Below are 111780 nucleotides of genomic sequence, written 5' to 3'. Positions count from 1 at the left end.
CTGCCTAGCATGAGCTCAGGGCTGGAATCAGCAGTGCCAAGCTTGGATGGTGCTATGCCTGAGTTAATAAGCCCTGCCAGCTTTAATTTGACTGTTTGGAAGCAAGGCAGCTGTTGTGCATCCTTAGCCTAATTTATTTCCAAATTTGATAATCCACCCAGTATTAATGGAGAGCTGACTGTAATTATTTTTTTTCTGGTTAGACTAGTTACAGAGTAAGTCATACTGCATTGTACTCTTTTTCTCATATATTCCATTATAACTTTAAAGAACTTATTGCATTATGCTTCCTCTTTGGCTTCCTACCTTACGCTTTACAAGAAATTTCCGAGCAGTGGTGTGGTAGTCACATATTTGCTAAGTCAGCCGAGTGTATTTATGCTTTTAACAGAGTGTCTCATATTCTTCTTTGCACTCAGTAACAAATCTTTGAACTACAGATGACTTTTAGACATGTAATAATTTACCATAAGCTGTGCAGCTTTGTGTAAATATATATATAAAAATATAGAGGATATGTTATATGATAGTAGCAATAAATTGTTTCAAATGAATACAAGTGAAAGATGTGAAAAGGACTCTTAGTACTTTCACTACCAGAAGCATCCCAAAACAGTTTTTTTAATAGTATCTGAATAATTACTGGTTAAATTAATACTAGGACATCTGATGTACTGGACATGTCTTGAACACATAGCAAATGAGTATCTTGTGATTTTGTGTATGACCCATAACATAATACTGGGTTGAAATAAAATTCCACTGAAATTATGAATTGCTATGTGACCAAGATGTCGTGTTCTTTGTTTAAACATAAAACACATGCCTTTGTTTATTTCCATTAAACACGTTAGTAATATGCCAAAATGGACATGCACAGATGGACTGGCTAGTGGGATGGATCTAATTAAAACCTCATTGAAGGTGAAGGGTATAACTGCCATCTTTAATTTCATGTAATTTAAGGACAATTAAGTCCCCTCCTGCAACCAAGCACAGCAGCAGTCTCCACCCAGATCCAGAATAAAAATATGGTTTCAAATGCCGGAGTCACTGATGGCAAAACCAGCTGCCACCACTTTCTCCACACCTGCCTCTGCCCTGCGCTGTGTGGGCTCGGATAGTGTTGCTATGACTTTTTGTCTGGGGGCCTGTCTGATGGAGGGCATCTCATTTAACAGTTTGCATTTGCTATGCAAGAAACAGGAGCATGAGATAGTGGGTAGTTCGTTGGAGAATTAGTGGAATATTTTAAGCTAAAAGTTTTATGTTTTTGCAGTGCAAATGTCAATGCACAGGCTCCTTCCTCCTTCTAGCTGTGCTTTTTGTGATGTGTGTTGTTCCCTAACCTGCTTAAGATGACGGTCCCAATAGAGTTCAGGGCTGTCTGAGAAGTGGTAAAAAATCTTTGGGTGAAGTACAAGAAGTGACAGAAAGAATAATACAGGTACTTCATCAAAGAAATGCATATCTGGTATGATTCTGTACATTAATATAAGAGACCTCTAATGCCTGACATATGATTATGAAGTGCCAATAAATAATGTGTTAGACATAAAGGTATCAAAAATCAGAAAACCACATTCAAGTGCAGGCTGGATCTGCAGAAAAGACCATCAATTTGGTGTCAGAGGGAACCTGCTTTTTTAGCCTTTGCAACAACAATACAATTATCAGAAGCAAATGCACTTAATGTTACTCTGTCTAAAGCCAGCTCTTGGTCTAATTTTTTTATCATGAGATCACATGAACCAATCAGGCCCTTTACTTTTGCGTTTCTTTCTGAACAACACAACTGAAAAATTCATGTGGTCTTAATTCTGATCACTCCCTTTGATTCACTTTTGTTCATCTTTCTATGGCTGGTTAGGCTAAAAAAAGCTGAACGATAATGTCTTAACATTTATATCTAGCAGAACATACCTAAAGGCCTATTAGAAGTCCACAAAAGTTTGCCAGCGTGATTATATACTTTTTGGTTTTCCTGTTTCCTGTTTGGACTCTGTGTTCTTCATACACCATGTAGCACAAAGGAGTCTGGGTACATAAACTGAGGCTGCTGCAGACCACAGAAGCCCCAAACAGCTCTCCTTCCTGCTTCCCCCTCAAGCAGAACCTGTCTGTGCTGCCCAGGGCAAAGGCAGAGCAGGATGTGATGGTTCAATAGGATGCCATTTTGTATTTTTAGAGAAACAGAAAAAAACCCCAGAGGATGATACAGAAAGCATTAAGGAAAGTCTAGGCAGCACCCAAATAGCACAGATATCACAATCTGTTTGTTTCCTGCAGGGCAGTGACTCCTCCCAGCAGGCTGCTGAGACAATGTCAGGAGCACAAGTACACAAGCAAGTGCAGTCGTACAAGGAAAATGCAGTGCTGCATTGCTGCCCAGGCAGCAGGTCTGTGCACCCCCCATCCAGCTCAGCAGGAACCCTCTCACCCCAGAGTTCTGTGTTCCTCCACAGTGCTCAGATGCTTCCACTGTCAAAAGATCAGATGTTTCCAATTTTTCTTCCTGTGGCAGCTGTTTAGAAGTTCTTCTGCTGTCTGGAGAAAGCCAAAAACAGGGAACCCTTTCCTGTCATATGACTGGACCTACTGCTTTAAATGAGGGGCTTGCCAGAGAGCTGGAATTCTGCAGCATGTGCACTGAGCACTCTATCCAGCATTGCTGCTGGAGGCAGGGTTGTTGCTGTGGCGAGCTGGTGACTTTAGTAGGGGCCAGTGAGGAGTGTGAAGGAAGCAGAGTTGAATTATAGGAGAGGTTGCAAGCCACACTTTGTAGCTCTTGGAGAGTCTTTTCAGAGGTGTGTTGCCATTAAAGCATGGATGGCAGAGCACAGCCCCCTAGAAGGCTGACAGCAGAGCCCGACTGCTGCGGTTAGCAAAATAATTCTTCCAGCTGGCAATTCTTCTCAGTATTTTCCTAGGATAAAGGTCACTGTGAGCAAGGTACAAGTAAGGTGAATCTCACCAGGCTATGGGCAGCTTTTTGGGCTACAAACTGCCCACCATATGTGACTGCTCAAGCACCTGAACTTGTGCAGAATTTGCCTTGCAGCTAAGAAGCTGCCCCATCCTTTTGCTTTCCATCATGTGATTTGCCATGCAGGCAGGTGGTTTGTCACCCTGCAACACTGTGCACATGACAGCCCAGCTCCAGTCCTGCAAACTTAGAAACTTGTGTTTAGCCTGTCAGATTCCTGGAGATTAATCAGGCATATAAATGTTGGCTGGATCCGTAAATAGTTTCCCAGTTCTTTCAAATTGATTTATGATAACACATTGCTTTTCCTTGTTTTTCTTTCACATTTTAAAACCAGAACATTTAGTTCAAGGGTCACATACAGTCATTATCTTTAAATACTCTGTAAACGAAAGTGCTTCCAAGATCCTAGGTCAGCAAGTATCTCTCAGTTGAAGCATGAAGCATGCAGATAGCATGTACTGCTGTTAGAGTCAACAGCACCTGGTAATATGCATAGCTTTTTTCTTAGAAGGGATGAGTGGTTTCTAATTAGTTTTCACCCTCTCAAATCACACTTCTATGAAATAGCAGAAAGAAAAAAGCCCCCCAAAAAAGAGCAGTATCGGATTTGTTACTGTGAGAACATGAATAATAATGCAATGGAAAATGTTCTCATCAGTGTTTAAACTAACTTAAAAGCTTTGAAAGAGATCTGTGACAGAAGAGAAGTTACCAGAGTTTTTCATCCCTCCCCTGAACAGAACTGCTTGTGCATACAGAATTTCAGAGGTTTTGTTAGATTTGATTTACATTGCATTGTAGTATTGCCAAATGGAGCAATGTTCAGTACTTTGAAAACTAAATCAAAAAAGAATGGCTTTGTTTCAAATAAGTGCTCTGGTCATTGTTAAATTTGAGTCCAGATCTCTTCTTGTTTTTGCTGTTGTACATCTGGACTGGTGCTGCTAGCACCTGTGGTTTCACCATGTCTCAGCCTTCTAGGGCAGGTTTGCTGTGAGGGCCTACCAGGCTGTCAGCTCCCCATCAGACCTTCCCCAAGTCACATGTGCTTCTTATTACGAGATGGGAGGGATTTGGGATTGGTTGGAAAGTGACTGGCCCTTCATTCTGGAGGAAAGAGAAAAGCAAGTCCTTGAATCCTAAATGCTCACTGTCAGAAATCAAAGAATTAAATCTCCGCAGCAATTATTTTAAGCTATGTTCATTGTTTTCACACAATTCCGTACATTTTAGGAGCCTCATGTCATGTATTTTGAAATGCCATGCAAGTACTAATAAACAAAATACCAGTGTTTTGGGAGTAATTCCAGGTATATATTAAGGAACAGATGGTTTGGGTGTGCTGCCTCCACTTTGCTGTTAAACCTGGAATAAATGAAACTAGATAAAGTATTTAATGCAGAAGTTCCCAAACTGTCCATTTCTTTGTCTGTCTCTACCATTTGCCTCTGATTTGTGGATCCAAAAGCTGATTCTGTGTTTAATAAGAAGATTCTGTGTTTAACAATAAAGATTCCTTAATCTTTATTAATATAAATGAGAGGATTTTGTCACCCTTATATAAGTGCTAAAAGGATATCTCCTATGAGAACATCATGTGAGGACATCACATAGCTACTATTGATTGCTTACAGTTGGTTTCATTTAATGGATACAAATATTCTGCTCTTACAAATATTTGAAATTATGCATACAAGAGCCTTCTTTAAATGCTTAAAAATTGCTAGTACTTTATCTGTCAAGAACTACATTCTGTGTGTTAAAACCCACCAAAGCACAATATATATGTGGTATTTGTGGGTGCCTTCTTCTTAATGACCTAACCCACAGTGCTTCCTTATTGCTAATGGTAAACACTTCTATTTACTGTATGCCTAGTATGACAGAAGTTTTGATTAAGCAAAATTGTTAGCATCCTCTTGTATTAAACCCATATTTATATAGAGAGGTGCTATTTTGATGTACATTTATCTTTTCTTAGTCTGGCTGGTATTTGCTGAAGCAGAATTCTATTATTTCAATAAAATGGCACATGCAAGTTATGAAAGTCACAGTCCATGGGAATTATATATAGCTACTGTAAAAAGACTGGCAAATTTTCGCTTCTCTAGGTTTTCAAAAGCTAAGGTGTTAATTAAGCAGAGGTGGATAAATGTACAGCTTTGATGAAGACATTTTTTGTCGTGAGGATGTGTCTGCTTGCTTCTATAGTCTTCAGGCACACTGCATACAAAAACAAGGCAGTGACTGTGCTGGTTGGCATCATTACCAATATAGGGCAAAAGCAATTATTATGTGTGGAAAACTGTAATGGAAATTTATATCAACAACAGAGGAAGGATTGGCATCTGAAAAAGTGCATGAAAAGAAAACAAAATAAAGTAGGGATATCATCTTCCCACAGAACTGCACAAATAAGAGCTATGTGTGCAGAGGGGCCTCTTGAAATAAAAGTGTGGGACTCCAAACAAGAGATGTGCCTTTCTCATACACAGTTCTGAGGCAGAGAGTTTCCTCTCATGGATCTAAATGCAGTTGTCTTACACTACTCGAGTACTAATTTAGGCTTTTCAAATGGAACAAGTGTGTTTGAGGCACATGTGTGTCTGAAGTGATGCACACACTTTGTTTCATGAAGATGCAGTGCTGCACTGACATCTTCAAGACAGTGCTGTATAAAGGTCTTTCCTCTGGCATTTTGTCAGTTTTTCATTTTTTCATTTTGTGATGCTGTCTTTAGAAAAGCTGATTTAGCTGCACCTTGCAAATTAATTTATGAAGTGAGATACAGGGAAAGAGATTAATCTGTCTGCATAGTATATTAAAATAAGAGAGTAAGATGCTTTTCTCCTCTGGAATAGAGCTTTGGGGGGCTTTTTGTAGAGATAGTAAAATGAAGCTTGAGGGATCTCAGAGGTAAGAAGGACCCTCACTTCTCTCCTGTATTTTTCTGAGACCTCTAATAGAAGAATCTGATACATCATATATATCAACTTTTGGGCACAGAAGGGATTCCAAACTGTTTCTCAGTATCCAATTTAAGCATATAGCCATTTTTTATTTTCAAGGGCACCTAAAAATAACTCTGTAAGAGAAATGTTTGCAGGGAGGGGGTAATAGCTGAGCTCAATTCTTCAGGTCTGTGTGCTAAAATCCAGATTTTTTAGGAACAGATATAACACTGATGTAAACAGAGTAGCATTGAATTATGACTTATTTCTTCCCCGTGAACTTACCTTTGAAAGTTTTAGTCTTGAACTCCATTTCTACCTTGTGAATCACCTAAGAATCATATGCCCCATAAGCTTTTAAAAACAAAGGGGTTTTCATGACTATGGACAATAATCACATTCAGAAAAAATTATTGCACAATTAATTGCTATTTATTCTGTCAGAGAGTGGGGAGGAAGGGGGGTGCAGACATTTCTGTAAAGCTGGCATATCCACTAACAGAATTTTCACATTTCTTTGGCACTTATTGACTGGCTGGTGGGTTCCTTGTTCATTGCTTACTAGATGTTTTAGGAGAAATCATTGATTTTGGCTCAATTCATGTCTGATTTGGCCCATTAGTGAGAATTTTATTAGTGACTTTCATGAGAGCAGGAACCAATAGGTACGGATTTATCATAATAATGTTTCAGAGAATTTTAGAATGGTGAAAAGAGGCCAGAGTTTTTTTTCTACAGAATATGAAATAGGGCGCCAGATAGGCATTAGGCTTAAGAATCCGTGATCACATCTGAGCCAATTTTGTCAGTCTGTGTTAAGTTTCAGAGGTCAGAGGAGTGTAGGGCTGGTGCTGAAAAACTCCCATGGTGAGTGTGGGGCTGCAAAGCAGCCAGAAAAAGGACAGAGAGGCATGTAGAAAGCTCTCTACCACATTTTCTTGTTGCTGACAAGGAATGCAAGGGGGGACACACTGCGTGGATTACAGTAAGTCTCTGAGTGGAAAAGAAATGTGGCTGCTCCCTCCATGCAGGGTCCCTGCACAAGTCATATAAACTTGGTATTACTAGCAGAACCTAGTCTCTAGAATGGGTTTTCTAAACCCTTTCACAGAAAATCTCTTTCAAAATGTTTAACTACCTATTGATCAACTGCCAGAAAATGACAACTTGCTATCACTGCTGCTAACGAAAGGCGAGGGTAGGGGACATGGCATATTGATCCTTCGGTGTTTATTCTGCTGTGAAGAACAAAAAATCAGAAATGTGTGAGGTGGGGAATTGATTCTTCAATGCTTATCCTGATACAAGGAACAATCCACCAACAGCTGGTGGCCTACAGAAGTGGGCAGGGACCAGGCTCAAAGCACACAGAAGAAGGTTCTTCAATTCAATTCAGTGTGGCTGGGAGGTGGAACAGAGGATGCTGTGGGTGCCAGGGTCTTACATGTGTTCAAGGGTTGGTGGAACAAGCTTATAGAAGAGAATGTGTTAAGGGTTGCTAAATACATCTGCCTCAGGCAGACTGTGACCTGTAAATGCTGGATTGTATGAGACTTTGGGTGGCACATACCATATGAGTTTCCTATTTTCTTTTCAGCTGCTGTCAGAAACAGAATCCTGAATGAGGTGGATCTTTCCTTTGACCTGATATAGCTTTTTTTTCTTCTTTCTTTTGTTCTTGTTAGGCACATCCATTATATAAATAGTAATGCTATCTCACTGCTTTCTACTTTGGCTCCTCTATTATCCCATCTGTCAGCTGTTTTTCGTCTTTTTGACTGCCAGCAAAGATGAATATTCTTGATGTGTTCCTATAGTACCTTGCACTGTTGGGGTCACTTGGTGTGACCAAGTGCTTTCACAATATAGCCATTATTAAGAAATAGTATAGAAACATGGGGAATTGTAGGCTTTTTGTTTTTGTTGCCCTCTGGGTTTTGTTATGACTGTCATTTGGCTTCTGTAACCCAAATCAAATTAGTTAACCTTTTTTGTTAAGAATGAAATGTTCCCAGAAATATAGAGATCTCCTCAACATCTCCCTTTGCCATGTAAGTAAGCAACTTCAAGGGCTGTGGAATCATGATACCTTTTACTAAGAAGTTCTTGAGTTCTTGATTTTTCCCCCCTCTTTCTAGTAATGTAAATAATTTAGTATCTTGATGTATTGATCTTTCTTTATCGATGTGTAAAACAAACAACCCCCAGTTGACACAAGGACACAGGAGTGCTTTGTTGTTGTTGTTGTTGTTGTTGTTGTTGTTGTTGTTGCTGTTGTTGTTAGACTGGGGCTTGGACTACTGAATTTTTCAAGAAGAATCATCTTTGCAGGGTTACTGGGAAATTGGCTGGTAACTTTCTTTTGTTTACTGGCTAAGTGTTCACAAGCACCATCTATGCTGTACCATAATATTTGAACAAGTCAGTGAAACCTACAAGCCCAGGTTGCCAGCTATAAAACAACAGTGCTCTAGCAAGACTGTAAAGCTGGACAGGGAGAAACATAATACAAGGTAACCCAAAAACATGGGAAGTAGAATTTGAAAACAATGGAATTGAGAATCAACCATAAACCATAAACCATCAACCAAGTGGTTGCATTGGCTAACTCTGACCACATATTTGCAGTGCAACTCGCCCCTCTTAAACAGGGCAAGTTTGGTCTAAATTGAATTCCTGTTTTAGATTTGATTAGGAAAAAAATTATCTCATGGTGCTAACTACTGATGAAGAACTGACAATTTTTTCAGGACATTTGCAATTTTGAGATCATCCATGTCTAAGAGACACTGTTCAAAAGAAAATACTCAGAAGATGCTAATTAGCACTATATTTTTTTTCTATAAAATCATAGAATATTCTGAGTTGGAAGGGACACACAAGGATCATCAAAGTCTAGCTCTTATACTTGCATAAACTGAGATCCAAACCTTTGTAAGCAAATGTTTTGTTAGAAAGAAATAATGGATGCATAATGTTCTTGTGTGGATACTTACATAAAAACAAGGATTTTGAAAGTAAATATTATTGTGCAAATAAGGGATGTTCCCTAGGAATCAGAAGTAATGGGTTTTATAGATTCTTTCCATAGACTTGCATACCAGCTTGTCAGATTGTTTGGATTTTAAGCACTCAGACCAGCAAAAATGTCCAAAAGGGGAAAATCACCGGAATTTCAGATTTAGATAATCCCATCGATTAACCTGTTTTCTCAGCTGGGTAAATTGTCTGTTAATTTAGGGAAAGAATAACAAAATCCTTTTTCACTACGTCTTCTGAAATACTTACGGAAGTTTACATCCACACTTCTCCCAGTCTTCCTCAGAGGAGATGATGTACACAGCGTGTACATCAGGAGTTTGCTGATGCAGGTAACACATCACTCCTTTCCCTTAATGTCAAGTGTTCATTTCATTAACTTGCTTAGGTGACTGTATTTTGCTACCAGTTATTTTCAGTACTAAAGTGAAATGTTATGTTAGTGTAAAACACAAGTAAAGTTGAAACTAAAGTGTGTCTTCCCATTTGTAGTAGGAGGCAAGTACAATAGAGCTGCCAAGAGAGGGGCTGACTCATTACAATCCCAGACACTGTATAGAGGAATACATCACATGTCCTGTCATAAGTCCCCTGAAAGTGATACTAACTCCAGCTTTGGATGGGTGTGCTTGAAGTTTCTTGTCTTATTGCTCTTAGTGCAGCCCTTAGTTTGTGCACACAGGGTGCTTGGCTTGTGTGTGATACACTGAACTTGTAGGAGGAGTTAGAGCATTTAGAAGTTACATCAGCTTTCTCTCATCCTTAATACCACTGCAGGTTTCTGAACCAGCCTCATGTCTTCTCCTTGTGGCCAGGGCAGTGGCTTGGTGTCAAGGCATCTCCAGGGGAATTTTGCCTCCCAGCTGTCTTTTCTAATATGTGAGGACATGACTCGGTTTCTGTGCTCATCACAACTGCTTCCTCCAAGGTAAACTGCATATTAAAAATACGCTCATAGATACTTCAAAATGTGCCAAACCTATGGTCAGTGTGGGTTGCTGGGAGGATTTTTTTGTTTATTTTTACATTAGAAAACCATATGGGGCCTTATGGAGCATGTCTTTCAGCACTGCTTTCAGAACACCCTTTCTTCCTTCTTAACTCTGCCACTAATGATTTGCTTTGGACTGATGCTTGGTGCTGAAAGCTTGGCCTGAAAGTTCATTTTTCAATGTGTGAATTTCAGAAAACTGGCCATCAAAAAGAGTTGGTTTTGAACCTTTGTGAGATTTTTTTTCTGAAGAAAAATGCACACATTTGCACTATCTGCTGTAGATCCGGTGATGGTGAAGGAATTGTGTGGTCAAACCTATGTGTCCATCAGCCCTGTCCTATTAAATTTTGAGCTGATTGTTCAGGTTCAGGCAATTTGTTGGAAAGATATAGACAAAGACCCTGAAAATACTGACTTTCTGCAACTGACATGAAAATAGGTGGCCAGTCAGAGGAGGGAGATCTTACACCCTAAGGCGTCCTAAGGTGGACATCACTGAGCCCATGTAGGTGTTCTCCTCTGGGGCAAAAATCCATAGGAGACCGGATGTTATTGCCTCTGCTGCTTATGGAGCTGCTTTGTTTTAATGTGTACTTCCTGGGAAACCTGTAAGAGAATTGTGATTTCTTTTCCCCCTCCCTTCTCAGAACACACTGCAAGATCAGGCAGTAGCACTTTATATCTGGTCCTTTTGTAGAAGACAATTATCAGTCAGATGCATATGTGATGATCAAATTGGTGTTTCTGTGACACCCCTAAAAGATCTTTCTGAGCCCTTAAACAAATTTGTTGTAGCAGTAGTATCTATCTATCTATCTAGAGTATTTGCAGTTGTATCTAGATGTATCCATTGGATTTCAGCTTCCTGCTCATGTGAGGGTGGAGGAGGAGAAACCAAGCAATCAAGATTTTAGACTATTTTACTCCTTTGTGTGGAAGACAGGTTTGGGTTAACAGAAAATCAAATTCTTTTTGGTAAATGACACAAATGTTGAATGAAAATGATTGCTTGAAGAATTTGTAAACTTATCTTTCATGTTTCTCAGTGCTGCTGATATTACTCGGGGAAGTGAATCTGAAGCTCTTCTCAACTCAATGGGTCTTCAGTTTCACCATCATATTTCTTGTAAGTAGAGAAATACCTAAACCAATCATAAAGATTTACTTAAGATAGTGAACAGGATGATATTGACCAGCAGAGTTTGCAGCCTGGTCCTGTGGTTACGCCGATGTTTCCCTTGGTGAATGAGGGGTGTCCCAAAGCTCCCGTGAAACGCGTGAGCCAAGGAGCATCTCCACTGGGGAGATCTAGGCTTGTTGTCTGCGAGTGGGGGTCGTTTGTAGTTCTGCAGGCTTGAGCCTGGACTGAGCCGTATCTCCGGCTTAGCAGCTCCAGCCTGTCCGGGCGAGGGGACAGCCCGCGATGTGGTTGTCCTTGGGGACGAACAGCGGGTGCGGTGAGGGGCCGGGGCTGGGGCCGGGCGGCGGCGCTCGGGGCCGGCAGTTTCCCGGGCGATGGGTGGGGAGAGGAGGGAGAGGAGGGAGAGGGAGAGGAAGAGGAGGAGGAGGAGGAGGAGGAGGAGGAGGAGGAGGAGGAGGAGGAGGAGGAGGAGGAGGAGGGATCCGCCGCCGGCTTTATCTCCCACCCAGCTCCGCCCGCCGCCGGCTTGTCTCCCGTGACCGCACCGCACCAGCGGGCGCAGCGCCGGCCAGGGCAGCGCCCATGGGCTGCGGTAACTCCACGGCCGGCGGCGCGGGCGAGCGAGGTAGGGCGGCGGGGCGGGTCGGGTCGAGCTGGGCGAGCGGCGGGGCGAGCATCCCCCCCGTGCTGGGCAGCCCTGCGGGACTGCGGGGGGCGGCGGCGGGCACGCACCCGCACCCGGCGGGGATACAGCCCCCGGTGCGGGGGATGCCCGTCCGAGCCGCGGGACTCGCTGTCCGCCCTCTTGCAAGAGCATCTTCCTTTCCCGAGGCTGATCCGCTTGCTCAGGGCAGAGAGGGTGATGTGGCCTGCCGCGGGCACCGGCGGCTTTCTTCTGGTGTCCGCTTGTCGCTAGAATAACTACCTCCGACAGAAGCTGCCCAAGGCACGGCGAGCCCAGGCCGGGAGCTGGACGTAATGATCCCGCCGGGAGTGTTAGCTCCATCCTCTTCGCTTCCCTATAAGGCCACGAATGCCACTTCTGAAATGAATTTGAGCCACATCTTTGCCTTTTGCTTGTCGGAGAAGTTGGAGGATATTCCATGATTGAGGTTTCATGCATGCTAATGTGTACTGCTGGCTGGTGAGTCCAGCTGGCTCCTTCATTTGTTCATTGCTATTTTCAAAAGAGATAAGATCTGGGAAGATGATGCTGTTGTGCTCTTCTTCCCCCCTGCCCCCGCAGAATAGGAAAGTACATGGAAACTGATAAGTGGATCTTCACCCTGTAATTGTAATATGAGCATTTCTCAATAATTTTTCATCCTAGCTGCACTTGGCAAACGTTGCCACCTGTTCCAACACTTTTATCAAGTCTTTCTGATGCACTTGTGAGCTTTCAGCTCTTGAAAATATGCAAAATAATGGCTGGACAACTTAGAATTACTGGGTCCCCATCTCTTACTGTTTTGATTTGATTTGATTTGATTTGATTTGATTTGATTTGATTTGATTTGATTTGATTTAACCAGAGTTTCAGTGGTTCTTTGCGTGGTGCTAGTCCTGACTTGGTCCTGCCTGTGAGTGTGAGTGATGCTGCCTTATCTAAGGTGTACATATGTGGGTATGCTTGTGGGGTGTGATGCTGTTCAACTCTGCACTCCACACTCAGAGGAGAATGTGATTCTGCCATTCTTTACTCGGTTTCTGTTAAATGATTATAACTTGGATTTTAGGTACGATGTCTATCCATCAGAGGCCTCTCTCACCCATAAAGAACACACAGTGTGAATTTGCTTGAACATTCAGTGCTCTTATTAGAGCTGTCACGTTTGCACACATGAATTTTCTCCCTACAGTTGATTCCCACATTGCTGTGACTGGAAGTTCCTCCTGTATATGACCAGTCTAGCTTCATACCACTGAGGTGATGCTTGTTCACATCCCATTTCTGTTTGCTGGATAAAAGCACCAGAGAAGTTCAGACAAGAATGCTGAGTCAATATTGGTCCATTTGTGGTAGTTTCTAAGTTGATGTTGATTTGACTGCCCTGTGGAACTTACACCCGGGTACAAATGGGTAAATGTCAAACAGACTAACTCTGACAGCAGTATTTTTTTGAACTCAAAGTTTGTTTAAATGTGTCCGTTTGCATTAGAGGCAGTTGTCTTGAACAGGTTTTGGCTTGTAGATGCATTAAGTGTTTTCACTGATGGTCTGACCCCTTTGATAGTTAAACTTACTTATTCCTTATACATAAAATATTTGAACTTGCATTTTTTGGTAAACTTTTGCATGCTCTTTAGAAATGTTCCCCAGATCGCTAAGGGCTTACTGCAGGTAAAAACCAGCAATGCCACGTAAAACCCATCATTAGTATAATGGAATTATTACTGTTGCATTGATAGACCTCTCCAAATCCAATGCAGCTCTGAAAGGTCCAGTTCACTTCTCACTTTCATCACTGTCAGTCAGGAATTACTCTGTACAGTCTATGGTCTTAAAATAACAAACAGCTGGTAATAAAAGCAAGATGTCAGATGTCTACTATTTATTTACTTCATTTAACATTAGACAAAGTGCGTCTAATAAAAATAAAATTATTTTATAAAGGGGAAGGATAAGACTTACCATTTTTGTTTGGAATCCACAACCTTTTCAGGAAAATGCAACTCATAATTTTCACCAAAAGATGTGATGACTGTGTAAATACAAATACATTTTGTGGCATGCACAGCATGACTACAATTTTAATGCTAAAGAAATTATTATTCTGTAGTCAGTAATGTCAAAGCTAGAGGTACATAACATGTAATTAACCTGTAACACTCTCTGTCATATCATATGACTAATTATAATATTGTAGCATGCTTCATGGAACACATTAAATGTGTTACACCAATCCCCATTTTCTTACTCTGGTAAAATTCCTATTGTAGTTTAATTTGATTTTTCCTAAGCAGATGTATATATGGTGATAGTTCAGCTAATGATATTATCTTCTGTTGCATGGCTAGAATGACATTAGAGCTTTCCACTCTATGGTCTGTGAGATCTAAACTAATAGACATGATCTAGAATAACATTTCAGTCTGTGGTGCAGTACTCCAGAATACCAATATAACTCACAGCATTCAAATATTCTTTCTAAAGTATCAGACGGGGCAAAAAGCTCTTCAATTGAGAAATGGCAACTTCAGTTATCCAAGTAAACTGATGTATATACAGCCTTCTTAAATTACCTAGCTATTTTATGTATTAGCTATGGATTATAGTTATTTATTTCTCAGCTTGCTGTTTTCCTTAAGTTTGTTGTCTCATTTTACATATCCTTCTTTCATGTTATTTCCTAGAGTTTTAGAAGCTCAAAAATAGCTCTTTTTTTTTTTTTGCATCTTTTAAAAATATGCTCTTATACATTAATTTCCTTTTTTTTTTCCTGAGTTAAGGCATTTCCCTTCATTCTAATGATTCTTCAATAAAAATTTTTAACTGCCTCCTCCTTTCCGTATCTATTATAGTAGCAATGACAGCGCCTTAAATTATAGTACTCTTTGGAGGCTGTCAGTCTAGCCTTAATTTAAATACATAGAGAAGCTGTTAGTCTGTGGAAAGCTTCAAGTACAGTCAAGTTATGATGAAGGAGAGCTTTCACACCAAGTTTTAACAGATTTATTAACTTCAAGTTTGGTGCAATGCCCAGGAAGTTATCGTGCCATTCTATTGATTGGGTCTAATCTGTGTACCAAACTCTCACCTGATGAGCTGAAGAAATAATCAATGTGAAACAAATTGATGATATTCTGTCCTCAGTTACAATGGGGGTATAAATAGAATAAATTCATTGATGTTAGAATGCACTTCCTTACTGCTGACTGTTGGAGCACATCAGAAAGGAGCCTGCAGTAGAAAACTTATTAACAATTGCATGTATGTGTGTGTGATTTGGAGAGGTTTTATTTACCTTTTGTAACCATTTGATGTGCAAGAAAATGTCATAGGACATTGTTAATTAAAAAATATTAGGAAAGTGTTTCATAATCTGCTCAAAAGTCAGGTCCTGGCATATTTTGTATCAATTTTATTCATGTGAGTGGCTGCCTCTCATGCTTTTTATATTTTCTGAAGCTTTTGCCTCTCACCTTCACTCATGATGCATTACTCAGCTCAGAAGAGTATCCTCAGTGGCTATAAATGTCTCTCAACCATCTTTTGCATTAGGCGTGCATTTACTGAAATCCTGCAGTGTTGCCAAGAGAGGCCGCCGTTGTTCTGAAAGAGCAAAACCCCCTCTCACCTACTGGAAGATGCTTTGGGATAAATTCGTCTTCTTTTTGACTTGCCACTAAATGCTGTGGGGTTTTTCTGAGGGATCACAGCTCCACTATTCTAGACAGAATGTTTTTCTTCTGTAATCACTGGGGCTCAGAGCAATGTGTGGCTGAATGGGCCACATTTATTTGCAGGCTGTACTCTTCTCCTTCTGCAGCTCTAAAAATACCAAAATGCAGCCGTGATCCTACTGTGTAAAAGGTGTGAGCAGCTTTGTAGCAACTTTTGGCTTTGTAGCTACTTTTCAATGTCTTGCTGAGGTTAGGTTAGAAAAACCAAGCAAACAAGAACTTATCAAGAAAAGGCTTGTAGGGGTCAAGTGCTGCCTTTTTTTAGGCCAAGCTCTTATAGTGGGAAAAAATGGACAAACTTGATAAATGTGAACCTTTTCTCAAGTCGTTTATGGAAGTCATCATATCTATGAGAGCAGTAGGCCTTGCTGCTATGGAGTGAGCTGTACAGTATTTGTGGATTGGTAGTAAACAAGATTCTTTGGCTGAACTTCCAGCAGAAGGAACTTGAGCAGCAATAAAAATGTGTTGCTCACTAAACATGCAAGAGTTAGACAAATACGTCAGTGAAGTAACAGCATGAGGGTGAATGGATTGGAGTCCACAAATAAACATGTCTGTATTAACGGAGATGTTTTTGGTCCCTTGAGAAATAATATATATGTGTAAGGAATGTTCAGGCTTCCTAATGAACAAAAACTTGGAAGTTTTTACACAGAGACTTTTTTATAGTACACCTAGCTAAAATTATGTTCATTTGCAAGCTCAGAACTCTTGAAGTAAGAAAACTCCTTTGTTAACTGGAAACACTCTCAGATCTATTGTCAGGTACCTTAGTGATACTTGAGTGAATTTGAACCAAATACTTGTTTCACTTTTGCTAGTGAAAATGAGAAATAACCCCACTGAAAGTAATGGAATCCCATCAATGAAAGTGAGGATAAACTGGTTTGCTGTGCTTATAAAAAGTAGATAACAATTTCTTTTTATCTTTTTATATGTACTTATAAAAACTTATATGTATTTCTTTTTATATGTACTTATAAATTTATTGTAAAAGTAACACTGTTCTCTTAAAAAGTGATATCATACTCAGTTCTCAGTTATCATACTCAGTTCTCAAAAATTTTTGTGCGAAATGCATTTCAAAACACTGTAGTGATTTTTCAGTGGTGTACCCCTGCTAATATTCCAAGAGAACAAGTGCTGCCATGTGTGAACGTTAGTGGCATATTTCTAAACACAGGTTTTTATAGCTCTACACAAAGCCCAGGCTGATGGGTTTGAGTGACATCTCCCATCTCCAGAGTGGTGAGGATGTATTTGTACCATAATGCATTGAAGACAGGCATGGCAGTGAACATGGACATGGCATTGAAGTGCACCCAGTGATTGACTGGAACTTGATTATCACCTCTGGGGAGTGTAGCAGTGCTGTTGGCACACAATTCTTCTCCCTTGGCTTGAGGTTTCAGTTTGTGTATTAAACACTGTACTTTTGCTGTACTTCCTGCAAGCAAGACACATTTTTCAGATGGGCATCTGAGGTGCTTAGACTCAGAAGAGTCTTGGCAAAGGCCTCTAAAAAGGCCATGAACCACTTTAGAGAAACTGATTTTGATCGCAGAGAGTTTAGACTAAAAAATAAGAAAGTTATGGCTCTCATGCAGAACAGGCACAGCAAAGGAATAGTTTCTTCTGGAAAAAATCAAAAATCCTGCTAGCTCCAGCTAGGCTTTTCAAAACACATGTTGTCTGAAGTGTTGCCGATGCCTGGACTCTGTTTAGGGGTACAGGGGGATGCCCTGAAGGCTCATTGCTGAGCTGACTTGATGAACTGGCCTTGGTAGCAGAAAATGTCTTCCTACATTGACAGAGATGGAGCTCGCGCAGCAATGCTAGCTTTCCACTTGGACACAATTAATTTGAGAGGTTTACATGTAGTGCTTCGTAGATGTGCCAGCAAAGCCGAAAAGTCTCAGAGGGCTGCCTGGTGGAGTAAAGTTTTAAAGCAAGGGCCTGAGCTTATTGTGACTAGAGATACTCCCTCCAACTTACATAAGGCTTTCTGTTGATACATGTAGCCATACTGAGATTTTGCTGACTCTGGAAGCAAGACTAACAGAAGAAATGTGTACAGTCTCATGAGTCTAGTCTGTGTTTTTGCTGGGAAAAGGAGGGATAGTCATGTCATAGGAAATGGGAATCATATTGTGTTGAGGAATTAGCTGTAAAGGGTGATGTTTTCTGCTGTTCAGGCAATCCATTCAGGTAGACAGAGCCAAAAAGCCTTGCAGGTCTATTTCTTCCTCTTGTTTAAAATAAGAATGCAAAAGGCATATTCTTACACATCAAAGAAAGATGAAAGGTATTTGCTATTTATATATATTTTTCAGCAGCAGAAGAAATAAAAGTTTTCCAAAAAATGAAGTACCATGGGAGAATAAACCACAACCTACCTCCAAACTCAAAAAATCTCTGGGATTAGCTACTTTCGTTTCTTCAGAGTGAGCTCAGATCACCTTTTCCAGCTAAGTATTAAGAGGAAAGGAGAAGAAAGGTTTTTCTAATGCCTGCCCTAACTTCTGTAATTAATAGAAGGGATAATTTACTGGTTACTCAGATGAATTATACCCTAGCAAGAGCATCATAACATTAGTAACTTGGGAGGAGCAAGAAAGAGTTTGTACTTGAGTAAATGTTTATCTCCCAGCAAGAAACATCTGAGTCACCAAAACAAAAAAGTCAGTCACTTATACTAGGCAGCCAGGTGGCAGCTATTGTCTCTGTTTTTTTGTTAAATAGCAAGATGAATTAAGGGGTGGTTGATCTCATTAGGTGTCTGGTGCTTTGGATGGGTTGTGTCCCAATGTTTATATTAGTTTTGCTAGTAATTTTATAGAACTGTTTATCTGGCAAAGATAAAGGAAGAACGAGGCAGCATTTTACACATGTGGTGCCAGTTCTACAACTGCATCAAATGGCAGAATAATCAGGCATTTGGGAGTAATTGCCTGGTTAGTTGTGCCAACTTTGTGGCAGACAAAACTACCAGAGTTCTGAGCAAATGGAAGCATATAAAATTCAGAAAGATTATTTTTTTCTTATGTTGCTCCCATCTTGAGTGACTGCACCTGGGCACTCGTCCACAGCAGCATCATTTTCACACACTGAGTCTGGTCCAGATGTGATAGATTTAAGGGATTGTGTGGATAGTTATTAAGGATAAACTGACATGAGAAATGTGTTCTATTACAGTAGCAAATTTTTGTTGCTATTTCTGTGTTGTTTAGAATAGAAAGATAGAAAAACAGTTACTGTACTGTTGGTTGGTTTAAAGGATTATGCCATTACCATTCTGGTAAACATGTTTTGGTTTTCTTTTGTCCTAGGTGCTACAGGGACTACTAAAGATGTGTAAGTACTTACTCTTCTCTACTCTTTTAAATATATATCCCTGGACATATTTTCAGTCATACTAGCCTTATACTAGATTAAGTGATACATGATTCATCTGGCTTCTAACATATAATCAACACAACCAGATGTTTACTGTCTTTAGTGACAGTTTTCATCTCCACAGAACAACTCCTTGTCTTGTTTACTTTTCTACAGATTTTTTTGCTTGTTATTTCTCTAACAGAAATTTCTTTGCTTCTGTTGAGACAGTTTTCTAGCAGAGCTGGTTATGTTACTTCAGACTGCTTTTCCCCATCATGTGCCAGTGCACCTTTTTCCAAAGGCCATGCAATTGTATGAAGCCAGCATATAAATTTCCACCAGGCCCAGTGAGAGATTTAGAAAGCCACTGAGACAAATTCCTCCTCATTGCATGAGACCCACTAACCCGTCCAACTTACTTTTCAAAGTACCCACCTTCTGTAGGTATTTTCTGCATTAAAGATAGTATCTATTCCTTAGACACAGGGTAGCAGAGGACAGCCCTACCCATCCTGTTTTTCTCTAAGTGTGCAAGGTCTTTTTTACAGCTATACTTACTTGCTAATACATGAATGCACAGGAACAGCTTTATTCAGCCATAAATGTATTTTTCTACCAAAGAAAACAATAAAGAACTCCTCCTTGGAGGTCTTGCCTTCTCCTATTTCATATAACTGGTATTTGCTGCTAGAGTTTGCAACTGAGGGACCCGGGAAAGATTGTTATGTTATGCAATAGGAACATCCTTCGATTTTATTTACTTCGCTTAGAATAACTCCTCTAATTAGATGGAGGAAACCTGGTGTAGAAATGAGGACAGTCAATCAGATAAACATGTGGAGGGAAGAGCTAAACAACAGGCTTGTCCTTGCTATTACAGAGCGAGGACAAGAGAACTAACAACAGGTGTCAGTTGGCTGATCAACACTGTTGCCACAGATACTCTTGAGATCTGTCTTACCTCTGTAGTCTGTTTTCTGGGCTTGCAGTGCCAGACAATAAATAAATTACAGAAGGCAGTCTTATAAAGAACCTCTTCTTGATACAGCCTGCAGCATCACTGCCCTCCATACTCCTGTGTTTACAAACCCACTGGTTAAATTACAGCAGGACCTTATTTATTGTTCAATTTAGATGATTTAAGGACTGACTTAGAACTGCATCTTTCTTTTTGCTCATCAGTAGTTTTGAATTTCAAAATCTCATGCACTGTTGACTTATGAATGCTGTAGGCGTGTTCCTGTGCTTAAAGGTATGGGAATGTGTAGAACTGTGTGTATATATAGAACTGTGTTTAACTGTGTGTAAGCATTTTTAGAGCCTGGCTGCAGCTGTTAAAATGGGAACATCCTACTTATTAGTGTGAGTTCATCTGTCATGTTTCAAAATACTATTGAGATAACTTAGAAAAAAATTAATTACTAGTGCAGTCTTCAACAAAGTGAAAGGGTCAATCCTGGAGCTATTACTCATTCAGATTAAGGATAGTGGAGCCAGCCAAACAACCCATAAGAGTAATAGCATGGTTGAACCTTCTCATCAGATGTTAGAAACACACACCTCCTAAAGAGGAATTGCAGTGATTATCTAAAAGCCCTAATGAGGCATTCTAATACTTAACAGAAGATTTTTATGAAGGAAGTAAACTATCAAAAAATTATTTTCATTTCATAGAAATGAAAAGAGCAGATTTATATTAACTAATATTATAGATCCACAAAACCTTTTTACACTTTTTTACTTTCATCAGCTAAATCTTCTCTTTAAATAACCCTTTTTATTTTCTTTTGCTGTCGAATTTCAGTCATATCAGTTTTGATCCAAAAAAACATTTAGGTGTGTCCATCCTTACATGCTTTTTGATACCAACTCTGGTTATTCTAATGTGAGGTTTCTCATTTCTTGGCTGTGACTAATTGCCAAAGCACCACGTCTCCTGGAGTGCGCAGTCAGATGGAAGCAGAGAGGGCTGGATCCTGTTCTGAGCCCTCCTGGGTGACTGTGGGGAAGTTGGTTTGCCCTCTGGGCCTGGAGTTTCTCCACCAGTAAGACAGGGGTGATGATATGATCTTCCTCTGAAACGTCTCTTCTTCTCTGAGGGCTGTGTGGTGGCAAGGACACCTGCTCTGAGAGTGTGTCTGTCCTCTGTGCTCCAACCCAGAATCTTCCAGCCAGCTTCAGCCCATGCTCCTGCCCCACCAATAAAGACACATTTATCACTGCTATTTGGGAAAGCCTAGCTGTAGGAGAAGTAAAGGATATGCTAGAAAGTAATGCAATGCCTGTGGTATTCAGTGTGTAGCTAAGTCTGGGGGAGGATTAGTTACAGTAGGAAGGAAAGGATACAACAGTTAAATCCTGTTTCAAAATATTGAGAGGAAATGCATCAAATACAAGTGAAAGGCCCTTGTTCCCAAGAAACACCAAGAATCTGAGGAGTAGTTGTCTGTCACTTGTTCAAAGTTCAATGAATCACTTCTGATGGAACTACTGAGCACAGCTAGAAAGAGTCTCTGTAATGCTCGGCACCAATAGAGCCATAAAAGCTGAGGTAAGAAAAATGTGGATGGAAAGAATTGGCATGAATGCCTGTCATCTGACATTTAAAATATGTGAGAAATGGCAGCTTCTTTTACCATCAAACGGACATAGGACTGATGGATGTAAAAGCTGACAGATGAACAAACTGTGATTTTCAGACTTTGGGTGACAGGAAGACTCTTGGGACAGACAAAACCTTACCAAAAGAAACACTTATTCAGCTGAAATGCCATTTTGTGGATTTGCTGTTAAATCCGCCCGTTGGCTCCAGGACTCTGCCCATGCTACCTGCTGAGAACCATGCTCTCTGTTCCTCTGCTGATGTCAACAGCATCTGAGGCAGCAACACAGCAGCCAGTCAGCACAAAGCTCCTTGAACTGTTAAGTTCCTTTTGCTGTCTATTCCTGGTGCAGAAAAGCTTATCTTAGCTTGCTGTTCCTGGAGGACTGCTGGACTCCTGTGTCCATGTGAGCCCAGGAGAGGTGGCAATGGGAACACTGCCGAAGCCAAAGGAGCTTCTCTCCAGTCTCACTTCCACATGGTTGAGCATTGTTGTTGTGGCTTTGCTCCCTGGAGCCACCTGTGTTCATCCAGCCTGGGCACAGAAGCAGCACCTGCCTCAGTGGCTCAGCAGACACTGAGGCAGTGCAAACATGCAAAATTTAACATGCAAAATTAGTGGGCACCTTGCAAAAGGGGGTCTTGAGCCATAGTGTGTGAAGGCGAGAGGTGTGTAAATGTGTGTAGTAAATAAACTGGGGCAGCATTCCTTCCTGAGCCCCCAGAAAGGTGTGTAAAATGGCTTATTCCTTAAGTGTCATCATCCAAATTTTTCTTTCCCTCTCACACTCCCATGTTATCTCTGCTCATTCCCTCTTTTCTGGCAGGGCTACAACAGTTTGCCCCCAGTCATTGCTCAGCCCAAGAGCTGTCTGTACAATCCCAGATTATTTTTGCTGTCTTGCATTTGAAGAAAAAGGTATTGCAAAATTGCTACTTTGATTTATAGCTAGTAAGAGGAAAGGAAGAAAGCAAAATATTTAAAAACCCTCTTGTCTGCTTAATCATAGACCTGGATAATTTGTTTTGGTGAGAGAATGACAGTAATGGTCTGTGATGCCATATTACAAAACATTTCTGGAACAGAAGAAAATGGCCCTGTTTCCTACCAGGAAGCATTCTTGATTTTTTTTTTTTTTTTTTTAACATTGACATTAATTTCCTGTTGGACAATATTGATAATTATTCTTACAACTCCATTTCAGAGGCTTCCAGCTGTGCCTGAAGTTGTTGGTGCTTTTAAAGGACTCTTTTCTCTGGACAATGGTTAATCTGGATTATAGAAAATGTTCCAAATGGTATGAGAAAATCAATCCTGTCGCACATTTGGTTGGTTCAACAGAAATTACTGTTTGTGATCTTTTGGGACCCAAAGTCCCTTTCCTTAAGTAGAATATTTTTTCCCCCTAAAAATACATCCTCATTTCCACCCACTGATATACACAGGCTTTCCATTTTCTTCAGGAGAAACTGGCCACACTGTGACAGAGCAGCTTCACAGTCCTCAAGAAAAAATGTCTCTGCATTCTCTGTCAGTATGTGTGAGGACTGTAAGATGACTTAAGTGGCTACACGGGGTCACAGGAAATGGGAAATGCATTCTGAAATGTCTCTGGTTCTTCCAGGAAGGGATGGCAGGAGGGCCAGGGAATGAGGAGTTTATTGATCAGTCTTTCTTGAGTGGTAAGATGTAGACAAAGACAGCAGACGAGGAATGCTATGTCCTGCATAAATATAATTTAGCAAAATTGCAGAATAATAAGATTTTCTCCAAGCCTCAACTATTAAAAGGACCTGTGTACCCTTACTCACTGTGGTGATGCAGAAAGGATAGTTGGTAATGTTCTGCCCCTTAGGAAGAAGGTAGATGTCAGAAAATTTCCAAGCTGTAGCAGTATTTTAAGGCATTTGCTCCCCTCATAAGAGATTTAAGGGCACGTTCTTGCGCTTAAGACTGCATCTTGTTATGAGCCCTCTGCTCTTCAGGCCAAATCCCATTGACTTCAGGGCCCTGTAAGGGCATCGAGCCCCAGCAATTAAACAGCAGGCACACCAACCTTTTAGAGTAAATAAATTGGTCGGACCCAGCTAAAAGTGCAGGTGCTACCCCATCCATACCCAGTCACGGAAGTAGAGCTCAGAATCCGAATATTTAATCAAAGGTGGGTGAGTGATTTGTGTGATGACTGATGTTGGGACACAGACTGAGACTGCAGCACAGGCATTGCACACTGAAGGAATAAGAATAAATTCTTTATATTTTTTGTATTACCTTTGCCTTCACGTCAGTGCTGGTTACTTTAACCCCTGCTCCCATTCAGCTACACTGAACAGTACGTAACTGGGAGGAATCAAACCTCAGTGACTCTCTTGATCTACAGACTGACCTGTGATTTTGCCCTAAAGTTAAAGGAGAAGTAATTGCCCATTTATATGGGATTAATAACAGCATTTGGTCTGCAAACAACAGGAATTGCAGTGCCTCATTTTATAGAGAGGCCCTGTAACAGCTTCTGGCTTCTGTAATAGCTGCTGTGAAAATTTCTCTCTCCTCATCCTCACTCGCATGCCAGCACAGACACCCAGTCCCTTTCTTTTCTCTGTTAGGGGAATAGCAGTCCAGGCTTGTTCCTGTTACGTGCAGAGCCTTAATGTTCCTTTTATGTGCGGAGTAATGTGGGGACTCACTCAGGAATAGTGTTAATTCACGTGTTTCTGCTCCCAAATGTACTTTCACATCTCACTGGTGGGGGTCATAAAAAGTAAGCTGCATATTTTCTCAATCCTTTATTTCTTCTGTACCTTATATTGGAAAATTGTCCCTTTTTTGTACTTGTGTGAGTACTTTGTTGAATGGTGGATGTCCTAATTTAAACTGGGGTCAGTAATAGTTCTTCCCTTGCTTCTGAATTTACCCAGATGGACATGGAGCACCTGAAAGAAACAATCTGCTAACATGCTTTGTATCTTTTGATGTTGCAGAGCAGAAGAATCCATATCAGATGATGACAAAAGGAGGTAGGTGCTCTGCTCAACCTGGGTTAGCTTTATTTGCAATAAGCTGCAGTGAGTTCTTCCACCAGTTCTGCATCCTTCCTTCCCTCCTCCTAACTCCCAGCAACACCAACAAAGCAGAGGAGAAACAAAAAGAGAGGAAAAAATCTCACACAGTCAGGTATTGATGAGTCCACCCAGCCTGTTATGGAGCTGGGGAGGTGCGAACTTTGTGGCAAAAAGAGCACATTATCTCGCAGCTGTAGGTGGTGTGCTCGATAAGGGCTGGTGGCCTCTGCCTTCACACCAGCACCGCCACAGAAAGTGACATTAGCACTTGTGGGAGATCTCTGCTGGGCTGGAAGTTGAAGGAAGTATGAGTCTGTCATCAAGCAAATTAGAAATTGGCTCAGACCCCTAGGAGGTGGAGGAGGTGTGATTAATTCAGCACTTAACAGGGCAGAGCAGTGTAAAGGGAGTCTCTGCAGGTAACTCCAGGCCTAGTAGAGGCTTTAAGGGCCCAGTTTTTTACCCCCCTTCATCTGTCCCTGCTTTTCATACAGGCTCTTTGGAGCCAGAAATTATCCTCCGCAAGTCTGTGAAGGGGAGAGGGTTGGGCCATGAAAGTACCTAAGACACTTGTGCTCCTTTATACTAACAGTTTTCTCCAAGTGTGACCCTAAGCAGGGGCAGGCAGGTTGCATTTATTAATGAGGTCAAAGGGCTATTTAACTGGTGTGCATTGTTTGAAGTGTGGTGCTTTGGTGGTCCCAGTATCAAACATCAGTGTCAGATTAGCTCTGTTCTCAGTTGCATATACTCAGAAGAAGCTGGGCAGGTGGAGTTTATTATTGTCACAAGACAGCTGGGATTTCGTGATAAACATCAGGAATTTGAGTGAAAAAGTAGCTCCTTTCACAGGGAGAAGCGTCCCAGCTGATGTGCCTGTAATTGTTTCTCCACCAGGAACTATGGCGGGGTGTATGTGGGCCTCCCGTCGGACGCAGCCACCATGGCTCCCAGTCAGACAAAAGCTGCACCCAAAGGTACTGGCAGGTTGCGGATTTATTTGCTCTTGCTTTCCAGGGATCATTTTATCTAGTAGGATGTATGTCCTTTAAAAATCAATTATTATTTCAGACAGACTGGCTAGCCTTGAAGCCTCTTAAGCCTGTGGGGCTATTTATACTTGTCAAAGGGATTGTTCCTTTTTATTTAAAATTTAACATGCTTTTCCAGAAGGATCCTAGAGCAGATGCTGACAGTGTAGGTACATGGTCTTCTGAACATCTTCTCCACTCTCTGACTGCTTTGTGAATTGAAAGAAAACAAAACCCTGTTAGGACTTAAGAGGCTGTGATAGATGCACTTGCAGAGCCCCGGCGCTATTTTTAGTTTTGAAGGTATTTACTTGCATTGTGGTGAATTCCAGTAATAACAGTAAGCGCTTGCTTTCAGGTTTATTTCTGTTCTTAAATGAAACCCAGCAGAAACTGTTTCTTTTCCATGTTATACTTTTGAGCAGTGGGAAAAAGCATTAGATTTATAGCTATTTAATTTACAAGTCATAAACATGTAATTATGAAATAATGTAATATTCTTTTGATTTAACACAAAAAAATGCTTCTGTACATATGTACAGCACAGAGTTTAGTCACTGACTGGTGCTTTCAAAATTTGCTGCAAAACAAGAAAATGAAAAACAGTAACACTTATACCAAAATAAAAGTAGATGGTTTTGGAACAGTACTAACTAAACAAAACACTTTTTTTTTTTTAAAAGATTTTAACCATCTTTGTCTTTCATTTTCTAATTAAGATTAGAAAGAAATAAAGACATCAAGATGCAAACAGCCCGAGGTACAGTATATTTTGAATAATATAATGTGCTTGGCATGCATTTGTTGGACAGAACAAGGCAGCAGTGCTCCCTGTGATGCTCAAAGTTGGTCTGGGAACCACCAAGTTACATCTCCAGCTGCATCTTAACTTCTAAAGGCTAGACCAGGGACCAGTTCTCAGTGGGTGCGGATATAAATAGGACAGTAGTATAGTCGTCTTCTTGGTAAGAATTGAGAAGCAAGGAAACTTCATTTGGGAGCAAATAAAAATCAAATACCCTTAGTGGTACTCCAGACCTCCCATGAGAGGTGAGGTATATCAAATCAGCATCTGCAGAGACAAAGATTTTTCCAGGAATGAGGATTTTGCAGTTAGAAAACATCTCCTTTTTTGGAAGGACCTTGAAGACTATAGTGTGTCACTCTCTAAGTAATGTATTGGAGCTTTCCCCTTGCTATGGGAGTATCTGTGGGGGCTTCATTTTCCACCAGCTATAATAGGACATTGAAGATTTATAGGCTCTATTCCTGAGTGAAGAGTTTTGACTAACTAAGTTTAAAAAAAAAAATTTAATAAGTTCATGTCTGCAGAAAAAATAAAAACAAACCAAGTTTCCATTCAGTACTTGAACTACATAAACATTGACAAATTTGGATAGGGAACTGTTTTGATGTCTAGCCAGTAGGGAGCTGAAAATTATTAAGCTGCCAACAATTTCCATAAGAAGCAGAGCCCTTTCCTAATTTGGGTGAAGAGCCAGAAACAGTTTTGACTGGTCCTGGTGCTGGATGCAGGTCTTGTAGAGCAGAACACATATAATAAGTGCCTTTATTATATGAGTGTTAAAGCCTCAGAACTTTTGTAGGAGCAGTCCTAAACAGGGAGAATTTCAGGTGGTCTTCACAGCTAATTTCAGTAACCTGGCTGAGATGTCTAAGCTAGAAACACCATCACCCTTGACCAGGACAAGGCTCAAGCACCATCTTGAGATTGCAGCTTTCCATCTGTGGTTTATGAACAAAGTCTGAGTTACTTAGGTCCTTGTCTAAGTGCTTTAGTTGAATGTTTGAGGCTGGATAGAATCAATCACTTGACTTTTTTTTTTGCTATTTAAAATAGCTGAAAGTGTGCTTTGCCTTCATTCGTGCAAGATCAGAGCTTAGCTGCTGACTCAAGTCTTACACAAAAGAGCAGCTTCAAATCTGCAAAGGTTCCTCTGAGCTCCACAAGTTTATGTGCTTGTGTGTCTGAAGTTCTGGACTACAAATCTCTCAGCTTCTAGTGCTGACCTAGTTGTCTGGTTTATGTATAGAACATTCCTGTATTGCTTTTCCGCTATTGCTTTACCACTCTACCTAAATCTGTTCTTATCTGTTCTTTCTTTCCTTTTTTTCTTTTTTTTGAACAGTCTATTAAGAACAGTTGCTAGTGCTTTTGGAGAAAGCTGTCTTTGTGCTGAAGATTTTGATATTTACACAGCCTTCCGGAGAGCAAGAGAGATCAGAGCACGAAAAAATCTAAACTGTTGCAAGTTCCAACTATGGGTAAAGCTTAAAGTACAGCGTTGAATCAGTTTCCAATGATAGTTGCATTATGGAAACCTCCTGCTGTTCTCCAGTGAAAGATGAAATTAGTGAACTCATGGTGGATGTTTCTGCACAAGAGCTAACTTTGATGATCTGCAACTTATTTCTCTGTGGCCATATTGCAGATTCCATCAGCTATCAGCTATGCTTTGTATATTTCCTTGAACAAGTTTGATAGATTTTATATAGAAAACCATCACTACTGTCCACTCAATAGTTTCTATGGTAGGTTCCTGTAAATTAATTGTTATTTTACTTCAGAGTAATATATTTGACAAGTTTGCATCTTTTTGGGAATATTGCAAATTTTAATATTTTTGCTGTGAAATATTAAGAATAGGATGAAACAAGCTTAAGACCTTAACGTTCTTTATAATTATTACTGTCCTTTTTATACCATGAGACAAATATTAGTGTTTAATTTTCACCTTGTAAAAAGATGTTGTTCAAGGAAATTGATTCAAATAAGAACCGTATACTTAATTTTATTATTTACATGTCTGTTTATAGTTTACTTTAGCTATATCTCTTTTATATTACTGTACATTCATGACCATTTTTAAAATTAAAAGAAGACAGCAAACCAGAAAATTTGGACATGAAGAAATAAGCCACCGTGAACCGTGAAATTCCTGCCCTTTTCACTGACACCCATTACTACCAACGAACTACCATTGACTATGATTTCCAGTAACTTGCAGCTTTCACTTTTATATAGTGGTAATTTGATGTGAGGCTTGCAAAAAGAGATATTTAGAAGTATTCCTTGTTTGTCCTCTTTTAATTATTTGTGACATTATTTATTGCTATTCTCTAGAAATCTGCTACTTGGTTTATCAATGATTTCAGGCTTCCAGCTCCTGAAGACAAACATGCATCTCATTCTTAACCATGCACCTCAAACTGAGATGAAATAAGCTTGAAGATTAAGATGTGGTGTTAAAATATCTCTCAGTATGAATGAAAGTCTGTAGATTATATCTGCAGTGTCTTGTTCTTGCAAGCCAGACTGGTGAGGACTCAAGTAGCCCTGGGTGATAAATATGCAGGCTTTTCTCCTACCTGCTTACCATAGCATGAGGGTATAGTTTCCACTTCACATGTTCCACAAATGGCCAAAATGGTTTGCACAAGTTTATTTAGTACAGAGCAATGCCTGACCTGATTACAATTGTCTTTCCCAAAGCAGAAAAAGCACCAGTCATCCTAGGATATGTCAGCGTTCAGCTTGTGCTCAAAAAGCCAACAGCAGATGCCAGTAATCAACCCAGTTGTTTATTCACTTCTATCCTTCAGTTGCTGGGAAGAATCATCATAAAGGTGCACAGGGCTAAACTCGAACATCACTTGTTCTGCTACTGACATCTGAAGCCCCATGTGTGGGCAGAGGGAAGAAAGAGGTGATTGCTGATAAACAGCTCCTTGCAGCTGGTGGTGGGACAGTTGCAAGGGGTATTTTCCTTGGTTCACATCATTGCTTGTTTTTCCTCTGCAGAGCTACAGAGAAGCTTGGAGCACTTTGCAGAATTGGTCTTTTAATGTTTCATCCTCTGAATGTGTGGGAGGTACAGTGGTTTCTTAATATTTTTGTTCCTCTGCATCCAAAAGTTTACTGACCAACTGACAAATGTGCAGTATCATAGACTGGAACCTCTAAAATAGATGTACATTCATTTGTGCTATGCAGGCCTGTGCCATCAAACTAAAGAGCTAGGGCCAAGCCCTTGTCTTCAATTTGCAGATTCTTGCCTTTTGTTTTCCCAAAGATCCATGAATCTAGAAACTGTGTTACAGGATGCTGTATTCTGTCCTGGCCAAATTCTGATTTTCTGCTCATGAAAAGTCCTCTATGGTGAGCAGCCTTTGTTAATAAAAGCACATGTCATTTCATGGAGAGAGTATCTGCTCTTTCAAAACTTACGATCTATGGATATTTCTGGTAGGAGGAGGAACAGAAAAGAAACCCTATATGCCAGCTGCCAGCTGTGCATGTGACGGCATCCTTGGAGAATATTTAGGCACTCAAAAGATGGTTCAGTGGGAGAACTGAGAACAGGACACAAGGAACCATTGAATGACAGAGTTATTATTAAGAAATATACTTTGGTTTTGTTGAAACATCTTGAATTACCATTTGTGAAAAATAAACATTTAAATGTTGGGGCTGTAATACCATTTTCCTTGCAGTGGTTACTGTTTCTCCAGCCAGAGATGAGGAGCCAGTGGAAGTAATTCAGCAAAGAGTTGATTTGGGCTTTATAATCTCAGAATCTCTGATCTGAAATTCTTTGGCAGCCCAGAAATACTATGCTTGAATTCGTGAATCTTGAAAAATTCAGGGGTAGGAAAACCTAAGATTAAAACAACAGTTTGTGACCAGCTGAAAAACACTAGAAATATCTTATATTGCAAATTTTGGTCTCGTGCAAACCATATCACCTCAAAGCTTCTCTTTTGTATCATGCTAATGAGACAGTGCATTTATTTTGCTTTCTACTTAATGCAGGAGCTTTGGTATAAGTGCCGAACCTCTCAGTTTCTGGGTAGTCCAGACAGAAATACTGCCTGTGTTTTATGTGCCATACACATCTTAGTGTAGTTCAGATGATGTGACAATTCTAAGCCTCTGTGTTGCTCAAGGGTTAAATCTTGTCACTAAGAGAGTTGCAGAAGACCTGGTAAAAGCCACTGTAAGCTCAGTTATAACTTCATTTGCTAGAAATTAAATCCTTTCCTAGCAAAGAGTCCACACAAGGCTGAAGCTGCAGAAAATCATAGAGGTGAAATTTATCTCTAATGAAAACAAAGTACTAATTTACTTGTTTTCATCCTGCATGTCCAACAGAGGAGACTGCTGTATGGCACTATGGTTGAAATGGCATCACTATTCCCTGTCACCCACACAAGTCTAGCAATTCTCAATAATCATGCTTCCCAAGCAGTCAGTGAGTCACTGCTGATCTGTTTTCTGCAAAGTAGACCTCTGTTTGGTTCCCATGGTGATCAGAAGTGACAATTATTATGGGCTGCTACTACAGTTTCTCAGCTGTGTGTGCCCTCTGAAAGAAGCTCTTACCTGTTTATAGTCCCTGGGTGTTTTGCAGTGCATCATCATTGCTTCATACTGACAGCAATTTAAATGCTTCAGGTGAATTGACTTTGTGAAAACAGGCTGAAGGAGGAAGATTTGGGCAGTATTTTTGTTTTGCAATGTATTTAGAACAAGATGAAGAAAATAACAACTCTGTAAACTTTCCATAGAGCAATGGTGTTCCAGTATTGCAGGAAATCTTTTGAGGCTGGGCTAAATGACTCAGCCCTTGTTTTAAAGACAATCAAGCACAGAACTTAGGTTTATCACAATAGGAGCTACTTCATTTTACCTCATCTGACAATTTTTGCTGAAACTCAGGAGTTTTCAAACACAGAAGAATTTCCCAGACAGCAGAAATCTGTCACCCCTGTTGTGGGATCTTCTGTGTACTGGTCACTATCTGGTCACTATTAAAATACTTATAGCTGAAGATAGGACTCAGCTCATGAACCAGATCATTCTGTGAAGTGCAGTGAAACTCTCATTAGCATAACTGTACTGAGAAAAGTACCACAGGATGAAGCCTGGGTAAAAGTGGGCTTTGTGTGCCAGAAAGGAGAAAACACATAGGAGAACAGGAGAATGGGGATTATTATGCAGTGAAGACAGATGTAGAAATAGGTTAGGAACAGAAAATTATGTAAAAAAGGAAATACCTTAATTAAGTATTCACTCCATTTCTCTGTGATTCTAATCTCTAGAAAATAGAGCAAGAAGTAGACAGCTGCCAAATTGTTTTAAGACTGAAGAGAAATGTGAGTTTGCTTATCAGGTCATTCCAACCCTCAGATCTCTGAGACTGCAAACTTTAAGGAAATAACTTGTCTCATTTTTATTTGCTTAAAGTCCAGTGTAATGAGCCCATGCACCTTAAAGGTCCTTTTGGGTGTTACCAGGATATATAAATATCCTGCTGTCTCTTTCAAAATTTCTTTTGGCATTTCCTTAGTTTATGTCTCTATGCAGACTGTGAAAATACTCAAGATGTAAAAACAATTAACAGGATTAATATAAGAATAGATTACAGAACATGCAAAAAGGAAGCCAATGTTTCATCTGAAAAACAGTGTAGAGATAGAACTTTAACTTTGGTTTAGTTATGCCATGTATTTTAGATTTATGATATAACTAACGAATCACTGTGCAAGTGATTCATTTGGGTCACAGCACCTTATTGGTACTCTAGAATTTTGTTTGGTACTCACAGAATTTTGTTTCTAGTCTTTGATTCAGACTAGATTCTAGCATTCATCCTATGTTACAGGAGATGGCACTAATGTGAAATACTAAATGCCACTCTTCACCTTTGTTGCCCACCTCTTGTGTTGTCTGAATCTCAGTGTTGTCTGCAGGATGGCTTCGTCTCCAAAAAAAGCTGAGGTTGTGATTCAGAATGACAGTTAATTAGAAGAAAGTCATATTTGATAACAGTTTTATGGGGGATACCAGACTGCTAGAAAGTGCAAGACTTCATTGCCATTAGGGAGGTAGTCAAACTTTGGAGAGTCCACACTGTGTCACTATCAAACTTGACTTGGCAGTTTGCAATATAAAACCACACACATAAATAAACAAAATCTGGGAGGTAACACACACTTTCAAGCTTATATCTAATATCATGTTTATGGTTATGTATTACTGGAGTCTGACTGTAACCTTGAGCTGTGAATATTTACCTAAACTACAGCTAGGTTTGCCTTCCCCAAAGGATATTGCTATGAGGAAGCCTTGGAAGGACTCCCACTGCCTGGTTTGTTTGTAGGAGCCTCACATGGTTATGGGAAATCAACCAATAGAGTTTCTCTAAAATTAAAATATTTAATCAGATTATAATGTATAAATAATATCAACTTGATCAAACTCCAAGTACCTGGTTATTAAAACAATGTACTTATTATTTGAAGTCTCACATGAAATCAGCTGCCTGCTTCTTTTTCCTCTTCCAAATTGTGAGTTACCTTAATAAATAAATAAATAAATTCTTTTGGCTTTACATGGAACTGCTTCAGATCATCAGATAGAACCAAACCATTTTTGGCAGGGAATTAATTTCTAATAAGGAAACTGTGCCAGCCAGGAAAGACAGAGGGCTTTTAAATTCAAAATTATTTTAATAGGATGAATAGTAGTTGGAGAATTTACACAGGACTGTTAAAGAGCCTTTGTTTAAGAAATTATTGCTTGTGTAAGCATTGCTTCTTGAGAAACCCAAGATTTCCAGTGAAAAGAACCCTGAAAATCACCACTTGAAAAATAAGTTTTGATTTATGATAATATTTTCTCAAGAGCAGAATTGTGTTTTTCTCCTTGAATTTCAAGAGGAAGCCAAATTCTCATTGGAGCCAGTGAGTAAACAGTCTACCTTTCCTTGCCTGCAAACAATCACAGATAATTCTCATTCAGAGGTACAAGAAAAAACATAACTGGTTTTAGGAACATATATGTTCATACACTTGAAATAAATCCAAATCTTTAACAAACTGGTGTAGATTAGACTAGATTTCATGCTCTTCCTTTCAAGTATTATCATTAAAACATGATACTTCTTTTTTTTTTTTTTTTTCTTTTTGGTTGAAATAATCCCAGCAAAAATATTTCTTCCTTGTGAGTTGCAAGAACATGTAATTCTTTATAATTTGCAGCACTTCTTGCACTATTTCTTTTTTTTTACCTAGAGTTCAACTTCTGGCATAAAAAACCTCTGCCACAGACTATGTTTTCCCGATGGGCTATGCTCACACCTGTGCTCAGCTGAGCATTCCAAGTTGGTGCTGCTGGAGATTTTATCCTGAACGCTTCACTACTCAGCTGTCTGTCTCAACTTCAGTTGAAACAGGGACAGTGTTGTTTGATCATTCTGCAGGAGGAACATTTACTGCATGTATGACTGTGTCATCTGGAGATTTGTACTGGCACAGTTTGAGGAGTCTTCATTATCCATGAGGATATTGAAACCTCATCTTGGCTCCTGCATGACACCTACTTGAAATGGTTTAGCCCCAACCAGCAACTAAGGCCCACAAAGCCACTCTCTCACTCCTCCCAGGTGGGATGGGAGAGAAAACTGGAAAAGTGAGATAACTCATGGACTGAGATAAAGCAAAAGCTTCACACACAACCAAAACAAATAAGGAATTAATTCACCACTTCCCATGGGCAGGCAGGTGTTCAACAATCTCGAGGAAAGCAGGGCTGTGGCACACCTAACACTGACTTGGGAAGACGAACACCATCACTCTGAAAGTCCTCCCCCTTCATTCTTCTTCCCCCAGCTTTATATGCAGGTATGGAATGTCCCTTGCATCACTGGGGGTGAGCTATCCTGCCTGAGTCCCCACCCAGCCTCTTGTGAGCCATCAGTCCACTTGCTGGTGGGATGGTAAGAGGCAGAGATGGCCTTGATTCTATGCGAGCCCTGCTCAGCAATAATGAAAACATCCCTGAATTACTAACTCTGTTCCCAGCAAAAATCCACAAAAACACAGCCTCACAGAGTAGCCTGAGCTACTCTGAAGGAAATAAACTCTTAACCCAGCCAACAGCAGCAAGCTCCTTCAAATTTTGTGTTACAAAGTTGGAAGGCACAAAATGGTGGGAAAGTGTCTCCATCACATTTCAGTTTGTGCAGTGATGTGCAGAACAAGAGTAAGCACTACTGGTAAATTAGTTGGATGGATGACTTGGCCACACTTCAGTCTCTTCGGAGTGGCTTGAAATGGTGACAAAAGGAGCAACATAAGTAATCAGTATCACAAATACCTGTATTAAACATTGCAAATGCTAGTGGTATCTGGTGTTCTGTCCTGTGAAAATTTCACTTGCATGCCCCTGTAGGTGGTAAAGGAAATTACTCCTGGTAGAGTTTTTACCCTAAAAATTAATTCTTCAGAGTGGCTGATCAGTTTTCTTGCCTAGGTCATGGGGTCTGGCTGATGTACACAGGGTGTAGCTCTTCATAATCCGGAACCTCCGCTCTGCAGCCTGCCAGTTTTGTCACATAGTCACATTTGTCACTGTAGTGCACCTCCATGCTGTCTGCCCATGTGAATAGTCACAGTGGCCTGGAGAAAGAGCTGGTTGACTGCTGAGGTAGAAGGACACATCCATGGCATACTCCCTCTGTTGATCCCACTGTCTCTTTGTTGCTCTCAGTGAGGTATGGCAGCTACACATCAACCAAGGGAGCAACCACATGCTGGTGATCATCCCTAGGCCAGCTGCGTCCCCACCCAGGACAGCAGGCCAGCACAAACACTGCTGTGCTGGAGAGGCTGGGCTGGTCTTTGGCTGGCCAAAGTCTTAAGCAATGCTGGTGTTTGTTTTTCTGCCACCCTTGCTCTCTTAGCAGCAGAACCCAAGAAACTGCACTGACTTTCCTTTTATGTGCCTCCTGGACAAGCCTCATGTTCAGAGCTGTGCTGGTGACAATCAAATTAATCATCATCCCATCATCCATTGTACATTGCTAGGCTCTCCCAGCAGTCTCCGAGTCTTATCCCAGGCTGTAGGCTGAATAAATCCTTGACCAAAGTAGGTCAGCAAACCATGCCTGGCCTCGAGAAACAGTTTGATCAAGGACAGCAAATTTCTCACTATTGTTCTTAAGAATTTTCTTCAAAAGTAATAATTTTCTTTCAAATGGGAAAGAGCTTTACAGACGTGGATGGCAATGAAAGCTCCCTGAAGCTTGGATCCTCTGCCAGTACTTTACAGAAAAAGTGTTCTGATCTGATAAGAGAGAATCCCAAAGCAGGGGATTTACAAAAGAAAAAAATTAAAAATGCGTAAGGAATCCTTTGTAATGAACCTTCATACACCTCTGGCATTCTCATTTCTGTAACATTCAATTGCTCGTTCCTTAAAAGCAGACAATATCTGAAGCTTTGTTTCCATAATATCTATACATGTAATTTTAGCGGCTAAAAATGTACCTTTTTTCAAAATAGTTATTTCAAATTTTGAAAAAAGTTGCTCTATGTCTACTATCCCGATTCCCAAATGTATCCAAATTCCCAAATTTCCCAAATTAATTAACCAATCACTTCAAAGCATCTGGTCCTTCATTTTTCACTTTATGGTTTCATTTTAATAGATAGACTCAAGTGCTGGTTTTAAAATGAGGGGTTATGAAATTTTACAAAATATTTAGCAATGAGAACGCTAACAGTACTACTTTTCACTTTGGCACTGCCTGCGACAAAGTTATAGTTTGTGGATATAACTTAAAAATCAAATTATTTTAAATAACTTTGCCTCTAAAGGAGCTTTTAGATTAAGCCCCAAAGATTAGAGTATATAAAAATGAGGCATCTGGGCTACTTCAGATTGTCCTCTAAGCCATAAAAATATATCTCTGAGGTTTTTTCTATAGAGAAATTCTTGCTGTTGTCCAGTGATTCATTAGAGCTCTGGTCTAGCCTCTCTACAGATGTTACTATTATTCTGCAATGAAAAAAGGCAAGCAGCCATTTCTGGTCACTCTGTAAAGTCTTGAAAGCAATATAGCTTAAAATAAATGTTTGTATCCTGCGGTGTTCTTTTGACCCCCAATGCACTTTAGGCACTACTAAACTATAAATAAGATCAAAAGATTCACTCTCTCATGCCCAGAAAATTTGAAGAATACCAAAATTAGGCTTCCTGATATATTTCTATTAGGACACATTTTTTGACAACGTGATCAATATTATTTTTATGCTACAATAGATTAACCTAATTGGATATTTATGGAAAAGTATATTTTCTCTTGGAATTTTGCCAATGCTTGTTTATTCATTTTATAATTATTTTATCCTTGCTTTGGGCCAATTTGTTGCCCGGGATTATGCTTTCCTTGCCTGTGTGCAAGTTTGATAATAAAAATTCAATTGTTTATGTCCTTTCTTATTTTTGGACTACTGAAAGCTGGTTCTTTATTAACAAAATATGGATAATTAATGAGGGCAACATCTCATATTGTCAGTTGCTATCTAAAATGCAAATCTTGAAAATGTCAAATCTTCAGATTGCTATAACTCAAATTATTTTGTTTTGCCGTTACTGAAATTTACTGGGAACTCAAAAGCTTCCATCATCCTGCTGAATGGGTTAAAATAAACTTCAAGAGAAAAAGAAGGGTGGTACCCTTTCTGCTTCCTGAAAACTCATGTAGGTAGAGCAAGGTAAGAGAGAGATTTGAAAAGAGAGCCCAGCACCTGCCTTTGGGTTGACAGTCATTCTTTGGGAGTGTGATGTGAAAGTGTAAAGTTTTCCTAACCACCCAGATAACAAGCCTGTAAAAACAGTTAATCAGTCATTTATTCTCTCCATGTCTTTAATTTTATTTTTCCTGTTGTTGCTATTATTACTTAAAAGTAGCTACCTGTGGAAGAAAGCCCAAAGTGCACAACTCCTATTTTCCAGCAGGTTCTGTGTTGGTTGCCTGGTTGGTTTTGGGTTTTATTGTTTATCTGATTTTAGAGCTAAAAATAGATATGAGGGGCTGGGAATCAGAAACTCTAGCCTTCCTTATGCCACAGGCTTGTTAGTCTCGGCTGAATCACATAAGTGAAATCCTTCGAAAACAGTTTTTAAACTTGAATCCTCAAGCAAAGGACGTTTGTTTGAATAATGTCTCAATACTCCTTCCCCAGGGAAAGCTGAGCAGAGTTTGTACCCATGATGTTGTCTGTGAGGCTCTTGGGACCACCATCAAGGCTAGGAGTCCACACAGGGCCAGAAGGCAGCCTTGGGAGAGGTAAGCTAATGTCCTTACAAACAATTTGATGGGTGAAGGGATGGGTGTTCACATCTTTGAAATGGAGCTTAATGTCCCTACTGACTTAGGGCAGGTTTGCTTGGCTCCTGGAACAGACAAGGGTCTGCACAAGCCTGAGTTTCTGAACTTTGGGGTAAAATGGTAGATCCAAGGGGGGATAAGTGGTAGGTGGTTCTGGAAGTGTGTACCTTCCCTGTACCTCAGCCAGTGGGGAGAGGAAGAGGGCAACACGCGGCCGGGAGTTTAGGATAAAAGGAGGCTGCGCCTTCCGAAACCTCGAGAGAGCAAAGAAACCCTGTGGTTGGGTGCCCTGGTGGACTCTCTCCCTTTATAAAAATAAAGTTGCTGGACTCCCCTGCAATGTCCCCAGGACACAAACCTCTGGAATTTGTGGATTTTCCCAGCGCTTGCAAGGGGCGGGGTCTCCCTCTCTGTCCTCTCCCTCCTTTCTGCTGCCCCAAAGAAGTTTCCTTGCCAGAAAAACACAGTTCCAATGTGTTTTACATCAGCTGGAGAATAAGAGTTCAGTATCTCTTATGTGTGTGCTACAGAAAGGTGAAGGAGGGGGAGTTTGGAGGTGAGCAGAAAAGCAAGAGAGTGTTAATGATGTAGGTGAGTTGCTTATTGTTGAAAGGCTAATCCCTGCATTTCTTCAGTGGAAATTACTCTTTTCCAGAAGGAAAAGCAACCAGTAGCTTGACTTCATTACAAATGCCAAATTACTCATGTTAGCAAAACAATTTTTTGTTCAGTCATTTTTTTCTCTTTAAAAAATCTCAGAACCTGTTACTGTTTCCAGGAACAGCTTGGAAATGAGAATTAAAAAAAAATAGGTAGGAAAAGCAAATAATCCCTGATTTTATTCCCTGTTAAAATGAAGCAGTATGGGTCCTTTTGTGAGCTCTCAATCATGTTTGCAGCTCCATTGGAGACGGAGCAGCAGGCACCGCAAACCATGTGACGCAAGCTCTGCACATGCAGAGGTGCTGAGGTGGTGGGATCAATGCTTTTTTGGCTTAGGGGGATGCCTGTGTCTGTGCTTCTTTTCATTTGACATCATTCATTCTAACAGTGATGACTCTCAGGGCTGAACAGCTGCCAGTGCACCTGTACAGAAAGCCCTGGAAGCAGCTTACATGTTTTTTGTATGGAATTTAGCAAAAATCCAAACATTACAAGGACTCCAAGTGAGCTTTTCATCCACTAAAGATCTGACTGAGTAAATAACTGGGTTTTGTCTCACTTGAAACTGTTATTTCTCCCCATATTAGATGCTCTTCCCAGTGATTCATGTGCCTTAGCAGAAGTCTCTTCTATCTCCAGGCATGAGTGTTAAATTCGTCACTTCCTTTGATATCGACCATTACCAGAAAAATCTTGGACTCTTTCTCTTCAGGGGACACATTTCAGGTGCATTGAGCAGGGGATTTAAGGAATGACATCTTGACTGAGAATAGAGTGGCAAATTGAGTTTTTGGCCAGGGAAAGGGAACACAGGGAAGTGAGGGCCGGGTGCCTGCAAAGCCCCTCAGCACACTGGGACTGGCTGCAGGCAGGTTCCCTGTGCAGCAACAGTAGAGGTGAGGGTAAGAGCAAGGCTCGCAAGACTCTTTCCATGACAACATGGAAATCTTATCTTCTCCTGGACTTTGCTGTGGTATCTCATCCAGGGAATGGTTGGGAACAATGAGAAACACTGAAATCCCAGGGGTATCTGCTTAACTCTGCAATTAGGGGGGGAACGAAAGAGTTTTTCCATGATGTATAGAAATCATGAAAGGCCTGAGGTGCCTGAAAGGGCAACAAGATGTAATTCAGTGATCAGACCCAGCTGTACCTGTGAGGTTGATCCCCCTGAAAGCACTTCTGAGGCTTAGGGTGCATGATCAGCACAGTGAGAAAGGTCTGGGGGCTCCTGTCGTGCCTTAGGACATTTCTGAAGTACTAAAACATTGAAACCCAAATAGGTAGTGGGGGCTGTTGGAGGAGGTGGGCTCAATGGAGCAGAAATCCAGAAATCAGAAGTCAGAGACTTGGTCCTGCTCGTGCTGGGAGCCGAGAGGAGACAAAGACTCTGAGGACAAGTGGACAAAGCCCACAAGGCAGGCAAGGAGGGTTGTGGATGTGACAGACTGGTCAGAGAGCGAGAAAACAAGATTAGTTTTCTCAGAGTGGACTTGAGAGACCTTTTAGGGAATTATAGAGAAATGGTGATAACTTGTTATTATAAACTACCTGCAGGTGGTGTTTTCCTACTCTGTTTTTCTGTTCTTCTCAAGGACTGTTTTGAGAAAAGTGTTTTTGTTAAGTAGCCAATCAAGTGGAATGTTTCGCAGCTATCTATAAAAAGAGAGGAGTTTTTCCGCATTAAGGCACTGTTGTGCAAATCAACCTTCTCGGAGTCTGTGCCGCTTTCTTACTCAATAGCGACAGAGGGTTGCGGCATTTTTCTCCTGTGTGTGTAGATGTAAGAGAGGCAAACCAGCAGCACGCCGGAGCTGTGAAAGGGTGACTATTTCTACATGGTGAAATCTGATTTTGCTCTCTTCCTGCAGTACCTGGAAGGGGATTGTCCTTGGATTGCTGTGCCCGGTGCCGCTCAGACACAAGCGTCCCTTTCCATGGTAAGGACACCCAGGGCTCATCGCAGCCCAGGCACGCCGTTCTTCCCCCGAAAGCGCAGCAGGCGCAGCGCCGCTGCCCAGCAGAGAGCAGCGTTGCTCCACAGCGAGCGCTGCCGGCGCCATCCCGGCCGCTGGAAGCGGCTCCCGCAACGCCGCGCAGGCCTTGGACCCAGGGCCGGCTGCGGGGTAATGGCCACACGGAGGGAACAGCGATTTTCCCCGTGCGGCCCGGGAGGACAAGGAGCTACAAAATCACCGCATTGAGAGTATTTAATGGGGAAAAAAACCAAACTTGAATGAAAAGCTTTTGGTCTGTGGAGGTCAGAGGTTCTTTATTCTAGGGTGCTCCTAAGCATGAGAAAAATTTGAGTTCTTTAGATCAGATGCTTTCCATGAGAAGTTTTAAAATTTCTGGTCCTGCAAGCTGTGAGAGGTGCCAGGGTCAGTGCCATCAGAGGTGAAAGTTGCCTACAAATGGAACTGAGCCCAGCTGGGGTCTGGCCCACACACACTGGCATCATCTTCACCTTGGTCTTTGCCAGCCTTTGGAAGCTTCTGAGACCATGTGGTTTGTCAGGAATGAGTCTGAGCTGGACCTGCTTGAAGCCAGCTGCTGATCCCACAGGCTGTGAGCTGGCAAAATTCCTTTTCCCAAGGGCCCCGTGAGGTATGTTCAGTGTACACTGAATGTTTCCTCAGAGCCCATGATTCCGTCTCCTCCAAGGACTGAACTGTCTGGCAGAGTTTTGGTTTTGCTGTGGAGGGCAAAGCAAGAGCTGGGTGCTGGGGCAGGGCTGGTCCTTTGGAGCAGCCTCCCAGCATCAGAAGGGGTCAGCCCCAAGGCTGTGCGTGTGCTTGGTGCTGGAGGTGCCTCTCCACCCTTAGCTACCTTGCAGTGGCAGTTCATTTCTCATGGACAATCACTTCAAGCTTATTCTTCATTTGGGCTGGGTTTGAAATGGCATCTGGAAGGAAAGAAACCCAATGTCCTTGTCCCTCTGCCCCACAGAGCTTTCCTTGGTGGGCCCAGGAATGTTCCTCCTTCTGACACTTCCCATTACCTCTGACCTTTAGTTTCTTTAAGAAGCTGTGCTATTTCAGTCAGTTTTCCATACATATTTAGTTATGTTAGGAAAAATACTTTTGCCAGCAGGAGGATTCCACAGTCCAACACAGAAAAGGCATTAATGTAATTACTTGGGGTGATATTTTCATAGTAATAAAAAAAGAATTCCAGAGAAGGATTATTTCTACATCAGCACAGACTAAGTGCAGAGTATGTAATTTGTCTCGGTGTATTTTACAGCTGTGGAGGGTAGTGGATGACCAGGTTTACAGAGATTCTCTGGGCCTGTTTCAGTGCAGGGAGAGATGTGTCACAGCTAAGCCTTCCCCAGCACTTCAGAGACATTTCTGGATCATGTGCTGCCAGTCCCAGGCTCTATTCCAGTTTCTCTTTGAGTGATTTGTGCGTAATGAGTACAAGACATCCCAGGGCACTTTCGGCACTTGTCATTACTCACTCACATTATTCCATCTGTCCTCATGTTGTGCAGGGCTTGACTTCAAGGGCTTTTTCAATGCACCAAGAAACCCAGAGGTACAACACAAACAGCCCTGCTAGAGGAAAATGCCATGGCCTTGATTCTCCCGCAGGGCTGAGACAGGGAGAGAAGAACAGGATTTAGCTGTGCTGCCCAGTGGTACATTAGAGGATGTGTAGATACCTTTGATTTTTTGTACCTGTGTAGGATGAATAAAATCAGGCAGATGAATGAACATGCCCTTGTTCTGAAGAAAAGTGGACGAAATGTGGTAACTCATGTCCAAGGCCAAGCCTGAGAGAAAAATAAATTTTCCCATGTGTTGAAATGTGGACCCTGCAGAACTTGTCCCACACCCATGCAGAGCTACTGGGCTGGCTGCGAACACAGTGAGAGCAGAATTGGTCCTGCATTTGCTGTGCACACAAGTGGCTGATTTCTCTGGGGACAGAGCACTGCAGGGAATGCCCAGTGTCCTCTGAGCTTGTGTTTCTGCCATTGTTTGCTGTCTAACCAGATGTAAAAACTGCTTGGATGTTTTCCCAGTCATTGGTAATAGTTGTATCCCATGGAGAACTCTACCGTCTAATGGAGGAAGGGCTTCTGCCATATCTTCAGAGGGAGAACAGGGAAGGAGGATTAAAAAAATCTTTCACTGACATAGGAATGATATGATCCCAAATGACTCTTAGCCTTAAAAGGCACTTCAAGAGTTTTTTTCCTCAGTAGTCATGTGTAAATGTAATTTTTTTTTTCTACAGCAGCCTTGGGGGAAAAAACAAAGACTGTCTGCGCAGTAACTGAGCCTGTACCATGTAAGCTACTGCACTCTTTAAAATCTCATTAGATTTTAGAGATAATAACTCTGGTGCCATGACAGTGATAATTTCTCTGCTGACAGGCTGAACACTCCAGCAGTAGCTCAGCTGTAACTCCTGGAATTAGGAATTCCTGCTGAGATCCAGTGGCCATACCCCAGGCTGTGTCCCTACATCTTCCTGCCATTTGGCTGATGTGGTGTCCTCCTCCTGCCAACGCTCTGACTGTAAGAATGGAGCACTATTACTCCTGAAATAGCTGAGACCTGTTGTACAGCCCAGTAAAGTTGCTGAAGCATTTATTTTGGATTTCAAAAGGTTTGGCTCTAGGCATCGGCAGCATTGCTCTTGCTCAACAGGAAACTGGAAGAAAACTTTGGTAAATCAGCCAAACTAATATTCTGCAGGGTAATCATAGCTGCTCAAAACCAAGATTAGGTGTGAAACAGGAAGTGTGTAAAAGATTACCTACCATTATTTTTAAAAGCTTTATCTGAAATTATCCAAGCTACCTCAGCCATGCTTTAACTTGGTGAAATAGATGTGTCTGTCTTTCTATGTGTATATGGGCTTTACACTAAAATTCAGGAAGCATCAAATTTCAGCTTTCATCTTGTGGCATCTCAGCTTGATGCACAGGCAAGGTAGCTGCCAAGAGCAGAAGTTGCCTTAGGCCTTCCTTTGCTAATTTCAAACTCCTGGAGAGCTGAGCCTGGTGCTCAGGAGGAGATGGAAGTGACCATAAGCTAGCACTGCTTGCCTAAGACACAAAGATCTTTCATAGCAGCAGATCTTGCCCTTGCTCCTGCCAGTCCCTCTGACTTTCCATGCTGCTGTTCCTTTGCTCCTTGCTGTGTTCCTTGCTGCTGTGTGTCACCTGCCTGGCCGCATCCTTGAGCTGATGGATTCTCTTGCTGCCTACTCTTCTGAAAGGTCCAGAGCTGCTGCACCTGCGCCCAGGCTCCGCTTTGATGGCTTCACCAGTTCTGCCTGGCTGTGCTGTTCTCAGAGGTCACTGACACATAGACATCTAAATTAGCTTGAAACTTGTGCTGAATGTCCTTAAAATAAAGCAAAGCCACTAGAAACTGTATGCCATTTCCTGAAAGCAGCTGGTTCTTGTTTCCTTCAGAGAAAGGATGCTGAAGCAGAACTGAGACTTTGCATGGCTATTCATGCATTGGTGTTGTTCCGAAAAATAATGTGAGCACATTAGAGTGGAGCTAACCTGCCAAAATCTTGGTAAAGGGGGATCACCCTGCATTTCAGTCATAACTTGGAATAAAGGTTCTAAAGGTTTCTTGACTGCTGTCTAATGTTGTGCTGTTCTTTCAGTAAAAAAACTGCTCCTACTGTCTTTCATTCATCACATTTATGTGATATTTTGTACAAAGAGTTCTTTAAAAACCTTCAATATGCTAAATGGGAGAGATTGACAGTCAGGAAAGGGTGTGTAACGTAAAACCTGGGGAAATGAATTAATTAGTATGCAAGTGAATGATGTAATTTTGTTGATATTAAATTAATTGATTAAAAGGCCCAGAAGTTTTCTGAATCATTGCAATGTGATTTAGTTTAGGAATTGTTTTTGGAGGGTGGTGACGGAATAATTCTTGTGTTTGTGGAGGTCAGTCATGCTTGTAGCACTTACTGCCTGTTTTCCAAATTGGATTGGCTGTCTCCATGACTTTTGTAAATTAAACTACTGCAGTACTATACAGCCTCAGATCCAGCCCTCATCAAATAAACTAATCCTTTGCAGAAGGCAGCAAAGTTGTGCTGAGTCTGATGTTGCTTCTCTGTCCATAGAGCAAATTGTTTTGGAGGCTGCTGTGCTGCTGGGCCAGAGAAATGTAGGAGAAACATTCCTTCTCCTCTGCACATGTACTAGATCTGGAGTAGTGGATCAGTAGGAGATCTGCCACAGGAGACAGAGCTCTTGGCATTTAACCTTTGAAGGGTAAAGCATTCTGAAATTAATAAAGAAAAATCTGATCATGCTCCCTCTCCTTGTGCTTGCAAGAAATTGAACTCAGGGAAGCAGCTTTAAGAGAGGGGGGAGACGGAGGGAGAGATGGATGAGATATGAAAGACTGGCACCAATGTGGTCTAACTGGATGTAGCTTAAGGGGGAAGTGTCTTTATTAGAAATTACTTCCTTTCTCCAGGACTTGATTAGACATTGGTATGTATTCTGTGTGTAAAAGAGCACTTGCTTGTCAGAACCATTCCAGTTCTTGGGACCAAGATGCTCCATGCAAGCAAGGGCTGGAGAATCTCTCTCTCTGTCCATTAAAATAAGAGTGCACATGAAATAGATGAGCAAACTCTAAAAGGCTGAACAGGACCCTTTTCTGTAGCCCACGGAAGACAATCGAAGTGGTGTCACTGTCTTCTCTGACCTTTGGCTCTTACTACAAGTTCTAAAAGTGCTAAAAGTGTAAACTCCAACTTCTGTGCTAAAGCTGGTGTATTTTTTCATTTATTTACTTGTGGTTCTGTTGTACTGTTTCTGTTGAAAGCAACAGTTAGATTTCTGAAAAAGACCACCTGAGCCATTAGAACGGGTGAACCTTTGCTGGGAATAAATTGCCAGTAGAAACAGTGCTTAAGGCACCCAGGAAATGTGGATTAGAAGGCAGTAATTAATGGGCCTAATTTGGTGTCACAAAGGGAACACCGCAGCTCTTCGTGCTCTGACACAAGCTGAATGTAATTAGTCCCCAGAGGTGTTTGCATTTGGGTTCCAATTACTGTATGGAACCCAGTATGGAAGCCACATGCATGGCTCAGCCATGTGCATTTACCCAAGCAATGCCCAGGGTCTGTGAATCCTCCTGCCTTTCCCTGTCTTTGCAATGCCTGTTGGCACTTCTTCAGTCCTGTTGGCAGGACCTTCTAAACTCCTTGAACATCTCTCCATTCAAGCACTGTGTCAACACCTGTGTTCCCCAAACTGATATGACAGAGTGACTACCACAATCTGGCTTAACTTGAAGGAATCCAGCTGTGCAGTGAAAACAAAGCACCCAGAATCGGGTGCATGGCATGGGTCTGTCCAAGCCACGAGAAATGGACACCTCCTTGGTTCCTCTGCGGACATCAGGTACGTGAGATCTCAGACAAGCACATGTGGCGTTGAAGTTTAGCATTGCAGACAGTCCAGTGGCAGCCAGATTTTTTTGCTGAAGTGTGATGTTTCCAGAGGTGGAGCTGAGGGGAAGGAAGAGAGAGCTGGAATAAAACCAAACCTTAAAACCTTCTCTAAACTTTTGTTTGCAGGCACATAACTCAGCAATTGCCTCTTTCCTCCTTATAGGTTCTCTTTACTTTGAGAGTGGCTGATCTGCTAGTTCTTACTGGTACCTCTCCTTATCCTCTCTTGGTTTTAGAAAGGCATATTTGAGCTATGGGGTACCTCAAAATGAAGGGAAGGAGCACTGATGAGGCACTGTTTCTCATTTGTGTTGTTCAGTGTTCACAGGTTTGGGAATAGGCATAGACCTGAGTGATAGGCCCCAACCTCAGTGGGGGCCAAGATTAGGAAGACTTAAATATTTTTATACTTCCTCGAGATGTGTAGTTGTGTTCAAGGGTCCCCAGGACGAGGGAAGAGATGAGAATCTTGACTCCATATTTCAGAAAGTTGATTTATTATATTATGATATATATGATATTAAAAATGCTATACTAAAACTATACTAAAGAATAAAGAAAATAATTCATCAGAAGGCTAGAAAGGAATAGAATGCAATGAATAACAAAAACCCCTTACTGCTCAGAGCCTTGACACAGCTGGACCAATGATTGGTCATTAAGTAAAAACAATTCATGTGAGACAAAAGATGCACCTGTTGGTAAACCATCTCCAGACCACATTCCACAGCCATCAGATAATTATTGTTTACATTTCTTTTCTGAGGCTTCTCAGGAGAAAAAATCCTGGCAAAGGGATTTTCAGAAAATATCACTGTGACAGAGATGTAGCTCAGTTAATCAGCCACAGTCATATTTGACTCTTTCCCTGTCTGAGTATTAGAAATACCATAGCCACAATAAAATCATACACATTTTCCAGGCAAGTAGGTTTTCAAGCAGTAGCTTTTTAGCTGCACCTAGAGTGTAACTGTAAAACTTCTTTCTTCACCCCATTTTTGGATTCATGTATGTTCCCTTGCTGGCAAGGCTTGAGAGGTAAAATAGCTCACAAAAAAAAAAAAAAAAAAAAAAAAAAAAAAACCACACAAAAAAAAAACCACCAAAAAAACCCCAAAAAAACAAACAAACAAAAAAAACCCCCAAAAAAGAAACCACCCCCCCCAACCCCCCCCCCCAAAAAAAACAGAAACAAAAACTAAACAAAAAAAAAAAAAAAAAAAGCCTGCAGGAGCTCTATTTCAAGGCCCTTAATTCACATCTATGTCTTCCCTTTGTTTTTTGTTTTGAAATGGATCACCTCAAGTTGCCAGACTGGAAGGCTGCCCAAAAGGCTGTTAGCATACATGGAATTTGATCTTTTAACTTTCAGTGCACATAGCTTTGGAGTCTTGTGCATGATGACTGTGTCTTTCTTGAAGCTGGGCATTGGGCAAGCAAATAGGTGTCAGTACATTCAATTTGTTCAACTCTCTGGACTGGTTGTTTTGCAGAGAAACTGCAGGCAGGAGTTACTGTGATATTGGTCATCTGCAAGCACAAATGGAATGAAAGAAAATCTGAGAAGCCCTTTCAAAGGCATCATTGACATAGGAAGTGTTTGTTATTCATATGATTTTAATATACACCTTCAGCATTAAAATAAAACTTACTAGCTTGAAGATTTTTGAAAATACCAACCTGCAGGACCTTCAGTTTAAGAACTGCCTACATTCATTTTTACTTTCCAGTAAGACGTAGCGAAAGCAGTGCCCTGGTTGGAGCAGGAGAAAGGTAGTTTGTGCACGTCAGTGTGCATATATGTTTCTGAGATTGCATATATGTTTCTGAGATTGCATAACTTAAAACCCAAACCAAACATGGGACGCAAGTAGACTCTTTTGAGTAAGGTGGCAACATTGTCACCACTGAAGATACTCATCTGTAGGGTCTGGTCTGAGTTTGACATGGATAAACTTGCTTGTCCTGCAAGGAGCCGCTGGGCCCGTGCATCTGCACCCAGGTGCTGCAGCCAGGCAGAGCCCTGGGCCATCTTCCTCATCCCTCCCTGCCTCCCCCAGGCAGTGCCACCCCACCCCTCCTCAGGCAGATGTGGCAGGGCTTGGATTTGGGCATGCTGTGGCAGATCTCTTATGTGGAATTTAAGAACATTAACCCCCCCCCCCCAAATATCGCCACTTATGTCTGTGGTCCTGTGATCTTGTGAATCTGAGGCCAAAAATTCACCCTTCCTTTTCTGGTGGAGCAGGCACGAGCTGCAGTGGGATTGTTGTTCTCATTCTTTCAGTGCAGTGGGAGTTTGCTTGCTTTGGTATGACACAAGTGCTCTCTGCCCTGCAGTGTGTTATGCCTGGCAGGAGTGCAAATGATGCAACTGAGGCTTGGAGCACCTTCTTTCTTCACTGCAGGGGTGCTGAATTACTTGTAAAAGGATAGTTTTTGTTCATATATTAGTGAGTTTCTGTCAGCTGTAGCCAACCACAACCTGTTTTCGGAGACACTTCCATTTGGAAATACTCAGTCTTCTGGATACACTTTCACATAACATGTGTGTAACCCTGCAAAGAGCTGATAACCCAAGGAGGAACTGACTCCTACTTGCCAGAGGTGTCTTTTGAATGCCATTTGCTGATGTCTGTTTTAATGTAATTTTCCCATTTTTCAAGAATCTTAAATAGAAAAATAATGTGTTCTAGCACTGACAAGCCCAAACTTTGCTATTTATGATCACTGGGATTTGAGAGACAGAACCTGATTCAGCTGGTTTCTCCTCTGAGTTGAGAGAACTCCCTGGCTTCTCATTCTCTCTGTGTTTGCACTGCACATAATCACTTGTTGAAGGTTTTGATCCCACAGCATTTGAGAACAATTCTTATCTTTGAGTTGATTTACATGGGAAGGAAAACTACAGAAGCCATAAATAACCTATCTTTAATCATATTATCTAATTAGTAAGTCTGCTGAATCAAAGTCCTCCGATGTGCTCTGAAGGCTGCATGTAAACATCAGTGTGGTGTAAGGTAGCTCATGGCTGGCCCAACCACTCGAGAAATGAGCAGCAAAGTGACCACTTTGGTGATGGATGAGTCCTGAGATCATTGTTCCTCACCTTCAGTGAAGACATCACATTGCCTCTACCAGCTGCTATTTGTGTTTTACAACCTTCATGGTAAAAAACTTCTTCCCTGTTTCTAATCTAAATCTATCTTCATTTAGTTTAAAACTATTCTGCCTTATTCATGCTAGGACCTGCAAAAAAGTCTGTCCTCATCTTTCTTACTGGCTCTCTTCAAGGACTGAAATGCCACAAAACATTCTCTTCTGTGGGCAGACCAATCCCAAATATCTCAGCCTTTCCTCAATGGAAAGGTGTTTCAGACCTTGGATCATCTTGGTGGCCTTCTTCTGAACAGTTCCAGCTGGTCAATCTCCTTCCCATCCATGATGATGGGAAGGAATACTTCGGTGGCCACTGTCTTAGGTCACTGCATGTTTGAAGAATGCTGCTGGAGCCAATTTTAGAAATGAAGTTTTTAACCATCCTTCTCCACTCCATTCCCCTGTGGTTAATCAGAGGAAACTCAGGCTATCTATCTCTGCCTCTGCCATAGGTCCAGACAAAAGACTTGGAAACTTCCATCCATCTGCATTCGGAAAGAGTAGAAACTGCCATTTTTGAAAGGGGTTAACAAAGTCTCAAGCTGACAGTCCAGCAGAACATTGGAAACCTTTGGCAAATCATTGCAGGATGGCTGAAACACAAGCTGTCCCAGGGAAGCATTTTTACTGCATCTCTTCACGTCAAATAAAACACACCTCTGGCTAGGCTTGTGTTTTGGTATTTTTAATAAGAGAAGATATTCTACCCCTGCTGAGGAAATCAGGATTGTGCATTTTGGAACAGACTGCCAGCAAAAGGACGGGAGATATTAATGGAATCCACTTCAGGACAGAAATGGGGAAAACATCAGAGGGAGAATTCTGGCAAATCTGGGAAAGGGAATGGGAGTCAGTAACTTGGGTGGTAAAAGTGGCAATCTTAGCCTAGTAATTCCCATGGGATTAGATTGGAATGAAAAATTAGACAAACTTGTTCAACTGGGTCTGAGAGATTATTTTTTCCCCCTGATTTGCTCGTTCAGTTCCTGAAATGATTCTTGTCCCCTTACTCAAAAGTGGAGGAGGGAGTGCCAGGAAAGCAAGAGCTGTGCCTTGTGATCTTGACATCCAGAAACCCCTGAAAATTTTACATCAGCCATCTTTTCTTTGTCCTCCTGAGATCTTCTGGGAACTTCAAGTGGGCTAAATTGAACTGGCTTATTCCCAAACCAAAACGGACTCCCTGAACAGATCTTGCATTAATTCTCCTATTTCTCTCCTTTCTGTCTCATTTCCCTCAGTAAATTCCTGAACCGATCTTAAAGATAGACCTCCATTTTGTAATTATTTTCTGAGCTCCCCCAGTTGTGAGCTTTTAAAGCAGAAATGGTCTGGTGTCTGTAGTACAAAGGAGATTAAAGAGCTACTGGATCCAGACATGCTGTGGGTTCTGATTTTGCAAAGCCATTGTAGGAACCTGATAACCACCAGAAGATGGAAGAGCACTGGCTGTGGCCCCATTCCCCCAGGAATTCCTACTGCTACAGCCACTCTGACATAGGCACAGTGCCACTGGGTCCTTGGCTAGTTGAACGAGCTTTGCCATGAACAAAGCCTATAAAATAAGCTGAAAACATTCCTAGTTATGTCAATCCCTTTGCAACAGATTTTAAGTATTTCCCTTTTTTTTTCCTACAGTATTTTAACAGAATTGGAAAGACTGCAAAAGTCCCTTTCAAATGCATTTTTCATGACTGTGTGAAAAAAACCCACAGTTACTGTGGTCTTCATATTTTCATAGTAATGAGGGTACTATTAAAGCCTGCCTGTCCCAAAGGAGCACAGTGATCATCAGGCTCATTATTCAGAGAAAGACAATAGCAATATTAATGCGGCTCAGACATCTGTCAAATTTATCTGTAGTTTCAAGTTTAGGGAAGAAAGGCAGGATTCCGATTTTCTAGCTGTGATTTCCCATTTCTGTCAAAATCTGAGTGTCTGTGAGTGGCTCTAAAGAGATTAATTTCTATTTTCAGCTGTTTATACAACAGTAATAATGAGGAGCCCCGGAAAGTTGATATAGCAGGTCTTTAGAGAACATTCTCCTTTATCTTGCCAGTGAGGACTGCGAAACTGGGAGCAGCTCAAGAAGTTACAGCAGAAATGAGGGAAGTTGATTCCATGGACATTCCATGGACATGCACTAGTATGTAGTAAAAATTCACATGTGTTCAAATTCTAGGGATAGCCCCTCTTCCTTTCCCAAAACCGGGGAGTGTCTCTTGCCATGGTATCAGGGCTGTCACTCTGTCCCCTTGCCAGCACTCAGGTCATTCCAAGGGGACAAGAAAAGCCTGGGACTCACTGCATAGTGTTTGAGGCAACATCAGAGTATTGAGGAGGAAACAAGGCATACTGAGGTGGTTTTTACCTCACTCACTCTCTGAGGTTCTCTTCTCTTCCCCATGTTTATGTAAGGCTCCATCCTGAAGGAAGGGAGGATAAAGTCATCTCCAGGGCCGGGAGAGGCTGCTGCAATGCACATTAGCACTGGCCAGAGTAGTCCAGGGCACTTGGAGCCAAGGGGATGCTCCTGTGATCCCCCAGCAGTTTTCTCACAGTCTCCTGGTGCCCAGGCTGCCTGTGCAGTGAAGGGATGTAGGAATCCCAGCCCACTTGAGAATTTAGGGGAGATGGGCTGTAAATGGGTTGTGTGCATGGAGCAGGTCCCATGCTTTGCAGGGAAGATTTGTGGCTGCCCTTTGTTTGCTCTTTCCTGCTGGGTGTAGGGAGCAGCAGGGGCCAGGCATCCCTTAGGAGAGGAAAAGTTACCATGACTGGGTTCTGGGCAGCACTCCTGGTGTGAGCTGTGCCCTGCTTTACCCAGTACACACTGAGCTGAAGCTGCAATCCCTGTGGGCTTTGGAAAGCTCTCTCTTCTGCTTTAAGCTCCAGAGGTTTAGAAAAGACAGTGTCTTGAACAGTCAAGGGATCAGGGGAGATAAGAAAGCAATGGGCAGCTTCTCATTGTACAAAAGATGCTTCCCTCTCCAACTCTTCTTCAGTGTTCTCTTCTTCAGCCCTACTCCTACTTTGGTTGATCTAGCAAAGCCTATGGAGCGCAGTAAATAAATCCAGGCAACAAAAGCCTTTTGAATATGTATATAAGGAATTCTGTAAAAAATTGTCAAATAATTGTCAAAACTAATTAAAAACAACATAAATACAACCTAATATTTATAGAAGCTGGAGTACTGCAATATTTACAATCAGATACAGGATCATCAATGAAAAATAAATTAATTATCTTTCTTAGGTTTTAAGTGCTTTAGTACACTGAGGTCATCTGCTCTTCTTCAGTATGATTTCCTGAGGAGGGACACCATTTTTACACATTTCTCAGCTCTAGAAACAATTTAAATGTAATCCTCCTGACAAGCCAAAAGCCATAAAGATTACTCCTGGCTTGCTGAGTTGTTGACAGCAATCAATAGACTTGCTTCGACTTGGCAGTCAACACAATTACATTACATTTACCTTCTTTTTAGCACATGCCCAGCTCCACTTCTACCCTGCTAATGACATTGAAAGTTGCAGGTTTACTATATTTTTCTTAATAGAAATTATTTCTCAAAACACTCATTTCACAACCAGAACAAGTGAATCCACCCCTGCTATTGATCCTAAGATTTAATTACAAACCCAGTTAAATAAAAATCCAATAATTTTGCAGCACCAAGTGATCACCTTAGAGCAGTGTTTACATGATTTTCTTGGAATTAAATCTAAAATGTTTCTGAAAATTTTGCCATAAAAGAGGAGTTGTGCCCTGAATACACATTTCATAAAGCAGGATCTGGCTTTGCATAACTTTCCTCAATAGCTTTAATGTATCTTGAAATACGAACTAGATAAGCCTACGTCCAGGTAGAGGCATTTTCAGGAAAATTCAAACCAGGACAGCAGTATTTCAGCTATATTTTGAAATATTTAACTATTTTGCTGTTGTAGTAACAATGTTTGAACCAAGATGATCCAAAGGTATAAATAAGGTAAAGTTTGTAGGAAGAGACATTAGACTACTGCCTCTCTCTGTGGACCTTGCTCTGTTGAAAGACTTTAAATTCTGTTTCCATACAAGCACGTCAGGCATAACCCATACCCAAAAAGAAGTCTGTACTACTATCAGGTGACATAGCCAGAAGACTGCAGTAATATCCCTCTGTCCTAAATCATATTGTCTTCCACACTTTCTTAAAAAGGATCATCTGAAACTGGCTTTTTTCTGCTGTAAGTCTGCACCAAAAGGTTAAGGAAGTTGCATTTAAGTACCTAGAATCCTAAGGAAAAGTGAAAGTAGCTATTTTTGGTGTCAGGCACACAAATGGGACTTCATGTCAAGCAAAACATGCTTTGTTTCCTCCATCCATATTATTTCATTTTAGCAGAAATCAGCCTTTTTATTTCCCAGTCGTATGACATCCAAGTTACTGCTGGTTGGCATCTACATGTCACATACCTGTGTGGTGCAATGCAAGAGCATTTTTTAAGATTGCCATGATTAATCTCAAGGAGTTGCTTGTGTACGGGAGTCATCAGCCAAGCATGCCAGAGAAACTGGACACATAGAGTTCTGATGCAAGGGGAATTTCTTGCTAACTGCATGATCAGGGCAGATACAAGGGATTTCATCATTAGGTCACTTGACAATCTGAGGATCAAAAGGGAAGACAGAGTTTTCCAAAGACCTCTTTTTGTTCTCCTTTGTCCACAACATACAAAAATAACCAGGGAGCACAGTTCTTAGGGACTTGCAAGGAGGTTTATGTCCTTGTGCCACTAAGGGGCAGATCCACACAGAAAATCCTTTTGTGAAGCTTGTTACCAGTGAGTTTTGATATGTCTCCCTCCATCTGTGTCCTTCAGAGATCCTTGGACACTTAAAAACTGAACTGGATCATGAGCTGTTTGGTGTCATCTATCTTGCTAATCGCTGTGATGAGGTGTCCCCATCCTCGCTCCCTGCTCCACAGCTGCTTGTGTTCTATGTGACCTTTTTGGATGTGTCTCACAACCCTCCAGGCTGATTCCCACGGGGCTTCAGAGTAAACCCAGAGGAATGGGCACAGTGATTTATAGAGTGCTGCGGTGATTCCAGGACTATTGGCAAGTGATTAAGCAAGTCTGTTTCAGAGAGCAAACAGAGGCAGGGAGGGGGAATAGGTTTATGACCCTTGGGCAATGTGTCATGACCTGTGCTTCAAGAGCTTCTGGCTTAAAATATTGCTGGAATGTCCAAGGTCTTAGTAGGTATGTTAGAAGAGATAGAATATAGTTACATGTTGGCAGCGATGATGCAAGCAAACATCATCTCCCACTGGAAAACACACTGAAAAGAGATAATACAACACCTACATGCACTGTAACTGCTTTTGCTTCTTGAATCTGTCTTCAAAAATTCTGTTGCCCTGAGTGAACTTTGGAACAGGTGGTTTGATAAGTAGACGAATCCCCAGAGGTCAAGGAGAAAGAAAAGGGAATATTAGGACACATGACATTCTGCAAAGTTTGAATACTGGGGGGAAAAAAAATTCTGCTGTGATTGTACTGATAGCAAACTAGAGATGAGGGTTTTTTAGAATGGCAATTACTTAGTTGTATGTATCATCCTGAATTTTGGTATTGTCTGTGTCTAGCTTTGAACTCTACAGCCCAAGGGAATTTCCAATTGCAGGGACCCAATGGTTTCAGTGAAAATATGTCCACCTACTGCTGAAAGTGGAGAGTGGAGCGGAGTAGATCTTTGTTGAACTGATGTGGAGGAGTGGAATCTGCATGGAACCTTTGTGGGATGAATATATATCCAAGCAGCAATTAGCCTAAGCGCATGAAGAGACTCTTGTGAGGTTGAGGTTTGGCACTAAAGACTATGATGGATCAATTTCTTATTTTACCTTCTACATTCCTGTGCATTTCAAACGGGGAATCCAAGGGGAAAAAATATCAGAGACCCACAGATAACCACAATTTCTCTGTGCTGGCTAAAGAAAACTTTGGTTCTTACAATCAAATGCAGTGGCCTTTCCTTTGAACTTCCAGAGTCAGTATTATACTGACATTGATACCAATTTGTGGTTTTGGTTTTATATTTTTGTATTATCATCAGAGCAATTTGCTAGAAATAGGACAAAAGCTCTTTGAACTGTGAAAGACAATTATCTTCCCTCTCTTTACGTCTTGACAGACTAACATTCATATCCAATTACGTAGTGTTAAAGTTCTTCTGTAATTAGTTTGTAATTTACTTTGGGTTTCTAATGCCTTTGTTTTAAATTATTTTCTGTCTCACAGAATTTCCAAATCTGCCGTAGTTCTCTAGGCATAGCTAATAAGCAAGTTTCAAAGAAACATGAGAAATTCTGTTGAAATACACAGAAGTATACCCTGAATAGTAATTGAATTAATGCCAACCAGACAGATTTTTTTTTGCAATGGATCTTCTTTACATAGCTTAGAGAGGATGTCTCCAGCAGTTTTTATCATGTTTTATATTTCGTATGACACCTCATTTTTTGGCCTCTTGCCAACTTAATGGAAGTTGAATTTTTCCATATATAAATATATAGAAATTGAACTGAGGTAAAAATGTACAAATTAACATTTATTCATGTTTCCCCAGCCATGAAGAAAAGCTCTGGTTACTGTCTGTGCACAGAGATGCATTTAGAGCAATTCTTTCTTGAAACGGAGCATCTGCAGTGAGAGTATGACGTAATTTGAAGCTCACCTAGATTAAGGAATGATTCCATCACTAACACAGAGTTTAAACCAGCAATCTCCACACCTTCTACTTTCCATTTCCCTCCTACTCTTATGCTGGAGTTTCTCTTTGTGAAATCACCATTGCTGGTGTCTCCAGAGCAGCGTTGATTGCCTTTCTGCTGGGTCAGCTTAACTCCAGCACTGGTTAACTAGGCAGAACATTGAGCTAAACAGGAACTCAAGTGACAGGATCAATATAGTTCCTTTGAATTTTGAACTTTAAAATATTCACTTTACAGTATTAATTCATCAGAAAAATCACATCTCTGTAAGCCCAAGATCCTAGTGATTAGTCCTAATGAGATATGCTTCTGATTATTCATTTTAGGTTTCTGGACCTAGCCACATTTAGCTGTATTTTATTAGAAGTGCCATTACTCAGGGAATCAGAAAACACATTTTCATGATGCATTTGATACGCATGGTGAGCAAGAGAAATCTGTCTCATTCCCTGTACATTTTCAGAAGATGACAGTTTTGGATCACTGTGTGCAGTGGGCCAAACTTGTTATATTAAACATGCAGGAAAACAACATTAAGATGTATTTTTCAGCTACATGACAGCAAGAAGTACCTTCAAAGAACCCTTCCTGGAGTTTCTGGTTTTATCAGGGTATTTGGTCTCTCTGGTTCAGTGCCTAGTGAAAATAGTCCAGCTTTAATAAAGCACAGATGGTGACATATTCATTCACCTTCATCATTGCATGGATGCATTTCATACTGAATTTCACCTAAGGAATTTTAGACTTTCCAGATGAAAATCAAAAACACTTCTTGCTTCCCATTGGGATCATTGCTGTATTTTCAGATCAAAGATACTCCATCAACATAATGACTTGAGATGGAAAGTTGTGATTTTTTTAATGTACTAATGGAAAGATTAATGTGGCTTAAGCATGGTAAGTTTAGCACCTTTGTTCCTTAACCTTATTTAGTGCTTATGCCACTAGACCATATTTTTGCAATTCCTTCCTTAAATCCTTCTTTGTCCTTAGCTATCAGCAAGGGTAGTCATCTATAATAAGGTTAGGATTCAGTTTCAATATAATTAAATATATTTTATGGCTGAATGCATTCCAAGCATTCCTTGGAAATGCTTCCTTTTTCATGTTGAGAAAGCCCAGTACGTTTAAATTTCAAACAGTACAATTAGTGTGCAATGCAGTACTTTCTTTCTAATGATACATCAGATCTGGAAACTCCTCAGCCAGTTCAAGACAGGCAAAGGGGCAAGTGTTCAAAGTAGCAAGCTGGAGGTACACGCTCAAAATCCATGTAATGGTTAGCAGATTTTTATGCTTGAGTCTGAAGATTTATCCCTTTCATACCGAGCATGCTCCACAGACCATAAAAGATTGTTAGCACTGATTAAAAATAAATCCCTTTCCAAAAGCTTACCTACCTTTAGAAGGAAGAATGTTTTAGTGTGGTTATTTTAATGAATAACTCTGTGAGGAATAGCTGGAAAGATAAAGTGAAATTATCCACTTCTGGAATCATGAGAGATTTGGATGTTTTACTCTCTGTTCTGTTAATCCCTTGCAATCCCTACATACTGAATTAGAGGGGATCCCCATGAGAGAGTGGAACAAAGGAATAAATACATTAATGACTTAAGTGTGTGAATGTGGGAGTTCAGCCAAAAGAATAAAGCAGATAGTGAGAACTTCTTTTTACAAAAGCAAATTTTAAAAAAAGTTGTGTGTGTGTGTGTGGTGTGGGTGGGTGGGTAGATGGGTGTGAAAGAAGGAACACTGGTGGAAAGAGTTCCTGTTCTGTTTTACCTGTAGATAGAGTGGTTTTGAAGGAGGCCACAGCTGTAGCACTGATGCTATCACTACCATTTATCACTGGACCATATGACAGCTTTGCTTATTTTCGTTATTTATTGCTGTTTTTACAAAATTAGCAGGCTCTACTTACCATGTCTTGGCTCTTTACAAAATATGTTATGTTCTGTGCAGTGTTAGGTTTGTAATGCAAGAGACCACAGAGCCACCAATGTTCAGGAAACTTTACCATATGAACATGGAAATTTTCTTTCCATCATGCACATTTATCACAAAGACCACAAAGGATCCAGAGAGTCTTAAACAGACGAAAATTCTTTTTAAAAAAGCAGTTCTCTTCTTCTTTCACAATTTTGCTGATTAGGAGAAAAGATTAGTTGTTCCACAACTAACTGAGAGTTGACTTTACTAAATTAAATTGATCATGTATAATTAAGTAGAGTCTTCATAGGGCACAATGTTACATGGGCTTCTCTATATATAACAAGACAGGTAGACCCTAGTGCTAAATGCAAGACTCAAGTTTACCTTCACTGTACCAATGCTTGACCAATGCAATATCCTAAAAATAAACAGACAGATATTGTCATTTTCAGACATTGGTTTCTCTCTTGTGCTTCCTTTAATTTTTCTTTTGTAGGCTGAAATACAAAGTAAAACAAAACAAAGGTCTTAGCCTTCAAACCGTTGACATAGAAGGTTCTGACACAATTTCCTGTTAATGGAGTTCTCTGGGATCAGTCTGTAAGTGTGGTATTTTGTTTTTTCTACTTATAAATTTTTTCTTCATGTCAGTGAGGTCTTACCACTGATATGGCATTGCTTCAGCAGAACTACAAAAGCATTTGGACAGCGTACTTTCAATATAATATAGCATTGACTTCAAGTATATTCAAGTAGAAATAGTAATGACAAATAGTGAAGGCTATTATCCAGGCTATTAAATTTAAATAAATTAAAGGAGTAATAAAACACCCATCAGATCACATGATCTTAGAAGATAGAGTTGTGAGTTCACTTGTGGGGGTCTCTTTACTCATCTCTCCACCTGTGCCATGACCATGCTCTTCTCAAAAACCTGTGCAAAAAAATTCCCCACTTTTTCTGGCAGGCAGTTCAATGCTTTGCTACCTTTCTATGAGACATGCCAAGAGTCTGATCTGATTTTGTTGCTGCAGTTTAAGCCTGCTGCAATTTGCTTTAGTATTGTTGGAAATGGAGAATGGGCTTATCTTTCCTGTCATACCATAGTCTTTCACATTGTTGAAGGCTGTTAACATGCAGTGTTCTATTCTGCCATTCCCTTCCCACAGTTTTTTTTTATGAATTATATTTGGACTAATGACTTTTATGGCCTTCCTGTGGACTCCAAAATTTATCTGCATCTTCAAGTGTAGTGCCTAAAACTGGACATAGGAACCCTGCTCAGGCTTCCCAGTGCCAAGCAGAGTAGACGATTTCTATCCTGCACCTTGAATCAGAACATTCAGCTTTCTGGTGTTGCTTGTAAATTATTTCTTTCATTATTTTTTCAACTGAACAAAACAAAATCTGTGTCAATTTGTTTTATCCTGAAAGAGTAGGAAACTTCTAATGAACTGTTAGGGGTTCACATGCAAGAAAATTTAATAGCCATTCTCTGTTCCCAATAAAGTCATTAGAAAATTAACTATTGTCTATGATGTGAACAAGGTTTGGCCCTGAGTACACATCAGCGCTTGATAAAATAAATTAGTTCCAAACTCTGTAATTAATTGAAGTGCAAAGCAGTTTGCAGGCTCATGTCTAACCTTTTGTCTTATTTCCGAAGAAGAATCTGAAGTGGGATGTGACTATGTAGCTCGCAAAAGCATGCAGGGCTTGGAATAAATGCCTTCCTTTTAGGAAAATTAGAATAGGTCTGTTTGAGAGCCAGTCTTCTCTGCTTTGCAAGGAAAATCCTAGCCTTGGATCTATAGGCTGTCCCTTGCAAAGAAGCTTAAATTTCCCTAACTGTATAGTCCTTTACTTTGATCATGTTCCATGTGTACAAGAAAATCCAACCAATCTGTCATTTTTGACTTAAACCTTGAGTGTTATAAATAAATGCTGTGCAACCGCTGGCTAAAAGACAAATCAGAACATTAGGACGATAAGGAGAAAGCAAAGCATCAGTCCAGCTACAACAAAGCTATTATCATTCAGTCCACTGTAATTTAAAACAGCTGTCAGCCAGTCCTGGCTTGTGGTATAACAGGCCAAATTCTTGGACACTGAGTTATTCTTAGAAATATGCACACAGGCATTGGCAACTCATGCCGCAAATTCCCTGTTGCCAGTACCCTGTCAGTTATATGTGCCAACAGATATAAAAGCTGTTGTTCTAACTCATGAAAAATAACTTGAAGTTTTTAATTTTGAATTACTCAATGATTTTGGGGACATGGGCGCCAATGAATTTTAAACTAAACTTCACACAAATGAGAAATAATTTAGTAAATGTTGTCTAGTTCACCCCAAAAGGTAAAGAACATTCTGTTCGCTCCTTGTAATGAGTAGTATGGGACCCAGCCTGGCAACATCAAGTGAGGGATGGGAAAAAAGAGAATAGGACAAAGCTGCATGCCCCAAGAATGAAAAGGGGGGAAAAAATCAGTGCAAAATAAGTACGTATTATCATGCTTTTCATAAGTCATAATACATGTTATTTTAAGTCTGATCTGTTGAAATGTACGCTCTCACCTGTTTTACCTACCCTCTCTTTCAAAGATCCATGCAGCTACAGGCATTTCCTGTGTAATATCACTTAGAAAGTGAAAACATAAGTGGAATTTTCAATAAAAATGGTGTTTGATATGAAGCTCAGTTATTTCCAGATTAGACCATGCTGTTAGCCTCAAGAGCAGAACCATTGCTCTACTGAAAATTTGTATTGGGCGTTGGAATTTGTGATATACACTATTCTGTTCATGGCAATGTGTGATTCACATCTTTGTCTCTTCTCTTTACTTTTCCCCTTCTCTTCTGTCCCTTAATTGGATGCCCATACTTTCACAGGTGGTGACTAGTGTAGATAATTTGGGAAAGAAGGATGGCAGGAACATATATCATCATAATGTTCACAGGACGTGTTGATGAAGTAACCCTCTATTCAGGAACATTGTAGCTTTTATTGAATTTTACACATAATATGGAATGGAAAACTACACTGGTTGTTAAAAAAATAATTTGTGATTGCATTTTGTGAGGAGTTCATACGTCTTGTGTATGTTAGGAGTTTCAAAATGGCTCAAGCTTATCCTTTCAATAAACAGAAGAACACAACAGGGCCTTTAGGTGTGCAGCAGATGGAGTGGAACTAAGTCTTGTCAACGTTGTGACATTGAAGTGCATGTATGAACTCCTGGGAAAGTCTTAGCTCAGAATCTGTGGGGCTGTTAAAGTTTAGCCACCTTCCTGGTAGACAGTGATTGATCTGTGGTATTAGGGATGCATTTTACATGCCTAAGTCCTCCTTTGTTTATATGTCTAAATGCCAATTGAGTTGTAATAGAATTTTTATGTCAAAGTAAATAAATGGATTAAAAGTTGTTTTCAGTGTACCTAAAAGTTGGTGGTTTTTTCACACAGGTTTGTAATTACTTCATTCTCTGATTGCTTTGGTGGTTTATTTGCTCAGAGTTGATGAAAACCTTATCTTTTGTTTTCATCTGTTTTGATCTAGGTTTTAGTTTGAGCACTAGAGTTGAACAAAACAACTCACTTGTTTAATTTCATCTGATCTTGTCTTCTGATACAAGATTTTGAACAGCAGTGGTTCTGCAAGAGTCATAAGTGAGTTTGTGGGTTGTACAGTCAGGCTGAGAAACAGAATCATCTTGTAGATGACTCAGAATTCAGGTGCAAATCAATTAGCTGCTCCTATTGTGCTCATTTTATGGTGCTCCATCAGAGGCCTTTGGTTCCTTACAAATTGCAGTACTACATACCAGGGGTCACAAATAAGCTTATTTTTCAAAAAGCAAGAATTATTCGGATATATAGCTTGTGATTGAGCAAGATCTATTTGGAGGTGGAACAAATGTCAACAAAAATTGAATTATTTCTATTTTAGAATAGGACTGACAATTAGTAAATGGCCATTTACAGTGCTGCACTGGGGAGTCTTACTGCTTCACAAGTGTCTGATATAAGACTCATAGCATAAAGTATTGCTCCTATTTTGCAGATTGAAGAAGCTCGGGGTAGGGAAGTGCTCCCACAGGAAGCCTTGGCAGAGCCAAATAATGAGATTTGATTCATGGCCTGGGCTATGGTTGCTTGATTACATTTTCCTTTTCTTCTTTCCTTGTTTGCTAGTGAATCATGATTGTGGGTGACCCCAATTCATACTGCAAATGGTAACATTTAAATCTCATGGAAGTCTTGATCTAGTGAACCTTTCTTTTCAACCTCATAATATCTTTTTACAGAGTTTGAACTGAAAAATAAGGAACTTCTGTGTAGAGTATCAGGATCTTCTAGTTTTACAGTGTGAGCTTGGTTACAAGTAAAAGCTGGTTTTACAAGTTGGGAGTGGGTTGTTTCTTTAAAAAAGTTTTGTTTGTTTGGGTTCCCCCCCCCCCATGACAGTTCTTCCTGCCTTTGTTTTCCTTCTCAGTTTTTCATGTGGAAACCAGAATTATGGCCATATTGTGCTCTGCCCATATAATGTTTTAAAACTGAATTGCCCAAGTTACCTTAAAATCATTATCATTCACTTAACAACCCCCTTCAAGGATTTGTCTCTTTTTTCCTCAGCTATTGGTGTAGCAACAGTGAACTCTATTTTAACTTCCAGTCTGATGGATTCAGCACTACTGATGAAAATTACTCTGATTTATAATTACCAGGCGAGAAATAGTTTTTTTCACAGCCTGTGAGTACCAGGATGGCATCAGAGTTGATTCAGATTGGATCTAAACAAGAAACAATGCTCACTACCAAGATGGAAGTACACGGGCATGAACTCACACTATGAATGCTTCCTATGAGCAGTACAGGCTACTTCATATTCTTGATGTCAAAATCCTGTGGTTTTCTTTGGTAAAAGGGGGGCTGCCTATTTACTTTATAAATCCTATGAACTTACTGCAAAGAGAAAAAAAAATGGTCAGTGTGGAACATTTCTCAATAACTTAGCTGGAGAGAGTTTTTTCCTCCACAAAATGTTTTTTTATGGAAAACTGTAAGCCTGATTACAATATAACCACAGCATGGAGTTAGTCTGTGGGAATGCTAATTATCAGCACCATTCAAACAAGGTGTTGTTTCATCCTTACAGTTTTTCTGCGACCTGAGGGTAAGTTATTGTTTACTGGGTGTTTGAAAAGCAAAATGAGCATATTGGCTGCACCACAGCTGTGCGGCAAAGGAGGGTTTAAAAGGAATGGGGCCACTCTGAAACTACTGTTAATCAGGAATTGCCCTGAGATAAAGTGACCATCCATTTGCTTTCTCATTTTCTTTTTAAAATTTATAACCATATGGAGAGAACAGTGGACATCAAGACGTTAACTTTCACTGTGCCAAAATTCTGCTTCAGATTGTAGAAAATGGGAAATATTCTGGGGAAAGAGAATTTCCAAGGAAACTTGTGGTTTGGGGACACAGTTTGTATGGAAGAGCACTTTTTGGTGGGCGATGGAAAGAGAGCAGGAATCATCTCTCCTCTGTGCCCTTGCAGCTAAGAATTTTAATCATGACAGGCATGACTCAGATTAGACACCAGACAAAACTCTCCAAAGGCCAAGAGACCATGACAGGGGAGGTTGCCTGGGGGTGTTGTGGAATCCTGTCTGGAGGATGTTTGAGCTGTTAGACAAGCCTCTGTCAGGAGTGACAGTAAAGTAGTAGCCTTGGGGCAGAGGGATGGGCTAGCTGACCTCTCAAGGTCCTTTCCAGCCCACGTGGTTGTGATTGAGAGAAAGGTCCAATTACTTATGATGAGAGTGACAGAGTGAGTTGACAGTAGAGGAAATGCATGATGAATGGTACTTTATCTTGTTCCCTTACTGCTTTCTCTGCTCCCAGACATTTCAGTACAGTGTGATGATACATTTGATTGTAGTGCTTTATTCAACCACCATAGTTCTCTTTGGTTTATATAATTAGAAACAAAAAGTGACCTTCTTTATTTTTTCTGTAAGTTTAGGGGTGATGTTTTACTTTCCATTCTAAACATCTTCCACTGCAACTGATGTATCATTTACTTTGAAACTCTGTTCCTTGAGGCTATTAGTTGGGGGCTACAGAAATGTACAAATTCGTAGCAGCTGATCAATGACACTGAAAACTTTAAAGAGTTTTTCTAATCCAAACATATACCAGTAAAATTAATTTGAAGACTTTCAGTTTATTTCTCTAATGTTATTAATAAACAAGGAAAAGACATCCAAAAAACAGGCTTTGCTCTGTAACTGTCCTTAAAACTTTTTTTGAAACACAGTGTTCTTGAGAAAGAGAAATCTCTTTCTTAAAAGAAATATTTTTCCAGCATTTGCAAGATGTCATAAACTGTTTTATGAAGAGAGAAAAATGGAACATCTGTGCCATTCATATTTATTTTCCCAACATAACTTACCAGAAAATAAAAGAGAAGGAGGAGGTTTTATTTTGCAATTTCTGTGCAGCTGCTTGTATGACTGTCAAGGGCTGCCAAAAAGGAAACTAAAAAGAAACCATCAAATAACTTCTAAGATTTAAACAAAACGGAGAAAAATAATTTAGAAAGGAGATGCCAACATTTGTTTTCTAACTTCTTGTATGATTTATCAGAGGGACTGCACAGGCCAGCTTAACTGCCTGTAGTGCTGTCTGATGGAGTGAGAAGAGCAATTCTGAGGAAGGTCTCAAAAGAGATGACTGGGTGACCTTGGACCTGCAGATTAATTTCTAATGTTCCCACGTGAAAGAATTGTCAGTTTAGTCGTCCCCATGCTCCCCGAGCCCTCACACCTGTGATAACTCTATTACAGGATTGTGGTGAGACAGTGCCCTCCTTGAAGATTCCTCAAGCCTTTTGATGTTAACTGAAAGGATGCATTGAATTATTCAGCAATGAGATCATCAAGGCAGAACTCGTGTTTGGCAGTTATATGTGCTGTCCATGGGAAAGTCCTGCTTTCACAGTGACCTAATTCCAACCTGATGGCTCTTATGTCCACCTTCAAGCTGTCTTGCTGAGACCTCAGAGAAGTGAAGCTCTTACTAATTAGCTCTATGGCAAACCATGGCCTTCAGTCTGGAGCTGGACTCATCCCATCTCATGGAAGAGGAATCTCTGACTTCTCCCTGGGCACAGGCAGGTGAGAAGCTGGCTGATGTGAATCCCACTCGCAAGTCAGAGCTGGCTGGAAAGGAAATGGCCTCCAGCATCAGTGCTTTGTTTGGTGGCTGGACAGTGGGACCATGAACACCCACTGGAATAGCTTTAGTTGACAAAGGACCAAAGTTGGAGCTGTGTGGCTCCAGGCCTGAGTGTCTCTTCAACGTCTGTAACTTTACACTTATTTTCTTTCAAGGTAAGGGCAAAGGCAGCATTTACATGGGGTAGGAAATGGCTATTAGATGTATTTCTGAACATTACTTAAATAATCTTGCCAGCAATTCAGGAGCTGATTTTGCATCCAATAACACAATAATATTCCTGAAGAACAAAATAGGTCATATTTGAGAATGAATCATTATATCCTCTTGTATAAAAATTGAGGAACAAATAACCATGCCTTGAGAAAGACAACAACACCTCCTCAGAGGCACACCAAGAAGGACAGGGAGAGGTGGACAGTGTAGACTCTAGACCTACAAAACCAGAGGTGGTAAGAAATAGGAGCAAAAGAAACTTTCTTAGCCCAAGCTAGCATAAATTTCCAGGAACAGGGAAAGAATGAGGTGACAGGACTGGAAACTGAGAAGCCAAAGTGGGAGTGAGAGACTGTTTCTGCTGTGACTGAAGAAAATAGTTGTGGTGACATCAGTGACTAAAAAAATGCAGTGGGCAGGAGGGGAGAAAGGGAGTTAACAGGAGCTATTTTAAATTACTCAGAAATGGCAGAAATTCGTGGAAATGTGGAGACCAGATGCAGCACTACTGCAAAGAAATTCTCATAAAAATGATTTTTTGGTGCATTAAGGCACCATCCAGTACTCTAGCTGGCAACAACATAATGGATTCAGGTCTCTCCCCAGGTAAGTATCTGCCTGAACTGGCCTGGTTAACTGTATTTTATTAGAAAATACTATGTTTCTGAGGCTGACATCCTGAGGGTGACACTATATATATTGAGTTTCAAACAGCCCTTCTCCAGGGCATAAGGGAGGCATAAAGTGGAAAGTAAAACTGAGACTCAGCATTCTGGTTTGTTGATTTCAGTGAAGAACTTCTGTTAAAAGCGGGGTTTCTGAGAAACTTCAAGGGCCTTGTTTGTTTTTAGGACGGATGGTGGGCTACACAAGCCAGAAGGTGTGGAGTATATGCAAGAAGCACAACTGCTGCCTGCATCAGCTGCTCCAGGTGCAGGGATGCACAAAAAGGAGGCAGCAGTGTCCATGGGTGGCCAAATTTCCTGTAGCTAGAGGCAGAAGAGGGATGGAGAAGAGAGAAGTAACTGTTTTCTGTTCCCATGTTGCACAGACCAATGTAAGAACATTGCAGCAGCATAGGAGAGGTGGCCCTTGCACTCTCAGGCACAGGTCTGGTACTGTGATTATTCCTCTCCAAGCAAAAGCAGACACCCAGCAGTGGAGCTACTGCTGGCTGCTCAGTCTCTCCCTGGACACTGCAATGCCAGGGCTTCAGGCAAAGCCTTGTGGTAGCCCCAGCTGTGCCAGCTAGTTTCTCCTTTGTTTTCATGAGATCTTCACGCAGGTAAAAAAAATCACATCAGATTTTGTCTTCTACAGATCTGCTGGTGCTTTGTCTTTCTGCATGGCACCTGCATGTTTAGACAAAAAGTCTTAAAGAGAATACACAGTTTTTCTTCTATAAAAGCTTAAATAATAGGTCCCAGATGTTTCTGAGTGATTAAGAAATTTTCTGCTGCATTGTAAGGACAGGAATAGTGCAAAGCATTTTACAGTACAGGGCAAAACCAAGGTCCCAGTCTTGTAGCTGCGGTTCCAGCACTCATGTGGCTCTGTGAGCTCACAAGAGTCCCAATGGCTCCAGACCAGGCTCTGGGCAGGGAGTGGATACCTGCCTCAGGACAAAATTTGGCTTCAGTTCTCTGCCTTAAGAAGACTGAAATGAGGGCCAAGATGAAGATGATGTAAGGGAAAGTGAACCCACAAGCTGTGTTGACTGAAGCCCTGGGACTTATAGCAAAGGAAGTGTCTGATAGGAGCAGGAAGATCAGCACTGGGAAGAGTAAATAATCTAATCACAGCAAGGCTGGGATCTGCAAACTACACCCAGCTACCAGAGCAATATTAGCCATTCATTCAATCTTTTTCATCCAAGGGTAATTTCCATTTGTGTTTTCTGAACTCAAACCTCACTAAAGTTGGTGATCAGCAGAGTCCTGAGGAGAATGTGTGTCACAGGCGGGAAGGACTTGGTTCATGATCAAGGCCAACAGCACCAAGGGGGTCTGACCCCACTCCTCAGTCTTACTTATCTTAAAATTCAATTTAATTTTTCCGAGGGCAGCTTGAAAAGAAACCCAGCGTTTTAACACTATTGTCATACAGCCTTTCAGCTGTTTAGTTTACAGAAATTATTGTGTGAGGAAGGGGGAGATTAGGTACTGGCAGTCAGTAAATGTTGTTATCGGTGCTTTTAAGTAGGCTAATTGATCACTTGTTAACAGTGGCCCTGACCATCAAGGTCTGGGAGAGACAAACTTGTTAAAATGCTGGCTGCTGTTTGATATTTTAAATTTTGTTAGATAAAGCCAATTTGCCCATGACAGAGGGTTTAACATGGTATTGTTTTGAGAAGAGCTGCGGGATTATTGGTGACCTCCAGGGGTCAGACCATGGTCATTTTTTCATGTAGTCTGACAGGGACAGACCTCATTAACACACAGTCCAGGCAGCTTCTACCGGGATGTTAAATTCATGATGATGGGGAGGCAAGAGTGCTATCTGCAAAAGGCATGCTATCATTTCCTCAGATTTGTAGTTTCCTTTGCCATCTTCACAATTTTCTTTAGCCTGCCCACATGTGGCAGAATCTTCAGAGGATATTTTAAAGTTGGGTTTGCACTCTTGTGCTGTCTCTTTGTGAAGTTTAAGGAAGACTGAAAGTTTAAGGAAGATTAAAAGTTGCAATAACTGGTGGTTTTGCTCCTCTTCCCTCACCACTTCTAATTATCTGAATTGTCAAGTTTGGGATCCTTCAGTCTGACAGAAGTGATGGTCGGAGGGGAGAGTCTTAGCAACTTGCTAACATTCAACTCTCAAGGCATAATCAAATGTTGGGTTTGCTGTATCTTTTATATGTTATTGTTTGACCCAAAACAGTGGTCATTTAAATTTAAAGCAGCGGCTTGAAGACAAACAGAAAATAAGAGCTGTAAACTGACCTAAATTCCTCTTGACTCCCGAGTCATCCCACCAGCCACCAGGTGCCATGGCTGTTTGCATTAGACTTAAAAAATGAAGATGAGAGCTTGCAGGGCTCTATCTTTGCACCTGCAACAGTGTTTGACCCAGTCTGAAGCCTCTGTTCCCTGGTCAGAGAAAGGAGAGTGCTTAATAATGCTAGTGGCTGCCTTACACTGCTGTGCCTGTGTGACAAAATGTCTGAAAACCACTAAAACCTTGACAGGATTATACTCAGATGAATCTTATGATAGGAGAGACGAAGTAGTTCTCCTGCAGTCAGTACTGTCAGTTGCATAGAGAGTTCGATTTTTATGCTTGAAGAGGGAAGGTGAGAGGCGTGGGGCAGGGATGAATATGCAGAAGTCTGTCCTGTGTTTTCGGGAGCTGGTGAGAAGTGCAAAGTTTGGGATCAGTGGCCCTCCTTCTCAGTTGCTGCTGGCTACACAGGTGTGATACAACAGAAATGTCTCAACCCTGTCAAAGCCTCATGGAGCCTAAATCAAGGAAGAAAGTAATTCACACAGTTGCAGAGAGGGTAAAGGACTCACCTTTGGAGAGGAAGTAGGAGTAGGAAGAGAAGGTAAAGGCAATCAGTTAGGTAAAGGGAGAGAAGGGAGGGTGTGACTGGTGTTAGGGACTGGGATATTGCAAGGAGGAAGGTGGAGGCAATATAGGGACAGGAGATGAGGTGGAGAAAGAACAGATTAAAGAAAAGATCAAGCTTAGGTGGACCTGAAGCAGGAAAGTCAGCATCTGTGAGGCCTTGTTCTGTTGCAAGATTATTCACCTTAGGAAAAGTACCCCTGCAGGTCCCTGCTCTTCACAGCAGGGGACAGCACAAGGAGCCTGGCTACTCCCCTGCTGATGATTCACTTAAAGGTCACAGTGATTCCAACTCCAAATGTAATAGGCCTGAGAGGTTATCTGGACTATCCCTATCATGCTCTGGCTGGAATTCATTGGTATGCCTGTTTTCTCAGATAGTGTTTTAAAAGCTCTGTTAAACGCACACCAAATATCCACTAGAGGAATGCTGTATTTGCTGAGCTGTGCTCTTTTAAGAGTCAGTTATTACCAATCTGCAGCCTGAGTGGAGACCTTGGCAAGCCCTTCTTGGTTGTCATCCCCCCTGCACCGCGGGGGAGGCCTGCTTTGCCCACGGCGCAGAAGCAGGTTTTTTTCCACCTCCCTGGAGCATGAGCAGAAAGGACCAAAGCCTTCAGCAGCTCCGCTTTCTCGGTCAACAATTATTTCAACTGGACCAGCACTCGCTCCTGATTCATGGCTTTCACCAAAGCTGGAGAGACCTTCGCTGTCTCCAACTCCTCCTCCTGTGCCCCCCTTTGGACCCAGAGAAACCCCCACAGCTCCGGCAGCAGCCCCGCCCACCGCCACGCCCGCTCCTCTGCCGCTCCCAGCACCGCCCCCGCCGTTGCCCCTGAGTTGCCAGGCAACGCTCCAGCAGCCGCACAGCCTCCGCGAGCCGCCTCTGCCGCGGCTCCTCTCTGCCGTCCACCGCATTCCAGTGGAGGCGCTGCGCGGAAGCTGTTTGCTTATGCATCCAGCCTGAGAACTCTGAAACTCAGTGATTTTTTGGGGAACAGCATTTTTCTCGGACCGACAATCGCTTGGTCGCAAGGTGCCCTTGCTCCATGGGGTTCCCACTAGAGCTTGGGGCACCTCGCTCCCCCCGCTTGTGTCTACGGGGTGGGAGGTGTGGTTTCCGGAAATGCTGCCGCTGGTCTCATGCTCCGGGGGAATGGAGGTGGCTCCGCAAATCAGAAAGCTGGGCAACAATCACTTTTGTCACGAGGGAGAGAGGCAAAGGAGACAGCGAGGATCACCTGCTTGTCCTGGGCAGGCATGGGTGGTGTCATGAACCCCAAATTCAGGGTGAAATTTAAGATTCCTCGAAAAACCTCTCCTTCACATTTGCCAACATGGGCCAGTGGTCCAGGAGAGAGTGGGGGAAGGAGGGTGAAGTGTTCATTCACTCCTGCAATCTCTCCTCCCGTTCTGGCAGGGGAGGGGCGAGATGCCGGAGGAAGTGCCGGGACACTGACAGCATGGTGGGGGCGGGCTGTGGGAAAAAGGACCCCGCCCTGCGGCCCGGGCGTGCCTTGGCCCACCCACCGGGGCCAGAGCCTCCACCCCGCTCGCCACCCCAGAGTCCTAGGACCCGCTGTTGCTGCTGGCCTTTCTGAAAGTAAAATTAAAAAAAAAAAAAAAAAAAAAAAAAAAGGAAATAGCTGCAGTTTTCACTGCCAGCTCAAAGTACTGGAAAGCCATGAGCCAGCCTCAGCCCAAGCGGTTGAATTAAAGTCTATGGCCAGGGCATTCCAAGAATTTTCTCAGTAGTGTTTGATAATTGCATGATGGCACATTTGATGGATTTCTAATAGTTATTAGTGACTTTCTTTAGCACTCCTCTCTTTCATGATTCGGCAGTTCTCCGTTTCAGGACAAAGAAGGACCTTCAGGAATGTCAAAGACCAATATCTCCAGCCAATGGACCTTCTCCTGAAACTCAGCTGTTTAGTCTTGAAACAATGAGCATTCTTTGCATTGTTGTTTGAATTTCTTATATTGTAAGCCTTGTTTTAGTGATTTAATAGAAGAAGATGTTCTACAGGTAAAGAATCTCCTTGATCATTCTATGTCAGCACTTGATTGAGGTTTTGATTGGCAATGGATAAACCTCTTGAGATGTGTTTGTTCTCTCTTCTGCAAGGGTCCAGAAGAAGCATTGCAAATGCAGCTCCTTTTCTTTTTATTATAGTAAACAGGGGGAGTTTGTGGTAGTCACATGCCCTCTGAACAGAGAGAAGCTGTGAGAGAAGCAGAGAAAAGAATGACCAAAACAATTCTTATCTCATTTGCTGCTCCTGTGTTTGTGCTCATGTGGAAGGTGTTCTGGAGATTGTTTACCCAAGGTGATTGCTTGATTGGATTCTGGTGATGGTTGTTTGGATTCATTGACCAATTGGATCCACGTGTGTGTGTGTCAGGGCTCTTGGACAGAGAGTCACGTGTTTTCTAGTTAGTTAGCAGTTAGCAGTAAGTATTCTTTAGAATTCTTTGTAGTATAGTTATAATGTAATATAATATAGTTTTAATAAAGCGAGTGTTCAGCATTCTGAAGCCTTGGAGTCAGATGCCAATCATTCCCAGACATTGGGGTCACCCTGCATTACTATACAGGCTCCTTTTTCAATAGGGGATTTCCCACCAGAGTTTGCAAGACTGTGTGTAATTGTAGTGCTCTTTCTGAACAAGGACTGGCAACAACAGTTGCTAGCAAGCCTGGAAAACTTTGTCAAGGGTATTTATGTTGCAACCTCTAAGAAGAAAAATGTTACAGCAATGTATGGGGAAAAAAAGTTGCAATTATTCTGTCAAACTTGTGCACACACAACAGACTATGTAATTGAAACTGCAGGGTATTTCAAGATGTAATAACTGTCCTTGTTTCTGGAAGACTGGTTGCAAATTATCTTTTTAGTTCACTGTCAAACACGGATATTAAATGGACCAAAACCAGAGAGACGCAGATGAACTTTGGTGACCAGGAAACACCCCACTCACTAAGGTGCTGTTAAGAAAAGCAGATGGTAACTACAATACTTGCTTTGGTGAATATATGCTCATTACAGTACATTAAGTTGTTTCTGTGTCTCACTGGACCTCATGACAAACACTGGATATTTGAAGTACTTTGGGAAGCTCATAAATCACTGAGTGCTGTATTGTACTTATGAGTCAGCTCTTACCATTGTCCCCCCAGGCCCATCATTATACCTTTGGAAAGACAGGTTCTTCATTCCAAAGTCACGTACTTAATCTTTTGTTTAGCATGTCCAAACACTTCAGCATCACAGTGCTTTTACATTTTGGGAAGGCTTATTTATAGCTCTCCAAACTGGGCAAATCTTTCCCTGTCTGACAGTTAATATTTGTATTTATTTTCTTTAAGGAATCATGCTCACAACCAGCTGAATGATGAACAGCAAAGAACTTCTCTACATGTGGATAAAAGTCAAGCTCAGATCTGCTAGTGCAAGTTTTCTTCTTCGGAAAATCAGCTCAGTCTAACTATACACATTGTGAAAATACCCCAGATATCAGAGTGACTAGCAATAAACCGAAAATGAGGGTAAAGACTGGGGTTCAAGTGAGGAGATTCTGTTCTGCATCCCGGCACAAACTTGCTCTAGGGCAATAAACAAGTCCTTTCACCTCAGCTCAACTGTTCTCAATCCACGTCCCTCTTGCTTGGACTTTCCTGGGCTCTGTCTCCTGTTTAACACAAATGGCCCCTGTACCTCTTGTGGGAATAAAGCTGACACCATTCATCCTTCTAAAAACAGTTTTTAGATAAAGAGAAGGATATGACTGGAGGCACAAGCAGGTGGTTGTGCTGCAAGCTCCTTCCACCTTCTCATTTGGTGACTGCAGACACTCACAGAGTCCTAGAATCACTGAAGTTGGAAAAGGCCTTTAAGATCATTGAATCCAATGACAAATTTAAGATGGCCAAGTCCACTACTAAACCTAAGCATCACATCTACAAATACCTCCAGTGCCTCATCCACTCAAGGTCTCAGTGTGACAGAAGAAAGAACATGTTCTATTCTCATTTGTATGTCCTTAATTTTATGGAGAAGAAATGCTGATTCCTACCCTACCTGAAGGTATCACAAGGGGGGATATTTGCAGCTAGCTTCACACAGGCCTCCTTCAAACTAATCTCTAATCATGGAAGTCCTTGCAGAAAACAGTCTTCTGTTGCACTGAGGACAATTATGCAGCCTTGCTTGGAGAGGAGGGTGGAAGGTTCTGCTGTCCTTGCTACAGTCTGCTACTCAGGGATGACCTTAATAGGGATGTTACAGGGATTAAAACATGAAAGGATAGCTCTAACTGAGACACTGATAGAAGCAGGCAGCAGTCTGAAGGGGTGACAGAGAGGCAGAAGGTTAGTCAACAGAACAGAGATTTAGGAGAATTCCCATTAGGGTTAGGAGGATGTTATAATTTAAAATCAAGTGATGCAGCCATCAGCTGGAACTTGTTCTGGTACAGTGATCAGGACAGCTCTATCAGTAAATCTGTCATGGTTCAGGGTAAGGAACTGCTGAGACAGTGAGGATGTAATGTGATGTCTTGAGCAAAAATACAGACAGGAGAAATCATCTATGTGATGATATCTCTTCTCATACAAAAATCTCTTCTAGTCTTAGAGACTTTGATGGTCAAAGTCATTGGCTTACTAGTGAAAACTTGGTAAAAATACTGGAAAACACTAAATGGATCAAGGGAGAATTAGACTGGATCAAGAATGATGTCCATAAAGAAGAATAAGGACAGGAAGTATTTAAAATTAATTCCAGCAGCACATCTCATGTGATACTGGAGGTAGACTGTGCTTAATTCTTGTGAGAGATTCAGGTGGATCTTTCATGACTGAGTTGTCCAATTTTGTTCCACTTTCTGGTGTTTCTTAAGATATCTTTGAACTCTGAATTTATGGAATCTATGGAATTTATGGTAACATAACTGAGCCTTGCAATTAGTGTGTGGAACACTTCTAACACTCCTTCAGATAGGGCTTCATCCTCAGTTGGTGCAGCTTTGCTGGCTGGGAGGTTGCTCTAGAGGTGGGATGGCTGCAGAAGTGACCTGTGGAATTTCTTAATTTTTACAGTGGAGGTCTGATTACAGCTTTTCAGTACATTCTTAAAACCTTCCATTTGAGCAAAAGGTCTTTGTTTTCAGAATAACTAAATGGAGAAATAGGGACTGAAAACAACAACTTTTGGTTGCCTCTGGTGAAGTGACAAGTGCAGAACTTTAATGAGGGCTTTTGGGGGGTACACATCTCCTTGTTTCAGCTTCAGATGAGTTTATGACAGCAACCGTTCCAGTGCAAAACAATTAGGCAGTTGAGCAAAATTTTCCTTGTGACAAAGTGTCTGAAAAGCACTGAAACCTTTACAGGATTATACTCAAATGAATCTTATGATAGGGATCTCTCAGTAAAGATTATTCTGTCTTCCCAATTTTTGATGTTTTAAGCAGATTTGCACTGCTCTCATCCCTCTGAGCATGGCTGTGTGCCTCCTCCAGCAGAGCAGGTTACACGCAGCAGCCTGTCCTCTAATCCTGCAAGGTTCTCAGAGGCCTGCTGACAGAGAAAATGACTTGTGACTGCTTTTGCTCACAACTACCAGTGCACAGTTGGGCCTACAAAGCTGCAAAAATGAGCATCCTGCCCCTTCTCAGGATGGTGCCTGAACTCGTTGAAGTTTGTGGTGGTCACATGCCCTCTGAACAGAGAGAAGCTGTGAGAGAAGCAGAGAAAAGAATGACCAAAACAATTCTTATCTCATTTGCTGCTCCTGTGTTTGTGCTCATGTGGAAAGTGTTCTGGAGATTGTTTACCCAAGGTGATTGCTTGATTGGATTCTGGTGGAATTGTTTATGTTAATTAGCCTATCAGGTCCAAACTGTGTCAGGACTATTGGCAGACAGTCACGAATTTTCTTTACTTTCAGTATTCTTTAGGATTCTTTGTAGTAAGTATAATATAGTAAAATAAAGTAATTAATTAGTCTTCCGATATAATGAAGTTCTGTGCATCATTTTTCCCAGATGTTGGGAACACCTTGCAAATCCAATAGATGTTTGTGGAGGGCAAATAGACAGAGACCAGTTGAGTTGCTGAAGACTTCTTTTGACTGTCAGCAAGACCAGCATATCCCACTCGACTGATAATCTGGTGTGCTTTGCCTTACTTGTCATTTTCAGTTATCTGTACCAACAACTGATGAGAGCACTCAAAGAGCCTGCTTGGCAAGCTGATAGTGTATCTCAGAGGAAGCACTTATGAGATGTGGTATCCCAGCAGAGATCCTGGGAAAAGCAGTTCCAGTAAAACGTATCCCAGCCTTGACATCAAGCAATAAATATATGGCAGGCAAGGGGTTTGCCCATTAGTTTCCTGAAGTGCCACATAAGATTTCAGGATGAATTCTAGGTTTTGTTCTTATGGGTGATTTAGCCAGTAAATTGCAATTTGAGGGTCTTGCAGAGATGGAAAAGAGAAGTCTGCCACTAACACAAAGCAGTCAGACAGACCTGTGAGTTCCCTGTGCATCTCCTAGGTAAGACTCAAGGGGCCAGTCTATGTCTCATCAAAGCTGGCAGAGCTAACACCTCACTCACTGGGAAGAAACAGTCCTAAATCAGTATCTTTATGTAAAAAATTCCCACGCCACTTCATTTAACATTCAAAAGCTTCTACAATCCTGCTCGAGTGTGAACCGCAAGAGCTGGTTTATGTCTGTCCATTGGTTAGACAAAGGAAACGGGGTACATTTTAGAGATTCCATTGTCCTTCATTCCTGCATTTATTTGCTTTCCTCTGCAAAGCCCTGGAAGTGATGGATAGCTTGTTGACTTCTGAACTTGAAGATAACTTTTTGAGTTGCAGTTAATGTTGGAGGAAAAGCATGCAAAGAGGAGCAGAAAAGATTTCAAAGATTTTGTGCAGTGGAGATTAGGAACAAACCATTAATTAGCTGCAAAGAATTAATAACAGATGCATAGGCTTTTTATTTTACTTTTTTTTTTCAAGTTGAGCTATTGATCTGATATGAATAGCTTTTGCAGAACAATTGCAACCCACATAACCAACTAGGATTTTACAGTCTTTGTACAAAGATATTTTAAAAGATTAGCACAGTTCTGGTAGGATACATTAGTATGCTGGGATAACAAGGCTCTTTGGAAGGTTTTGGAAACTTCTTCCCAAGCGCCCATCAAATTACCTCTAAATTCCTATTATTTAGAGAGCACATTAAGATGCCACTATAGATTGTAACAAAGCCGTGGTCTCTGCCTTGGCGATCTTACAAGTCTGAGACTTTGACCTCGTACCTGCTTAAATCTGTGGGAGTTTTTGCCTTGATTTCAGTGTGGGTTGAGTCAGATCCTCGTACAGCATTTAATGAGAATTAGCAACACTTCCTGTTACGCTCCAGTACACCCAGTTAGCTCACAGCAAACCCATGAGCAGTTCCCAGCAATGGCCCTGATAAATGCAATGGGGAACTTCACTTATGAGTGACTGAGTTCTTATCAACCCAGGCCAATGCAGCCCTGCTGGGTGAGAGGACCGGTGGTGATGACTGTGATGACTCTGGTGGTTTGCTCCTGGCTTTTTAGCACCAGGAGCAGCATGCACAGCTGAAAACCACACTAGACTAAAATTCCTTCCCTGTGCTCTCTGCCTGAGTGTGAGCTATGCAGCCAGCTCCTGTGGTTAATCACTGAGGACAGGATTCCCTCCGCATTCTGCCACAGCCACCTTCCAAATGAAAGCTGTGTCTTTGTCCCAGTTTATTTAGCTACTTTGACTCACTCCAGCTTACCAGGGTGAGGGGAATTTACAGCCCCTTTTAAGCTACCACAGCACCATGCTTGCCAGCATCCCACCTGTCACGGATGCTTGTGTGTGCTTGTTTGGAAAGCTGCTTGTGTAGTTTTGCTTCAATGCAAATGCTTTAGGCCTCAGTGCAGTGAAGTAATCAAGAATATGCTTGACTTTAAGTTCATGAATGATCTCTGAATCTAGACCTTTGTACGCAGAACAAAAACCTTTAAATAAAGGAATAGCTTGTATGCCAGCAGCCCAGCTGTTTTTCAAACAGCCCTCCAATAACAAACCTAAGAGCATTTGCATGGGTAGAAACAAAAGTTGGATAAGGAGGCTGATTCACAGCCTGGCTTCTGGAGACATTTTATAAATAGCTGCAAGAAAAACACAGGAGTTTTTTATTATTATTAGTTGATAAAACATGTTGACAGAATCCTTTTCAGGACTGTAACTTGGGGGCAGGATGTCTTTTCGGACAGCAGACACATGGCAAACAACTTATTTGCTGAAGAAAGCCAGATGCTCCGTGTCCTTGGCAGGCAATTTGGAAGATTAAGGAAAATCAAGCTTGTGACTAGAGGGTGGTAAATAAGTAAAATAAATAAATAAAGCAGTCACATTCCCCACAAGAAACTCTTCTGTCCTTTTTGGCAGGACAGCTGGTTTTCAGCTACTTCTCCCCACAGTGTGACTGACAAGGAAGAGCAGGCCACCTGAGGGGAGAAGTGCTTCTCGTTTGTCAGTCACTGCCCTCTCAGTACTGTGCTGCTGCATGAATGAGTTCCGACGCCTCTGTGGAGTTTCACAGCATGTCCCAGGCAAGATTTATGGTCACAGTGATGATGGGCTGAGAGGATGAAAGGGACACACAAAAGTCAATACAAGGGCCAGGAACATATGTGTTGAGCATCCTCCATCAGGCAGTTGTCCAGCCTGCCTTTGAAGCTGTTATGCAGCAAGCAGACACCTCTGGCAAACCTAGGATGGATAATAACCCAGACATCAAGGGCTGGAAAACAGGAAATACAGTATGTCTCCTACATGTAGAGCTCGATCCGTAGCTGACGCAGATCGGCATCATGCCATTGGGAAAAGACTCTTTGTATAGACTGAGACCAGCTGAACACCGGAATTTCCAGTAAAATAAAGTAGTTCTGTGAATAAACAAAATATTAGTGGAGGACAAAACAGACATGATAAAGTTTGTCTTGTTTATGTTTCATACAGCTGGTCTTTTCTTAATTTTTCTTCAGCAGATGTTTGTGCTGGCACAGCTTTGAGATCAAAATATTGTACTGCTTTCACGCCATATCAGGGAGAGGGCAGGAGGGCTGTAAAACATCCCCTGGGCCATTAGAGTTTATGAACCAATGAGCTAGAGAGACCATGCAGCAGATTTTTGAATGTCTGTCTGAAGCCTCTGAATTCTGTATGCTCTTACCCCCACTGTCCCTCCAGGTATAACATTACTCCTTCTTTCATCAGGCTTACTTCTCAGTCAAAATACTGACACTACTTCAAATACCATTTGGATAATTCCTCTATAGTGAGAATGATGGGGAGGATTCCCCCATTTGCTATTCTCTCCTGTGTACACTTTATAGGTGACTGTATTCAAACACCTTCCAGTAATGCACTGCCATGGTGGCAGTATCAGTTAGTCAGTTACTCTCTTTCCTTCCATCCTATAAGAGACTTGTTGGTTCAATGAAGGTGTCAAAGGAAGTGAGAGGACTCAAAGTAAAAGGAAAACTGTCCCCTATTATGGGGCAGCTCCTTCATACTACTCTTCTTTCCCTTTTGTGCTAGTACAGGCAGCAAGGAGAACTGAAATACCTTAGTGTCATCACATGAAGGTAAACCAGAAATATTTTTATAATTGTTTTTACTATTTGAATAACATGAAGGGGACCCTGAAATATTTTTGATTTAAACAAAGATTTGATTTGATTTGATTTGATTTGATTTGATTTAAACAAAGAAGTCCCTGCCCAGATGACTAAAGGGAGTAAGGACAAAAGAGAGAGTGACACATGCATTACATGGTGAGCAGCAGAGTTGCTCAATGCTGCCTAAGTTTCCCTAAAGCACAGGAATTCAGCAGAAAAACGTAGGTGGCCATCCCAATGTGATTTGAGCCTCTTTCTGAGGAAGCTCAGACTGCCTTCACCCCCTCAAACATCTAATCTGACATTCCTCCTGTTTATGGGTAGAGACCTCCCTGTACCTCTTCTGGTTTGGCAGGGTCAGTGTGTGACCTCTCACAGCTTGAGGATGACAAGAGATGAGTAAAGGCAATGAGTGCTACAAATGTGTGGGAGGGAGAGGCTGGTGGCTGAAGCCCTTGGAAAGACCTTCATTTTTTGAAAGTTCTATTTTTAACGACTGTAATATTCTATTAATATTCAGGGGAGATATAATTAGGACATTTTTTCTATTTTGAGATTGTTTTTGTCTGAGTATTGGTTTGGACTGCAAACCAGTTCTTTGGCAAACTCCTGCTTTTGTGTGTTATGAGGCAGCAGTCCTTGGCGGTACCTAATGAGATTAGAGTCAGCCTTGACTGGACATACTCACCCCATCAGCTCCACCTGGGCACTTGGTGGGATTTTTTTGGGGAGGCTGACACCATTTTGTCTGAGTCTTAAGTATTTTCAGTTGCTGGAACCTAAGGCTGGGGATTATGCAGCAACAGATAAAAGAATACAAATAGTCAGATGTTGGGATTTTGAAGTGTGTTTAATGCAACATGTAAAAAATTTGTATGCTATTTCATAGTTTTCTCTGATTTGTCCACGACTAATCTGGTGTGGGCAGTGTTTTCTCTGTCTCCCAATAAAACCACCCTGCATAATCATGCACCAGACTATTTATTCCTGGGAATGGCTTGCATCACACATGAAAGAATGTAATAATGGCACTTGGATGGAGTATTGTTATTTATGGAGGAAAAGGTTGTGTTCTGTGCCTGCACCAGCAGTGGGTGGCTACAGCCTTGGGTAGCACAGTGTTGGAGTGCTGTGCTGCCAGCAGATAGGGAAGTGTGCCTCACAGCCAGTTGCTTTCGTCATTGGTGCAGAGTTGGGACATCATGATCCTCGGTTCAGGCTTTGTTATTTATATCACTGTGTAAACAAAACTCCTTCCTTTTTCTTCTGATAAATAGTGAGAAAGCCAGTGCAAGCTAATATGAATGGGGAAGTGAGTGAGTGAGTTTATCATACTGCTGGTATATATTGGTATCCCCATGTCTTCTGTTATGCAAGGGAGAAACTGGTGGCTGGTTTTTGTTTTTATTTCTGGAAAGTGATCATTTTTAATCCCCAGTCTTTCTCCCTTTTCATCCAGCTCCCATATTACTTGCCAAGTTTTCCTTTCAGACATTCTAGGAACACCCTCCCAGCTGCAGGAAACTGCAGGGCTGCCAGCCATGCTCTGCTCTGCCTTGTGCCCCTGTTCAGCTGGATGCTCCCTGGCTCTGCAAAGCAAAACAGGGATGTCATTCTGCTTCTCCTGCCTCTGCATCTCTTTATACTTAATGTTTTCTCACACTATCACTGTGATTCCATTTCCTTTTGGCATGGGCCTCTAAACTGAACAGCGTTTCCATTTGACTATTCCATTCATATACATTTATAACATAGGATATCTGATACAAATAGCCTTGTAGAGACACACCATCTCTTTCTTCCTGGCTATTTTTAATTGATTTTCTTTTAAAGAAAATGAGCAAATACATCAGAGGAGATACTGTGCAGTTTAAGCTTTAGGAAAAGTTCAGGTAGCAAGAAGAAAAGAGAGCTCAGCCTTTAAAAAAAGAAAAATAGAAAATGTTTACCCTTTGAGAAGTGCTACATGTCAGTTGTGCTGTGTTGTGGACACAACAGCAGGTCTTCTGGAAAAAAAAATAGCAATGTGGAGTTCTTTTTTTATAGGGCATTGCCAAGCCTGGATTAAATGTGGTAAATGGAGAAGGGTAGAGGATTTCTGTTTCAATCCCCATTCTCACTGCTGTCACTGCCAGTCATGTTGGCAGAGCGTTGCCACTGTCAGCAAGGAGTCTACTGGTCACAGTCTTTTCTTGTTTGCAAACCCCATTTTTTTGCATTTTGGAATTGACTGTCGTGACTCCATTGGCTGTTCAGTGCTAACAACAGCAAAAATTAATGCACATAAGGTTGCTGGAGTAAGCATGGTAGGTACTATATACTCAGGGAAAGAAGATGTTTTACAAAGTCACTCTTATAAGTGAAAATGAACCTCTGGGGGAGAACCGATTGTCCCAGTTATCTGTGGGGATGAAAAACCCATGCTTGGTCTTGAGCTCTGAACTGACTAATGCATTTTTGTGTGTGTGTGGTCTAGACTCCTGTGCAGTTTAGTCATAGCCCAGCCCTGATTTTCCCATTGTTTTACATTTAAGGCATGCTCAGAGCTTTCCAATATTTTTGCCTTTCCTCAGCAATATTTGTAACTTACTACCTAAAAAGTGATAAAAATTTTAGAGTCAGTTTTCATCCCTCCTTCACTTCTAGGTGACCTGATGGAGTACAGTCTTGTCATCACCTTATAAATCAGCTGTTTGAGAAGGGTGAAAAGGGACTGTGCAGATAATTACTCTGAAAAACTTCAAATTATCTATGCCTGAAGCAGCTGGAAAGACTGCTAATGCAGTAGGATATTTTCTGTAAAAGAAGCAGTGAATGGTTGCACATATCCTTCCTCCTCTTCCCAAATATTTGCAGATGCTTGTCAACACAGAAGTGACATCTTGGAGCTGTCGTGCATCCACATGGGGCCACTGGCCACTGAGAAGTCCTCTGAAGTGTGACAGCTCTTCGGAAAACCCAGGCAGGAAAGGGGGTGCCCCTTTGGTTCCTGCTGTTAGAGCTTTTCAAGGTAACAAACCTCATTTGGCCTCAGCCCCATGTGGGAGTGGTGGGGCAGTGTCTGGGTCTGCCTGGTGTGCCATCCCTGTGCCCAGCTCCATGTGCTGCCCCTCCGCTTCACTTTGAATTTCGATCCTACTTTATTTTTTCAGTGATTGAGTTAAGGGCGAGGATTTGAGCTAGTTGGTTTAAATTCAAGCCATATGAGACAGAAGTGATTTTCTTGGACAGGAAAAATAATATTGGAGAGTTTATAGGACTTACAATTGCTCTGTATTTTCATGGAGTATGAAGACAATTTGTCTCTCTACTTCTCAATCTCAATGTCTTATTGGATCTTATTGGATTAGCTTGTTGTTCTTGGAATTTCTATGTACTGGCGTAGGCTCAGCAAATCTTTTTTTCATATTTGGTTAGCCTGGAGATTGCAGTCTTTCTTTGACAATATGAAATTGCTTGTACAGATGATCCCTGCTCATCTCTTTCTCCTAATTGTGTTCAATACAATTACATGTCTTTCCATCCATGCTTCAGTCCTCCTTGGACTCAGGCTGACCTAAGCGAAAATCCTGGACAAGCACAACTATCCACAGGAAGATGCTATTAACACTCCTGTCATTTGCTTACTAGCAGCAGTTCCACAAAGAACTGGACGCTGGCAAGTGAAGAACCTGCCAAAATCAAGAATGGTGTGGTAGTAGGACTCTTTGGGATTTTTATGAAGAATTAAGAAGAAGACTCTGAAGAATCTTTCTGGTTTTGAGGTATCATGGTGAAGAAGCATCTGATCATCTTACTAGGCAATTCCATGCTCTTATATTGCATACCTTGAGTGAGACACCAGTCCTGCATAGCTGCAGCACCATCCTCCCACCCCGCCTGCACAACAAAGTGCCTATAAATCTTTGCACAGAAGTCAGACCCTTCTAAAACCCAGATATTCATATTCCCATTAAAATCTGAACAATGGGTTTTTTCCATCAACAGTTTCAGGCTATCAGTCTCAGCTGTGAATGAAAATTTCATCAGGCAAAGGCTAAAGAAGTCGCACCTGTCAGCCTGACACACTGTTTATCTTGAAGACTTTACTTCAGAAAGTATAAAGAGTATTTATTTTCCTTCCTGCCATCTATGAGGTTATTCAGTGATTTGAGTGTGCTCACACACAGCTTTCATGAGCCAACCTTAATTGCACAGCAACGTGCCATAAAAACAAAGATTAGGCATTATTATCTAGGAACCAATTTTACATTCTTCTCCTCTGACTTGAACTGTTTAAAATATAGGGCACTATCTCATTTTGGCTGCACATAAATATCTCTGTTGTCAAACTGTCCTTACTCAACCAGCCAACTTTTCTTGGTGGTTGAAAATCATAGTGTTTAATTGTGTCAGTGGAGGTGAAAAATGTTATTGGTTCACCACCTGGCTGCACCATATAGTTAAAAAAAGTTAAGTAACCGAGTGTGGAATTTAAGGGACTGCAAACATTTTTACCCATTAAGAAATGAATATGATGGAAGGGCAGAAGGAAGAAAATAAACAGAGTATGTATTTCTTTATCCAAGTGCATTCTCACTTTATCCTTTCTAGCTGACTTCAAATCTTCCAAAGAGTGTGCATATAAATAGGGTGTGATAGGGGCCTAAGGCATCAAAAAGAGGCTTCTGCCAGATTTCTATAAGCTTTCAATCAGTCTGTGACTGCAGAGTCTTGAAATTGTTCAATAGTCACTGCCACCTACATAAGCAGAATTGACAAGTAAAAGCATGATGGACCAACTGAAAATTCAGTTTTCCTGGGCTCAGTATTTACTTAATTCTGGTGACCTCATCTGTCTTACAACTGAGAGGAAAGCTGTTCAGTGTAGAAATTCATAGTAAACTGCTTGGGTGCAGGAAAAAAAAAAGTCACATATTAATTTATAGCATCCACTGAATGCTCTCCATGCTGGACAAAAGTTTTGGCAAACAGTGTAAGCCATCTGCTCCTAGGAATAGGTTCCAAGGAGGTGGTTTATAGTTCATGGTATTTGAAGTCCCTTTTGTGTAACTCTTCATCAATGAAGAGTGCAACCATGGCATTAGCTTTCCAATTGGAATCTCACTGAAAAAAAGCCTGGAGGGGAACACTGTCCTGTATCAACTATCATTTACAGACAATTGACTACCTTTGGTGTAATGCACGTATGTCCAAGATTGCAAGGCAAGATAGATTCTATTTGCCATCCGTATGGCAGTTGTCTTCTGTTAAGTGGGCAGTTTTCCTTATCTCTTCCACAACCACTCCTCCCTCCGGGGAGACATCTGCTGATAATAGGCTATTGAATGCCACTGCATGACTGATAAGGACTACAGCATACCACTGGGAGATGCTCTGCCCAGAGGGAGGAGCCAAGCATTCCTACTTGGATATAATATTGAGGTTCTGAAACACCAGCATGGCTTCTCCACTGGATTTCCCAAAGGAACAGCTGCCTCTTCCACTGGATCTTCAGAGGAAGACTATACCCTTTCTACATGATCCCTGCTCCAACAGAACCACACCTGACACTCAAGGAGGACTGCAGCCACAATTCCAATTGGGCTGCTACCAACACCCTGACCAACAGGGTGTCAGGCTGTGTTCTGACACTGTCAGTGTTGTTTTGGTTTACTGAATTATCATTTTATTTTCTTCCCTAATAAAGAACTGTTATTCCTGCTCCCATATTTTTGCCTGAGAGCCTCTTAATTTAAAATTTATAGCAATTTGGAGGGAGGGGGGTTACATTTTTCCATTTCAGGGGAGGCTCCTGTCTTCCTTAGCAGACACCTGTCTTTCGAAACCAAGACAACATATAATGTGATGGTGTTTTTATCAGGACAAAAGCTACTGAGGATTTTTTGTTAGCTGAGCTACATGAAGTCTCTCTCCTTTATCCCACATAGATGTAACCAGATGTGTAGGATCTAGCAAATGTAAGGAGAAAAGAGAGAATTAGATAGATCCATTAGCCTCTTCTCCTGCATAGTGGAGGCTATGATGTTTTCACTCAGTAACTAAACTCTAAACCAAATATTTATCTCAAACAAAAGCAAAAAAGCCTCTTTTATATAGGAGCAAATGGTGGGATAGAGTACAACTTGCATTAACATGTGTATAGGTGGATTAAGTGCATCCACATCTTCACAGTCTCTTGTGTATAGGTGGGAACACTGCTGGCTCCTGTAGAGAGCATTTTAAGCAGACATGGTCTGAGAGGCTTGCGTGCACAACCCTGCATGTATGACTGCTAGCAGAGATGTGCTAGCAAAGACATGCTAGCAGAGATGTGCTGCCCTTGGACAGACAATATGGAGACACTTGCCAAGATGTGCCCAAGGAAAAGGGATGTGAAGCAGGATGTTCTAGGGATGTAAAAAGAAGATAAGGGGCAAGATGTTCTACTAACACTTTTGCCAAAATATGCTATGTGACCAAAGATATGTTAGTTCTTTGCTTTGTAACCAATCAAATATATTCCCACGTTGCTGAACCCTGCATTACAAAATAAATGTACCCTCAGATTTGCAATTAACGAGCACTGATCATTACTTCCATGAAGACTGATCTTTGACTCCGGGTGCTCCTCTCTCCCTCTCCCCTTCACCCCCTCTCCCCTCATATTTCTCCCTTTAGGCTCCTTAGGGAATTTTCAAATGTGGACCAAGAAGGCAGTTATCAGCATGCAAGGTAATGAAGAAGAACTGTGATAAGCAATCCTTTGGCCAAGGAAGAAGATTTAAGGAGCAAACATTGATTCACAGCTTCTGTCAAAAGTCTGCAATAAGGCTCAGCTGTGGATCTTGGAAGAGGGTGAGACACCAGGTACAAGAGAAATCCCTACAGCAAGGCTGCTTGGATGCACAGAACTCACTGATTCAAGCTAAGTAGACTCTGGTCTGCTCACAAACACTCTTTTATTTGAGGCCAGTGGAAAAAAGGATGTGGAGTCTGAATACCTATGAGAGTTGCAGTCTTTATCTCCTGCCCTTTATTTTTCTCTAGGATCCACTCAGACACTCCTTCATTTGCCCAAGAGCTGTGGGCTCTGCTGAGGTAGCATTCTGAGAGGGCTGGCCATATTTTGTGTGTCCAGGGTCCTGATGGACACCAGCTTTGCTCAGAGCTGCCATCTCCTACAAGGAGCTTGTCTGTGGGAGAGGCCTGCCACAGTGGTCCAGGCAACCAGAAGGGTTTGCTGGACTTGAGTGTGTCAGCAGAATAACCTAGAGATGTGAAAGAGCAGAGTTGTAGTCCCAACTCTCTTATTTTGTAAAAGAAAACCACTTTTGTTTACATTCCCCTGACCTCGCACTGGTAAATTCTTCTTCACTTCCTGCCTGTGTTGTATGCTGTGTGCCAGCCTAGTGGAACAGAAATCTTGTTTTCTAGTCCTAAGGCAAGTATTGCTGTGAAGGAAAGAGACTGCCCAGCTCTAGTTACAGCATACTGTGCTAGTAACCATTCTCTGAAGTTTGGCATTCTGCATGGCCAAAGAGCATCTATCTTCCTTCCTTCCTTCCTTCCTTCCTTCCTTCCTTCCTTCCTTCCTTCCTTCCTTCCTTCCTTCCTTCCTTCCTTCCTTCCTTCCTTCCTTCCTTCCTTCCTTCCTTCCTTCCTTCCTTCCTTCCTTCCTTCCTTCCTTCCTTCCTTCCTTCCTTCCTTCCTTCCTTCCTTCCTTCCTTCCTTCCTTCCTTCCTTCCTTCCTCCTTCCTTCCTTCCTTCCTTCCTTCCTTCCGACACTTCCCTTCCGACACTTCCTTCCGACACTTCCTTCCTTCTTTCGACACTTCCTTCCTTCCGACACTTCCCTTCCTTCCTTCCGACACTTCCTTCCTTCCTTCCTTCCTTCCGACACTTCCTTCCTTCCGACACTTCCTTCCTTCCTTCCGACACTTCCTTCCTTCCTTCCTTCCTTCCTTACTTCCTTCCTTCCGACACTTCCTCCTTCCGACACTTCCTTCCTTCCGACACTTCCTTCCTTCCTTCCTTCCTTCCTTCCTTCCTTCCTTCCTTCCTTTCCTTCCGACACTTCCTTCCTTCCAACACTTCCTTCCTTCCGACACTTCCTTCCTTCCTTCCGACACTTCCTTCCGACACTTCCTTCCGACACTTCCTTCCTTCCTTCCGACACTTCCTTCCTTCCTTCGACACTTCCTTCCTTCCTTCCTTCCTTCCGACACTTCCTTCCTTCGACACTCTTCCTTCCTTCCTTTCCGACACTTCCTTCCGACACTTCCTTCCGACACTTCCTTCCTTCCTTCCGACACTTCCTTCCGACACTTCCTTCCGACACTTCCTTCCGACACTTCCTTCCTTCCTTCCGACACTTCCTTCCGGACACTTCCTTCCTTCCTTCCGACACTTCCTTCCTTCCTTCCTTCCTTCCTTCCTTCCTTCCTTCCTTCACTTCCTTCCTCCTTCCTTCCTTCCTTCCTTCCTTCCTTCTTCCTTCCTTCCTTCCTTCCTTCCTTCCTTCCTTCCTTCTTCCTTCCTTCCTTCTTCCTTCCTTCCTTCCGACCTTCCTTCCGACACTTCCTTCCGACACTTCCTTCCTTCCGACACTTCCTTCTTCCGACACTTCCTTCCTTCCTTCCGACACTTCCTTCCGACACTCCTTCATTCCTTCCTTCCTTTCCTTCCTTCCTTCCTTCCTTCCTTCCTTCCTTCCTCCCTTCCTTCCTTCCTTCTTCCTTCCTTCCTTCCTTCCTCCTTCCTTCCTTCCTTCCCTTCCTTCCTTCCTTCCTTCCTTCTTCCTTCCTTCCTTCCTTCCTTCCTTCCTTCCTTCCTTCCTTCCTTCCTTCCTTCCTTCCTTCCTTCCTTCCTCCTTCCTTCCTTCCTTCCTCCCCTTCCTCCCTTCCCTCCCTTCCCTCCCTCCCTTCCTTCCTCCCTCCCTCCATCCCTCCATCCCTCCATCCCTCCATCCCTCCATCCCTCCCTCCATCCCTCCCTCCATCCCTCCCTCCATCCCTCCATCCCTCCATCCCTCCCTCCATCCCCACAGGCCTCTTATGAAATTAATAAACATAGGGTGTTTCTTGACTGGGTGGAGAAATTGCATTCAGATCACATCATGTCTGAGGCCTGGAAGGTCTTTGTGAATCTGTTCTGGTCTTTGCTAAATAGAGCAGGATGCCCTCCAGTCTAGTAGCAAATCTCTTAGGGGAAAAAGAAAAAGTCAAAGAAAACTCTGCTTTGTATTGCTATTAATTAGAGAACCAGGTCAGTATGATTTGCAGACCCTTGATCCTTCTCTTTTTTTGTGTGCTTGTGTGTAAGAGATTGTAGTCATTATAATGGCAGAAAAATAAAGTCTGTGGTTGGAACCACATTACATAATTCTCACCAAAACCTGGGTACTTCTGCAGGTCATTATAATGTGATAAATATGTCTGGGCCAGGAATTTTCTAGAGTCTTACAGGTACGCACATATCACCCAGTTCCCTTCTCAGAGAGAGATGAATGCATCTGAATACAGATGGGCTCCCAGGCCAAAAGACAGAAGCTGTAACATCTCCAAATACTTATCTCTCTCAGCCATTGGGACAACCTGCAACCTTCTGCTTCTCCTGTAGGAGATCTTGAGCTGTTTAATGTGTCTGGGATCTCTCCCCAGACCTTCCCCCTTACATTTGCTGTGGAGACAGTTCTGTGCTTCTGTACTGGATCAGGTTTCTCTAAGACTTATCTGTCTGGGCACATTCCTCAGTAGGCCTGACAGGTTATGTCTAAGTAGGTGCCTGGTTTGCTGCTTCTGCCAAACTACAATGTTTCCCTCAGGCCGCTGGGGGAGTCTGTGCTGGGGACAGCACTCCTGGGATGCCATGGGAAGATTCCTATGGCAGGGTGACAGGGTGGTTCACTTCCCCATGATCCCTCACTCCTACAAGCAAATGAGCATGTGTCAGTCCCCCCTACTTACTGGAAAGTTCTGTACCCTCAGCTTTGCTATTGGCCTCCCCAGTTCTTGTCACGCCCCTTCTGCTTCTCATTGGTTTGTTATATATCACCCCATCCCAACTCCTCCCTTGTCCTACCTTCCCATTGGTTGAGTTGTACCCCGTCCCCTCCTGCCCCTCCCCAGTTTATAGACATTGTGTCCGCCCCCACTCGGGGGGCTTTTTGCCACAGCTCTGAGGCTTGCCTGTCAGCTTCTGTGTGATCAGACCCTGGTTTGCTGTCCCTGACTCCCTCACCAGCAGTTGTTCCCCTGCTTCTTTCCCACGTCCTCTTACCGTCACCTGGACCTTCCTACCCCTCTTCACGACTCTGTACCCTCAGATTCTCCTGTAATAAACCCCAGTGAACTGTCATACAGCAAGCGCTCCTGTCTCCCATTGGTGAGAACACAGTATTACTACATCTGGGTGCGGGCAGAAGGTTGGCTGAGAGAATTGGCTGCAGCGTCAGGGGAAACCTGTTCGGATTTGCAGACACCCCGACGGAACCGGCTTGGGGTGGCCCGCAGGCTCCTATCAAAGACTTCAACACATGCCTTCCTGTTTTTTATTTGTGTGCATATGTGTGTGGCTCTTCTGAATACGGACAGGAATTTCCTTTTCTGAGTCCAGACATCAGCCACTCACTGTTTCTGTAGCTTGCTCACAGACTGACTGCTGCCCTGGGCCCTTTCATTTTCCCATGAGAACAGCAAATTCACACTGGGCTGATAGAAGAGGCCTTGTGTGATACTCTGGGTGTGCAGCCTGTTTTTTGCTGGTGTGCTTTAACTGCAGAGGAACTAACAGTCCCTGTAAAGCAAACCTAGCACCTGATGGGGGTTGTTCAGAAGGATAAAAAAGCTAGTAGCATTTGTCTCAGTGTGCATCAAGGGTGAGCAGCCAGAAACTTCACAGCAGAGATTGTAAATTAAAGGAGAAAAGATTGGTAAGGTGACTGAGGGCAAACTCCCACAAGACAAACTATTTATCTCCTTCCCTTTTTAGCCTGTGACTGTCCATCTGCATGAGTGTCTGCCTGCCTGTGTGTCATTCCTCCTCCCCTCAGAAACTTTTGAAGCGGTTGTCTTATTTCAGCCAAACTAGCTGAAACATAAAGACCTCAGCATTGCTAAGGTCCTGGGATTATCTGGAAAGTAGACATCTGCTGTGGAGGAAGAGACTCTGCCAGTGCTCCTCATCTGGAGGAGAGGGTGCAGGACTAGCTGAATCCCTGTGACATTTTGTGGGATTACTGTGAGTCCACAGGCAGGCATGATGGCAGAACACCAGACTTTAATGCTTCTAGTTTTCACAGATATGCTTATTTGTGCATTCACAGGAGCCTGCTACAAATACAGGTTATATGACACTGCAGGATGAAAAAAAACTTTAAATGTCTGAATGTGAATACAGTCACAGTGAAGTGCTACAGCTTTGGCACAGCCATCCCTGTGCCTCCCCTGAGAAACATGCCTGTGAAGCTCACATCCCAATGACAACAGTAGCCTGTGGAGCCAATAAATATGGACTTTTTGAGAAGTCTGTCTTGGGACTCCATTTTCCAGCTAGAATGTCACAAGGGAGATAAGGAATTAACAGAAATAAGGACATAAGAAAGTAGAGAGAAATAAGAATTCATTACTGTAAGCTTTCTTTTGTAACAGAGAATATACTAAGCTTCCAGGTGAAGTGTCATTTCCTGGGAAATACCTACCCAAAGTCAGAGTGGCATAACCAGTGCTATCCAGGAAGCCCAGTGGTGAAAAAACATGTTTTTTAAGAAATAGGAGAAGCAGATGAGAAATAAACACTGAAGACTGGGTGAAGAAGCAGTGTGTTCTGGGAAGCAGTGACAAGGTACAACCAGGCAGGTGAGTGATCAAAGTGGCCTGATGTGGCAGTGGGGCCTGTGCAGTGAGATGGGGCTGGGCTGTGTCCAAGAAGAACTGCTCAGGAGTAAAAGTGTCCCACCCTGCCCAGTACTACTGCCTGCTGCACTGGTTAATACCCTCAGACCCAAGGCTGAGAACCTGAAGAGATTTCAGAGAAGAGTTATTGGAGAGAATTTGGTGTTAAATCCACTTTGACAGCTGAGGATGTGAGCAGCAGCTCCAGGTAGTGTGTTTATCTGAGTAGGAGACAGAGAGGCCTTCTGGGTCCCAGCCTGAAGCTTTGCATGGCATGAAGGATACTAAAGAGACCTCATTGTGCCTTGACCACAGTGGGACAGAAGACTTGAAAGGTGGAAAATCAGAAAAATTCAAATTGTAAATGTCCTAACCATGAAGGCAACATATGTCTGGAATGAATAACCAAGGATGTGGTAAATTCTCCAGAGCTTGGAGTCAAAAAAAAGATCCCCTGGAATTCCCGCAAGGTACAAGGCTTGATTCAGAGATCAGAGAGTGAAATGCTGTGGTGCATGTTATGCAAGAGGCGGGACCAGATGATCAGTCTGGCTGGCTCTGGTCTTCAGAAATTTGAACCATTGTTGTAGAAAGGGTCTAGGAGAATTACCATGAGACAAGAAACAGAACAATTAAATAACCACAGTATTTTCAAGGACACATATAAAATAATGGACCATTTTTTTAAGCAACAGCAGAGATAGGGGGAAGATCGTGGGGAGTAAGGAGGTTGTTTTTTTCCTATTTGGAAACTTGCCCATTGTATGACTTCGACCCCAGAGATAAAGTGGGTTTTCTGGAGGTTTATGAGCTCATTCACAGACAACATTTATTGGAAGATTAGTGGAGTTTCTATGTGGACTTATCCAAAAGTATTACTGGCTTCCAAAATGCATTCATCAGTCTTCAGGGTGCACTAAGGCATGGTCTTGCACCGAACAGATTTACACAAATGGCTTATTAACAAAATCAGGATTAGGGCCAAACAGATGTCAGTGTATCTGATTAGCTCAAAATAAACACAGTTGTGAGATAAGAAATAGCTGTGGTTTTGCTTCATCTTCTTGTGGTTGCATACTCAATAGATGATGGGAAAGGACACGTAAGGTATGAGGTTAAATGACTTATCCACTCCTGCAACTCAGAAGGCAAAGCTGAAGAATCCAGGAAATTTCAGTCCATGGGTAATAAATAAACAATGGCCCTGATCCAGGAAACTCTGCCATGGACATGAATCCCCCCAAGGTCTGCAGCCTCCCTTTCTCAGGATTATGCAGGTGTGGGTTTTCATTTTGGCAGCTGAAACTCCCCAAGCACTGAAATAACTATCATTTTCATCATGCCACATGCATTAAAGTTGTGATAGGCAAAAATATTAGAAAATATTTAACAGTTTTTCTCTCATGAGGTCTTAAATGTTAATTGATTTGGCTAAATGTGGAACACAACAGCTTTTAATGGTTTCTCATTAAAATCTATGTTACCTTGCTTCATGGTCCATGTCATCAGCATGTGAAGTATCAAGAGGTGTGCAGACCAAATCTAGTGCTATAGATCAGAGAATTATATTAAACATGAACCAGCCACATTCATCCATGCACATTGAAAACTGGTGATCAAGTTCATTTGCTACACTGCTTTGCAGAGAACAAGCAAGTCAGACTTAAGGCAGCAAGAATTATTTTGGTACTCCCTTTTGAACAAAATGTGATTGTTCACTCAAACATGGAAGAAATTCCCCATTTTTTAATGTTTTTAATGAGAAACTGGAATTTGCACTACAGAGTACTCTGCTTTGATAACTGTATAGATCCATGAAAGCAATTTCTAGTCATTCAATCAACTGCATTGTTGCCATTTTCTAAGTGAAGTATTTGGGTTTTTCAGTTTGATTTCCAGTGCTAATTTTTCACTAAAATAATTTAAGAAGTTAGGTGTCCAAACCACTGCTGAACAAACCATTGTAGACAACCTAATAAAATAATTCCTCTTCTCAACATCCATTTTCATTATGAAAGTGAAGCAGCTAGGGAGAAGGAAGAACTGTTTCTGATCAATTTGAAATTAAAGTATTCTTTCTTATACTTCTTACAATTTCTGTTACCAGTAGGTGAAGACACCAACACAGCAAAAGCTCTACAGCTGGGCTTCTTTGAAAACCTGACGCTGTTTTTTTGTGGATTGCACTCTAAATAATTTAATTAGCCTTTCAAAACCCTGCTAGGATCACTTTGCATCTTATTTTATTAATTTCCAAGCTGAAGTTGACTCTACTTGTTTGCTGTAGAGGAGCATTATGAGAATAACATTCTCTCTTGTCTCTAGTGGTGTCATCCCTCATGTTATCCAGGCAAAGACATGTGCCGTCATAATTCTCCTCCTGCCCTACCCTGATCTGTGCTCTGGCTCAGCTATTGACTAATCTCCAAAATCACGGGTAACATTTTGTGTATTTTTTGCCTCTCTTTGTGTTGTTCTCTACCATTTTACAGCAGTGAAAGCCTCTGCTTTCCCTCTCTGCTTTTAATCAATAGCAAGTGTTAAGATAAAAGTTCATTATTTAGCATCCTCCCACTTCTTGTTCTCCCTGGAACCTCTAAACATTTTCATATCATACAGATGTTACTGAGAAGCATTTCATCTAATCTGGGTTCCCAGAAATGCATGGGGGTTAATTTTGCATATTTACACTGCTTTTTATGATGTAGTCTTTCCTACAAGTCCAGTTTTTGAGTTGGGGAAGGCCTGCTTTCTTAGCAAGAATGTAAGCAGTCTTGAGGGGATGGGAAAAGAGGATTTAGTAGGATTAGGTTGTAATTATCTCATCCCCTCTTTAGGTATCAAGCTGAAGTGTTTAATTTAGGCGACTTGTTGCTCTAAAGTCCTATCAAATCAAGAAGGATGAAAACAGAACATTCAACAGATAGTTCACTTCTTACCTTGACTCAACACCATCATTTCAAATAATAGCTTGGAATACATGCCCTTAGCCAGGACTCCAGCTGATGCAAATGGTGGGTACCTCTCTCAAGGTTGGTGGAATTTATCAGCTTTTGCAACTCAGGCTCTATCTTTGCAAACTTTGCTATGGATAAGATTGGTCCTCCTCATTTTTACTCTCCTCAGTCATAGTGTTTTTGCTCTACCAATGCAATTTTCCCTCTCATGTATGGTATTCCACATTATGAAATTCCCAGGTGTCCCTGAAGCTGACAAAAGTCTGTGGTGGCTGCTCTCCTCCATGTGCCAAGACCAGATTTCACTCACCTGCTGTACAGGGCTGAGCCAAACTCAGGGGCAGCAGAGTCTTGTCTGGCCCATGAAGGTGGGGGGTTCTTTGGGTGCAGTTAGGGCTAAAACACAGTCCTGATGTTCTCCTTCACAGGGTTCTGTCAGAGAGGAGATAAAAGTCACTTTGTGCAGGGCAGAAAAAAATGAAATGCCTCTGAAAAGAATTTGTCTCAACTTTGCAACTGGCAGTGGTAATGGTTTTTGGTCAGGTATTATCTCCATAGTTCTGTGAGTGAAGGCCAATTTTCCTTTCAAGGCACTGTATATTTAGTTATTTAATCAGGCTAAATTATTCCTTCTCTCCTCACCCACAGTTAGATCATGACACAGAATTAAGCACAGCCTTTCATTCCACCTCTTCTTGCCTCTCTGTTTGACCTAGACTTTGGGGAGCCATTAAGTTGCCTGAGATACTGATTTAATAAGGGCAGGAAAATTAAAAAGGACAAAGAGACACCTGACTGATTGGCATTTCCAAGAGTTTTTTGCAATGAGCCAGTGGGAATTTTATAAGATATTAAGTATTTGCTTTCACATAAATTTCCTCCACATTCTTTCTCTTATGTTTGCTGGGTAAACTTTCTGGAATAAAGTTCACATCTTCTTCTTTGTAAGTGTTATACTTGGGAGGTAATTGAGTTGGCTCTTTGTTATGAGAACATTTACTCATTTAATTGCACATATTGTGTCTGTGGACACGCTATCCCTGCTTCTCTCCTAAATTTGATTTGGAATGAATCCCATGATAAAAGGTCTTTACCAAGGGAAAAAGTTTTTAAATACTAAATTTAATAAAGTTACATTTAAAAGTTGCAGTTCTGAGAATAATTACTTTCTCCCCACCGTGATTCAGGTATCTTCTACTGATTTTGTGATTTGTAACCAGTCAGTTTTTATTTTGGAAACAAGGCATAATAAGATAATTGAGTGTCATATCAATAACACATTCATACTGTTGTCAGAGTTACTTGTTACGTCCTGCTTTGCCGTGGTGAGCAGCAATGCAAAACTTGGGAAAGATAAGATCCTTACAGAAGATGAAAACAAACACTGTGGCAAACTTTGTCCCATTTCTGGACTTCAGGTGCTGATCTTAAGGTAGTGATGCAAGCAAATATTTATCTTCTACATGTTGCTATCAGGAATAGCAGAGCAAAGTGCTAGGAGGGAGGTGATGTGAGGGCCTGCAGATGTGTCCCTCGGGCTGAGCAGTCACATTCCTCAAACCATGTTAAGCAGCACAGATAAGGTAAACTATACTTTGCAATGCAGCGCATCAGTTTGATAGATAATTGTCCTGTGGGTTTTTTATCATTTCCCATTAATTTGGATTTTATTGTGTACCAAGACTTAGCAACTCATTGTTATGAGCAGACAACCTGATCTTTTTATTCAATTTAAACTTAGCATCTGCTTAACACTAAGTCAGATAAAATTACCAAGAAGTGAGTTCTGCTTGAAAAAGGATGTCAAGATTAGAGTCAGCTGATTTCTTTGTCATCCCCTGACTGTTAAAAAATGCACTGTTTTGTTTTTTTGGAGAATTCAGTGTCATTCAATCAAAGACCAGTCTCTTCAAGAGCAGCACATTTCCATGTGCTGAGACATTTCTATGTCTCAGGGCACCAATAAACTGCTACTAGTTGGAATTAATTAATTAAAGAATTGGAAAGTAGTATTTTCTGAAGAAGATGAGAATCATCTTTTATAGTAGTCTGCTCTAAAAAGAGCTGGGGTTATAACTACAGGACAGGCCATCAGGAGAAAAATGTGTATTCTTGTCTGTCTTTCAAGGTGTTGGGATTTATGTGCTAGACTAGATTCATGCCTTCTTTGAATCCTGGCTTATATCAGACTTCTGTATCCATGGTTATAAAAATGGCTACTGCTGAGGTAGAAGTAAGAAAGCAATGGCACAGGTTTCTTTTTTCAGTTCACCCAGGTGGAGCTTATAAAAATTTTGCTTTATAACCTTCAGCTTTGACAAAGAATTGGAGTTTCTTCAGTATTTCAGTACCTCTGAAGTGTCTACTGTATATGGAAGTATTTTTAATATTTTTTGCTCAGAAATAAACTGAAAATGGATATTTTCAGTCAATGATGATACACTGAAGTGTTCAGGTGCTCTGAGTTGTATCAAAAACCAGCTTTTTTTCCCCTCTGAATTATTTTCTGTGAGCACATTTCTGCTTCTATTTGCTGATAAATTTTTGATATGCTTAACAAAGAGCAGTATCAGCAAAGTGACCTGTACATGGACCTGGCACAATTGTTTGCCTTGTATCAGAAGGGAAACTAATTTGGGAATCACTGCCTTGTCTAGACAGAGAAAAAAAACAAATAGAGTCATGGTTATATACTCTGCCTGAGCAGCCCTGGGATGGCATTGCCTCAGGACAGCAGCAGATGCAATACAGTCCTCCACAATTCATCTCAAGGCTGCAGGGACTGTGTCTTTTCTTTCTCCTGGACTCATTTTCATAAGCTTGATAAAGCTGTTAATACTCATGTCAGCTGGCCATGGTTCTGTTTCATCAGAGGAGGCATCCAAAGAACAAGATTTTTTCTTCCCTTTTACAGTGACTGCAGATGGGCCAAGACAATCCAAACTAAAAGTGTCAGCCTAATTACAGAGAATATCAGACCATCAGGTTCCTGAAGCCCAACAGTTTTCACACAGAGGGATCTGACGATGGGTCAGATGCTTAGCGAACGCAAATCCACATTGCATCACAGATTTTGACAGATCAATGTCAATTTACGCTAGTGAAGAATCTCGATCTTGTTCAGTGCTATCAGTACCAACATGGAGATGCAGTAAGGAATGTCAATTCAGAACACAAGTCAAAACAGAGGGTCTGCTTATCTGCTAGGCAATGCACACCTTATAATTTATACAGTGCAAAGCCCAATAACAGAACTGGGGAGCCAAGTACCTCCTGATAACAGCACCTGGAATTGAGCAGTGCCACGGATAATAAATCTCAGTGATGGCATAAAGCTAAGCTGGGAAAAAATTAAATCAGCCACTCGAGCAGCTGAACAGCAGTCTCAGCTGTGCTGCTTCATCCAGAATGATGCACTCCACGGGGTTTTCACCGCCTAAACAGATGTTCCCCTAGTACAGGATGCTTTCCATTTTTGTATTGTTCATGCTGGATTTGTGTGTTGCAGATGAGATCTTCAGCTGCTGTAACCAGACCTGTCTAGTCAAAGGCTGGTCAGGACAAGGCTGCCACTCCCAGATCCTGTCTCCCACTTCCGTCTGCGGTGTGGGCTCCCCAGATGCTCGGGCTCCGCCAGCTGCAGGGCGGCCTCAGGCTGGAGCAGAGCCATGGTGCTGTGCTGCATGTGGCACTGTGTCTCCAGACAAGCTTGGCTGGGGGGCCTGTCCCAGGTGTCAGGAACATTTCCCCAGCTGCTGACACCCATCACTGCACAGCTGTGATGTGTTCCATGTGGCCTTGGTGCCCTGAAAGTCAGTGCAGCACCAGGGGGCAGGACAGCAAGAAATGCCCCCTTTGCAATACATCCATACAGATATTGCTGTCTAAGCATCTGCTAGTTTTATTATTTTGGCTCTTCAACATCCAAGTTGATCATGCCCAGACAGTCTTTTGCCCTTAGCTCTGCAAAGAAGACACAGCCTTTTTTTACTTTTTTTTTTGTTTTCTTTTTCTTTTTTTTTTTTTTTTTAAATAAATGGGCAAATAGGGCATGCTGAAACAGAAGAGAATGATAAGGAAAGGCAATAAAATTACTGGACAGGTAATATTGCTATGGCTCATTGAATTTATCGTACATAATCTTCAACTTTCACTTCATTCCATCTCATAAGAATGATTTTGTATTTCAAAATTTCACAGAAAAGTCTGATATTTTCCCTTCACGATACTATGTTGGATCATTACTGAGAGGTGGAAGGAGGGGAAGAGGCTCATGCAGTTTAACTCAATGCAAGTGTGAAACTGTAAAATGCCAAGTATGCTGAAGTACTAATTCTTGTGTGAGTACCACTGCAATACAATAAATAGCATTAGTCTTTACACAGTAACAATTCCAGATTTCTGTCCATTCAGGAGCAATGCCTTTTAAGTCAATGGTATAGCAGTCTCTTCTTGCTTTGGGCTGTGCTGCTCAATATTAGGGAGGTCTAGTCTGCTAGACTAGATAGAGTTAGCTCTGTTGGGTCCATCTTAACCCTATAGAGAGCATGTGGACAAATATAATCTTGTGTTAGTAGAAACTGCCAGGCACAAATTCTGAACAAAATGTGAAAGTGCTGTTCTTAAACTTGGCAAAACATACTTGAAGGTGTTTATATCTGTGAAACCAAATGAAGATGCTTAACCTTGGAAATCAGCTGAAATGCAAGCTGAAGACTCACCCCTGAGTTTCAGTGTCATGAGAAGAAGAATATGCCACCTATATGATATAGAAGAAAGGCAGAAGTCTACATAGAATAGTCAGTATTTAGTAGTGGCTATCATACAGTTAGAGATACTGGGATTTTCCCCAGTCTAGATATGGGGGCTAGGAGGGTTTAAGAGAGGAATAAGTGGTACTGGTACCTCTTAGAGCACCATGATCACGGGCAGATGCTGCCTCAGCTGGTTGCTTTCTGAAGCACTAGATGCAAGCTGTAAGTGTCCTGTCCAGGGACTGATGTGCCAGCATGGCATTTGTTGTTAGGCCAAGGCTTTTGCTAATGAGATCAAAGCATGAAGTTCCTGTAAGACGAGGATTAGACCATTGACACCTTTGCTTCTGCTTTGACTATTAACCCATAGGGAGGGGAACTGTGGGGGAAAGTTCTTACACACAATATCAGTGGAAAGTCTCCTGTCCTCCCAACTGTATTAGATACCCTTCTGGCTTCAATGAATCCCAAAACTCAAAGGAAGACTCGACCACGAGTGCAAGGACACATCTGCTCTATATTGGAAGCCAAGATAAGACATTAATCATTCAAAATTTGCTGAAATGTTTGTGAACTGAACACTCCTGAACCAGAACAGAATTTCTAGAGAAATTTGAGCCCAGGTAAGTTTTCTTTTGCTGATTTTTTGTGGAAGTTATTTTGCACCAACATCCAATTTAAGTAAGTTCTTATTGTTCAGCCTTTCTGTAGCCATCTCCTACAGAAAATGGAACCTCCTCCTACCATGCAGTGATAGCAGTAAGGATAGCACTTGATGGTACCTACAAGACTGATGAAATGGACAATGAATAACAGTATCTATGAGTTTCCTTGAATCTCATCTCACTTATTGATGTGACTGCTTGCCATATAAAATGTTCAGAAGGGATATAGGTCTTTATAAAAAACAGCCTTTTCCTGTGCTAGTTCTTGTAGTCTCCTTTTGGTTTAATGAAAAACAGAGCACCTCTTTATTAGTTGGAGGAGAAACTCAAAATCATCATATTCCACTCAAGAGAATATTCTGGAGAATCAAAATTTCCATGTCATTAGAAGAAGATAAGCAATGTTTGCAGTGTGCAGCAGGACCCTTATTTAACTTACAATAATAGAACTAAAGCTCCTTAAAAATTATTTTTAGCTGTGGATATTTAACAAGGGTCTTCTTACATAATAATATACCCAAGCTGTCCAACACTGACAGATGCTGACACATAGGACATTATATAGTAAAGCCAGTGACCATCTTCCATTAGAAAGGAAAAACTAGGCAATTATAGTCACATATTCAGAGATTTTTAAACCCGGGATAGGTTATGGTCATGCTCTAGTCTGACCTTCTGCATGACATATCTACAAATTTTATTGCAGCACCTCATGAATTTTTCTGTCCATAATAATGGACCGCTTTTAGCCTTTCTGTAAAGACTGTGAGACAGACAATTCAGTTCATTGTGTTCAATCCTTATGCCCTTCAAAGTTGAGAGAAAATATATGCCCTAAACTTGAATTTTGTCCAGCTTTGGCTTCTACTTAATGGATTTTATTATGCCTTTTACACTAGATATGACACCTCCAGTTAAAAATTTCTTTCTCATAGTTGTAATAGTTACTCTACCATCTGGGTGCCTGTGAGCTATGATCATATTACTGCTTAAACTTCTCTGGAATAAATCAGATTAAACTTCTTTAGTCTCAGTCTGATTTCCAGACCACAGATCATTCTTGTAGCTCTTTTCTGAATCCTTTCCAAATTTTGAATACGTTTTGTAAAGTTTGGATGCCAGAACTGCATGCGGTATTTCAGCAATATTCTCACTAGAGCTATTCACTGACTCTTTCAAACTTCCCTGCTTATTTATCTAAGGATCAGAATTGCTCTGGAGGGTCATGTTCAGCTGATTATCTAACGTGACCATGAAGTTTTTGCAAAGTTAATTATATCTGAATCACTGGTTATAGCTTTAAGTGTGACATAAAGCTTTTGTTGCAAGATGTATGACACACATTTGGTTCTGAAAATGCTAGTAATAGAAATTACAAGGAATTTATCCTTACAACAAAGTTGTTCCCCCATCACTTTTATCATCCTACATCCCTTTGGTGTTGTCTTAAACTTCTACCACAGTTGTTTTGTTTTTGTCTACACTGTTGGTATGTGACAGGAGTAGCTGACATAAAGAATAGAACCCCCTCTAGACTCCAGATGGAATACCTAGCTGAATGAGAGTCATTCTGCTTAAAATACTTCCAGAAATACATTCATTTGACAGCTTTTAAGCCATTTAACAATAATGGATTGTTATGTGGGAGCGAGTTAAACACCTTACAAGATCTAAATATTTTTCCTTATTGCATCTACTCCTGTCAGCCAAGCTGGCCATCTTCACCAAGACTGCAATCAAGTCCTGCAGGTTTACAATAAATTAACAATAAATGTTGTTATTAATGACTGCTTTTTAACATCATTGCTAATTGCCAGTGGAACAGTAACTATCAAGTGAGACTTTCAATATATCATCCTGCTTCCTTCTGAATCTAAACCAGAAACATTTGTCAAGTACTTCTCCATTTCCCACATTATGATTGATAATTTTGCTATTCTTTACTAGTATTGGATCCATCCCATACAATCCAAAACCAACTTTTCCACCTGAAAATGATGCTTCTCTGGAACTTATTGAGACAATGTATCTGTTTCAACTGCAACTTTGGCAGAAAACCTTCCAGTTTGGTAGAGGAATTGCAGGAAAGGAGAAAATGAGTCCTACTCTGGAGATGCCTGATGTCAACTTCTCAGCTTTCTCCAATTCTGGTGGGAGACTGTCTGTGTGGGGGCCTCCATGATGGGGTGAGAGGAACAGACACACTTGTACATCACTTCAGATGATTATTTTACCACACTGGCTGGATATGTGCTTTCCAATGGGTTTCCTTTCAGAGCAAAGGCCCCAGAAGAAGCAGTTCCCCCAGAACTGGCTGAGTGCTTCAGCCTCCCTCCCACGCCTGCGTCATGTGTGAAAGCTGATCGATCTGCCAGTGGTTAGGAGGTTTCCCTGGGAAGTGCATTCCCAGGTTGGAGTCCTTGCTCTGATTTGGAGTGGGTCCCTGGCTGCCAAGCTGCACTGGTCAGTCCTTTTTCTTCCAATTAATACTTAATTGAAATCAGCTTCAAATCAGACGGAGCAAGAACTTGAATCTACAGCTCCCTTTTGTCTCCCAGGAGCTTCCTAACCACTGGACTGCATACTCTTATTCTCTGTAGCTCTGTTCATATGTAATTATTTACGTGGAGTGGAGAGGTTCCAAGGAGATGGGGGCAGAAGTAAGAGAGAGAGAGTTAACTAAAGGAGTATGGGGGACAGGGAGAAAACCTGGCTATCCCTCGCCTTCTGGTGAGGGAGTCCAAGCTGCCATCCCTCTCCTGTCTGGCAATGCTTGGGAGCTGGGAGCAAGGTTTTCCCCTCCAGAGGGGAATCACTGAGGCACTGGCCTATTTGTTTGCTTGGCCGCCATTCTCTTTCCTTTCTGCGCCTTATGTGTGGAATTTTTGGAAATACAGTGGGTTTGGTCCGATATGTAATAAAAACAGATTTTAAATCTTAAAACAAAAACACTCTTTCTTATTCCTCCCTCTGAATTGTCAAACAAAAATTCTTGTTTCATGGCCTGCCCCGAGTGCCAAATCCGACAGGCAGAACTTGCAGTAGAAAGATCGATGAAGTCAAACCTGACAAAAGCTGATTGTGCATTCCTTTCTCATTTGTCAGTAGGCTCTTCTCCCTAACAGATAAAAACTTTTTGTACTATGATCATACTGAGGTTGAGGTATATTCTTTCATTCATCCCCTTTAGTCATGCTGTGGAAACATGGCTCCTATTATTTCAGCCCAGTCCACTTCCCACACCTCCAAGTTCCCAGCCTTGTGCCAGGTCTCTTGCTGAAGAATAGATGAGAACATGTCACAGACAGTTGTTTAATGAAACACAAATCAAATCCAGCTCTTCTGTATCTTCATTATGCACCAACCACATGGTTCAGATATGGGTAATCCTGCACTTTCTATTTTGAAGTGCTAGGTGTAGGAATCTCTCCACAGATTGTGGGGGACAATGCTGCAGGAAGAGACACAAGATGTGGAAGAGAAACAGCTTGAGTGCAACATAGTCTTCCCATTGATGGGTGTTGGCAGGCCAGGCCTGTGGTGCATATTCACAGCCTTGATGCACTGATGCAGGTCAGCTCAGCCCAAAGGTGAGGCACCAGCCTCAAAGCCACTGACTGGGATGCTAAGCAAGCACCCACAGTGCAGCAGTTTTCACATGATGATTGCAGCTCTTAATGTAGTGAAGCTGGATTAGCACAGTGAAGAAAGAGAGCTTATTGCCAGAAACTTGAAACAGGATATTCGAGGCTCTCTCAAAGCAACACAAACCATCCTATGCAGTGGCTTCACTGACTTTTGGGACTTATCATTATAGGTTACAACTTTCATGTTTCACACCGCATTAAAGCTGCAAGCCTATTCCTCTCCCTCTGTATTTTGAATAATACTGAAGGTGTTCAAAAGTATTCAAAGTGCTGACAGCACTGCTCTACCTTGCCTATAGCAGAGACTGAAAGTGCTGTGCTGGAAAATTTATCATACAGAGGTGTCCCCCAGCAAATATCTGCAGTGGGAGCTGCATCAGTTCTTTCATTTTGGTTTTTTTCTGCCCACTTTATTCCTGCCCTCTACTCTGTTCCCAAATGCATTCTTCTTGCTCATCCTTGCTTATGACTTGCACTGGTCTATTTAACTGAATTTTCAGTACCACACATACCTTTTGAACATTTATTTTAAATATGTCAGAAGATATTTTTCTCACAGAAATACTTTTTTTATTTTATATGGCTGATAAGGATAGAGAAATAAAATTGCTGAGTCACACTGGTTAAGATGAGTTAAATGGACAGTTTTGAGTCTTCACTGAAGAAGCTACATTAAAAAGGAAAACCTGTAATATCATATTTCTTAACTGCAGGGCCATTTTCACTCACTGGAAGAACTAGATGGAGTTTTCAGTTTGCATTACAAAAAGATGATTACAGTGAACTCACTGTAACTCAGGATCATGGAGTAGGGAGGTTGCCATGGGTGACCTAGACTGTTAATCTTGAAGAACTCTTTTCCTTCACAGTTGTTGCAGCAATGCCATAAATCTGGCATTGCTTTTGAATAAATGCTGGTATAATGCTCTGGGCACAGTAGATGGTGTGCACGATTCTTGGTGACAGGAGTGATGTTAACTGTGAAATTCATCTTGTCTGGTCCTGTCTCACATCCCTAAACATTCAGGACTGGAAACAGACTTTGCTCAGATAGTGTTATTTTAGCAGCAACACAGAAGAATTGCCTTGTGAAAGTTGTCCGGAAATCAACCCAAACCAAACAACTCAAACCTGGAGGTTGATGACCTGGTTCCAGCCATTGTTTTATAACAGAGGAAGAAGCAAATTAAAATCTCAGTTTTTTGCTGAAGGCATCATGTAGCCTGGTTAGTAGAAACCTTCAGTGCATAAATCAAAGCTTAGCTCAAGCAGTAAGTTAGCTTTGCCATTGAGTGTTAATGTTTATAAATGCTTTTTGCAGCTTAAATTATGTCAGCCTCGATATTTATGGAACTTTTGCTGAGTCAAAAGCATTCACATTAATAAGGAAGTGCTGGGAACCACTGGGCTGATGCCAGTGTCAACCAGTGTTTTTCAGCTAAGAAGTTCTTTGGCATGGCTGAGCTAGGAGCTAGGGAAGACCATACCAAAGTTATCTCTTGTGGATAGTCACTTGATTCATGGCTTCTTATTCACATCTTAGTCTTGGACTGAAACCACCAACTTTCTTATCAACCAGCTAAGAAACATTAATTTTTTTTTTAGAAAGGTTTGACCATATTTTCAAGAAGGAAATATTTTCATATTTTCATTTATCAGAAATGTATCTTAGTAGCAGCCAGTGCCTTACTGATACATTACTGGTTTGCATCTTGCTGGACATACCACCTGTGGCTGGTGAGAGTTTAAATAGTGAGATTTATTTCTCTGAGGGCCTGCACAGATTAGTGCAGCACTACAGCTGCTCTCTTGTACTGAGGGGTACCTGGCAGAGATTGTGTGCCCACAACTCTGTCTTTTTTCCATATAGTACTGCTGAGAAGATTTGGGATTCTAGGTAAATACAACAGTTCCTTTGCTTTGGTTGTCCCCAGTGGGTGCACTAAGAGAAAGATGTCTCCCATGTATCTTTGAAGTTTCCTCATCAGAAAAACCTAAGAATATGAAAAGAAGTGGTTCCACGTGTGTAGCTTTATGTTAAAATTATAATTTTTACATAAAGTAAAAGTTTAAAAGTAACTGTTTTTCATTGTTGCTGGTGATTATTATGGGCTCTTTTCCTTGGAACGGGACATGCCTATTTATTTATGAAGGTTGCTATAAGGCAGTTTCAGTTTCTGGATGACAAGCAACTTACTGCTCCCTTTTGGATGCACCTCCATCACTGCCGACATGTGTTTTTCAGCAATCTCAGAGCTTTGTGGCAGGATGAAGGAGAAGGTATTATTATTGCAATTTTGTAATACAGCTATGGTCACACATGCCTGGGGCAGATGGAAGCTCTCTGAGGTTTTTCTATCTGTATTTTGAAGGTGGTATATTCCCTAAACTAACATACTCCACATGTCTTGGCCAGAAACACCCAAATGAGAAATTAGGAATATCAGTTTCTCCTACCAAAGCTGACTGAACAACCATTTAAAGCAAGTCTTGTTGGTCACCCCATGGATATGTGTAGAAAATCACTTTCACAAGAAGACCCTAAAAGGTTCACTGAAACCTCAGGGGTTTGTGTTTGTTTTCTTTTTTTCCCAGTGGTACATACCAGTTGGCCAAAGAAATGCTTGAAGAAGCTTGAAAACACTGTGGGTTTGGGCCTTATTTATGCTTAATCCATCCTTAGGTCCTTCCACCCTGCCAGGAAGTTCCTGGGCAAATAGACTCTGTCAGATGAGCAGGGAAAGGGCATAAACTTTATTGTTATGAATTTTAAGCAGAGATTTGTTTGGAAAGGAAGGAAGCCCAATGTTCTGGGGAGAACAAAAGGGAGGTTTTGGTGAAGTGGTATTTACCACAATTACAGGGGAAGACTTTTGGGGTTGGATTCAGCTGTTGTGTGGATGGGTGCAAGTACAGGCCAACTGCTGATTACAGCAGAGTCGTGCCAGATGTGCATCAGCTTATGAGAGTGTGCAGCTTCACTTACAGCCTTTTTATTCCTGCTCATGGCAGGCTGCTTTTTCTGTTCTTTCAGCTTTCTCTTGCTAATGTTTGTGATGAACAATTGCCTGCTCCTTGTCATTGAAAGGGCATTACAAGCCATGGATGCCATTGTTGCAGCAAACCACTTCCTTGTCATGGCTCTTATGTCCTTGCTTTGTAAGAACATTATAAGCTCTTGTTTGGCATCTGAAAATAGAATAACATCAAGTTTCGGCATCTGTCCAGCTGAGCATCTGCAGGGTCTATTGTGCAGATGCATTTAACCTGGCGTGGCACCAGGAGCATTACTGCTGTCCCTAGAATGGCCTGGGATGTAATCGGATGTCAAATCCCCATACGTTACACAGACTTGAGCAGACTACTGCAGTTTGCCACGAACTTGGATTTCTACTCACTTTAAAAAGAAAAGCTAGGATTTTGCTTTGTGAAACTTACCACACCCCTTATAATGCAAATCATAAAACAGAAACACAGAACAAGCTGGGTTGGAAGGGATCTTAAAGATGATCAAGTTCCAAGACCCCTGCCATGGACAGGGACACCTTCCATTAGATCAGGTAGCTCAAAACCCTATTCAACTAGTGTCACCATATATTTTATGAAAATCCCTTTGCCAGGATTTTTTCTCCTGAAAAGCCTCAGATTAAAAGAAAAACAATAATTATGTGCTGCTGTGGAATGCAACAGGTGCATCTTTGACTGGTCCATGTGAGTTGTTTCTACTTGATGACAATCATTGGTCCAGCTGTGTCGAGGCTCTGAGCAGTCACGAGCTTTTGTTACCATTCCAGTCTATTCCTTTCTAGCCTTCTGATGAATTCTTCTCTCTATTCTTTTCATATAGTTTTAGTATAGCATTTTTAATATATATCATAAAATAATAAATTTTAAAATAAAATATCAGCCTTCTGAAACATGGAGTCAAGATTCTCATCTCTTCCCTTCTTGGGATTGCCTGCAAAAATTCCACAAACCAGGCCTTGAACACTTCCAAGGATGAGGCATTTACCACTTTCCTGGACATCCTGTTCCAGTGCTTGACAACACTTTTGGTGAAGAAATTTCTCTTAATGCCAAAACTAAATCTCTCCTGATGTGATTTGAGGCCATTTTCTCTTGTCCTACTGTCTGTTACTTGACAGAATAGACTGTACCCCACCTCACTAAAACCCCTTTCAGGTTCTTGTAGAGGAGCCATGCTGTGTGGACTCTGTGCTGACAGTCAAACAATCCAGTACACAAATGCATCAGGAGAGTGTCTGTGGGACATCTGCTCTGCTCCTGCCAGCTCCCCCAGAGTCCATCAGCTCCTTGGCCTTTCAAAGCATGGGCACAAGTCCTAGAACAGAGTCTGCAGTGACACAGGGACACACCCTGGCGATTATAAGCCCATTTTATTGACTTGCTCAATAGACCTTCAAAACATTAAACTGTCTTCCAGAGACTCTTTAGGAGCAGTTATGGGTTCGTCATGTGGTCCACAAAAGCTTCGCTGCTAAAATAATATTTCAGCTCCCCAAGTCACATGTGACTGTGATACCTCAATCTGCAGTGGCCTGGTCAAGACTTGAAAACCATTCAAGTGAAATTAAATGACACTAAGGCTTTCTCAGCAGAGCTTATCTTACTTCCCTGATTTGAGGAATGGTTGCACCACAAAGGAAATGAGGCTGACATAAATGGAAGATCTGTTCCTAGGTCCCTGTCAATGTTAACTGCATTGCCGACACTTGAATTTCTCCCTTGCAGTTAATCCCTTGAGTGCCACCTTAGGCCAGGCAGTTGTCGGAACCCAGGAAACCCCTCTGGGTGCCCTGGATGGCCTGAGCCGCTAGCAGGGGGCTCTGAGACCCTGGCATGCAGCCAAAGACATGTGGTGTTTTGCTCTTAGCCCATGGAGCAAATTACCAACTCTGTATGAAGAATTACAAGTCACAAAAGTTTAGATACCACAACAGTAATAATCACAGGTGAAGGGAAAAAATTTTGAGTGCTGTACAGGGGGATCAGGAGTCCCAAAATGGAGGAATCAGGGCATGCCTTGTCTTTCTTCCTTGTTCTTCCTGGCCTCCATGATTTAAGTGATGTTGGCACTTTTAGATTGGTTTAGAATAGAAGCTGACTGTCTAACATAGGTGATAGCTATTGGAACAGAGTTGTAAATATAGTACTCGTAGTTTTTAGTATAAAAGATAGCACCAGCTTTGTGGGCGGTGAGTGTGCCTCTGTGTCCGCTCCTGCTGAGCAGACCTCAGCAGCTCAGGCGAAAATCTTTTAGATAACATACAATAAACAACCTTGAGACCGACGGCTGAAGACCATTGAGTCTTTCTTCGGAAGCGTGGGTTGGAGCAGAGACTTTTCCACCTTTCAGGGTCACCCTGACCTGGGGGAGACTCCGACAGGCAGTGAGGTGTCCCCCTCCTTCATTACAAAACATGCCTGGGGCTCTCTCTTTCTAAATCCTGGAAGAGCTGAATTACATTATTATTTCCCTGTAGAGGATGGGAGAGTGTTTCTGCTGGTGCTGGGCACACAGGGAGAACCCTGGGAAGACAAGAAAGGACTGCTAGTATTGGAATGGCATTTGTGTGCATGCATCTTCTGACAAAGGTATCTTATAAGGTGATGAATAGTCCTTCAATGAGCAGGACCCTGGACTAGTCATCCATAGCTAAAACACAACTGATTATAACCTATAGAACGTAGTTTAGAGGTAGCACTTAAATTAATGGCATGTGCCAATTGCTAGTCATGTTGATTTTACAATGCAGGCAACATTTCACTGATGCTCTAAAAGAGCATTCTCTAAAAGAGAAGGGTAAATAAAAGGCAAGCATAAAGCCCAATGCAGCAAGACTAATTCTGCAGAATGGCTGCTTGCTTTTTCATTTCACCAGTGGAAGTCGCTAAAATAAACAGAACAACCAATTTAAAGCAGATGCATGGAACAACAACCAGGTTTCATCTCTGGTTTTAATCTTTTTAAACCACAGTGTTTGGTTCTCAGAGCTCAAAGGAACTGCAGACCGAATCAGAAGTTGGCTATAAGTTAGCAGTGTGGAGGAAGTAGATTTGTGGCTGTTTAACAGGGAGACATGAAACATCCCTGTTTAAACAACTAAATTAAAAAAAAATATGCTAGTGATGGAATCTGGAGACGAACATCCAGAGCTCCTGCCTGTGAACTTGTTATCAGCTAGAGCTTGGGGACAATAGAGCTGAGCAGTAAATGGCCAGCTCAGGCCCTGCTGCTTAAACGATGAAACAGTAAACTCACAATTTTTATTGGTAGTTGCTATCCTGTGTGCCACAAAAAATGAAATATGTAGTGAATCAATATAGTGTGAAAACAGGGCTTATTACGGAGAAGTAGTGTAATCACATTTTTACTTCCCTTCGTAACTTTTGGGAGGGAATACATAACGAAGTAGCAAATACAAAAAAAGCCCTCTGTAAAGCCACATGGGTCTGATTTCTCATTTCCCTGCCCACTGTGTCATCGTTTACCTCAGAGGCTTTGCATAAGTGTGTGTGACTACCCACAGCTTCTGATCTTGTGAGACTGAAGTCATTCTTCAAACATCAGTCAGCTTTTAAGGACTTGGTGGAGGGGGAGATGATGCTGGGCAGGACAACTAAGCTAAGACAAAGAAATGTTTTTCAGACAGCAGAGCAAACGCTGGAAATTCCCTGGGGACCAGTCTTGGGACACAGTTATACCATTGCAGACAATTTTTCAAAGCTGGGGGTGGGTTGGGTGCCTCTTGACAGCCTGGCTCAGACAAGTTGTGCAAAATAAGGGTGCTTACCTGCGTGTGTTTGCTCAGGGTTACCACGACACTTGCTGAGAGCATAAAAAACCCAAAATGGTGCTGGAGGGAAGTTTCACAAACTTATTGGAACCTCAGTAGGGTTGTCTGTTTTGGTTTGGTTTCCTTTCATGCAGTTTGAATGGATAATTTAGACATTTTCCCACTAGCAACTGTGAACTCCAAAATCCTTAAGAGCAAATCACCCTTCATCTCAGGGTGCATTGCAGAAGGGCTGTGACATGCCACTGCTTGGTGTGAGGGTGACTAACCATCTGTGCTGGCAAGAGCACCATGGGCAGAGAGGAGACAGATCAGTTTGTGCCCACAGGTGTTACCCTCAGCTGCAGTACCCATACAGATTTGGAAATGCAGGTTATTTTTCCTATCTTTGCCATGTTTTGTGTTGCTGATGCAGAGTCACCCAGATACAGGGGGAGATAGGAATGAGAGAGGTGATGTTGGCAGGAAGGGATTCAGCAGGCAGGGAGGGATTCAGCTCAGAGGAACATGCTTAACGCAATGAGGAGAAGCGGAGTGCTTTACATTAAGGTAGGGTCTAGTTCATTACTTAGAAACCATGTTATCTCTCATTTTTCAGTCTTCCTCATGTTTCTGCTTCTTTCTTTGCCTTTTTTTTTTCCCCCATTGTGAGTTATTGATCTTTAAGTGATTTCTCTTTAAGGGCACCATAAGTACACATTAAGTAGCAGCAGAATCTGCAGGCATCTATGACATGGTGCCTGAGGAACCACCACTAGAACTCAGTAAAGACATGTACATTCTCATGTTCTTTGAAGGCTCCTAATCTGATCCAAAAGATCCTACTGATCGTTTTTTCCTCCTTGCATTTACAGTTCCAGACTGTGAGATCAGAGGACAGCCTGATATTTGTTAAAATTTCCAAATGCTCCCTCCCCCTTTTGTGACTCACATACATGTAACTAATTTGTGTTCACAGCTTCCCATTCTGATCTCCAGCCTTATTTTAAAACATCACACACCACCCCCCCCCCCCCCTTATGTGTATTTTCAACATGATTTGGTCTATATCTGTGTAAAAACACTCAAAAACAGCACCAGAAATTATGAAATCACTTAAGCCTTCGGATTAAAAAAAAAATCCAGAACTGTTTATATTCACAAATGGTACCTATTTAAACAGTTTTTGCAACTATTGTTTCCTCTGGTAGCAAGTTTAATTTTTAAAAATCTGAATTGAATTCCAAAAGGATACACAGGACAGCAGATATTTACAGAAAAAATTGGATTGTTATATTATGAAAAGAGCATTTTCTCTACAGCCTTCCAAATGGGATCTAAACAACATCTTACAAAAGACTAAAACATGATCTATCAGTCCAGCACAGAAAAAATACTACCTCAAGCATTCTTGTAATAACAAAACATTACAGATAAACGGAGTAAAGGCTGCAGGGCCATTTTTATGCCTTCTGTTTCTGCTCTATCCTATTAAGCTCTTTCTGCAGCACAATGATAGTGTTATGAGATAGGTAACTATATTCTGCACAATGTTCTTTTAAATGCATTAATTAAGAAAATGCATGTGCTTTGCTTGTAGAGAAGGATCTTAGGCCCTAAGAAGCCTTAGAAAAAAGGTGACAGTGTGGGATGATGAGCAAGTTGTCCAGCCCAGAGCTTGCATGCTGCAACTCTGTCCCTGTAGCCTCCCTTTGAAACAGCAGAAAATATTTCAGAGCATGGCAGAAGGCAAGCAGCCATGTGGATGTTTGCATATTTTGATGAACATGATGACAGCCTTGGCAAATGATAGGAGCTTTACCCTGAGTCCTCCTGAGAAATACCAGTAATGAAGGAATACAGTATTCAGATGCCACATGAATTGATTTCTCATCTTCTTCAGAAACAATTAATGTAGCTAAGGACAAGCCTGTCTTCCTGGTTAGGCAAAACTGGAAGGAGAGTAAAAGTCATCACAACTTCCAAACCAATGGGGCACAAAAGCACCTTTTCCTGGCTACAGCAGACTGCTATGATTTATTGATGGATTCCACCCCCAGTATTTCAGTGTTAAATTCGGTTTGCTGCTTGTTTTCCTTCTCTAGGAACTGAAGTATCAGACTTATTAAAATACGAGAAAATATACAAGAGGTGTTATATTTAGGCAGCTTTTCTATTGGGAGAGAAATATATGTGGAAAAAAAACCAACAAAAGATGTTGACAATTTATCATCATACAATTGTGATCAAGGTGATAAATAAAAGTAGTTAGACAGAAATTAAAATACACTTTTATCCCTGGTGATTTTGACCACTTGCAAAGTCTTTAGGCACCCATAAAGTCTGACCTTGTTATTAACCCAATACGCCTTTGACAGGGAGAGGAATGTTTTCATTGTAAAGGCATTTGACCATCTTATGCTCAGGGCTGATCCTTGTTGTACCTCATGACATCATTCCAAATGTTTTAGTGGTTACCAGCTGTTTTGCTGGACAGTAAAGGAAGATGATCAAAGCTCAGCTCCAGAGACATGTTGGTGATCTGGGTTTTTTTGTAGTGCTTCTCCC

General features: G+C 41.5%; 1 protein-coding gene across 17 annotated transcripts; it reads left to right on the top strand.

Annotated features, from left to right (window-relative positions):
- Positions 1 to 6834: 6834 nt before the first annotated feature.
- C1AH12orf75 (chromosome 1A C12orf75 homolog) lies at positions 6835 to 75120 on the top strand. 17 transcript variants are annotated; one of them, XR_005258971.1, is made up of 11 exons: positions 6835 to 6925; positions 9757 to 9907; positions 11020 to 11099; positions 18851 to 18875; positions 22707 to 22799; positions 24484 to 24519; positions 25462 to 25541; positions 26315 to 26355; positions 27746 to 37178; positions 37650 to 37753; positions 40330 to 44300. XR_005258971.1 is itself a non-coding variant. In XM_038154135.1 (11 exons), the coding sequence occupies exons 2-7, from the start codon at positions 9774 to 9776 to the stop codon at positions 37676 to 37678; spliced, it is 384 nt and encodes a 127-aa protein (XP_038010063.1). In that variant the 5' UTR covers positions 6835 to 6925; positions 9757 to 9773; the 3' UTR covers positions 37679 to 37753; positions 39046 to 39184; positions 40330 to 40398; positions 42704 to 42757; positions 42844 to 44300. The 17 variants fall into 17 exon arrangements, 11 of the variants coding, with proteins under 11 accessions (XP_038010063.1, XP_038010065.1, XP_038010064.1 ...); XM_038154135.1 differs by lacking the exons at positions 22707 to 22799; positions 26315 to 26355; positions 27746 to 37178 and adding an exon at positions 39046 to 39184 and having other exon boundaries at positions 40330 to 40398; positions 42704 to 42757; positions 42844 to 44300; XR_005258975.1 differs by lacking the exons at positions 6835 to 6925; positions 9757 to 9907; positions 11020 to 11099 and adding exons at positions 11633 to 11739; positions 64623 to 64952; positions 69279 to 71334 and having other exon boundaries at positions 40330 to 40398.
- Positions 75121 to 111780: the final 36660 nt, after the last annotated feature.

Source organism: Motacilla alba, chromosome 1A (genome assembly GCF_015832195.1).
Source record: "Motacilla alba alba isolate MOTALB_02 chromosome 1A, Motacilla_alba_V1.0_pri, whole genome shotgun sequence".
Classification (NCBI taxonomy): domain Eukaryota; kingdom Metazoa; phylum Chordata; class Aves; order Passeriformes; family Motacillidae; genus Motacilla; species Motacilla alba.
Note: the sequence above shows the minus strand (reverse complement) of the source record. Positions and strands in the feature narration are given on the sequence as shown.

Coding starts and splice junctions, on each gene's coding strand:
- C1AH12orf75 (XM_038154139.1), top strand. CDS start 9,774: ATGTCTTCTCCTTGTGGCCAGGGCAGTGGCTTGGTGTCAAGGCATCTC. Junction 18,876..24,483: donor ACAGGGACTACTAAAGATGT/GTAAGTACTTAC, acceptor TTGATGTTGCAG/AGCAGAAGAATCCATATCAG. Junction 24,520..25,461: donor TCAGATGATGACAAAAGGAG/GTAGGTGCTCTG, acceptor TTTCTCCACCAG/GAACTATGGCGGGGTGTATG.